The sequence below is a fragment of the Hemiscyllium ocellatum genome, chromosome 9 (genome assembly GCF_020745735.1).
Source record: "Hemiscyllium ocellatum isolate sHemOce1 chromosome 9, sHemOce1.pat.X.cur, whole genome shotgun sequence".
NCBI classification, from domain to species: Eukaryota; Metazoa; Chordata; class Chondrichthyes; order Orectolobiformes; family Hemiscylliidae; genus Hemiscyllium; species Hemiscyllium ocellatum.
In genome coordinates this window covers 44794126-44938304 of record NC_083409.1, presented here as the reverse complement: position 1 = coordinate 44938304, position 144179 = coordinate 44794126, and the positions used below count along the sequence as shown (strand labels likewise).

Below are 144179 nucleotides of genomic sequence, written 5' to 3'. Positions count from 1 at the left end.
ATGGTTGTGAATTTTCCATTCCCTGCTGTGTAAATGCATAAGACAGGATTGAACTTTGTTTCATTCTCAGTGGGAAAACTATAACATAACTACAGGATTCAGTAACCAAACTGAGCACGGAAGGGCAACAAACTTATTACCATTGCTGGGGGAAGTGTTCTACAAACTGCATTGCAACCTACACCTCATTGAGAAGCAGAGATCCCTGAAGACATTTTGAAAGCTCTAAAGCCATACTTTGAAAATATCAGAACTCAAACGGGAGATGGAGATTATTGATCAGTATACGATGGCAGTGACGTCCTGTGAGTTTGAACAACTGATAGAGATAGGACTGTTTTGGGCACAACAGATCCACCAAACATGGCAGGATCACTGTACAATCTCCAATCTGGATCTTCTCCTACATTTCCTGGTTCAGTGTTGCACAGTAATATTTTGCTTTATTGTGGAAGGAGATAACTGAAAGGTCCAAGCTTGTGCTGGTCTCAGACACATCCTGTATTACATTTCCATTAGTGGCAATGCAAGTGCTCACTGAAAAACAAACTAAGATCAAAGGTTTCACCTAGAGGATTGATTAATGTGGCTGAAGTCTACTTTGAAAATTTCCAAGCATGGTAAGAAGAGTTACTACATTGTCAAAGAACAACAAAAAAAGAAAATTACAGCATAGGAACAGACTTTCCAGCACTCCAAGTCTGCACCGATCCAGATCCGCCATCTAAACCTGTCCCCTATTTTTGAAGGATCTGTATCCCTCGGCTCCCTGCCCATTCATGCATCTTATAGATACACCTTAAATGACGCTATCATGCCCACCTCTACCACCTTCACTGGCAATGCATTTCAGTCACTCACCACCGTCTGCATAAAGAATTTTCCATATGTGTCTCCCTTAAATTTTTCCCCTCTCAACTTCAACTGGTGATTCCTAGTAATTGAGTTCCCCACTCTGGGAAAAAGGTTCTTGCTATTCACCCTGTCCACACCTCTCATGATTTTATAGACATCAAGCAGGTCCACCCTCAACCTCCGTCTTTCTAATGAAAATAATCCTAATCTGCTCAACCTCTCTTCATAGCCAGCGCCCTCCATATCAGGAAACATCCTGGAGAACCTCCTCTATACCTTCTCCAAAGCATCCTCATCCTTTTGGTAATGTGGCAATCAGAACTGTACGCAGTATTCCAAATGTGGCCGAACAAAGACCGATACAACTGTAACAAGACCTGCCAACTCTTGTACTCAATATCCAGAACGATGAAGGAAAGCATGCTGTATGCCTTCTTGACCACTCTATGTGTTGCCACCTTTAGTGTACAGTGGGCCTGAACACCCTGATCTCTCTGTGCATCAATTTTCCCTAGGGCTTTTCCATTTACTGTGTAGTTCACTGTAGGATTGGATCTTCCAAAATGCATCATCGCTCATTTGCCAGGATTGAACTCCATCTGCCATTTCTCTGCTCAGCTCTCTAATCTATCTATATTCTGCCACAATCTCTGACATTCCCCTTCTCTATCTGCTGATCCACCAATCTTAGTGTCATCTGCAAACTTGCTAATCAGACCACCTGATCCTTCAGATCATTTATGTATATCACAAACATCAGTGGTCCCAGCACAGATCCCTGTGGAACACCACTGGTCACAATTCTATATTTTGAGAAACTCCCTTCTACTACTCTCTGTCTCCTGTTGCCTAGCTAGTTCTCTATCTATCTAGCTATTATACCCTGGCTCCCATGCAACTTCACTTTCTCCATCAGCCTACTATCTGTCACCTTATCAAAAGTCTTACTGAAGTCCATATGTGTGATATGTACAGCCCTTCCTTCATCAATCAACTTCATCACTTTCTCAAAGAATTCTATTAAGTTGGTAAGGCATGAGCTTCCCTCACAAAACCATGTTGCCTATCACTGATAAGCCCATTTACTTCTAAATGAAAATAGGTCTTATCCCTCAGTATCTTCTCTAGCAGCTTCCCTACCACTGACATCAGGCTCACTGGTCTATAATTACCTGGATTATCCCTGCTACCCTTCTTAAACAAGAAGACAACATTAGCAATTCTCCAGTCCTCCAGGACCTCATCCGTGTTCAAGGAGACAAAAGCATAGGCTGTTCCCAGCATTTCCCGCCTTTTTTTCTGAGTTCCAGCATCTGCAGTATTATGGTCGTACTTGTCAATTGTTATTTACACATAACATTCACAAACATAAAGAAAAAGCATTTCCATACCAACTAAAATGGAGAGATGAGACACAAAGTGCATTGGTTTGATCTAAATATGCAACCTGCCTATTAGTGACTGATTGGCCACTGTTGTTCTGCTGACCTTCAGAGTTGGAGATGGAGGCAGAATTCATGAATCAATGGGAATACTGAGCTCCTTTCCCCAGACTTTCTCAATATTGTCATTCAGAAACATGGGTACAATTTTAACGATAGTGGTACAAGTGTTGTAATATACAAAACTGATGAGAAACCGGCTCAAGGTGCAACGTGCTGGGAGACACTTGAAAGAGTTTTGCAGATGTGCAGCTCTCTGCATGACATGTTGAAAGTATTGCCTTGAAAAACTGATCTTGGAATCAACCAAGTATATTTATCATGCATTTTGAATTCAGAAGAGAAACAATGAAGCATCAGGGATGAGATCCTAACCCATAATCAGGGGAAATGTAAAGTAACAGGGTAGGGGAATGGGTCTGGGCGGGTTACTCTTTGGAGGGGCAGTGTTGGGGCTTGTTGGGCCAAATGGTCTGTATCCACACTGTAGGCATTCGATGATTCGATGATTCCTATGACCAGAATATAGTTAGGTCCAGTAGCTCAAAGCTTGGTCAACCTGTTGTGTTTTGAGAATGTTTGTAAAAAGATGAGGATCAAAGGAAGAATAGCTAACAGGTAAAGATGTTTTAGTCCCACTGAATTAAAACAGCTTATCCACCACAATATATATACTCTTTACAACAGTAACTATTCACCACCTTCAACCACCTTTACTCCATCCAAACCTATGGGAGAGGTGGAAGAACAGATCAATAAATCTTCATCAATTTTGGGGGGAAAAGAATCTGCAAAGTTTTCCTCTATCCTAACTCCAACCAGTCAGAGGATCCAGTGCAATCTAAATTAATCTAAGTGATCATCTTAGCTCTGGTAATTCTAAGCAATAACAACCTATTCTGTGAGGTGATTTCCAACCAGAAGCTTGTAGGAATAAGGTGGGTGTAAGGTGTTTCAGAAACTAAGGGCTGGGGAAGAGTCTCAGGCAGCCAGATGTCCACCATGAAGAAATAGTGGGATGAGAAAGTGAGCGCATCAAATGGTCAGGCTCAAAGAAATTATTGCTGCAGAGTGGGACATGAGGTTGGCAAGACAATGGATGAACTGGCCGACAAAAAAGTTAATTGGAAATTTACGATTTGGGGTGCTGGGAGAAAATGTAGGCTAGCAAAGATCGGACTGAAGGGTCAGCAGAGGTTAGTATAGGACAGAAAGGTAGGCTTGGGATGGGTTTCAGTAACAATTCCACATTTTGATTCACAGATATGGCAAATACGCATTATAGCGTCATAGAGATGTACAGCATGGAAACAGGCCCTTTGGTCCAACCCGTCCATGCCGACCAGATATCCCAACACAATCTAGTCCCACCTGCCAGCACCCGGCCCATATCCCTCCAAACTCTTTCTATTCATTTACCCATCCAAATGCCTTTTAAAGTTGCAATTGTACCAGCCTCCACCACATCCTCTGGCAGCTCATTCCATACACGTACCAACCTCTGCGTGAAAAAGTTGCCCCTTTGGTTTCTTTTATATCTTTCCCCTCTCACCCTAAACCCATGCCCTCTAGTTCTGGACTCCCCGACCCCAGGGAAAAGACTTTGTCTATTTATCCTATCCATGCCCCTCATAACTTTGTAAACCTCTATAAGGTCACCCCTCAGCATCCGACGCTCCAGGGAAAACAGCCCCAGCCTGTTCAGCCTCTCCCTATAGCTCAAATCCTCCAACCCTGGCAACATCCTTGTAAATCTTTTCTGAACCCTTTTAAGTTTCACAACATCTTTCCGATAGGAAGGAGACCAGAATTGCATGCAATATTCCAACAGTGGCCTAACCAATGTCCTGTACAGCTGCAGCATGACCTCCCAAGCAACAGGCCCTTGGGTCCAGTATGAACATTTAACAACACTAATTACAGCACAGTAACTGAAAATGTGATATCATCCCCTGTCAACCTAGGAGGGCGGAGATGGGACAGGATTTCCAAATTTTGATGTTTGAAGCAGTTTGCTATTTTAACCAAGATGATCTTATCATGATCTTATAACCACAGTTGATAAAGGTCAGTATTTTCAGATATTTCACTATCTTCTGTTATGTCTGATCACAGATGGAAAAAAACTGCAAAGTATAGGTCACAGAAAGAGCATGTTGTGCTCATTGTACACAAATAAAAATGCCCTTTCAGAGCAGAGTGCTATAATGCTCCCTTTTCTGATGTCTGTTGGGGAAGTACCTACTACAGAGCAATCAGAAACTGGCCAGGAAGCAACTGAGTTTATTTCTTCTTGAATTTTCTGCTCAAAGACTGATTGCACCTCAATCTCCACAACAGGCAGGGCAATGACATGGATGAGAAAACCACCCAGCCTGGAATGGGGATTTACTCCAGGCTATTGGCACCAATCTGATTCTTGCCTCTCATCCAGGCAACTGAGCCCACCTGTCCTCAACGCCTTGCCCTGACCCACCCACAAGGAGGCCAAGTGGCTGGAGCAACATAGACCTTTAAACGCACTTATAGAGTCAAAGAGAGTCATAGAGCTGCACAGCATGAAAACAGGCCCTTTGTTCCAACTCGTCCATGCTGACCAGATATCCTAATCTAATCTAGTCCCAGTGAGTTTTGAGAAGATTTGTATGTCAGGTTGAGGTTCTGGATGTAGGTTTGCTCACTGAGCTGGAAGGTACATGTTCAGATGTGTCATCACCATAACATGTTACCTAGTATGATGACAAAACATGTGAACATGAATCTTCCAGCTCAGCAAGCAAATCTACATCCTAATCTAGTTCCATTCGCCAGCATTTGGCCCATATTCCTGCAAATCCTTCCTATTCATATAACCAGCCAGATCCCTTTTAAATATTGCATTTGTACCAGCTTCCACCACTTCCTCTGGCAACTGTTCCCTACATGCACTATCCTCTGAGTGAAAATATTGCCCCTTGTGTCCCTTTTATATCTTTCCCCTCTCACCCTAAGCCTATGCCCTCTAGTTTTTGGATCGCCCACCCTTGGAAAAATACCTTGTCTATTCCCCCTATCCATGCTCCTCAAGATTTTACAAACCTCTGTAAGATCGCCTCTCAATTTCTAATACTCCAGGGAAAACAGCCCCAGCCTATTCAGCCTCTCCCGATTGCTCAAGCCTTCCAACCCTACCAACATCCTTGTAAATCTTTTCTGAATCCTTTCAAGTTTCACAACATCCTTCCTTCAGCAGGGAGACCAGAATTGTATGCAATATTCCAAAAGTGGCCTAACCAACATCCTGTACAGCCGCAACATGGCCTCCCAATTACTATACTCAATGCACTGACCAATAAAGGCAAATGTACCAAGCGCTTTCTTTACTATCCTATCTACCTGGCACTCCACTTTCAAGGAACTATGAAGCTGCACTATAAGGTCTCCCTAGGACCTTACAATTTGTGGGCGGCACGGTGGCACAGTGGTTAGCACTGCTGCCTCACAGCGCCTGAGACCCGGGTTCAATTCCCGACTCAGGCAACAGACTGTGTGGAGTTTGCACATTCTCCCCGTGTCTGCGTGGGTGCTCCGGTTTCCTCCCACAGTCCAAAGATGTGCAGGTCAGGTGAATTGGCCATGGTAACTTGCCCGTAGTGTTAGGTAAGGGGTAAATGTAGGGGTATGGGTGGGTTGCGCTTCGGCAGGTCGGTGTGGACTTGTTGGGCCGAAGGGCCTGTTTCCACACTGTAAATCTAATCTAATCTAATTAAGTGTATAAGTCCTGCTAAGATTTGCCTTTCCAAAATGCAGCACCTCACATTTATCTAAATTAATCTCGTCTGCCACTCCTCAGTCCATTGGCCCATCTGATCAAGATCCCATTGTAGTCTGAGATAACCTTCTTTGCTGTGCACTACAACTCCAATTATTTGTCGTACTGGGCCCATGGATGACATTGAAATTTCTATCTATCATAAGACCAACCAGGAATTTCACCTGGATTTATTGTCAGCCACTGGTAGACGTTTGTCAGATTTACACTCAGAGCTTCTGGCTCAGAGATAGGGATATTACTCTCTGCACCAGAAGACCATCACTTTATTTCCTAAGTTTTACTTATTTTGATGTTTATAGATCTTTCAAATCGCTGAAGGTTTAAGAGTTATATTAATTTGTAGGAGAGATCACAAACTGGTTGAATGGTAAGATATTCCGTTTCTGTTTTACAAACAAAGATAACAGCAACTCACATTTTAAAGGATTTAACAATGTCAAAGGCGCTATTGAAAACTTTTCAGTATGGGAATGAAGAAGTCATGATTTGGAGATGCCGATGTTGGACTGGGGTATCCAAAATTAAAAATCACACAACACCAGGTTATAGTCCAACAGGTTTAATTGGAAGCTCTAGCTTTTGGAGCGACGCTCCTTCATCAGGTGGTTGTGTGATTTTTAATTTTAAATGAAGAAAGAAAGAGTGAGTGAGAAACTTCCTGAAGATGGAACTGCATCAATTGAAAATATCTGATATGCATAATTTTTTTAAAAATTGTATAACTTCAGAAATGAATTGAGGTAATGTAGAAAGGAAGATGAAGGGAGAAGAGCTCAACAGATATATTGAGACATTCTAAAATTTCTGAGCTCTTTGAAGGCAGAAACACTGACATCTGTCCGGAGAGGCCAAGAATGTTGGATGGGATATGCTTGGACTCAGAAATCTTTAGATAAGACTTTAAAATCAAATAGGAGACAACAGGTTGAACTTTGGTTCTATGACCTCTATCTGCTCTAAATCAGGGGGCTGAATCGAGGAAAAATAAAACCTTTCTAGGTATTTTGTGATGTTAAAAGGCTTTAGCAAAAGCCATTTTATTGGCTTGAAGCTGGGGTAATTCCTGCTGAGGACTGAAGGACGTCAGACCATTACAATAGAGTCCAATTGTCAGAAGTGAGTGTTCTTTGTGTCTCTGACAGAGACAATCTAATAGTAATTATCAGTAAATAGTAATTACACCAGTCTGATAGTACTTACCACTTGAAGCAAATGCCACTGATGTGCCTGTAAAAGCTTTAGGTGCCCATCCTAACATTGTAATGTCCTCATTTCTTACAGTGTAGGGGAGCCTTTGGGATTCTAAACATGGATCTGCTTCACCACGCACACACACACTGATGGAGAAGATGTTCAAGCCAGTGTCTTTCCTTATTCTAATTTGTGTTAGATCAACATACTCAAAGAAATTGGAACTTCAAATCCCCGTGAATAAACAGAAAATCATTTATTGGCAACTAGGCTTTGTCACTGGAAAGCTGAACATCCTAAATGAATTGGTGATTTTTGTGAGAAAGAAAAACAAAGCTAAAGTCTTGCAGAGGAGCTCAGAGAGGGGCAGAGAGAGAGAGAGAGAGAGAGACAAGCAAGAGAGCTGGAGAAACAAACAGACAGTGACAACCAATAAGAGAGTGTGAAAGGGACAAGCGCTGGTGCACTTTGTGGTTTTCTTTATGTTTGCGCATGTAACCTATACCACAGAGAGTTGGATTCCTGTTGAGACAGATGTCTTGAATTTAATAACAACACTCCTGATTGACATGCCTACAGTCTCACAGTTTTACACATATGGTCTCTGTTCTGTGCTTATTGATGTGCATAACTAACAGACCAAACATAATACACCGACTCCATCACACAGAGACAGTGGCTGCCAGCAAGTTGGGTCCATTTATACCTGAACATCAGTCCAGACAGAACTTTAATCAGCAAGGGGATCAAGGGCTATGGGGAAAGTGGAGCTGAGGAAACCCACAGAATATATCATTGATGCTCAATTAGGTGAAGGATGCAAGTTTGAACCAATTGTAGTAGGCCAAGAGCATCTGCTTGACACACGAACAACCATTGCAGCTGTCAACATATTCAGTGGAGCATCCGAATCTTGTGTGAGCTGTGTCTTGTTTCACTCACCAAGATAGTGTGCAGCATTTTATGGCATATACAAGCTATGTGCTACAGAAGGACCATGAAGCAAAGTAAAACAGAAGGCCAACTCACCAGAGAAACCCATAGAACAAACATGGTGATTCACAACAGCATTTGTTTTAGGTCAGAGCAGGTCAAAGCAGCTCATCACTATTTTCCTCAGAACAATGACAGATGGACAATAAATACTGGGCTTGTCAACAGTGCCGATGTCACATGGATGAGAAAAAAAGAATCTTTCTGACACCTTGTTGGCATCTCGAGCAGAAGCCGAGTGGAAATCTGAACTCAGCTTTGGCCACCTTTGGTGAATGATTCATCATCAGCTTCCTCGGTCACAGTGACACAGCTGTCTTCCTTGGAAAAATTAAAGGTTTCAATACACCTTTTATTCCATGCTTGCAAGTGGCACTCTGTGAGGGAACTGAAGCCATTTTCTCGGGAAGGACCTGAATCAGAAGAGTTTTGCATGTTTTATGGAGTTGCATCATGTGAGTCAAAACAAATGAAAGAAGCACATTTTTCATAAAATGGACAGCACGGTGGCTCCGTGGTTAGCACTGCTGCCTCACGGCACCAGGCACCCAGGTTCAAAACTGTCTGTGTGGAGTTTGCACATTCTCCCTGTGTCTGCATGGGTTTCCATTGGGTGCTCTGGATTCCTCTCACAGCCCAAAGATGTGCATGTTAGGGTGAATTGGTCATGCTAAATTGTCCATAGTGTTTAGGGATGTGTAGGTTTGATGCATTTGTCAGGGTAAATGCAGAGTAGTAGGGGAATGGGTGTGGGTGGGTTACTCTTTGGAGGGTTGGTGTGAACTTGTTGGGCTGAATTGCCTGTTTCCACATTATAGGGATTCTATGATCCCAGAAAAAGCAAAAGAAATAAACTACTTGAATAATGGAATGGGAGAACTTCCCTAATTAAACTTTACAATCTGTTGAATATAACCTAGATTGTTTAAGAAGTAGTTTATGCAGAATTAGACCTACTTGAAGGTCATCAAACTATTTTGTATAATGTCTGAGGAAGGGTCTGATGAAATTACAGGAAGCATAGAGTCATTGCGTCATGTAGCACAGAAACAGACCCTTCACCCAACTCATCTATGCTGACCAGGTTTCCAAAACCGAACTAGAACCATTTGCCTGCATTTGACCCAAATCCCTCTAAACCTTTCCTATTCATGTACCTGTGCAAATGTCTTTTAAATGTTGTAATGGCACCCACCTGTACCACTTTCTCTGCAGCTCATTCCACATGTGCATCATCCTATGTGTAAAAAAGTTGCCTCTTAAGTCTCTTTTAAATCTTTTCCCTCTCACCTTAAATCAATGCTCTCCAGTTTTGGATAGCCCTACACTGGGGAAAAGGCCTTGACTATTCACGCTATCCATGCCCCTCATGATTTTACACAGCTCTATAATATCACCCCTCAGCCTCCGACACTCCAGTGAAAAAGTCCCAGCTTCTCCTTATAATTCAAACCCTCCACTCCTGGCAACATCCTAGTAAATCTTTTTCCCACTCTTTCCAGTTTAATAACATCCTTCCAATAGCCGGATGACCAGAACTGTATGCAGTATTCCAAAAGTGGCCTCACCAGGGCCTTGAACAATCACAACATGATGTCCCAACTCCTATACTCAAAGGTCTGAGCAATGAAAGTAACCATACAAAATGCCTTCTTCACCACTGAAACCAAATTCTGGAGATCACAGCAGGTCAGGCAGCATCCATGGAGAGAGAGTAAGCTAACGTTTGGAGTCTAGGTGGCTCTTCATCAGAATGTTAGCTTGCTCTTTCTTCATGGTTGCTGCCTGACCCACTGTCATCTGCAGCATTTGTTTTCAGTCCAGATTCCAGCAGTTGCAGTAATTTGCACCTTCTTCACCACCCTGTCTACCTGTGATGCTACTTTCAAGGAACTATACACCTGATCCCCGAGGTCTCTCTGTTCAACCACAGTCCCCAGGGCCCTACCATTAACTGTGGAAGTTCTGCCTGATATGTCTTACCAAAATGCAACACCTCACATTTATCTAAGGCGAGGTCTTTCTGCTACTCTTCCGACCATTGGCACATCTGATTAAGATTTAATTGTACTCTCTGGTAATCTTCTTCACTGTTCACTATACTACCCATTTTGGTGTCATCTGCAAACTTACTACCCAGGCCTTCTGTATTCTCATCCAAATCATTTAGATAAATGACAAACAACAGAGGACCCAGCACCACTCCTTGTAGCACACCACTGGTCACAGACCTCCACTCTGAACAATAACCCTCCATTACCATTCTCTGTCTCCTATGTCAAGCCAATTGGCTTGCTCTCCCTGAATCCTATGTGATCCCTCTCCCACTGCACCAAGGACATGCAGGTCCTGCTCCTCCTCCATCGCCATTCCCTTACCACCCGACGCCTGGAGGAAGAATGCCTCATCTCCTGCCTCGGGACCCTCCAACCCACAGAATCAATGTAGATTTCACCAGTTTCCTCATTTCCCCTCGCCCCACCTTACCCCAGTTCCAACCTTCCAGATCAGCACCGCCCTCATGACCTGTCCTACCTAGCCATCTTCCTTCTCACCTAACCGCTCCACCCTCCTCTCTGACCTATCACCATCACCCCCACCCCCATCTCCCTATCGCAGTCTCAGCTACCGGCACCCCTGTCCCACCCCCTTACGTGTTATCTCTCCACCCGCTTGGCCCACAGCCCCACTCCTGAAGAAGGGCTTTTGCCCAAAACGTTGATTGTCCTGCTCCTCGGATACTGCCTGACCTGCTGTGCATTTCCAGCACCACACTCTCAACTCCCATGTGACCTAACCTTACTAACCAGTCTACTATGTGGAACTTTATCAAAGGTCTTGCTAAAGTTCACGGAAACAATATCCACTGCTCTGCCATCATCTATCTTCTTAGTTACCTCATCAAACAATTCAATCAATGAGACACGATTTCCCACACACAAAGCCGTGCTGACTATCCTTAAACAGTCCTTGCCTTTCCAAATGTATGTAAATCTGTCTCTCAGAATCCTCTCCAACAAATTATCCACCACTGATACCAGGCTCGCTGGTCTACAATTCCCTGGCGTTTCCTTGCAGCCTTTCTTAAATGAAGGCAAAACATTAGCCAGAGTTCTGGCACCTCATCCATGGCTATAGATGGACTCGAATTGCTAACTTTGCTTTCTCTTCACAGCTGCTGCCAAATCTGCTGAGTTTTTTTTTTAGCAATTTCTGGTTATGTTTCAGATCTCCAGCATTCATTGTTTTTTTTGTTTCATGAGGAATGCTGGTGCTGGCCACCAACATGGAGTTCAAACTCTTTGGGAAAGAAAGATCATCTACAGCTGACCAGGACTAATTGACACTGACATATTCCACTATCAACTCTTTGTAACGACAGTGCACTGTAACAACTCACCAAGGCGTATTCAACATGACCTCCCAAACTCCCATTCTCTAGCGCCTAAAAGACAGGCAGCAGGCCCTTGGCAACATCATCCCTTGGCAAAGTTCCGTCAATCACTGTGGCTGAGTCAAAAACCTGAAACTCCTCTCTTTATTCTTTCATGGGATATGGTGTCACTGGCAAGACCAGCATTTGTTGCCCCTTCCTAAGTGCCCTTGAATTGAGTGGCTCACTAGGCTATTTCAGAGGACGATTAAGAGTCAACCACATTGCAGTGCGCCTGGAGTCACATGGAGGCCAGGGCAGGCAAGGATGGCAGGTCTCGTTCCCTAAAGGACATGAGAGAACCTTCAATAACAGCACTGTGGAAGCAGCTTCATCACACAAGAAGCAGATGTTCAGGAAGGTCACTTCCCACCATTTTCTCATGGGAACTAGCAATCAGCAAATTGTGGTCTTGACAACAACGTTAACATCCCATAAATGAATTAAAAATAGGTCGTAGTCAGCCAACTCCTTCCTTAGTCAGAAAGTTATAGAGTTTGGGGTTTGCAACCTCTGAACAAAATCACCTACAAAGACATTTCTAGTAATTTTAAAGAATAGTTTTCATAAGCGAATATTGCTGTGCTGACAGTTCCAGAGTCTCAGAGCTGTCATTTAAATTTGTTCAGCAGTGAATGGGAATCTATGTAAGTAACTTAGACATAATGTGTTAGTTTACGGCAATATTTTGCACATAATGCAGTCAGTATTCTATTTTTTGCATTCTGTAAAGCTGAAGCAACATATTTCTAACTGTACATACCTATATTTGTTATTTAACCCTTTGGTTATTGGAATTTAAATATTCTGCAATTTGGAAGAGGCCACTTAGTCCTTTGTGTCTACATCAACTCTCTGAACGATCAATTCACTACTTGCATTCCTTTCTCCCATAACCTGGCACATTTTACCTTCTCAGATAGGAGTCCCTTTTGAATTCTCTAATGGAACTCATCTCTAACACAGACTCAGGCAGTGTATTCCAGATCTGGGCTTTAACCTTTCTCCTTCATTGCATTTTTGCCCCTTTCACCAATCTGCACCATCTTGTCCTTGATCCCTTCACAAGTTAAAAACAATTTCTCCCTATCCAATCTGTCCCTCGTGAATTTGATTCCCTTTATCAAATCTTCTCTCAGCCTTTTCTCTTCCAACATAAACAGTGACTACTTCTCCAATCTATCTTCACAACTGAAGTTCCTAGTCCCGGGAACCATTCTCCTAACAGTTTTCTGCACTCTCTTAATGCCCTCACCTCCTTTCTCAAGTACGGTAACTAGAACTGAATGCAGAGCTCCAGCTGACGCCAAGCTAGAGTCTTTTACAAGTTCAACATAGCAAAAAACAAAAGTGTTGCGATGCTGGAGATCTCAGGTACAATTGGTTCTGATATAACACGATAGATCTGTTCCCTTGCCACCCCACATTACTAGAAAATTGCATAATAACAGTGCCATAGAAACTGATGGGACCAGATCATGTTATAACCAATGTAGGTAAGGAAAGCTCTGCTCCAGATTTTTCAGTTGCATTATAGCCAATTTGCATTGAAGAAATCCATGTTATAGCAAAACTGACTATATAAAACAAAAGTGCTGGAGAAACTCAGCCAATTTGGTAGCACCTGTGGAGAGAGAAGAAGAAGAATGTATGTTTTGATTCCAATATGGCTTCTTCAAATGAAGCTGGAAAAGTGATGGTTCTTGTTAAGGTTTGAGGCAGAGTCATATTGGACTCAAATAATTAATTCTATCTTCTCACACAAAGTTTATCCAGCATACTGATTTTACCACAGCTTCACCTTCTTGTCCTATTAATAAAGTCTAGGACACTGACTGCTTTATTAACATCTCTCTGAGTCTATTCTTATGATGCCGTAAGACATCGGAGCAGACCAAGGCCATCGAGACTGCTCCACTATTCAATTAGATCATGACTGCTCTAATAATGCTCAAGAGCATTTTCCTGCCATTTCCCCCTTGATTCTCTTAATGATTAAAAAAACTGTCTGTCTCAGCCTTGAATATACTTCGCGGCCCTCCACAGTAAGAATTCGACAGATTCCCTCCAATCTGAGAGAAGAAATTCCTCCTCATCGCTGTCTTAAATATGTAATTCCTTATGCTAAGATTTTGCCCTCTGGTCCTAGAATTTCCCACAAGGAGAATGCTGCACCTTAAATGTTTTGTATACACTTACACTTAGGCTTGTTTGCTCCTGCACCCCTTCAAAGTTGTATCCTTTATTTTATGTTTGCGCTCCACATTCTTCACACCAAAAAGGAATCAATTCACAATCCTCTGCATTGAGCTTGCTAAATTGCATACTGTTGAGAATGAAATTAAGATTAAAAAAGAGACTTACCTTTATGTATTCTACTTCATAAACCAAATTCTTTCCCGTCAATAAGGTATTTTTTAAGATACTTCCTGTTATAATGCAGGAAAAGCTTTAGATTCTTAGTGCATAAAGCAGTAAATCGAGGTTGACCAGATAATCCATTTTATAAGATTGATTGAGGAATAAGTTTTAACCGGGACATCAAGAGTAATTCCCCTGTTTTTTTTTTTGACATTGTGCTGTGGCATCTTTTATATCCACTTGAGTGGTGTCAGCCTTTGATCCAAAAGACAGTACCACTGACAGTGTAGCACTCCCACAGTAACTGCATTGAAGTCTCATTCTAGAATCTTTCGATTTGTGACTCTGGATTATGACTTGAACTCTATAACTTATGATTTGCAGACAATACTTTTCCACTGAGCCACAATCAATATATTACAGTTTGCATTTACTGGTTGCAGGAAAAGCTCAGCAGGTCCGGCAGCATCTGTGAAGAGAAATCACAGTTAATATTTCCAGTCTGGTGACCCTTCCTTAGAACTGATGGTAGCTAGGAAAATGTTGATTTTTATGCAGAAGATAGATTTTGGGGGTCGGGGGGGGGGTCAAGGAGCAAATGATGGATGGGGATAAAGCACAAAGAGAGAGATGAACAGATGGACAGACAAAGGAGTGGATAACGATCTGGCTAGGAGAGTGAATAGCAGTGAATAGAGACTGTTAGTGGATAACAATGGGTAGTGTGTAATGACAGGCTATGTGATAACAAGGCCCAGTGTATGTGGTAGGGGGCTAGGACATGGGAGAGTTCAGGCCCTAAAATTATTGAACTCGATATTGAGTCAGGAGGTTTGCAAATGGAAAATGAGGTACTGTTCTACCAGCTTGTGCTGAGCTTCACTGGAGTATTGCAGCAAGCCTGAGACAGAGATGTTAGCCAGGGAACAGGGTGGTGTGTTAAAGTGGCAGGCAACTGGAAGCCCAGGGTCTTTTTTGCGGGTAGAATGTTGATGTTCTGGAAAGTCATCACCCATTCTATGCTTTGTTACCCCAATGTAGGGGAGACAACATTGTGAACAGCAAATGCAGCAGACTAGATTGTGAGGGATGCAGGTAAAGTATTGCTTCACCTGGAAAGTATGTTTGGGCCTTTGGATACTGAGGAGGGAAAAGGTGAATGGGGAGGCGTTACACATTCGGTGATTGCAGGGGAAGGTGCCAGGAGGGTGTTGGGACAGAAGGAAGAGTGGACCAGGGCGTCCCGGAGGGAATGATCCCTCAAAAGACAGTCAAGGGAATATGTGCCTGGTGCTGGCATCTCGCTAGAGGTGGTAAAAGTGGTGGCTGATGATCTTCTAGATGTGGATGCTAGTGGGATGGTAGGTAAGGACAAAGAGAATTCTATAGCTGTTGCGCAGGGAAGATAGAGGGTGAGAGAGGAAGGGTGAGAGTTAGGTCTGACCCAGTAGAGAGCCCTGGGGTTCCAGCAGAGTAGAAACAATGACTGCAGATGCTGGAAACCAGAGTCTAGATTAGTGTGGTGCTGGAAAAGCACTGCAGGTCAGGCAGCATCCAAGGAGCAGGAAAATCAATGTTTCAGGCAAAAGCCCTTCATCAGGAATACAGGCAGAGTGCCTGAAGGGTGGAGAGATAAATGAGAGGAAGGTGGGGGTGGGGAGAAAGTAGCATAGAGTACAATAGGTGAGTGGGGGAGGAGATGAAGGTGATAGGTCAGATGGGAGGATGGAGTAGATAGGTGGAAAAGAAGATAGGCAGGTAGGACAACTCATGGGGACAGACTGGAAGCTTGGAATTGGGGTGAGGTGGGGGAAGGGGAAATGAGGAAACTGTTGAAGTCCACATTGTTGCCCTGGAGTTGAAGTGTTCCGAGGCGGAAGATGAGGCGTTCTTCCTCCAGGCGTCTGGTGGTGAGGGAGCAGTAGTGAAGGAGGCCCAGGACCTCCATGTCCTCGGCAGAGTGAGAGGGGGAGTTGAAATGTTGGGCCACAAGGCGATGTGAATGATTGGTGCGGGCGTCCCGGAGATGTTCCCTAAAGCGCTCTGCTAGGAGGCGTCCAGTCTCCCCAGTGTAGAGGAGACCACATCAGGAGCAAAGGATACAATAAATGATATTGGTGGATGTGCAGGTAAAACTTTGATGGATGTGAAAGGCTCCTTTATGGCCTTGGATGGAGGTAAGGGAGGAGGCATGGGTGCAGGTTTTGCAATTCCTGCGGTGGCAGGGGAAGGTGCCAGGATGGGAGGGTGGGTTGTAGGGGGGCATGGACCTGACCAGGTAGTCCCGGAGGGAAAGGTCTTTGCGGAAGGCGGAAAGGGGTGGGGAGGGAAATATATCCCTGGTGGTGGAGTCCGTTTGGAGGTGGCGGAAATGTCGGTGGATGATTTGGTTTATGCGAAGGTTGGTAGGGTGAACGAGATGCATTGGAGAGCATTTTTAACCACGTGGGAAGAGGTGTAATCCAGGTAGCTGCACCTCTTCCCACCCTACCTCTTGCAAGAATGTCATCCCGTATTCCCAATTCCTCCGCTTCCGCTGTATCTGCTCCCAGGAGGACCAGTTCCACCATAGAACACACCAGAAGGCCTCCTTCTTTAGAGACCGCAATTTCCCTTCCCACGTGGTTAAAGAAGCCCTCCAACGCATCTCGTCCACATCCTGCACCTCCACCCTCAGACCCCACCCCTCCAACCGTAACACGGACAGAACGCCCCTGGTGCTCACCTTCCACCCTACAAACCTTTGCAAAAACCAAATCATCCGACGACATTTCCGCCACCTCCAAAAAGACCCTACCACCAGGGATATATTTTCCTCCCTACCCCTTTCCGCCTTCTGCAAAGACTGTTTCCTCCGGGACTACCTGGTCAGGTCCACCCCCCACCCCCACCTCCCTCCCCCACAACCCACCCTCCCATCCTGGCACCTTCCCCTGCCACCGCAGGAATTGCAAAACCTGCGCCCACACCTCCTCCCTCACCTCTATCCAAGGCCCTAAAGGACCCTTCCACATCCATCAAAAGTTTACCTGCACGTCCACTAATATCATTTATTGTATCCATTACTCCCGATGCGGTCTCCTCTATATTGGGGAGGCTGGACGTCTCCTAGCAGAGCGCTTTAGGGAACATCTCCGGGACACCCGCATCAATCAACCACACCGCCCTGTGGCCCAACATTTCAACTCCCCCTCCCACTCTGCCGAGGACATGGAGGTCCTGGGCCTCCTTCACCGCCGCTCCCTCACCACCAGACGCCTGAAGGAAGAACGCCTCATCTTCCGCCTCGGAACACTTCAACTCCAGGGCATCAATGTGGACTTCAACAGTTTCCTCATTTCCCCTTCCCCCACCTCACCCCATCTCCAAACTTCCAGCTCAGCACTGTCCCCATGAGTTGTCCTACCTGCCTATCTTCTTTTCCACCTATCCACTCCACCCTCCTCCCTGACCTATCACCTTCATCTCCTCCCCCACTCACCTATTGTACTCTATGCTACTTTCTCCCCACCCCCACCGTCCTCTCATTTATCGCTCCACCCTTCAGGCTCTCTGCCTGTATTCCTGATGAAGTGCTTTTGCCCAAAACGTCGATTTTCCTGCTCCTCGGATGCTGCCTGACCTGCTGTACTTTTCCAGCACCACACTAATCTAGACTCTGGTTTCCAGCATCTGCAGTTCTCACTTTTGCCTTTGTTATCACATGGTCTGCCATTACATACTGCCCATTTTTAGTCACTAATTAATTAATAGCTATTTACTCTCCTAGCCAGATCGTGATTCACTCCTTTGTCTGTCCAACTGTTCTTCTCTCTCTCTGTGTTCTATCCCCACCTAACCCCCTTACCCCCTACCCCACCCTACATTCTGCATATAAACCCACATTTTCTGAGCTACCATCAGTTCTAAGGAAGGGTCACCGGACCTGAAACGTTCACAGATGCAGCCTGAAGGAAGAAGACGGCTTGGTAACGTCATCTCAGGCTGACATCATGAGGATCAGCAAATCCTTCTCTGCCAGTCTGTATGACTCAAAGCCAACCGACTGCGTGGCCTCCCAGTTGTTCCTGTCCTCTATCACGGAGGTCTTAGACGACAGAACACGGGAGAGGCTGGACCAGCCGCTATCTCTGGATGAGCTGACCAAGGCCCTCGAGTCCTTCGAAAAGAATAAAACTCCCAGAAGCGACAGCTTACCGGGCGAGCTCTATTCTGCTCTGTGGGACTTGATTGGCCAGGACCTGCTGGAGGTGTATGTCAGTATGCTTCTGGCAGGTACCGTGAGTGAATCCATGAGGAAAAGCATCATCACCCTCATCTACAAGCAGAAGGGGGACAGGGAGGAAATCAGAAATTGGAGACCAATCTCACTATTGAATGCAGATTACAAAATCTTGGCAAAGGACATCGCCAACCAGGTCAGGTCTGCTCTGGGATCGGTGATCCACCCTGACCAAACCTGTGTTGTACCGGGCAGGAAGATCACTGAGAATCTCGCACTCCTCAGGAATACAATCGCCTACGTGCAGGACAGTGGGTTGGACACCTGCCTCATTAACCTGGACCAGGAGAAAGCCTTTGACAGGATATCACATACATATGTAAGAGATATTCTCTCCAAAATGGGCTTTGGGCAGGGAATCTGCAATTGGATCAGACTGCTCTACACCAACATTGTCAGTGCAGTCTCAATGAATGGGTGGGAATCAGATAGCTTCCCAGTCAGATCTGGAGTCAGGCAGGGCTGCCCTCTCTCTCCTGCCTTGTTTGTGTGCTGCATAGAGCCATTTGCCGAGTCCATCAGGAAGGATGCGAGCCTGAGAGGGGTGACTATTCCTGGTAGCGGGGGCCTGCAGGTTAAGGTCTTCCTGTACATGGATGACGTCGCCATTTTCTGCTCGGATCCGCTGTCCGTGCACAGACTCATGTGCATATGTGACCAGTTCGAATGGGCCTCAGGGGCCAGGTTAACTGAGGCAAGTGCGAGGCCATGCTCTTCGGGAACTGGGCCAACCAATCCTTCATCCCCTTCACCGTCAGGATTGACAACCTGAAGGTGCTGGGTATTTAATTAGGAGGGGCTGGGGCATGCGCCAAGTTTTGGGGGGAGTGTATCAAGAAAGTGAGACAGAAACTGGGCAGATGAAAGCTACAGTCATTCTCCATTATGGGAAAAAACCTGGTCATCAGGTGTGAGGCACTGTCATTGCTGTTATATGTGGCACAGATCTGGCCTATTCCCAGAAACTGTGCCGCTGCAGTCACCCAGGCCATCTTCCATTTTATAGGGAGATTGAAAATGGACCGGGTCCGAAGGGACTTGATGTATAAAGATCTGGCCACCCAATGCCACCCTCACCCTGATGGCCACCTTTGTGTGTGGCTGCATCAGGCTGTGCATGGATTCCCGGTATGCAAACACCAAGTGTCACTACATACTGAGGTTCTACCTGTCCCTGGTGTTGCGAAGGATGGGCCTGGCCTCGCTGCCGCGGAAAGCTCCAAGTAGTTGGACTGTTCCATATCACCTGTCCTTCGTGGGGAAATTTATGAAGAAAAACACCTTTGACCACAAGTCCATCAGGAAGTGGTCAGCACATAGTGTCCTTGAGACCCTTCGGGAAAAGGAGAGGGCGGATCCTATCGAGTGGTTCCCTGAGCAGACTTTCAAAGCAGAATGCCTCATCGCCAGAACTTTCCAACAAGCACCAAGACACGGCTTGGCTGGTGGTGGTAAGGGCTCTGCCTGTGAGATTCGTTATGCATGCCCGGACTCTCAGCCACACCGCACACTGCCCTCGAAGAGGCTGCGGGGGGGAAGAGGCTGTCACACACCTCCTTCTGGAATGTGCCTATGCAGAAGAAGTCTGGAGAGGAATGCAGTGGTGTTTGTCGAGGTTTGTCCTGAGCAGCGCCGTGATGCGGGACTCCGTGCTCTACGGTCTGTTCCCCGAGACGCACACTGAGACGAACATCAACTGCGCCTGGAGGATCATCAACTCGGTGAAGGACGCTCTCTGGGTGGTCCGAAACCTGTTGATTTTCAGATGAAGGAGTTGACCCCGACTGAGTGTTGCAGACTGGCACATTCCAAGGTCCAGGACTACGTGTTGAGGGACGCGCTGAAGCTTGGGGCAGCTGCCGCCAAGGCGGGGTAGGGAAAGACCACTGTGTAACATCTGCCTGCCTAAGAAGAACAGGGGGCCCACCCTGTCATTTGGGCTCCACTGACACCTCAGCAGAAGAGCTGGATAGTAAATGTACAGACTTGTATATATGAAAATTAAATTTCGATGTCTGTATGTAAAGCAATGTAATGTGTGCACAAGAATGGCATGAACAATGTATAAAGACTCAAATAATTTTATGAATAAAGTATGTTTTTGAAATAAACAAAAAGATGCTGTCAGACCTGCTGAACTTTTCCAGCAACTTCTGTTTTTGTTTCTGATTTACAACATCTGCAGATCTTTTCATTTTTACTTTGTATTTACTGGTGGCACGTTATCTAATTTATGAAGGAAAGGTCAATTGATATGCAACACATTCCCTTTGTAAAGGTAGATATTTCTGGCTCCGTTTACATCTCCCTTTTTCCTAGGCATTGTTTTACTTTTGTGATTTTTGGGGTCTTCAAATATGGCACAGCATGGTTTGAAAAACACCTATTCTCACTTTTGTACGACTTCTCCAAAGATTTGTTGTGGGGTTGGTGGCATTAGAGGAATGAGATGTCTTTCCAGAAGAACACTTTTTCTAAACTCAAACTCAAAATGTCCACCATGTTGATAGTTAGAATCCCATGATGAATTGTTTAGTGTAGATACTTGTCACAGAGTGGTGTCAAGGAGAAAGTGAGGTCTGCAGATGCCGGGGATCAGAGCTGAAAATGTGTTGCTGGAAAAGCGCAGCAGGTCAGGCAGCATCCAAGGAGCAGGAGATTCGACGTTTCGGGCATAAGTCCTTCTTCAGGAATCATTCCTGAACTATTCCTGAAGAAGGGCTTATGCCCGAAACGTCGAATCTCCTGTTCCTTGGATGCTGTCTGACCTGCTGCGCTTTTCCAGCAACACATTTTCAGCACAGTGTGGTGTCAGCTTTCTCACATTCTGTTTCAGGGATGAGCTTGATCTGAGGTGACCTGAATCTTGATATTTAGATCAGTGTGGTGCTGGAAAAGCACAGCAGGTCAGGCAGCATCTGAGGAGCAGGAAAATCGATGTTTCCGGCAAAAGCCCTTCGTTGGGAATTTTGATATGTCTATTTCTTGAGAAGGGGAGGAGAACATTATATCTTGCTATAAACTGGCTGACATGTGGAAACGTTCTAGTTTGTGACTCTCAAAATGCAGAAAATGAGTTTGCACTGTGCATTTCTGTGTTTGTCTGCACAGGATACTATCGAAGTCTCCAAAGGCTCACACTGTGTTGCACTAATTTTTGTTCCTGAGTCTAGTGCCTGTGCGTGTGTGTAGCCATTGGAGTTATTTTTCATAATATCCATTTTTCATATTTCCTTTGGAATATATCCAAAGGGTAAATTTTTGAACTTCATTCATCTACGAATCAAATAACCTCATCTGAATTCGAAGACCAAATGAATCCAGATGTTTGTCCCCGCTTACATTATGATTGAGGCAATTTGTAAATTTGAACTACCTGCTTTGATGAGAATATGCTCCTGCTCATCATAATGAAGGACATTCATTTGGGATTAGAATTGTTTTCTTATTTCTGCAAACGACATCCAACTCTGCTGGCTAACTATAATCTAGATTAGAGTCATAGAGTCATAGAGATGTACAGCATGGAAACAGACCCTTCGGTCCAACCCCTCCATGCCGACCAGATATCCCAACTCAATCTAGTCCCACCTGCCAGCACCCAGCCCATATCCCTCCAAACCCTTCCTATTCATTTACCCATCCAAATGTCTCTTAAATGTTGCAATTATTCCAGCCTTCATCACTTCCTCTGGCAGCTCATTCCAAACACGTACCACCCTCTGCATGAAAAAGTTGCCCCTTAGGTCTCTTTTATATCTTTCCCCTCTCACCCTAAACCTATGCCCTCTAGTTCTGGACTCGCCAACCCCAGGGGAGTCTATTTACCCTATCCATGTCCCTCATAATTTTGTAAACCTCTATAACCTCATCCTCCGACGCTCCAGGGAAAACAGTCCCAGCCTGTCAGATTAACTATATTCTTTTGAGGTAGGTCCCCAAGATCTCTGATATTCCCCCTCTATGCTGCCCTATTTATAGTGGATTTGATGAACACATAAGAACAAATGGGTCACTAGATTCAGTACTAATCATTGAAGAACTTCTACTTTCATAATTTTCAAAGTTGCAGGATTTGCTTCTGGAATTATTTTCCCACAAAGAATGTGGAGGTTTGTTGACTGTTGCTTGATTCAATCTTATGCTGGTGAATACCATTGCTTTCGGTGTTAATACCACCACCACCACCACCCCCCAGCAAGTATATAGGCCATTGTTTTAAAAATGCTTTAAACAATCTGCAATTTTCAAAGTTGGTGCACCAGAACCAGGGCTGAAAGCATTATTTAAGCTCGGCCGTCAGCTAAACACAACACAAACTGAATTATGGCCAATTTTATCACTGCTGTGACCAAGTAACTTGGAACATCAGCTGATTAAATCTGACACTATTGGGCTGAGAAGAGATGATGGGTGCGGTTGATATATCAAAGTTGTTTTTATGTTTTTTGTATTTGCACTCATCCCTTGAAGGACAGTTATGGAGTTGCTGGCTGACATATTGAGCAGACCAAACCGTGAGTGCTGTTTCCGTAGCCGTGAACATTGTTATCTCAACTGATGGTGTGTCTCAAGCTGCAGGAACTTTGAGTATTCACACAAAACTACATGATTATGGAGGCGGGCTGTGAGTGTGGACGACTCCACCCCCACCACCTCCATCCACACACACATATATAGCCTGTACATCTATCAATTCCCAATTCAAAGCCTGAACTCTGCTCTCCTACCACCAAAACTGTAGCTTCTGACTCAAAGAGGCAGGAATGCCTTTTTTCATTCATTCATAGGATGATGATGCTGCTGGCTAGGCCAGCAATTATTGCCCATCCCTAATTACCCAGAGGACAATTTACAGTCAACCACATTGCCGTGGGCCTAGAGTCACATGTAGGCCGGGTAAGGATGGCAGTTCCCTTCCCTGAAGGATGTTAATGAACCAGATGGGTTTTTTTCAACAATTGACAATGGATTAATGTTGTCAATAGACTCTTCATTCCAGATTTTTTTGTTGAATTCAAGTTCCACCATTTGTCCTGGTGGGATTCAACCCCAGGACATGACCTGGGTCTCTGGATTAACCGTCCAGCGATAACACCTCTAAGTCACTATCCCAGCTTGAAGGGACTCCAAGGTCCATGCGATATGCAATTGCTCATGCAGATGTAGAAATAAGTTGTGAGGCAGATCCTTTCAATTAAAAGTTTTAATTTATTGATGACTGGGGAAGCTTACTCTATAGTGCATCACATAATGTCACAGGTAAACCATGCATGCAATTTCATCAATGACAAGTGCATTCAATGCCTGAAAGTACAAAAATGATGTGCTCTCTATGGGCTGATGTTAAAATTGACAAATGACTGCATTCATATAAAGGCCATTCAGTTCAGAAGCAATGGGCTTTGTTAGTAATCATCACTCAGGCCTTGGAATTCAGTTCAGATTTACTATTAGAGATATTGAACAAGTAATGGAAAGGTACAGATAAAGCATAATTACGCCAGAGATTTGATCCTGATCATTGAGAATTCCTGAATTATCAACAGCATGTTGTGGCTAACTGTGATGATAATTTATCAGGCTATAGCAGGCAATCTGCTGTAGGCATAGTTCCAAGCTTTGCTGTTTCCTTGCATTTTATGAAAAGCAGCAGAATCCCTATTGATGCTACCATCACATCAATCTACCCTGTGTATACAGCACTTTGGAAGCTCCTTAGGCCAGTGCCTGTGGTATATGTTTCTCAGCAGATGTTGGTTTTGGTTTGGAGCTGAAGAACTGTATTGAAGAATGGCTTTCTTTCTGGTGCTCGGATTCAGGAGGGGCTTTCCGGCAAACTCTTAATCTGTGTGCTCTCTACCCAAGTCTAAAGTCATCTTCAAAACCAGTGAAGCTTGAACCTCTTGGCCCTCAATATCCTTCTGTAGTCTATAAATAGTCATCCACCCTACACTTTGTTTCTACAAAGCTACATTTCATCTTGTACCTGATGTTTGAAACCTCCAATAAAAGACTCTGCTAGATGTCACAAGTCATATTTGCTTCATGGATTGCATTCCTGGTAAACATCCATCTGGTTATTTCTCCAAATTGGTCTTTAACTTATTCAGTTGTCCCACTTCTAACAGTTGCATGCCAGGTGCCCATGTTAACTGATTGACTTGGTGCTTTCAGATGTTGGTTCATGTGGGTTTTCTTGGATCGGATGCTTTGAACAGATTGGGTGGGGAAGCAATATTTCTCCTTCAAGCATCTGCAATAATGGAGTAGGGACATATCAAACTGCCATTGGGGCTGAAGAGGTTTGTGACACTGGTTCAGGGTTTAAATCCAACATGCCAACTCAGTGCAGTTAATTCCCCTACTGCTTCTTGTACTCCACCTTGGCATCACTGAATATTTGCAATAGAGGCAGTGACAGAAAGAAAGGTGTGCATTTATATAGCTTCTCTCACTACCTCGGGATGCCCCAGAACATTTTATAACTGATAAAGTGATTTTGAAACGTAGTTAGTACAGGAGACTTGGCGACAAAGCTGCACCTCGCAAAGCCTCATAACCGGCAAAACTATAGTAAGCAATCACTTCTGCTTGTCAAAGAGTAATTCTTGGTCAGGTCACCGATGAAGATGGCACCACATTGCTTCGGAATAGTGTCCTGAAATCACTGGTTACCATCTGAGGGGAGAAAAAGGATGATCTCAGTTTAACCGCTCAAACAGAAGACAGCATACACCGATATTGCAGCACCACCTCAGTACAACAAATCTGGCGTGTGAGGCTAAATCGTTTGTCTAAGCCTCCGGGGTGGATTGTTAACCGACCACTTCCTGAATCCGGCAAGAGAAAACTGCCTCTGAGCTCAGTCAAACATCGAAATACCGCAGGCACCTCCCTAGCTCCAAAAGGAACAAAACCAACAACACTCAGTCTTGCATTCGTGAAGGAAAACTTTGGCGTTATCATTTCCTTTCATTAACATGTCATTTGAATGCGTTTATCCATCTGTGGTTGGGCATACCCAGCAATTAAGTGTAATCCCTGATGAAAACAACAGATTCCAGTGAAATGCCTTCCCATTGTATTTAGCTACCTCCGCTGACCCCCCCCCCCAAAAAAATGGGAAACAATCTTGTACCTGGATTACTTTCCACGCTTATGTTAGTGCAGATCAAAATGAGTTCAAAATGAAGGCAGCTGACCTACTTGACGTGATTATTTTATAAACAGAGGATTTTCCATGCCCTGTATATTGTGTGCGCTATTTGGAGATAATTCTTCATGACCAGAGCTTTACTCTGGTGCTACACATCTGCTCCTTCCCTGTTCTCTCTGATGACTTTGCCTGAGTTGCTAACAGTTGCTGGTGCTGCAGTGAATTTCACTCGGTTAAAGGCCAGTTTGATATGCTGAAACCCACAATTTTGAGGCCCGTCCCTACGATAATTATTTAAAATAGCCATCGCAGAAAACCGCATCTATTAGGACCGGAGAAAACGTCATGCACCACCAGACTATAAACAATAATTATTGCAAATCCCTGACTTTGACTGGGCAGTTGCCTGGAGATAGCCCACAAGTAAAACTGAAATGCGGTCAGACTTGAGCCCGGGGTCAAAGACCAATTCTTATGAATAAATGTGCATGAATTATGCAAACAAGCTGCACTTTCAACAGTCATGGACAAGCTTTCAGCTCACTTGCAAACTATAGTACTAAACAACCATATTTGTTTGGGGGTGGGACGCTTGTTGAACATACCATCGCCTATTAGAAACATGAAAGTGCTGAATATACTCATAATCCTGAAGTTTGACAAAGAAGTCGCAGCACAATCTTCGAAGCTCAGGATAATTCAACCGCCCCCTCACCCACCAGGATATTAATTCATTCTCCCAAAGACAAGGGTTCTGCCTTCTGTGGGATTATATCTGTTGATTCATGAAGGCTTCTAACATTTATAACCCTCTCCCCCTCCGCCAGAACAAAAAAATGTGTAGTTGCCAGCAAATTTCCTTCAGAACGGAAACACAGCACAGGAGCCCAAGGGGGGGGAGAGAAAAAAATATAGCATTAGGTGAACTTTCAAGAGGGCTGTGAATATTCCAAAATAGCCTAGTTCCCTCTAATATAAACGGCAATGCCTCATTGTTGTCCATTTTCGAGTGCATGAAGTCGAGCAGCATTACACACCTACAATTCTCAGCTCCAGCACTTAATACAGAAACTTCACGCCAAGATAAACACAGCTGTTGAATGTCTTCCACAACTGCAAAAACAATAAATCTGGAGTTGGCTTCGCGCAACTGAGGTAGATTTCTCAAGGACAAGGGTTATGTTTACTCTCGTGAAACAGTCAGGTTTCAGCTCTCTGCAAACAAAGGTCTCAAGTTTTTGTCTCTTCCCCTTGTGCTGCAGTGCACACGTCCATTTCGGTGTTAAAAGGAACAAATCACTTGGTCCCAGCACAGATTTGTATCGAACCAGCACAGTCAAGTTCACTGCTTGGTTTGGCAAACCCGACTCAGATTACTTCCTAGGGGAAAAGGTCCAACTGCGATGTTGACTTTTGAGTCAAGTTCTGTACAAAAACTTGCTTTATGCATCATGTAATACTAGTAGCCGTATAGCAGCACGTACGAAAAGGCAAATCCAAACAACTCCAAAATGTTTTATTAACCGAGTGAACAAGGCGCTATTGAAATCATAAAATTCGGTGCCCTTATCTCAAAATTCTGACAAAACACAGACACACAGCCACTAACGGGCTTCTCATTTAAAAAAGAATGACTTACTGAGGAAAACATGTCAGGAAACAGCGATACAAAATTTGGACTATAAGTGTGGGTCAAGGAGCCTCTGCTTTTAACCTTGTCAGCGCAATTTAAAACAAACACGAAGAAGATAACCCAGGTTTGACATATATAAAAAAACACATCGTAAGGCGTGTTGGTATGTGGAAAACAAGCTCGTTTGTATCGCCACAGCCTTTAACCGGAGTAATTCAGGACTAGCGCGGATTTGCAGCTGCTCCGTCTCATCCCTCATCGGATGTTTGAATGGGAAGCATTTTATTTCTGTCCTGGCTTCCTTCCTCGCCTGAGAGTGAGAGACTGCCAGAGTCTGGTTGGGTCATACAACTTCCTTGCTTTTCCCCCAGCCCCGCCTCCACCGCTGCTCCATCCATGTGCCCACGCTCACGGTCTCCAACACTGTGCTCTTCAACACCACTTCAAAATCAAACAGACCTGATTCAGCTTCAGTCAATCGGTCCTTGCACGCCCCCCCCCACGTCTCCAAGTTATGTTTTTGAAAAAAATAAGTAATGTTCAAGCAAAAATGCAGAAATATTTAAAACAAAACCCCAACGTTTTAACGTCCCGATGCATTTTTCTCCTGGGCATCGGCCTCCACTCCCTGGTCACCTCAGGAGAACCTTGGAGCAGTGGCCACCCTCTGGGCGGGACCTTGAAGAGACTTTTTCACCTTTCATGTGGAGACTTCTGACTTGACCAGCTGTAGGTTGGGGGAAGGGGTTTTTGTATTTGAAAGTGAGGCCTACAGATGCTGGAGTTCAGAGTCTAGATTAGAGTGGTGCTGGAAAAGCACAGCAGATCAGGCAGCATCTGAGGAGCAGGAAAATCGACGTTTCGGGCAAAAGCCATGAAGTAGATTTTCCTGCTCCTCATGCAGCCTGACCTGCTGTGCTTTTCCAGCACCACTCTAATCTTGTTTGTATTCAATACCAGATATACCAGAGTCCTAAACTGGATTGTCAATGCCATTGGGAAATCTTCATAAATCTCTGCAGTTAGTTGAGTGGTACTAGTTAGAATATAGGATAGATTATCATTATCCATTGTAGGAGTACAGGGGAAAGCTTTTACAAACCTCTTATAGCAGCATCTTAGGTACAAGTACGTAGGGACAATTCTTGGATGCAGCTGCGGAATACAGGGAGTTGCATTACTTACAGAGTTGAAAAATAAATTAAAAATAGGATGTCATTAAAGGGTTGACATTGCACCAAGGTAGGAAATTTCAAATGGACATTACCATGTAGCAGCTCAGCACAGGGACCCCTGCATGCGGTCTGACCACTGGTGCCAGACCCCAATCCAGCAGCCACCCTGCTTCCCTCCAAGCCTCCAGTGTGCTCTGTACTGGCGCTCAGCTGCTCCACGGTAAGTTCCAAGATTGTTTCACCCTCCCCGTGCCGGTCTCCAGGGCTTGTGGCCCACGCAGTGTACCGGGTTCTGCAGCTGGCAGTTTTCTGGGGCTCACTGTTCCGAAGACTTGCTGCCTGTGCCTGTTGCTGCATAGGATTCACCTCTGGTGCTACGCGGAAAGAAGAAGAAAACAAAGAGAGAAAAAAGAAAGAAAAAGTACAGACGGAGCATAGAACCTCTTTCAGACTGGATTTCAAATTTGTCAGAAGTTGCAAGTCTGGTCTTTCTGTACTTTACTCTGACAATGTCCTTAGCTCCGAGAGAGTCCTACTTCCATGGTCAGAGGGAAGCTGACAGGAAATACTGAAGGCAAGCAAATAGCATTGCTGAACAAGTGTGATTGTTTGCTGCATTAATATCAATGTCTTTGCTCTATACTTCAGCATTTGGTTTCACTTGGACGGTTATTTTTAGGGTTAATAATCTGGCGTCACATTGCTGTAACATATCCAATTATGTGACTACATCACTAAGGTTCAGGTTGCTGGCTGCACTACCCCACTAGATTTCATACCATCCATCAATGAAGGATTGATCAAAGTTTGGTGTTGAACAGGAATGAATTCAACATTGTCCACCTCCAGGACTTTGGAAGGTTCAGAGTATTTTTGATGCTTTCATACTTTCAAATTGATCTTTCAGGTTTCTCAACCTAGGGCTGTTGGCTCTGGTTGGATGCATTTGACAAGGTTTGCTCAATTGACCGCCTTTCTACAAACAGCCCACCCCGCATTCCCACCACTGGCTGCCCTTTATGTCCACCATCCTCACGATGCCTCACTGAAGCAGAAAGCTGTCTGAGCCTTTTCGGGGAATGTTACCAGCCATAAACAAATCAGAAGCTGATGCTTTAATCCCAAAACTCAACTCTGACCTCCTCCCAATGGATCTTGGAAATATGGAGGCAGGACAAAAGGGTGGGGAGCCAAACTGCTGAAAGAATTGACAAAGAGACGAAGGTAGGTGAGGACCTGGATATGATCATTATTATGGAAGAGTTAGTGTTGGGCAAGCTAATGGAGCTAAGTGTTACGACATGGGGTAAACCCCTCTGCTAACTTAAACCCAACAAACAGAGAACCTCGCCTCACACCATAGTCTGTTAAATTTCGAGAGGCAAAGAACTATCCCAGATTTCACTGTTTAAAGTAAAAATTAACAATTTTATTTTTTAAGTCCATCAGAGAACATTAAACCCACAACTATTTACAACGCCTTTCTCTTAAACCTATCTTTTACCTCCCACTCTACAATACTGGTCTGATAAAAAAAAATTAAGATTTTAAAAAAACACATTTTAAAACCAGCCAGGTTTGTCGATTCTCCATTGTTGGTTTTCCTCTGTAGTTTGTTCTCTGTATTTTTAGATTAGATTAGACTTACAGTGTGGAAACAGGCCCTTCGGCCCAACAAGTCCACACCGACCCGCCGAAGCGCAACCCACCCATACCCCTACATTTACCCCTTACCTAACACTATGGGCAATTTAGCATGGCCAATTCACCTGACCCGCACATCTTTGGACTGTGGGAGGAAACCGGAGCACCCGGAGGAAACCCACGCAGACACGGGGAGAATGTGCAAACTCCACACAGTCAGTCGCCTGAGGCGGGAATTGAACCCGGGTCTACAGGCGCTGTGAGGCAGCAGTGCTAACCACTGTGCCACCGTGCCGCCCACTACTGTGCCACCGTGCCGCCCATTTTCCTGGGTTGTCTTTTCTTAGTTCTTCTGCTTCACAATTTTCCGTATGGACAAGTACCTTTCAGAGAGATATTCGGCTAACAGTCTGTACTTGTTGTTAATTCTCCCCCTAACTGTTCAAAATGTCTGGTTTTGTACCCCAAAACATCAGATCATTTCATTGGTTTGATATCATCCAAACAGTAAAATTCAAATTCAATTGGAATTTTGCTCTCTGGGTCATAATTTAAACTGATTAGCTGGATTTGGATTTGTTTTTGTGCCATGGCAATGCAGCTCCAGCTATTTGTATCAACCAAATGCTACAATTTTAAATTGTTCAGCACATTCTGTGCATTTGGTCAGTCCTTGCCAGCTTCATCTCTCTCTAAAAGGTACAGTACACACCTACACTTTCATAACATAAGGATAAGACAAGCCTCCTGGCCCTGATGGAATGCATCCCAGGGTACTAAAAGAGACGGCAGGAAAAACAGCAAGTGCACTTGTAATTTTCCAAAATTCACTGGACTCTGGCGCAGTACCAGCAGATTGGAAAAACAGCAAGTGTGACACCATTGTTCAAAAAGAAAGGTAGACAAAAGATGGGGAATTATAGACCAGTTAACTTAACCTCTGTAGTGGGGAAGATGCTTGAGTTTATCATCAAGGAAGAAATAGCATGGCAGCTGGATAGATAGTGTTCCATTAGGCAGAAGCAGCATGGGTTCATGAAGGGAACGTCATAGGGATGTACAGCATGGAAACAGACCCTTTGGTCCAATCTGTCTATGTCGACCAGATATCCCAACCCAATCTAGTCCCACCAGCCAGTACCTGGCCCATATCCCTCCAAACCCTTCCTATTCATATACCCATCCAAATACCTTTTAAATGTTGCAATTGTACCAGCTTCCACCACTTCCTCTGGCAACTCATTCCATACACATACCACCCTCTGTGTGAAAATATTGCCCGTAGGTCTCTTTTATATCTTTCCTCTCTCACCCTAAACCTATACCCTCTAGTCTTTGGATCGTCCACCCTTGGAAAAACACCTTGTCTATTCACCCTATCCATTCTCCCCAAGATTTTACAAACCTCTGTAAGATCGCCTCTTAATCTCCAATACTCCAGGGAAAACAGCCCCAGCCTGTTCAGCCTCTCCCTAAAGCTCAAATCCTCCAACCCTGGCAACATCCTTGTAAATCTTTTCTGAACCCTTTCAAGTTTCACAACATCTTTCCATGCTTAACTAATCTGTTGGAATTCTATGAAGACATTTTGAGGAAGGTGGACAATGGGGACCCAGTAGATGTGGTATACCTACATTTCCAAAAGGCCTTCAACATGGTGCCAAATGAGAGGCTAAGGTAAAGATGCATGGCATTATGGGTAAAGTATTAGCATGGATACAAGATTGGTTGACGTAGAAGAAGCAAAGAGTGGGGATAAATGAGTGCTATTCTGGTTGGCAATCAATGACTGGTGGTATGCCTCAATTATTCACAATTTACATCAATGATTTGGAGTTGGGGACCATGTGTCATGTGTCAAAGTTTGCAGATGACACTAAGATGAGTGGCAGAGCAAATACTACAGAGGACTGTGGGTAAGTGGAGCTGAGGCCACAAAAAGATCAGCCATGATCTTATTGAATGGCACAGCAGGTTCAAAGGGCCAGATGGCCTACTCCTGCTCCTAGTTCGGATGTTCTTACGTTGCTTAATTTTGAAAACAAAAGACTTTACCAGGGTATTGGTCATTGCTGGCAGGACTTGCATTTGTGATTTACTCCTAATTGCCCTTGAATGGAGTGGCTTGCTAGGTCAGCTGTCAGGCAGGCATGAGTCAGCCCATTACTGAGGGTCTGAAGTCACATTAATTCCAGACAGGCAAACAAGAGCTGAATTCCATCCATCAAGGTCATTAATGAACCGTCCAGGTTTTTACAACAACTGATGGTAGTTATCATGGTTACTATTACTGAGACTGATTTCATAATACAGTTTATTCATTAGACATTTTGTAATCAATCAGTCAGGCATGCCTCTGGAACAGATGAGAATCGAACCCAGGACTCCTAACTCAGGGGTAGGGAAATTACCACTGCAACACAAGTTCCCTCACCATTTTTAAAAAATTTTAAGCTATTTTTCCAGTTGACCTGTTCAGAAATGTTACTACACCTCTCTGGAGCAGGTGGGACTTGAACCCAACCCCACCCTCCCCCCAGTCTAGGGGTAGGAACACTACCTCTGCTTTTCTCGGTTTTCCAGTTGATGACTAGTAACTACGTTAATTATTTTTCTAATGAACTTGTTCAGAGATGCTACCACACACCTCTGGAGCAGGTGGGACTCTCCCAGGTCTCCCACTCCAGGGTAGAGACACAACCACTACACAACAAGCAGGTCCAACATTTACTTAATCTATTTAGTAACACTCCAATGAATCCCTCTGCATGTTTTACATAACCCAATGTTAAAGAAGTTACATATACTGACAGCATCACGACTAGTTCTTCAATAACTATGGACTTTGAAACCAAAAACAGTAACTTCTAATGTATAAGACATCAAGAATTGTGTACGTTTTAGAACATGGCTCATTAAAATGTGTTACACGATGTTACAAGGTGTTGCATTGTATTTGTGATTTGATGCTGATTTTCCAGAAGAATGACATTATTGCCACTGGCTAAGTGAAAAGTGTTAGGGAAATGAAGAACTCCCACCGCAAATTCAACCAGGATTGCTAATTCTTTATTGTTCCCCTAAAGTCTCCAGGAATGAAAAATCTCCAGATCACTCCTAAAAAAAATTATTAGAGAAAAGTCAGAGGGCTCTTAAAAAATGTTTCTTTAATTTTTTTGTGTAACATCAACAAGAGGGCCAAACATTTACTTTTGATTTTTAGTCAACAGATAGTCAATATGTTCAGAGATGTTATTGCAGCCATCTAGTGCAGATGGGACTTCAACCAGGATATCTCAGTCTAGGGGTAGGGACATGACCTCTGCTCCATAAGAGAGCTGTATCTCCACCCAACCTTTACTCCTTGCCCGTTCCCCCTACCTTACCTTCTGCATCAGTTCCAACTTTTTCCTAATTACCATCCGTTCTGAAGAAGGGTCACTCAACCCGAAATGTTAACTCTGATTTCTCTCCCCAGATGCTGCCAGACTTGCTGAGCTTTTTCAGCAATTTCTGTTTTTGTTTCTGTACAAAGGAATGTTGGATCAGAACCACCATCTCACCGTCCCTCTCCTCCACTTCCTATAATGCTGGGGTTTGAGCATCTTCTCAACTATACCCCCCAACCCTACTGCACTATCCCACCTCCCCCATCCTACAACACATAAAGACATGCATGCATGTGCACACCAGACATCAGCACTCATTTTGGAGCCACACCCATACATTTCTTTCTCATTTATAACTCTTGACTTCATTCCTTTCTCTGCTCACATGCCTTATTCATGCTATTGGTAGCTGGGAGCTTGAATGTTGGCTGGCCTTCCACATCCTCTGTAAATTTGGGGAATCCTGTAATTTTTGCTGCTCTCTCTTTACTTGATTCCACTATATTTGGTGACCTACGCGGTACAGTGGCTCAGTGGTTAGCACTGCTGCCTCACAGCGCCAGGGACCCAGAATCAATTCCTGTCTCGGGCAATTGCCTGTGTGGAGTTTGCACGTCCTGTGTCTGCATGGGTTTGCTCTGGTTTCCTCCCACAGTCGAAAGATATGCAGGTTAGGTGAATTGGCCATGCTAAATTGCCCGTAGTGTTAGGTGCATTAGTCAGGGATAAATGTAGGTGAATGGGTCTAGGTGGGTTGCTCTTTAGAGGGTCGGTGTGGACTTGTTGGGCCAAAGGGCCTGTTTCCACACTGTAGGGAATCTAATATAATATACAAAATATAATACACTGGCTGACAGTCAAGCAAGGTCTTGATTTTAAAATTCTCATCCTTGTTTCCAAATTCCCTGGAGCTTCACTACTCCCCGTCTCCTCTGTGATATCTATATTTATCTAATTCTGGTCTCTTATGATTTCCCAATCTGAATTATTCCTTCATTGGTGGTCTGGTCTTTACTGCCTAAGTCTTTCCTCTGCAAACTCCCGACTAAACCTTTTTACCTCCCTGTCCTGCCCTAAGATGCTCCTTAAAACCTTCCTCTTTGATTGAGCTACTGGTGAACAATCTGAATATGTTCTTACATATTCAGTGTCAGATTTCATGATGGATGCTTTATTATGCTCAAGTGATTTATAAATACAAGTTATTCGCGTACCACAATGAAATTAACGAAACATATTTTGAATAGGCCTATGACTTTTCTCTAATAATTCGCTTGCAGAAGTGTCCTGGAGACTTTTGGAGAACAATGAATCAGGAACTTGCAGTGGGAGTTCTTCATTTCCTTTACACTTCTCACTTAGACCGTGCCAATAATGTCATTCTGTAAAATCAGCACATTATACAGCCTTCTGGAAAATCAGGATCAAATCACAAGTACAGTGCAACACTTTGTAATGTCGTGTAACACGTTTTACTGAGCTGGGTTTTAATATGCATACATTTCTTGATGTCTTATGCATCAGAATTTATTGTTTTTGGTTTAAAGCCCATAATTATTGAAGAACTGGTTGTGATGCTGTCAGTGTTGGAAGCAACATCATCTTTCATTTATATAATTCCTTTAACATTGGGTTATGTACGAAATGCAAAGGGATTCATTGGAGTGTTACTAAATATCATTTAACACCAAGCCACATAAGTAAATATGACTGTAGGTGAAAGTGTAAGTTATTAAAAAGTGTCTTAAGGGAGTAATGAGGTGAAAGTGTTTCGGGAAAGAATCCGAAAGCTAAGAATCATCACACTTTAAAGCACACAATTAATGGAGATGAATTAAGAAATCGAGATTGAATAAGACACTGGCATTGGAATGTTCAGAGTACTCAGAAAGTGTAGGAATGGAGCAAGTTAACAGGGAAACCTAACAATCTTGGCAAAGGCTGTTTAAAACCTTCGGAATGACCTGACACAGATTACTCACAACTAACATTATCAACAAATATGCAGGGTGATAACAGCACTAATCATTGACATCACATTAAAGTACAAATTTGTTTTTCAGTGCACGGTTACCCAGGCTTGCATTAAGATATTGGGGTATTTGCAAATTGGGGGTATTAGACCAGAGGGTTCTTTATCCTTTCATGTGTCATAGCCGTGAATCATAACCCTGAATCTATGGAACTTTAATTACAACATGCGGTTTCTTAAATAAAGGACAAATAGTTAAAAGTTAACTGCAGATGTAAATTCATTGGCTGCTGGAGAATGAGAGATTGTGGAATGTTATACCTAATGAGGTGTCGAAGAAGCTTCAAATAGAAGAAATGTGCTTCATATTGAACATATAATTTCTGGGAGTACCTCGGACTGTGAATATGATGGTTGAAAGAAAGAACAGTCTGTTTGAGAGATATATTTGTGTTACAGCTCCATCCCCAACCTCCACTTTTTCAATAATACACATGGAAAAAAGGTTAAAAGCAAATTTTAACTCTGGCCTGTGAGTGTCTTGATTCATTGTCTGTTGACTATGTGCCCGGAAGCTTACAGTTGAGAACAGCTATTTAAAGACACCTGCACTGTGGGTGAAGAAAAGGTATACTCTATCAGTGCTGCCAGTCAGCCATAGCCAAATGAAATCAGGACAAAAGAATTTTAATTATCTTATAAGGCGAAGCATCTCAAAATCAATTGCTCAGCTACAAATGTTAGTACTATTAGCACCATCCACTGCAACAGCTGCAACATTTAACTATCCACTCTTCACAAGGAATTCAGAGACTGATTTGCACACCTTAATTAACGTTTCTCTTTTTAGACTTGCATGTGTGTTGTGGTACTATTCCATCTTATGTTTATAAATTAATAAATCCACAGTCCGAAAGGAGAGAAAAGAGCTAACATTTTGAGTCTAACTGACCCTTTATCAAAGCTTAAAAAAAAGAGATCTCATTTCCTCCGGATGCCTCCCCCCCACAGCTTCCAACCTCATAATCTCCCAAACCCAGACAGCCCGTTTCTACCTACTCCCCAAAATCCATAAGAAGGACTGTCCCGGCAGGCCCATTGTGTCCCCATGCTCCTGTCCCACTGAATTCATTTCCTACCTCGACTCCATCCTCACTCCTCTGGTTCACTCCCTCCCCACCTACATCCAGGATTCCTCTGATGCCCTGCGACACATTGATAGCTTTCAATTCACAGGCCCTAACCACCTTCTATTCACCATGGATGTGCAATCTCTTTACACCTCCATCCCACACCAAGACGGCTTGAAAGCTCTTCACTTCTTTCTCGAAAACAGGCCTGAACAATCTCCATCCACCACCGCTCTCCTCTGCCTGGCTGAACTTGTTCTCTCTCTCAACAACTTCTCCTTCAACTCATCCCATTTTCTCCGAATCAAAGGTGTAGCAATGGGTACCCGCATGGGTCCTAGCCATGCCTGCCTTTTCATGGGGTATGTGGAACATTTCTCGTTCCAGGCCTACCCGGGACCCCTCCCACAACTGCTTTATCGGTACATTGATGACTATTTCGGTGCGGCTTCATGTTCTCGTCCTGACCTGGAAAAATTCATAAACTTTGCTTCCAGTCTCCATCCCTCCATCACCTTCACCTGGTCCATCTCGAACACTTGCCTTCCTTTCCTTGACCTTCCTGTCTCCATTTCCGACAATAGTCTATCCACTGATATCCATTACAAGCCTCCTCTAGCTTATCTCTCCATGCTTCCAGCTCACTGCCTTTATTCCTGATGAAGGGCTTTTGCCCGAAACGTCAATCTCGCTGCTCGTTGGATGCTGCCTGAACTGCTGTGCTCTTCCAGCACCACTGATCCAGAATCTGGTTTCCAGCATCTGCAGTCATTGTTTTTACCTCCATTACAAACCCACTGACCCCCACAGCTATCTGGATTACAGCTCTTCTCACCCCATGTCCTGTAAGGACTCTATCCCTTTCTCTCAGCTCCTTCGCCTCTGCCGCATTTGTTCCGTTGAGGCCACTTTCCAAAGTGGTGCTCTTAATATGTGCTCCTTCTTTTCCAACCTTGGCTTCCCACCTACAGTTGTTGACAGGGCTCTCGACAGCGTGCGGTCCATCTCCCACACCATGACCCTCACCCCCTCCCTCCCCTCCCAGAACAAGGATAGGGTCCCTCTTGTTCTCACCTTTCACCCCACCAGCCTTCACATGCAAAGAATAATCCTCCGCCATTTTCGCCACCTCCAACACGATGCCACCACTAAACACATCTTCCCTTCCCTCCCTCTGTCTGCATTCTGCAGAGATTGTTCCCTCCAGGACAACCTAGCCCACTCCTCCATCACACCGAACACCTCTCCCATCACACACGGCACCTTCCCATGCAATCGCAGAAGGTGCAGCACCTGCCCCTTTACCTCTTCCATGCTCACCATCCAAGGCCCCAAACACTCATTTCAGATTAAGCAGCATTTCACTTGTACCTCTTTCAATTTGGCCGATTGCATTCCTTGCTCCCGATGTGGTCTCCTCTATATCAGAGAGACAAAAGCCGACTGAGTGATCGCTTTGCTGAGCACCTTCAGTCTGTACAAAATCAGGTCCCGGACCCTCCCGTGGCTTGCCACTTCAACACACAATCCTGCTCCCATACCTACATGTCTGTCCTTGGCTTGCTGCAATGTTCCAGTGAGACTCAATGCAAACTGGGGGAACAGCATCTCATCTTCCGAGTAGGCACGTTACAGCCTGCCAGTGTCAACATTGAATTCAACAACTTCAGATAATTTTATTTCACTTATTTTATTTATCTTTTTAATTTTTTTTTCACTGTTCTGTACTTCTTATTTCTTGATTGTCTTTCTTTCTCTCGCTCCCCACTCTCTCATCACCCTTTTCCTCTCCTCTTCCCCCGTGCTACCCTTCTCCCCTGTTTTCCATTTTGCCTCTGCTTCACCCTTACCCCCTCATCCCCCAGATATTCTTTCACACAGCACTGGCTTCAGCCTTGATCATTCACAACTCCTAATCTCCCTATCATCCCTCTATGCAATGTCATTGTCACCTCTTTATTGCTACCTTTGCTTCTGGAGCCATGACTCACCTTCTCTCAGCCTCGTATAAATACCTCCCTATTTCTCCCCTTTCTTTAGCTTTGACAAAGGGTCAGTTAGACTCGAAAAGTCAGCTCTTTTCTCTCCTTACAGATGCTGCCAGACCTGCTGAGATTTTCCAGCATTTTCACTTTTGGTTTCAGATTCCAGCATCCGCAGTAGTTTGCTTTTATATTAATAAATTCACACTGTTTGTTAATTCAAGAAAGCCTCATTAAATTGGCTCCTTTTAAAACATAAGTTCATCTGGGTCCAGGAGGAAGGTATGCACAAAAGAAAGGATCCTGTTTCAAATGAACCCTGTTGGAACTCAACCTAGGGAGTGGGTGAATAACCCAGTGGACTAAGTTCACTGTCTTTACCTGGTACCTTTATGATTTGAGGTATCCTGTCTGGAACAGTGCTAAATTGGGGAACCTTACTTTGGGGATTGGTGATAACAAATTAATTGAGTGTATTAGTGGCTAGATCATCACTTTATTTCCCGTCCTAATATTGAGTAACTTGCTAGGCTATTTTAGATGGCAGTTCAGTTAACCACAGTGTTGTGTATCTGGAGTCACACGTAGGCCAGACCAGGTAAGGATGGCAGATTCCCTTCCCTAAAGGACAGATGGGTTTTTATAATAATCAGTAGGTCATTGTCATAGCCACCACTGCTAGCAAATTGAAATTATAACATCTTCCCAGAGAAAATTGGAGAATTATTTGAAGCAGAGGAATACAAGGCTGTGGTGAGAGGACAGTAGAGTAGGATTACTTTGATAGTGAAGAGCCAGCATAGCCGCAATGGGCCAAATAGCATCTCTCTGTGCTATGAATACAGCTGTAGATGGTTGAACTGCAGGTATTGCAAGGTTGCATCGTGTTTATTGCAAAGCAAAAAACAGTTTGAAGTACATCAAGGGGCTGTATGCAGAGTTCTTAGCCACAGAACTTACTGAAGTGAGTTGGGGCTTTCCCAGAAAACATTGATTTTTGGCACTCTTGTTTTCTATCATGACTGTAATTCTGATGTTGCAGCCAAAAGTAACTTCTCCTGGAAGGGTGACAGATATAAAACTAAAAGCAGTTGTATGAGTTTCAGTATTACCTCATTGGGTGTTGTAAATCCTGCTCAGATTAAACCCTGTTAATGTGTGAACTGACATCTCTTAGCATACATACCATTAATAATCCCAAGATGGAGTGCGTATAGTATGTAGAACCAGCTTAGCACTGCTTGTGTCCTTGAACCATAGGAGAGTAAGGTAGATGCTGGACTGCTGTACATGAGTTAAGAGCATGTTGATTGAATAATTTCAAACAAGTTCTCTTGTTTAGCAGCTTAAGGTGTGGTTGTATCATATACTGAAGCTATCACGAAGTATTCACCAATGTTCACAAAGGAGGGAAAATCTGCTGCCTATTTGGTTGATAGTGTGGCTGTACCTACACTACATGATTGAACAGTGGATGTGTAACAACACTACAGAGAGTCACAGAGATGTACAGCACAGAAACAGACCCTTTGATCCAACTCGTCCATGCTGACCAGATATCCCAACCCAATCTAGTTCCACCTAATCTAATCCAATCTAATGCCAGCACCCGCCCCATATCCCTCTAAACCCTTGCTATTCATATACTCATTCAGATGCCTTTTAAATGTTGCAATTGTATCAGTCTCCACCACTTCCTCTGGCAACCCATTCCACACACGCACTACACTCTGCGTGAAAACATTGCCCCTTAGGTCTCTTTTATATCTTTCCCCTCTCACCCTAAACCTCTGCCCTCTAGCTCTGGACTCATCCCACCCCAAGGAAAAGACCTTGTCGATTTACCCTATCCATGCCCCTTATGATTTTATAAATCTCTATAAGGTCACTCCTCAGCCCCCGACACTGGAGGAAAAACAGTCCCAGCCTATTCAACCTCTCCCGAAGCTCGAATCCTCCAACCCTAGCAATACCCTTGTAAATCTTTTTGAACCCTTTCAAGTTTCCCAACTTCCTCCGATAAGAAGGAGACCAGAATTGCATGCAATATTCTAAAAGTGCCCTAACCAATATCTTGTACAGCTGCAAGATGACCTCCTAACTCCTGTACTCAATACTCTAACTGATAAAGGAAAGCATACCAACTGTCTTCTTCACTATCCTATCTACCTGCGACTCCACTTTCAAGGAGCTATGAACCTGCGCTCCAAGATCTCTTTGTTCAGCAACACTCCCTAGGACCTTACCATTAAGTGTATAAGTCCTGCTAAGATTTGCTTTCCCAAAACGCAGCACCTCTCACTTATCCGAATTAAATTCCATCTGCCACTTCTCAGCCCATTGGCCCATCTGATCAAGATCCTGTTGTAATCTGAGGTAACCCTCTTCGCTGTCCACTCCACCTCCAATTTTGGTGTCATCTACAAACTTGCTAACTGTACCTCTTATGCTCACATCCAAATTACTTATATAAATGACAAAAAGCAATGGGCCCAGCACCGATCCTTGTGGCACTCCACTGGTCACAGGCCTCCAAGCTGAAAAACAGCCTTCAACCATAATGCTTTGTCCTCTACTTTTGAGCCAGTCCTGTATCCAATTGGCTGGTTCTCCTTTTACATGATCGAACACTGTGGGTGATTCGACAAGATGTGGTCTTCAACAGTTCAATAACAAAGCTTTTCAAGAGCAATTAAAGATAGATGATGAATGCTACCATTGTCAATGATGCCCACCTATTATTGAATGAAGACAAATCTTTAGAGGCAAGTTGTAATTAAAAATCTCATACCAAGGTTGCCGACTGTGATATATTCTTGGAATAAATTTATTTTATTTGTTCATGGGATTTAGGTTATTGCTATTTGGGCCAACATTTTTTGTCCGTTCCTAACTGTCCTGGAGAAGGGGGTGATGACCTATCTTCTTGAAGTCCTTGAGTGTATGGACATGCAAAGTGCTATTCGGAAAAGATTTCCAGGGTTTTCACCTGGGAATAATGAGACTGCATGTCCATATATCCATGACCATATAGATCTATGTCCTGATGATGTGTTTACTTGGAGAGGAATTTACTTGTGGTGGTATTCCCATGTATCTGTTATCATATAACCTCCTGGTTCCAAGCAGCTCTCTTTATAGTTCCACCAGAGATTTCTCAAAACTTCTTACTTCTGGCATGTTGCCTTTTCTCACTTAGAATAAAGTGATTAAATTCATAAGTATCTGATTTAATTATTTCTATCTTTTTTCCCCATGAATAATTTTTTTATCACTAATAACGTACATGTTCAATATTATTTTTGAACCTCCAGTATTCATTGCCTAGATAATAGTTTTCTCTTGAGTTGCTTGCAACAGTTCTTGGGAGATTAGTCTTCATATTGTGGAGGACCCTGGGCAATGTTAGAGCATTGGTAACTGTATCTGATGCACGGACAAAAATCTTAATCTTCATTTTCCTCCACCTGCAATGTCTTTTTAACATTTTCTTATGCCCAGAGGCATTCAACAAAATCTGTTAAAATAAATAGAGTCTTTTAATGGACTTGTTCGAACAAGTTATGACACATCTGAAGCAGATAGGACATTATGCAGGATCTCCTAAAGAGACTACCATTGTGCCACATGACCCTCTTGATAATGTGGCACTATTCAATGCAGGACCAGTCATACCACTGCTTTGCACATCACCCCCATAATAAGTAGGGGAGCCTGCAAATCATGCATTTGTCTATTATCACAAACTAAATTGTCAGAGCTACTTTGAAAGTATATTGCTTGTTTCCATAACAATAACAATTGCAAGCTGAAATCATTAAAGCGGAACTGCAATACAGGAGCATGTTTTGCTGGATAAGGTAGCTAAAGTTTGTGCTTTCACTTGTAAGTGATTGGTTTCATTCAATCTGTTGAATGCTGTCTAGTATAGCTGAAAATGTGTTGCTGGAAAAGCGCAGCAGGTCAGGCAGCATCCAAGGAGCAGGAGAATTGACGTTTCGGGCATGAGCCCTTCTTCAGGATTCATGCCCGAAACGTCGATTCTCCTGCTCCTTGGATGCTGCCTGACCTACTGCGCTTTTCCAGCAACACATTTTCAGCTCTGATCTCCAGCATCTGCAGTCCTCACTTTCTCCGGCTGTCTATTATATTCTTGCTGCTTCTTGCATTCACTTCCCACATTTGCCCATAGGTGTTGACTTCTCTAATCATGATTGGGTGGACTCAGTCCCTTACTGGCAAGTAAAAACAAAGGGACCTTGACTTAAAGTGTATCAGGAAAACTAATGGGTTTGAGAACATGACCAGGCTCTATAGCTCATCTGTTAACAGACCACCCACTGACATGGTATACCTGTCAAAATCTTAAATATGGGGATCTGGGGTATAATACAAAGAACCAATCTTAACATTCCACCTTCAAATCTGTTTACTGCCACTTTCTGGAAATGATAGCAGTAAAAATGACAGCAGAGTTTGAAGCAAGTTTGTTCATTGACACACAGCAGCAACAAACTTCTCACTTCAGAAAAGTCCTTACAACGTTCCTGTAGAGAAATAAAACAAAACATAGTTAGACATGCTTCAGCAAGTTTCTAAGAGGCAACAGATAATGCTGAACAAGAAGCTGCATGATATATGTCTGTTTGTTCTGTATAATGTCTTGAGGGATGAGCTCTAAACGAACGAAACTGTCATCCCAACTCTCAGAAACCGACACCACACTGGCAAACATCTTTTCCTTGAGTTTGTTTGTGACCAGTAGTGAGAAAAGGAAATGTCTGATTGATTGATACTTCAGTAATGTCCAGCTTTACACCAAATATCTGATTGATATTGACAATCCCAATGTCAAAGTTACACCAATTAAAGTATTAGGGCCTAGATTTTTTTATGTGCATGTTATGTGTGCTCGTGTGTGTGTGCTTGTGTGTATATGCACACATGTTGGGTGAAAAGTTTTAAACTGGCACTCATTTGAACTTTAATGATAATTTACAAGATTAAAGAAGCCATGACATTATTTCCTGCGGCAGACATTCATTGTTTAATATAGGTCGAGGTAAGGTAATTATAGATGTTGTTTTACAGTTCATCAGCTGATATATTTACTCAAAGATGCTCAACAGCTCTCGAATGCCTGCAGTTTGTCTTAACATGTACAACATTGTTACAATGGGAGGGATGAAGGGATCTTTTCAACAGAGTTGTTCTAAGTCTTTGCTCTATCCTGGGCCAGAGCTCCTTCCTGGCATTTAATTTCTTCTCATACATTAAACTACTTAAGAGACAGCCTTCCCTCTTCAATTAGAAAATAAGCAGAACTGAGGCCTGAGGCTTTTTGTGTATGACTTTATAACTGGATACCCAGCCAGCACTGGTTATTATTTTACACTAAATGAGAGAGCCTGATATCAAAACATTGTCAAATAGCTGGCAATACGTTAAAGGCTGTTGTTCTATCATAGGATCACGTTGACATTGAAATGCTTGAGGTTTGTTCTGACAGTTAATATTATCAAAACTGCTCAACTGAGGGACCAATGTGTAATTCAACACCAGCTGCCCATTATATGATAATTATTCTTGGACAAAAAGGATTCAAAGATGTAGGACTTTTTGCATAGACGGCTTTAGAACAAAAAACAGCTTCTTTAGTGCCACATGATGTAAGTCTGCTTTATCAGGAAACCACAGGGAATGAATAATGAAAGTACAGCACATTCCAAAGGGATGATCAACCACTCAGGGGATGTGAGCAGAATAATCTTTGGTCTATTTGATCAGGTCACTGTAAAATGAAACCATGAAAAGATTTTCTGCAGTTTGGATTACAGCTCATAGCAATGCATACAGTTTTTACTGTCACATCACCGGATGTAGGTCCTTCCAATGTGCGGCTATATCATACACCATGTGAAGAACACAGAGCAAACTTTTTCTTAATTCACTCACAGGCTGTGGAGTTGTTGGCTAGGCCAGAATTTATTGCCCTTGAGAAGATGAAGGTGAACTACATCCTTGAGCCCATGTCGGGGCAATAGGAAGAGAGTTCAATGATTTTGACTCAGCGACACTGAAGACATGGCAATATATTTCCCAAGACAGGATGCTAACTTTTTTTTTAATTCATTCATGGGAAGTGGACATCACTGGCTGAGCCAATGTTTCTTGCCTAAACCTTGTCGGGGCCCATAGTATTTATAGTATCTGATGCTTTGAGCTGTTCCTTGATACAATGTGGAGTGAATCTGTGTGCTGAGCTCTCCCATCATTGTGGGCAGGGATACTTGTGGAGCCTCCTTCACCACTGAGTTGCTTTTTGTCCACCACCATCCACTACTGGACATGGCAAGACTGCAGGACATAGATCTAATCCATTGGCTATGGGATCAGTTAGTTCTGTATATCACATGCTGTTTATGCTGTCTGGCATGCAAATAGTCCTGAAAATGTGTTGCTGGAAAAGCGCAGAGGTCAGGCAGCATCCAAGGAACAGGAGATTCGACGTTTCGGGCATAAGCCCTTCTTCAGGCTTATGCCCGAAAAGTCGAATCTCCTGTTCCTTGGATGCTGCCTGACCTGCTGCGCTTTTCCAGCAACACATTTTCAGCTCTGATCTCCAGCATCTGCAGACCTCACTTTCTCCCATGCAAATAGTCCTGTTTGGTAGCTTCACCCAGGTTGATACCTCATATTCAGGTATTCCTGGTGCTGCTCCTCTGGTGCTCTACTTCACTCTCCATTGAACCAGGGTTAATCCTCTGACTCAACAGCAGTGGAGAAATAAGGGATATGCTGAGGCAAGAGGTTATGTATTCACCTTAAAGCTCGAACTGCTGTGGTCTGGAGTCAATGCTCTAGATAACAGGATTCTGGGTAATCCAAGATGGAGGATGGGAAAAATTTCTGGCTGTAAGAGCTGCTCCTTTTTTTTGAGGTATTTTAGGTGTTGGACGTGATTTCCTCAAATTCCAGGAGCAGCAATTACTGATTTATATGCTGTTGCATAGCCTTGGAACTTTGGGAAAAAAAAGTCAAAACAACAGCAGTTTAAAAGCGACAAAAGCACATGGTGAGGACAGTGCAAGAGAGAGAGAGAGAGAGAAAACCTGCACAGTTACTGCCTTTGCTGTTTGAATTTGTGTATCGCTGGACATCGGAGAGCATCTGGAAAAATGAACAAACAATGAAATTCACAACTAATCTTGGAGGAACTGTTGGGCAAAGTTCACAGCACAGAATCAGATAAGTTAATTGTAGTTTTAAGTTTGTCCAAGAGAAAGGCTGCAGTAGTGAGTATTGTAGATTCTTTCTTGATTATGTGTTTTTTGGAGAAAAGTCTCTTGATTAAACTTAAAATATAAGCCATAGCTATTAATTTAACCTGAGACAGTGTTTGTAGAGGAATAAGACAGTGTTATTTTCTGGGTCTGTAGATTGTGAAGGAGCAAAAATGGCCTTTGAGTAATATGTACTTCTTGTCAGATGTGGGAGTTTAAAGAGAGTTTAAGGGTTACTGCAGATTATATCTGCCATAAATGCTGTTGGATGCGAATCTTATCAGATCAAGTGGATCGGTTGGAGAGACAGATAGAAGCGATGAGGAATTTGCAACAGCAACGGTATGTGCTGGATGGCAGTTATACGACAGAGGGAAAGTCTCAGATACAGTCACATAGATGGGTTAACTCCAGGAAGGGTAAGAGAGGTAGGAGGCTAGTGCAGGAGTTTTTTGTGGATATACCCATTTCAAACAGGGAGATAGTGAGGAAAGAGATCAATCTGAGATGGGTACAGCTGAGAACAGAAGTGAGTCAAACAGTCTGGGCAGGCAGGGACAAGGTAGGACTAATAAATTAAACTGCATTTATTTCAATGCAAGGGGCCTAACAGGGAAGGCAGATGAACTCACGGCATAGTACAGAACATGGGACTGGGATATCATAGCAATTACAGAAACACGGTTCAGGGATGGGCAGGACTAGCAGCTTAATGTTCCAGGATACAAATGCTACAGGAAGGATAGAAAGGGACGCAAGAGAGGAGGGGGAGTGGCATTTTTGATAAGGGATAGCATTACAGCTGTGCTGAGAGAGGATATTCCTGGAAATACACCTAGGGAAGTTATTTGGGTGGAACTGAGAAATAAGAAAGGGATGATCACCTTTTTGTGATTGTATTATAGACCCCCCCAATAGTCAGAGGGAAATTGAGAAACAAATTTGTAATGAGATCTCAGCTCACTGTAAGAATAATAGAGTAGTTATGGTAGGGGATTTTAACTTTCCAAACATCGACTGGGACTGCCATAATGTTAAAGGTTTAGATGGAGAGGAATTTCTTAAGTATGCATAAGACAATTTTCTGATTCAGTATGTGGATGTAGCTACTAGAGAAGGTGCAAAACTTGACCTACTTTTGGGAAATAAGGCAGGGCAGGTGACTGAGCTGTCAGTGGGGGAAGACTTTGGGGCCAGCGACCATAATTCTATTTGTTTTAAAATCGTGATGGAAAAGGATAGACCAGATCTAAAAATTGATGTTCTAAATTGGAGAAAGGCCAATTTTAACGGTATTAGGCAAGAACTTTCGAAAGCTGATTGGAGGCAGATGCTCACAGGTAAAGGGACAGCTGGAAAATGGGAAGCCTTCAGAAATGAGATAACAAGAATCCAGAGAAAGTGTATTCCTGTCAGGGTGAAAGGGAAGGCTGGTAGGTGTAGGGAATGCTGGATGACGAAAGAAATTGAGGATTTGGTTAAGAAAAAGAAGGAAGCATATGTCAGGTATAAACAGGATAGATCGAGTGAATCCTTATAACAGTATAAAGAAAATAGGAATATACTTAAGAGGTAAATCAGGAGGGCAAAACGGGGACATGAGATAGCTTTGGCAAATAGAATTAAGGAGAATCCAAAGGGTTTTTACAAATATATTAAGGACAAAAGGGTAACCAGAGAGAGAATAGGGCCCCTCAAAGATCAGCAAGGTGGCCTTTGTGTGGAGCTGCAGGAAATGGGGAGCTGCTAAATGAATATTTTGCATCAGTATTTACTATGGAAAAGGATATGGAAGATATAGACTGTAGGCAAATAGATGGTGACATCTTGAAAAATGTCCAGATTAAAGAGGAGGAAGTGCTGGATGTCTTGAAATGGTTAAACGTGGATAAATCCTCAGGACCTGATCAGGTGTACCCGAGAACTCTGGGGGAAGCTAGGGAAGTGATTGCTGGGCCTCTTGCTGAGATATTTGTATCATCGATAGTCACAGGTGAGGTGCCAGAAGACTGGAGGTTGGTAAACGTGGTGCCACTGTTTAAGAAGGGCAGTAAAGACAAGCCAGGGAACAACAGACTGGTGAGCCTGACCTCGGTGGTGGGCAAGTTGTTGGAGGGAATCCTGAGGGACAGGATGTACATGTATTTGGAAAAGCATGGACTGATTTGGGATAGTCAACATGGCTTTGTGCGTGGGAAATCATGTCTCACAAACTTGATTGAGTTTTTTGAAGAAGTAACAAAGAAGATTGATGAGGTCAGAGCAGTAGATGTGATCTATATGGACTTCAGTAAGGCATTCGACAAGGTTCCCCATGGGATACTGATTAACAAGGTTAGATCTCATGGAATACAGGGAGAACTAGCCATTTGGATATAGAATTGGCTCAAAGGTAGAAGACAGAGGGTGGCAGTGGAGGGTTGTTTTTCACACTGGAGGCCTGTGATCAGTGGAGTGCCACAAGGTTCGGTGCTGGGCCCTCTATTTACATAAATGATTTGGATGCGAGCATAAGAGGTACAGTTAGTAAGTTTGCAGATGACACCAAAATTGGAGGTGTAGTGGACAGCGAAGAGGGTTACCTCAGATTACAACAGGATCTGGACCAGATGGGCCAATGGGCTGAGGAGTGGCAGATGGAGTTTAATTCAGATAAATGCGAGCTGCTGCATTTTGGGAAAGCAAATCTTAGCAGGACTTATAAATGTAATGGTAAGGTCCTAGGGAGTGTTGCTGAACAAAGAGACCTTGGAGTGCAGGTTCATAGCTTCTTGAAAGTGGAGTTGCAGGTGGATAGGATAGTGAAGAAGATGTTTGGTATGCTTTCCTTTATTGGTCAAGAGTATTTGAGTACAGGAATTGGGAGGTTATGTTGCGGCTGTACAGGACATTGATTAGGTCACTGTTGGAATATTGTGTGCAATTCTGGTCTCCTTCCTATTGGAAAGATGTTGTGAAACTTGAAAGAGTTCAGAAAAGATTAACAAGGATGTTGCCAGGGTTGGAGGATCTGAGCTACAGAGGCAGAACAGGCTGGGGCTGTTTTCCCTGGAGCGTCGGAGGCTGAAGGGTGACCTTATAGACGTTTACAAAATTATGAGGGACATGGATAGGATAAACAGACAAAGTCTTTTCCCTGGGGTCAGGGAGTCCAGAACTAGAGGGCATAGATTTAGGGTTCAAGAGGAAAGACATAAAAGAGACCTAAGGGGCAACGTTTTCACGCAGAGGGAGGTACGTGTATGGAATGAGCTGCCAGAGGATGTGGTGGAGGCTGGTACAATTGCAACATTTAAGAGGCGTTTGGATGGGTATATGAATAGGTAAGGTTTGGAGTGATATGGGCCGGGTGCTGGCAGTTGGGACTAGGCTGGGTTGGGATATCTGGTCAACATGGATGGGTTGGACCGAAGGGTCTGTTTCCATGCTGTGCATCTCTATGACTCTATTGAGGGCAGGTCTCTTTTGAATGTATCTCACTCTGCTTCCATTACTGGTGTGTCTTTGCTATCAGTGAGACAGAATACATCCAGAAGTGGTCATTCTGATGTCTGGGATATTGTCTGTAAGGTATGATTCTGTGGGAAATTATTTCACTGTTCCAATTTTGTTACCAGCCCACAGACATTAGGAAGAAGGGGCTATGGATCTGCAGGGACCGTTACAATTTCCGGTACGGTGGTTAATGCGTGTTCGTCCGTCCATCCAATTTATTTCACTGGATCAGACTTTGTAGCTGTTAAGTACAATTGAGTGGCTTGCTTGGCTGTTTCAGGGGGCAGTTAGCAGTCAATCCCATTGGTGTGGGTCTGGAGTCCCATGAGGGTCAGTAAAGGTAAGCACAGCAAGTCTCCTTCCCTATAGTCACTGACAGGTTTTCACAGTTCTGTGGTCGCCAGTAAGACTGTTTTTAATTCGAGATGTTTTTTATTAATTGAAATCAAGTTTCATCATCTACTGTGGCATGATTCAAATGCATGTCCCAGAACATGAGCATGGATCTCTGAATTACTAGTTCAATGGCAACACCACTATGCCATTGTTTCCGAAGCATCTCACGCACAATTTACATGCTATTTTACTACAGATTGCCGTTGTCCATGTCCAATGTATCAATTCACTTTCAACAGGTATTTTGAGTCGAAGTCCATGTGATTTCACACCACATCTGTCAGCAGTGCTTCCATGAGTCAATGTTTGATTATGTTCCAGCCCAGGGAGGAATTGCCCATGTGAGTCTGCATTTCGTCAAGCAGGACTGAAGGCACACTTGCTGGCTGATTTGAGGAAAAGGTCTTACACTGCTAGAAATTACACAAGGAATCTTACCCCCTGTGGAGTGAAGAGAAATGAAAGCTATCACGGACATAATAGCAACCAAGTGACCTTGGGCACTGCCCTACCAAACAGATATAGAAGATCCCAAAGGCCACTATAGTTTGCATCAACCTCAAGCAGCATTGACCTTCCTTCTCCAATCTGCCGAATCACAGTTCCATGTTTGGGGACTCTGCTGCCATTGGAACAGGTCAGTAGCAACAAAGATTTTTCACTCTTTTAGCACTCCAATTAAAATGTTGTACAATCAAAATAAACAAGGTTCCCTTGAGTGAAAGTAAGAGGAATTTTAATACTTCCAAATCCTAAGGAAAATTGTAACAAAAACATACCCGCACAGGCATAAAGATTGTGAATCAGAAAGCGGCTGGTACAGAAAAGGAAGATAAAAGCATCAGAAGTTTAAAAGTTCCTATGGTCCTCGATTTGTCAGACTTCAACCTGAAACCATACTGTTTATTTTATGTCTTGTTTCCTCAGTGAATGGATGCTTCTTGTGGTTTAGCATTAGTACAGAGGTACAGAGGATCAAAGAAAGAAAGAGAAAGGGAGTCTTCCAGTCCTTGCTATTTCAAATCAACTTTCTTTTCCTGTCTTCCCAAAGCTGTTTATCTGAAATCCAATTCACTCGGGCATTTCTTTGTCTGTTCTTATGTTTTTAAAAGTTGTCTTATCTCCAGGCAACTTTCTTCCTAATATATGAGTCTTCCAGAAAGGAGCAAATCAAAAATAGGAAGTGAGGCTTTTCTTTTTCAAATATATGAGCATGTTTCAGTGCCTTTTGATAAAATGTTAATTTAAGCCGAGACTGTGTATTTATTTTGCTTTGACTTCCTGAACTTGCCTCAGTCTGTGATCACTGCAGCCATTTCAGCCCAAATTTCTTCCTTCTTAAAACAATTTTACTTCTGTAGGTCTCAAGTAATAAAGTCAGATGAAGGAATGATTTTTTTTCTTGTTATGTGCATTTTACATTAAGGATATGATAAAATACAGTGAGAAACTTTCATTTGTTGTCACGATTCGGTGACATTTTGACTAATTTAAGAATAAGGGGGAAAAGAAGGAAGACATAGTTTAAAGAGTGCCCATCAGTCCTGAGCCAACTCATCACTGTCACATGCCTGTGCCACCATCCCTCTGTCATTGCTTCACAGCTGTCTGCACTGGACCCATACCAACGACCAATCCTCAGGCCCCATCTTTCACCAGTGGACCTACCTCAACAACAGCAATGTAGCAGCCACCAATTCCAATGCCAGGTCCCGTCCTCGCCCTGGAGAAATAAGTAAAGGCTTATCCAAAATCTGAGCAGGACTCGCTCGAGGTCCATAGTGGACTTGCTCGAGGTCCGTACTGGATTTGCTCGAGGTCTGAGCCAGACTCACTCTAGGTCCTCACCACCGCTGATACCATGCTAACTCAGGACAAAAGTGAGTTAGGTATTGAGAGAAGCAAAAAAAAAGAAACAAGAGAGAGAAAAAAGAAAAGAGAAGTGGTTGGTGCAGACAGGCTCCAGCTCAGGAGACTCGCTCTGACACCACCTTGCTGCAGTGTGATGGAAGTTGAAAACTGATGCTCCATATTTTACCAGTATTGCTGAGTCTCTTACTGCTTGGTGCAAGAAAATACATTTCATCTCAAGTACCCACAATAAAGGCTTGGTAGTAACGGGGGTGGGGTTACCAAGGTGGAAGGGTGGAATTCCAGAAAGCTAGAAGTCATTTTGTTCACATATTGTGGTGTTTTTGACATGGCCCAGAGATCAGCCTGATTGACATGTTTGGCTTCCAACTGGATAGAGATAAATCCAGAGTGGTTTTAGGACTAATCCCTGATTGCCTGAGCCTTGGCTTCAAGGATCCTTGTATTGTATGGCCACTGCTCTTGGGCTACAAGTACCGTTAGAAACAGTATTTCCCTTTCTCTTGAAGCTGTCCAAATCCAACAGCAGCTTTTTAGTTTTCTGTACCCTGGGACAGGGGGAAAATAATTAGGAACAAAAGGTATTACTTGGACATGAATATTGTTGATATGGGACCTCCATTTTAAGATAGGTTAGAAGGAGCAGCAGGCCTCTGTGCGTTATTTACTAATTTTACTAGCTTTCCTTCAGATTGACCAGTTTCACTCAGAGGCTGTGAATCTCCAAAGCACTGCCCTGTTTCTATTGAGCAAACTGACTGCCCACCCCTTGTCCTGCATCCGAAAATTCCCAGAAATGGGTAGAATGAAGAAAAGGTTGGTGTAAAAAGTCTGCACCTTGTTGAAATATTGGTGATACCTGACCCACTGTTGTACAGGTAGTTATTCTATAACACGCTAGTTGTGTTCTTGTACAACCCAGCGTTATAGAAAAATCACGCCATAGAAACAACACTCAAAGTGTTGGTGATGTGATCACTTTACAGCTAAGACATGTTTTAAAAGTTCGCGCTTTTGGAACACTTGTCCCCAATTTGTCAATCGCATTACCGCGAATTTGAGTTAATGAAACACGTGTTCTAGCAGAACAACCTGAATCCTAAATCCCAAGCCATTCACACAACAATAGCACCACAGGAACATCTTAACCCAAAGTTTCTGGTCTGGGTTGGTGGGGAGCCCATTGATATTGTCCGTAAAGATTTGCTGATTCACCCTTTCAAGATTTTGCAACTGTACCTTCTGACTCTGGCTGAAGCATTTTTGGGTCAGTGCCCACATCTTGGGAGAAAGATTGTTGGATGCAAGAAATGACAAAAGAAGGGAGGATACGGTTACTGTTCATATCAAAGGCAGATCATTTTTCAAAAGTCCAAGTTTTTCAGTCAGTGAATGTGTCAGTGAATGAGGTGGCTGAGATGGATAAGGTGGAAGGAGTGAGTAGGTGGGGTGGTTAAGTGACTTAAGTCAATGGATGAGGTGGGTAGGTGTGAGTAGGTGAGTAGGTGAGTAGGCAGTCAGTTGGCCAGCTTGACAGTGTGTGATAGAGAGGCTGTCATTGAGTTGTTGTCAGTTGACAAGTTGACAAGAAACTTGAAAGGGTTCAGAAAAGGTTTACAAAGATGTTGCCAGGGTTGGAGATTTGAGCTATAGGGAGACTTTGAATAGGCTAAGGCTGTTTTCCCTGGAGTGTCAGAGGCTGAGGGATGATCTTATAGAGATTTATAAAATCAGGAGGGGCGTGGATAGGGTAAATAGAGAAAGTATTTTTAATTGTTGCGGCTGTACAGGACACTGGTTAGGCCACTGTTGGAATATTGCATGCAATTCTGGTCTCCTTCCTGTTGGAAAGATGTTATAGAAACATAGAAATATAGAAAAGTACAGCGCAGTACAGGCCCTTTGGCCCTCGATGTTGCGCCGATCCAAGCCCACCTAACCTACACTAGCCCACTTTCCTCCATATGCCTATCCAATGCCCGTTTCAAATGCCCATAAAGAGGGAGAGTCCACCACTGTTACTGGCAGGGCATTCCATGAACTCACGACTCGCTGAGTAAAGAATCTACCCCTAACATCTGTCCTATACCTACCACCCCTTAATTTAAAACTATGCCCCCTCATAATAGCTGACTCCATACATGGAAAAAGGTTCTCATTGTCAACCCTATCTAAACCCCTAATCATCTTGTACACCTCTATCAAGTCACCCCTAAACCTTCTTTTCTCCAATGAAAACAGCCCCAAGTGCCTCAGCCTTTCCTGATACGATCTTCCTACCATACCAGGCAACATCCTGGTAAAAAAAATTCGAGGAGAAAGTGAGGACTGCAGATGCTGGAGATCAGAGCTGAAAATGTGTTGCTGGAAAAGCGCAGCAGGTCAGGCAGCATCCAAAGAGCAGGAGAATCAACGTTTTGGGCATGAGCCCTTCTTCAGGAGGGGTAACATCCTGGTAAACCTCCTTTGCACCCGTCCCAGTGCCTCCATATCCTTCCTATAGTATGGCGACCAAAACTGCACACAATACTCCAGATGCAGCCACACCAGGGTCTTATACAACTGCAACATGACCTCAGGACTCCGGAACTCAATTCCTCTCCCAATAAAAGCCAGTAGGCTATATGCCTTCTTCACAGCACTACTCACCTGGGTGGCAACTTTCAGAGATCTATATACATGGACACCAAGATCTCTCTGCTCAACCACACTACCAAGTATCCGACCATTAGCCCAGTGCTCCATCTTCTTCTTACTCTTTCCAAAGTGAATCACTTCACACTTACCTACATTGAACTCCATTTGCCACCTTTCTGCCCAGCTCTGCAGCTTATCTATATCCCGCTGTAACCTGCCACATCCTTCCTCACTGTCAACAACTCCACCGACTTTTGTATCATCTGCAAACTTGCTCACCTAACCTTCTAGCCCCTTCTCCAGGTCATTTGTAAAAATGACAAACAGCAATGGTCCCAAAATAGATCCTTGCGGAACACCACTAATAACTGTACTCCAAGATGAACCTTTACCATCAACTACTACCCTCTGTCTTCTTCCAGCCAGCCAATTCCTAATCCAAACCTCTAACGCACCCTCAGTGCCATACCTCTGTATTTTTTGCAGTAGCCTACCATGGGGAACCTTATCAAATGCCTTACTAAAATCCATATACACCACATCTACTGCTTTACTCTTTTCTCTGGGATCGGGGAGTCCAGAACTAGAGGGCATAGGTTTGGGGTGAGAGGGAAAAGATATAAAAGAGACCTAAGGGGCAACTTTTTCACACAGAGGGTGGTACATGTATGGAATGAGCTGCCAGAGGATGTGGTGGAGGCTGGTACAATTGCAACAGTTAAGAGGCATTTGGATGGGTATATGAATAGGTAGGGTTTTGAGGGATATGGGCCAGGTGCTGGCAGGTGGGACTAGATTGGGTTGGGATATCTGGTCGGCATGGGCGGGTTGGACCGAAGGGTCTGTTTCCGTGCTGTACATTTCAATGGCTCTATGATTCTATGCCAAAGGCTGAGGCTGGGTGGTTGAAGAGAGGTTGGCTGATTGGAGGTTCAGTTGCAGACTATAGTTGAGCTGCATGGCTGATGTCTGAATCAGATTAAACTGTCCAACACTTTGCTGGTAAGTACATAGATCTGTTACAAGTCTCCACCCTGATCTCAGGGTTAAAGACATTTGCAGAGTATCCTGGGGAGCAAGAATCAGCCAACAAAAGATTTATTATTGCAGTTCCAACGTATGTCCGCACACCAGAACCTATGTAGGGACCTAATGTGTATCTTTCAATGCAGCCTCCAACATCTGGAGAATGAACAATGTATGGCCTATGCATGGCCTCAAGAATAGTTTCTCTTTCCCCATTATTCGACTTCTGAATGGGCCTCTCAAATTTCAAATCTAATGTTGACCTTGCTCTTTGTGCATTGTCTCTACAGCCATGACATTGCATTCCTCGCATGGTACTGTTACCCCTTTGTAGTTTACATGGTATGAGCAGCCTGTACTGCAGGCAAAACAACACTTTTCACTGTACCTATGTACATGTGAGAACAATAAATCAAATCAGTAACATGCAAAGACTCGCACTTTAGAGGTTACTGCTGCCTGAGGAGAAACTTTCTGTGAATACTGTAAAAAAAATACTGACTCTGGTGAGTATTTTCTAAAGAGAGAATGTTGTATAAGTAAAAGGTCAACAGGTTGTACTCTCTCTCCTTCCTCATCAGCTTAAGCATGTTCCAGAAATGCTACCAAGTTCTCTCCCTGAAATTTCAGTTGTTCATGGGCAAGTGATTTGATTTGATTTGATTTGATTTATTATTGCCACGTCTACTGAGGTACAATGAAAATTTTTGTCTTATGTGCTTTACAAGCAACATATAGGCAACAAATGAAGAACATTTGATAAAGTTTGATTTCTAACAGCTACCACAAAAGCAAACATGTATCAATGGTAGCAATGTCAACTTGCATTTATATCAAATCTTCAGTGTTGTCAACTACCCCAAGATGCATCACAGAAGGGTTAGCAAAAAAAAATTTGACTGAGTCACAAAAGAAATACTTGGACAAACAGCTAAAACTTTGGTCAGAGGTAGGTTTTTGAGTGCATTTTAAAAGAGAACAATAGAGAAGTTTAAGCAGGGAATTCCAGAGCTTAGGAATTCCAGGAAGTACTAACCTTAAGGATGAGCAAGAAGCTAGAATTAGAGAATTGCAGAGGTCAAAGGGGAGAAGATTATGGAGAAAGAGAGAGAGAGAGGTGAAATCATTGAGTGATTGGAAAACAAGAATGTGAACTTTGGAATAAACGCTGTAGTATCGGCAATAATGGCTAAAAGCATGAAAGAAAATGTTTAAATACAATTCAAAATCTCTTGACAATTCTTGGAGCCTTTTTGAAATGAGATCCCATCTCAATTGTAGAAACCTGTTGGTTCAGGTGTTTCAGATTCTGAAGATCCTACTGTTTTAAAAGCCTGCACTGATTGGCCACCACCCTTCCGCTGAAACGATCACCAGGAAAATATCATTTGGCAACCAAATGCTTTGCTGCTTTTTGACAAAGCATTCCTTCAATCGCTAAACACAATACTGAGTCACCCCAAAGCTTGGTAAGACAATTCATTAATGGTTCCTGGCAGACTATTTCCAAACAAGTGCATGATTACATTCCAACCAGTCTTTTCTGTCAAAGTGTTTGTAATCACCTTCAGAATTCCTGCATGTTGAAATTTAGAATTCTAGAACAGCAGAACAGTGATGGGAAAAAAAGAGCATCTCTCCACTTTAGGCCATTGGCTGTAGACCAAATCAACCATATCAACCATGAAGTGAACTCTGTGTGACCCTCCCATCCTCCCCCTTAAGCTGCAGCACACTTTTTGCAACAGGTTTGCTGTGGCTCTCATCCTGTCAATCAAATTCAACTGTCAATCAAATTCAAATATACTAGAACATAGAACATAAAACAGTACAGCACAGAATAGGCCCTTCAGCCCACGATGTTGTGCTGACAACTGATCCTCATGTATGCACCCTCAAATTTCTGTGACCATATGCATGTCCAGGAGTCTCTTAAATGTCCCCAATGACCCTGCCTCCACAACTGCTGCTGGCAACGCATTCCATGCTCTCACAACTCTCAGTGTAAAGAACTCGCCTCTGACACCCCCTCTATACTTTCCTCCAACCAGCTTAAAACTATGAGCCCTCGTGTTAGTAATTTCGGCCCTGGGAAATAGTCTCTGGCTATCGACTCTCTCTATGCCTCTCAGGATTGTCTTGCACCATTGGGGGAATTACCAGTTAATCCCTTGGAAATCCTGTGAAAAACTCAGGAGAAAACTCATACAAGCTTTGAAATTCTTGATTCTTTCAAATATTTTTATTCACTATAAAAGTGTTGGACATGGGGCCTAAAGGTCAGTTGGATGCAAGTGGTCATGCCTCTAAAGATAAGCTTTGTTAAGAGCTCTACTAAGATGAGGGATTTTGTAATAGTTATGAACTATTCAAGATGGGCTGAAGAAGAGAGTAGGCAAAAGTGAGGACTGCAGATGTGGAGATTAGAATCGAGAGTGTGGTGCTGGAAAAGCGCAGCAGGTCAGACAGCCTCTGAGGAGCAGGAAAGTCGACGTTTCGGGAAAAAGCCCTTCATCAGGAATGAAGAAGAGAGTAAATCATTCTAAAACCCTTCAGCTAAAGCTGAGACAAATGAACACAATGTGGAAAATTATTTACCATAACAGGTGTATACGTATAACCCAAAATAGTTTCACAATTATAATTCCTGATTATGGCTCTAAATTTAAAATGCTGAAAATGTGTTGCTGGAAAAACGCAGCAGGTCAGGCAGCATCCAAGGAACAGGCAATTCGACATTTCGGGCATAAGCCCTTCATCAGGCTTGACCTGCTGTGTTTTTCCAGCAACACATTTTCAGCTCTGATCTCCAGCATCTGCAGACCTCACTTTCTCCTCTAAATTTAAAATGTAAATTACGGTTTGGAGAGGGAACGGGAAGAATCAGCTCAATTTTCCCTCTCCAGCAATTTCTGTTTCAAGAGATAATTCAAAAGAAGATTTGAACCTTCTGCCTAAAGAATACTGATTAGCATTTCCTCACTAGAGACAGCGAAGGCCCAAGTGAAGGAAAGCCAATCACTGCACCTTACAACCTTCTGACTTAGGGCAAAACATCACAAAACAACCTTGCAATTACATGAAACACAAAAAGGGCCTCAGTGAGACTGCTCATCCTCTTCACCTTATTGCTTTATACATAGGGCTCCATGGCCTGACAGGATAGTGGAAGCTATTTCAAAAGGGTCTTAGATCTCTGGGAAACTTTGCAGTAGTTTCAGGGACCAGTAGGAAGGAGTAGGGTTAATTGGATAAATTTTGAAAGAGTGGGAACAATTCAATGGGTCAAATGACTCTTGCTGTGCTGTGTAATTCTAGCATTCAGATGGGAATGAACCTTTCGATGGTTATCTTGATTTACATGTTCAGTTGACTGAAGAGGTTTCCACAATTAGGCGTCTGTGGCTTGCATTCAACTGTCATAACATTATCAGGGTACACTCTGTCCTGTGGCTCGTTTGTGACCTATAATTGCAATCCTTAAATACAAAAGAATTTTGATGATTGCAAGATACAGTCATGACATAACCCAAGCATTATTTTCTGGCAATGAACCAGTTATCTTTTGCATTGATTATGTGATGATTATTTATTCACCTGCTGTCATGCATCACTAACATTCCCTTGGGCATTGCAATGACAACTGCTATCAGCAGAGACAAAAACCTGCCAAGAACTGAACCAAACTATATTATGCTGCTCAAAATCCATATTGTAAAACTATATTTACACTGGAGTGTTTTCAAGCTTGTAATCGACTTGGAGAGGGGGTGGGAGGTTTCAGATAACTGTTTAAAATCACGCCAGCTTTGCTGTTCTGATTCGGCACTTTATCTCAATGAGATTACTGCCTTTTAATTATTTCACACCTTTGACGTGAGGATTTTACGATATAGCGGTTTTTTTAGAAATCATGGTGGGCTCATGTGCTATCCTGGATTTGATGGTGTCATTACTGAGACTGTGTTACACAGACATTATTGCTGTGGCAACAGCCAAGGCTGTCTTCACATACTGCTATTGTTTGCCACTCGCTTAGATCGAGGGAGCAAGGAGGATCTTTTTGGAAGTCTCAAATGAATAGCATTTTGCCTAATTTAATATTTTTCTTATCTGACATTGTTACATTATGTCTGGGCACATAAGACACTGGGAACACATTCCTGCTAGTTGATGAATTATTGAACATAAACCATCAGTGGAGAGCTCAGCACAAAACATTGCATGAATTGGCAGTTACATGCCATACCATGCACCTCCGTGCTCTGCAATTATACCAGTGTGATGTCCTGATGACTTTTTAAATGAAGCCTCTTCAGATTAAGCATTAAAACCAATTGAACAACATTAGCAATTTATGATTTTCTTACCGAATCCTACTGTTAGGAATGTTCCGATGAATACTCAAAGCACAGCACATTTGCTTATTTCCCTAATGCTTATGTTGAATCTGTTAATCTGAGGAGGGCTCTGTTAAATTTCAAAACAAGGGGTCAGCCTTTATGAAGAACAAGGGAAAACTGCTTGAATGAGGAATGTGTAGTTGTTGCCACAGAGGTAGTAAACCGCTCACTTTAACACTTGCTTCATCTTTCCTCTTATTTCTGAATTTTATTTGTTACATCTCCAAAAAAGAAGTTGTTAATTTTATCATTACACAACGAACATAGAACATAGACTGTTACAGCGCAGTACAAGCCCTTCGTCCCTCGATGTTGTGCTAACCTGTGAAATTAATCTGATGCCCATCTAACCTACACCGTTCCATTATTATCCATTTGCACGTCCAATGCCCATTTAACTGCCCTTAACATCAGAGATTCTAGTACTGTTCCAGGCAGGCTGTTCCACACCCCCTACTACTCTCTGAGTAAAGAAACTACCCCTGATATCTGTCCTAAATCTATCATTCCTCAATTCAAAGCTATGTCCCCTCAAGGTAGCCTTCATCATCCAAGGAAAAAGGTTCTCACTGTCCACCCAATTTTTAACCCTGCTTGTTGGACTGTTTGTCGGCAAATGATGTATCTTAAAAACTTATGGATGGATTTCAGCAAAAAACCTTGAAACATGAATAGGATAGAAGAAATAATTTTTTTGCCAAAAATACAAATGCAAATCCAAATCATAGAAGCATAGGACATGGGAGCAAGGGTAGGCCACTTGGTACCTCAAGACTGCTCCACCATTCATTTTGGTCATGGCTGGTTATTCAACTCATTAACCTGTTTGTGCTTTTCCCACATATCTTCGATGCCCAAGTGTTTTATCCAACTCATTCTTGAAATCATACAACGTTTTGAGCTCAATGTTTTTCTGTGATAGTGAATGCCTTAGGCTCGCCATTCTCTGGGTTAAGAAATTTCCCCTAATCTCTGTCTTAACATCTCTATCCTGTATCCTTAGAGTGTAACCCCTGGTTCTGGATTCCTCAACCATCAGGAACATCCTTTCTGCATCCCATTCCTAGTCCTGTTAGTATTTCATAGGCTTCCATGAGATCCCCCCATATTCTTCAAATCTCTAGAGAATATAGTACCAACCATTTCAACCTCTCCTTATATATCATTCCTGCCATCCTGGGATCGTGGACTATTCTTCACGGATTCGTTAACAGTAGGAATCATTTCCTTAAGAATGTTGTGGCTTTAGTGAGTTTTGAGAAGATTTGTAGCTCAGGTTGAGGTTCTGGCTGTAAGTTTGTTGCTGAGCTGGAAGGTTTATTTTCAGATGTTTTGTCACCATACTAGGTAACATCATCAGTGAGCCTCTGGTAATGGCCTGCTTTTGTTTAGTGTTTAGGTTTCCTTGGGTTGGTGACATTATTTTCTCTGGTGATGTCATTCACTGTGGTGATGTCATTTCCTGCTCTTTTCCTCAGGATGTGGTAAATGGGGTCAAGTCAATGTGTTTGTTGATAGAGTTCTGGTTGGAATGCCATGCTTCTAGGAATTCTCATGCGTGTCTCTGTTTGGCTTGTCCTCAGATGGATGTGCTGTGGCTTGTTGTATTTAGAGTGTGAATGATTATTATTGATTTTTTTGAATTGTCTTGGTGCTGTGATGGCATTTGGCACACCTTTCAAAATGTGAGCAGAGTTTTTAGAGCAGAATATTGAACATGGATTGGCCTGAAATTTCTTCAGTGAAATGAAATCTCTAAATAAAAACATTTCTTGTTTCAGCTTTGTGGTTATAGAGGCATGGAGATGCCTCAAAGAATAACAATGTAATAGCATTAAGTTGACACAATATAGAAGAGGTGTATGCTCCTACAAGTGTTCTTTTCACTTATTGTTCATTCATTTATCTCAATTGTGTCTTGTCACAAGACAATGAAAGTTAGAAATAGTTCAGTATGCTAAAACTAGCTGAAGGAACTGCATTGGCTAAAAACTAAATGGTTGAATGCTGTTCTTATTACATTCAGTTAGCGAGATTGTTAATAATCTAATTCATGTGGAGAATCAGTAGGGCTCCACTTACTCAATCTTACCCCCAGAATCTTTACCCATACTCCACCAACCCCAGATGACATCCACTTGCATTTATACAGCACCTTTAGCATTTCAAAACCTCCTAAAGCACTTTGTAGAACGTGAACACTGAAATATTACAGGAAGTGATAAAGCGTTTGGTTGAATAGTTTGGTTTTATGAAGCATCTTAATGAAGGAGAATTGTAGAGATGCAGAGAGGTTTAAGGAAGGAATTTCAGTGTTTAGAATCTTGACAACTGACGACGCCATTCAGAATTGGAAGAGTACGGATATTTGGGATTGGGTAGGGAGAAATGGGGTGTTATAGTACTAGATGAGATGACAAAGATTTTGGGGGGAGAGGAGGGCATGGAGGATCTCAAAAACAATGATAGGAATTTTAAGATTGAGGTAATGTGCAACTGTCAGCCAGTGTTGGTCAGTGGTCAACAACCGACAGTGAACAAAACCTTGTGCAAATTAGAATACAAGACTGGGATTTTGGATGTGCTCAAGTTTACAGAATGTAGGATGCTGGCCGGGGACAAAGCCATTGATTTCAGTAACTGATGAATTAAGGGGCAGAGTTAGGTGATGTTATGGAGATAAATGTAGGTATCTTAAAGATGCCATGGATTGTTGTTGGAAACTGATTTTTGTGATCAAAGACAACACCAAAGTTGTGAATAGACTGGTTTGGTTCTAACCATGGAAAGGGATGGAATTGGTAACTAGGCAGTGGAGTTTCTGGCACCTTCACCTAATTTATCCAACATTAAACCAAGATTCCTAATTCATATTGCTCCTGCCACTCATCCTAAAGCCCATAACTCATAATTCACACTCTCTGAATCAACTCATGGAAGATACTCAGACCTAAACCATTCTGATCCAGTCCATTGACCAACTCAATTCATTTCTCTTCAGTTCACCTTCTCCAGATTTCACACAAACACTACGCTTACTCCCAGGACATGTGTAAATTAACCTTGATTGATTGATCTGCATTATCTCCAACACTAGATAAAATAAGAATGTTCTTCTCCATCATCGAAGTTGTGTCTCTGTTGCATTTGTACACATTACGTAAATAATTGCCTTCTGAAAAATCTCAATTGCTGTAACATCTCCAATGAAATTTGCTGATGCTGAATAAATCAGAAAACTGCTTTCTCCAAATCAACGAGAAAGCTCTGAATAAACTTATACTGCTGAATAAATCATAAAGGCCAAGAAAACTGACCTGAATGAATATGTTATATTGTTTGGGGGTGCCAATTCAATGATAAATATACTGCCTTGTGGATCACCAAATATTATACTTACAATTATGCAGCTTGAGAGTTATTTGATCCGACATGACTTGACAGTTTGTTTTTGCTTGGTCTCTATTCCAGAATTTGTATTCTACTTGTATATTTAACATAGTTTCAATGTTTATAAATTGCTTTCTGATGCTGCCAGTAATTTTTGTGAATTTGAGGCAATACTTGGCTCAGTGACCAGCTGTGATTCAATGGAAGCACTCTTGCCTATGAGACAGAAGATTGTAGGATCAAGTCCCAACTCAGAGATTTAAGTATATAATTCAGCATGATATGTTAGGAGTGTTATATTATCAGAAGCATTTATTTTCACGTGAGGTGTTAAAGCATGTGCCTTTGCCCTGCCTAGTTCTCCTATATAGTACTATTGTAGTAGCTGGAGCATGGCAGCTGATTGATTACTGACTTCCCATGTGGGAAACTTCCAATGGCCTTGGAGGAAGACTTTAAACAATTCTGAGCCTTGAAATCCTGGCTTCAACTACCCCACTTCAGAATGGGCAGCAGCAATCTGAACTGGCTGACTGACACAAAACAGCAATGGCAGTAATGGAAGTGATGGAAGTGGGAGAATAAATATTATTTATTTAATAGATTAGATTAGATTCCTTACAGTGTGGAAACAGGCCCTTCGGCCCAACAAGTCCACACCGACCACCGTAGCACGCCCAACCAGACCCATTCCTCTATATTTACCCCCGCACCTAACACTACGGGCAATTTAGCCTGGCCAATTCACCAAACCTGCACATTTTTGGACTGTGGGAGAAAACCGGAGGAAACCCACGTAGGCACAGGGAGAATGTGCAAACTCCACACAGTCAGTCGTCTGAGACGGGAATTGAACCTGGGTCTCTGGCGCTGTGAGGCAGCAGTGCTAACCACTGAGCCACCGTGCCACCCACAATAAAAATTGACCTTCAATTATCAAACTCCATTATTCAAATTTTAAAACATTGGATCTTTCATGGACTAAACTGGTTTTGAGAAAAGGTAAATACTGATTTAAGTGGCTACAGTAATTACCTGATCGGGCTGAACAAAGCAAATGAATCTATCAGTAAATACAAATTGGTCTCAGCCAAAATTAACATCATGACAAAAAGACATTGAAAGTCAAATCTGTATTTCTTGTTTGATTTGCATTCTTTTGGATATGTTTCATGTACCAGAAATGAAAGTTGCCTGGAGATTATTCAGCTTTGAAAACAATGAAGGCAGACAAGGGAATGAACAAAAGAACTATATTTAGGCAACTGCCTTTGGGCAGAGCAGTGAGAGGAATAAATTTACTTATTTCGCAGAACTGGAAGACTGTCTCTCTCCCTGCTTTTACTTTGAGTTACTCAGGAATCAATATTCACTGAGAACGCAGGGAAAATTATAAATTTCACTCATGTTAAGGATGCAAGATTGCAATTAAACAACAATGATCTGAATTTAAATACCTTAAAGATACTCTAAGAGCTTTTAAATTGCAAATTTCTTTACCTTCTTTTTTGTACCAGGTAGTGACTTTATGCATGTGTTTGATGTGCTGCCTCTGTTATTTCTCTTGGAATCAGGAAGCAATTTTACTGCTCTTTCCCTCACTTGAGAAAACCATTAACTGGCTGTTCATTAGTTTCCAGTGAGTGAGCAAACTACATTGTTATTCTGGATTAGTGGTACTGGAAGTGCACATCAGTTCAGGCAGCATCCAAAGTGCAGCGAAATCGACGTTTCGGGCAAAAGCTCTTTATCAGGAGTGAGATATAGGAATGTACTAAAAGGAATTTTAAAACCTCTGTTGTAGCCAGCCGACAGGGTTAAAAAGAAGGGAGCTGATTCATCCCTCGTCACTTGGTTGGAGCAATGTTATTATCCTAACAGAGGGAGGCAGCAGGTTTGTGATCTGTGGAGCCATTATTGTCAACCAGAGTGATGCCAGAGCTTTTCTTTGAATCTGCTGTAGGAGAGGAATGCTGAGCTGTAGCCCCTGCCAAATATTTCACGGGATGGGCAGCACATTGTTTGGGTCAGCTGAACTTGAAACAAGCTGCACACTTGGGTGAGGACTTGTAAATGGGTGGGAAGGAGGTGGACATCTATTTCATGTGTCTCTCTGCTGATGACGCAGAGGGCCACTTAAAATCCAACCCCTCACTCTAGCCCTGTGCAACAGAAACCAAGTGTAGCCACAACATTTCCCTGTGCTCTGGCTGGAGGTCGCCCATGCCAGGCAGTTCACCAAATGCATGTCCCAACTCTGCACTGCCTTCTAAATCAAGAATAGTCACAGTGTCTGAGCAGGTAACTGCAAAGGAGAGGACGAGAGACAGTGCTTCTTCATCTTCAGAAATCTCATCTTCTTCTACCGTTACTGAGCTTGCAACATCGAACAGCCAGGTTGCAGTTTTGAGAGGAGAAAAGCACAAGTGGTCAGGGAAGCAGGGAACATAAGAGGTGCTTCCTTAAACCACATCCAAATAAACAGAATGTGGATGAGGAGAAAGTACCTGAGAGGTCGCTATGTAAGTGGTGGGGTAGTGGTAAATTTAGAAATGTGTGAGGCTAGTCATTCAGTTGTAAGTTTGTGAATTTGATGATTAACTTGACCATTTCTGTGAGGTCATTGAATTTCTTATGGCAGGGAATTGGGCTAGATTGATAGTCATAGCTGTCTGGTCCCACTGACTTTGTAAGGTTTGTCTGGCAGTTCTCCTGTACACCTCTTGCATTAAGGCCTCTGGTGTCCCAACAGAGCATCACACAGCATCCCTGTTGCACGATATTCATTGCCCTTGCAGGTCAGTCTTTATCTGATATCCCCAGCCACTCTCTAACAGCATTGTGGGTGCACTCACAGCACCATGGATTGCATCAGTTCAAGATGGCGCCTCACCACGACCTTCTAAAGGGCAAATAGGGATTGGCAGTAAATGCTGGCCCTACCCAAACTGCCATGAATGAATGAACTATGCTCTAAAGACAATCCCAGCATCGGTTGTAGCCATAATACACTCCCTATCTCCAACTTTATGGGAAGAGGTCTACCTTTAAAAAGTAGAGATCATTGTATAAGATTATGGTTCTGAAAGGGCTAATGTTGGAGACTGCATTAAGCATCATCTAATCTGATGATGTACCCAATCCTTGGTGGGGAAAATAGGAATCTTGTTAAAGATCTTGATGGGCCAGACATGTCATCTGACTTCTGATAGTCTTAATAATTGTATCTAGACAATGTAACTTGTACCAATTGTTAGCAGAAAATAAATTGCTTCTCATTGTAAAGACAAGTGCCTCTTCTTGTTAAGATTCACGGATGGTTCATCCTGTGCTTCTATTAACCAAACAGGCTCTTTGACCAAATACAGAAAGGTCAAGTGGATTGAAAAGAGTAGCGTAGAAAGGGCAATTGGCTGTTAGCACCACACCCCAATCATTCTTTGGTAGCAATTTGTTTCACAGCACAAACAACACAAGTTACCTTTAATTATGTTAGCCTGAAACAGCGTGTTTACTGTTGGGCAGGATGCTGTCATTTGAATTATAAGGCAACTTGACTTTTGCATTGCCTGCAAACAGGTAAGATTTAATTCCACAATGCAATCACTGTGATGTTTGAGGGGGTTTGTGTTTGTTCCAATGAACCGTCAAGAGCATTGCAGCCTGAGTAAACTAGTTATAAACTCTTTAGGCCAGTTCACAATCCAATGAACAGCTTACATCCCTTTAATAAGCACCCAGTGAGGCCATATCTTGAATCCAGTCCATAGTCACATTTTCTCTTCTGTAGCCTAGAGGACCATCTTCATCTTAAAAGAGTAAGTATACCCAAAGGACATAAAAGGTCTTGATTTCAACTGTTTTAGAAGCAGGAATAGTCTGCAGCCATCAGTGCCAGGGCTGATGAAAAGAAATGAAAGGGGGAGATACTTCCTTCTTAATTTGCTTCATTAAGAGTGATTCGTGAGTAGGTAAAACTGTGAGGATTGTAAAAGTTTGTAACTTCATAGGTTGGCATGATCTTCTTCACTGCAAAATATATAGACCATGTGCATATTACATCACAGATGGTTAATGCAAAAGGAGGAGCAATGTGTAATATCAGGCAGAGGAAAATAAATAATATTGAAGTCTTAAATACCATTAAACCAGCATTTTAAAAAAATGTAAAAATCTATTGCCACCTTTTCATTCTGAGAGTCACCTGGGAATTCCTGAGCTTCAAGATCTTCATAAACCATGCCATTTTCTTATTGTTAAAGCAAGAACTGAGGATGCTGACGATCTCAAATAAAAACAGAAACTGCAAAAGAATCTCTACAGGTCTGAACACCTGAAGAAGGGTCACTGGAAGTGAAACGTAACTCTGCTTTCCCTCCATAGATGCTGCCAGACCTGCTGAGTGTCTCTTGCAATTTCTGTTTTTGTTACATTTTCCTCGTCATTGTTTAGATGTGGGTTGCCCTAAAGGTAGTTGAACCCCCAGGTACCGTTCCCTGCAAACAGAAAAAATGCAAAACCTGCCAATACACCAGCCACCCATCACCTCCACCACCACCCCCCCCCCCCCCAACTTCCTCCAGGGCCCCAAACAGTCCTTCCTGGTGAGACAGAGGTTCACCTGCCTCTCTTCCAATCTAGTTTACTGCATCAGGTGCTCCCAATGTGATCTTCCCTACATCAGGGAGACCAAACGAAAACTTAGGGAACTGTTCACCAAGCATCACAGGTGAGTCTGCAGGGGCGACCAGACCTTGCAGTCACAACCCATTTCAATTCCCCCAACCACTTCTTTTCTGACATGACCACCCTTGGCCTCCTCCATTGCCAAAACAAACCACTACGCCTATTGAAGGAACAACATTTTATCTTCCCCCTAGACACCCTACAGCCCAGAGGACTCAATATTGAGTTCTCCAATTTTAAATAACCTCCCTCCCCATCCTCCTACTCCCTTCCCAGCCCTTCTCTCTTACTATCACTGCTCCCTGCCACCTACCAGATTCATTCCTCCAATTGACCAACCAGGTCATACCCTCTACCCGCCTTCACCTATCCTCACTTCACCACCCTGCCCCCCTCCACCCCCTTTATCTGCAGCTCCCCCCACACTCACACCCAGTCCAGAAGAAGGGTTAAACCCGAAACTTTGATTTCTCCACCTCCTGATGCTGCCTGGCTTGCTGTGTTCTTCCAGCCTCTTGCTTGTCTACCTTGGATTCCAGCTTCGGCAGCTTTTTTGTCTCCAGAGCCATGTCTAATGTCTGCAGACCACTTGAGAAAGAGGCATATTTCCTCCCCTTAAGAAAGACATTGTATTGCTACTGACAATCTACCATCTTATGTGACCATTTTTCTGACAGTAATCTGCAGATTGTCAGGTCTATTCAAGTCCGTTATACAACTTGTATTTCACAGCCTGTAGGTTTCCAGGCCAGTGCTATGAACAGGATACCACCGTACTCTCCCTGCAAGCTCCTGTCCTAGAGTTTGAAGTCTCTATGGGTCTTATAAACAAACATAACAAATTCTATTGTATTGGTTATTAAAATGAACAGTAAAGTTGAAATACAAAGTCTATTTTAAACTTTCTGCATTGTTAAGCTATGCATGTTCAGTGCAACCATGCAAATCTGTTGATCTAAACATTCAGATTTGCAGTGGGGCATTTGATTTTGATTTCAAATATTGCTTTTCTCAATCATTAACATTTAATCATTGGGGGACGGTTTAGCTTGGATGGCTGCTTTATGACATAGAGTGATGTCACCAGTACGGTTTCAATTCCTGCATCGGCTGAGACTACTTTGAAGAATTCTCCTTCTCAACCTCTCCCCTCACCTGAGGTTTGGTAACCCACAGGTCAACCCACCACCAGTCATCTCACTTGAGAGTGCAGCCCTATCATCTAGTATGACTACGACGACTGTACCTTCTTATATTGTTTAATCTTGTTGCCTTTGAGTTGCACCTTAAATATTTTAAAGTAGACTACTGCTACCACGATCATCCTGATTACCTGTGAACCACCTTGAGGGATGTTTTGTATCTTTCTTGCTACTGAAGACTCCTCATATGTTAAGTAGTGTACTATTGGAGGCTGAGTCTATACCTTTCAGCTTCTGCATTAAATCTGCATAAGGTTAAACAAAAAGTAAAGCTCATACTCTGGAGAGACTTAGTGAATGTGGAAATGTCAAACATTCAACTGTTTTGCAGAAGGACAGACCAATTTTAGTTCTGAATTGTGAAGGTTTCTCAACTTGATTTGCTCTCTAATTATGGTCCAATTTAATGTTGCGTTTTCACAGCTTAAGTGTCAGAAAGATTGTGTTCATCTATTTGTTCACAGACATATGCCATATGGGGTGTCACTTCCCAAAATACCAACGAGGAGACTGGGTGGTGGGGAGGCTCAGATACCTGCTTATGACAGTGACAGACTCTTTATTCATTTTTTTTCTAGTGAGTGGTGCCATGATGGCAGACCAGAACATCAAAGTACTGATGGCCAGTGTAGTGATTGTTATGAAGTCAGTCATGTGGACCTCAAAGAATAAGAGTGCCCTGATTTGGCTGTTAATCTGGTCCAATCAGGGAGCCCTGGCTGATAGATATAAACAAGAGTGGCAGAGGTTCTGTTCACTATGAGAGCTGGCTCTGAGGGAGCTGGATCAGTGTCAAGGACTCTTCATGTGTAAATAAAGGGGGACTTGGTGACGGCATACCGACCTCTGTGGAGTGATTTCAGCCATATTGAATTTTCAATTCTACCAGGTGTTTCTTTCAAAAGGCTGCTATAGCTAAAAGATGACTGTGGATGTAAATTCACTACTGTCTGACATAGGCCTGTGTGGACCCATGGAATATCACACTTGTACAGAGTCAGGAAAACCTCCAATGGAATGATTAAAGCTGAAGAGATAATGGGGAGCTGTCTACCCACTTCCTGTCAACTCTTGAAGCATCCAGGAGAGTTTTTTTGTGCCAATACATAGATGGGACAGTGCTTGACCTAATTCTAGGGAATGAAGCTGGCCAATTGGTGAAGGTTTCAGTGGGCGGGCATTTTGGGCTTAGTGACCATAACTCTAAGTTTCAAAGCCATTGTGGAATGGGATAAGGATAGTGCTGAAGTTACATGTCTAAATTGGGGGAATTTCAACATCAGGAGACAGGATCTGGCAAACATAGGCTGGGTGGACGTGTAGGAAGCTGGAAGAACACAACAGGCCAGGCAGCATCAGGAGATGAAGAAGTCAATGTTTCGGGTGTAACCAAACGGTTACACCTGAAACGTCGACGACTCCTCCCCCTGATGTTGCCTGGCTTACTGTGTTCTTCCAGCCTCCTGCCTGTCGACATTGGATTCCAGCATATGTAGTTTTGTTTGTCTCTCATCAAACTTAGATTGGGAGTAACTACTTGCCTCTAAGTGTATATTTAGAAAGTGGGAGTCTTTTAAAAGTAGGTAAAAACAATGACTGCAGATGTTGGAAACTAGATTCTGGATTAATGGTGCTAGAAGAGCACAGCAGTTCAGGCAGCATCCAAGGAGCAGCGAAATCGACGATTCGGGCAAAAGCCCTTAATTTAAAAGTAGAATAGTGAGAATTCAGAGCTAACATGTTCCTCTCAGAGCGAAGGGCAAGCGCAGCAAGTCCAGGAACCCTGGATGTCAAGGGATATTGAGAGTTTGATAAAGAAAAAGAGGGAAGCATATGTCAGGTGCAGCATATTGAAAACAGGACAGGCCCTTCAATAGGATAGAGAGTTTAGGAGGTTCCTTGAAAAGGAAATTAAGCGGCCACAAAGGAATCACAAAATATCTTTGGCAGATGGGATCAAGGAAAACCCCAAGGCTTTGCCTAAGCTTATTCAAAGAAAGAAGGTTACCAGGGAAAAAGTGGGACCTATTAGAGACCTATGGCAACCTAATGCATTGAGCCAGTGGATGTGGGTGAGGTCTTCAGTAAGTATTTCTCATCTGTATTTACGGAGGAGAAAGACATTGTATCTGGGGATTCAGTTGGGATGAAATCAGACAGCCAATTAGTCTGGCATCAGTGACAGGGAAATTATTGGAAAATTTTCTGAAGGACAGGATCAAAGGCAAAGATTGATTAGGGATAGTTCACACAGATTTTTTTAGAAGGAGATCCTGTCGGATGAATTCAATTGAGTTCTTTGCCAAGGTGATTAAAAATATTGATGAGAGTAGTACAGTTGGTATGGTTTACACAGGCTTCAGGATGGTCTTTGACAGGGTCCCACATAGAAGGTTCGTCTGAAAGGTAAGAGCCCATGGCATCTGAGGCAAGTTGACAAACTTAATCCAAAAACTGGCATACAAACAGGAGGCATAGCGTGATGGTGGAGGGTTGTTTTTGTAATTGGAAGCCTGTGGCCAGTGTTGTGCCATAGGGATTGGAGCAAGAGCCCTTACTGTTTATTATATACATTAACAGCTTGGATGTGAAGGTACAAGGTTTAATTAGTAAGTTTAGAGGTGACAGAAAAATTAGTGGTGTTGTTGATAGTGAGGAGGATGGTCTCAGGCTACATCCGATATTAATCAGCTGGTAAATTGGGCAAAGCAAATGGCAGGTGGAATTTATTCCACAGAGAGCATAAGGGAAGAACATACACAATGAATGATAGGTCCCTAAGGAGTACCGAGGAACAAAGGAACTTTAGTCGACAAACAGGAGGCTGGAAGAACACAGCAAGCCAGGCAGCAACAGGAGGTGGAGAAGTCAATGTTTCAGGTATCAACCCTTCTTCAGAAGAACCGAAACGTTGACTTCTCCACTTCCTAATGCTGCCTGGCTTGTGGCATTCTTCTAGCCTCCTGTTTGTCTACTTTAGATTCCAGCAGCTACAGTTTTCTTGTCTCTAACAAAGAGACCTTGGTGTACAAGTCTATAGATTCCTGAAGGTGTCAGCACAGGTAGACAGGCTGGTGAAGAGGGCATAAGGGATGATTGCCTTATTAGCTGGGGTGTAGAATATGTCTTATTACAATTTCATAAAACATTGGTTAAGCCATAAATGGAATACTGTGTATTGTTCTGGTTGTCACATTATTGGAAGGGTGTGATTGCACTGGAGAGGGTGCAAAGGAGATTCACCAGGACGCTTGCCTGGGATGAAAAGTCTCAATTATGAGGAGAGACTGGAAAGGCTGCGTTTGTTTTCCTTGGAGCAGAGAAGGCTGAGGGGAGGAGTCTGATTGAGGTATGTTTCCGCTGATGGGTGAGTGCCGAACCAGAGGACACAACTTAAAAATACGTGGTAGACCATTTAAGACAGAGGTGAGGAGAAACTTCTTCACCCAGAGAGTGGCGGCTGTGTGGAATGCTCAGCCCCAGAGGGCAGTGGAGGCCCAGTCTCTGGATTCATTTAAGAAAGAGTTGGATAGAGCTCTCAAGGATTGTGGAATCAAGGGTTACGGAGAAAAGGCAGGGAGTGGATACTGATTAGGAATGATCAGCCATGATCATATTGAATGGCGGTGCAGGCTCGAAGGGCAGAATGGCCTACTCCTGCACCTATTGTCTATTGTTTATTGACTATAAAAACTTATGAGAGGCATAGACAGAGTAGATTGTGAGAATCTCTTTTCCATGTCGGATGGAAGGTCACATAAGTGTTTGTTAAGAGCAGGTCACATAAGTGTTTGTTGTTGTGTCACCATAATCTTACCAGACCAGAGGCACTGTTCTCTTTTTAGAGAGAAGCGACTGGTGGTGATTTAACCTCAGGGCCACCAGACCGCAGGCAAGGGAAGAGGTTGAGAAGGAAAGTCCTTCGTAGTACCTCAAACCAATGATGGGAGTTGAGCCCACGCTGTTGGCATCACACTGCTCTGTAAACCAACAATCCAGCCAACTGAGCTACACCGATTCCCAAGTAAGTTGTAAGTGTAAGGGGAGGAGTAAGTGGTTTGGAGGAGATTTGAGAAAAAAATGTTTTTCACCCAGGTTGTAGAAATATAGAAGAATTGCTGTCAAGATAACCATAGTGAAAGCTAGGGCTGTAAAAGAATGCCAAATGAGCCATGGATATAACAGGAAGATCAGGTTGTAACAGTAGCAGTATTGGCAGTGCTGTACAGTCCCAGGTTGCTGTCACAACTATTTCTCCACCTTCTTAATCTTTCTCCATGGCCATCTGGAAGAAGACATCAAGTATGCCCCATTTTCTCCAAATATTATTTGAAAACAGTCCTCAACTGGGACAAGCAAATGATGCAGGGAGGTGGGACTATTACAAATCGGATGGTCTACACATGGGCAGGACTGGAACTAAAGTCCTAGGGGGTGCTTTTGCTAATGCTGTTGGTGGCGGGGGGGGGGGGGGGCGGCGGGTGGTGGTGTTGGGGGGGTGGGGGAGGGGAGGGGAGGAGGTGTAATCTGGCAAGGGAATAGGAACCGGATGAGGAGGTTAGTGGATAGAAGGTAGTAACTAAAGCCTGTAAGGAACTAGATAATGAAGTCAGTGTGACTAAGGGGAAGAGTAGACAGGGAGCAGATGATGAATGCAAAGGGACAGGTGGTCTGAGGTTAATTTGTTTTAATGCAAGAAGTGTAGTAGGTAAGGCAAATGAACTTACAGCTTGGATTAGTACCTGTAAGTATGATGTTATTGCTATTGCTGAGACTTGGTTGAGGGAAGTGCAAGATTGGCAACAAAATATTTCAGATTAGAGTGGTGCTAGAAAAGCACAGCAATTCAGGCAGCATCCGAGGAGCAGTAAAATCGACATTTCGGGCAAAAGCCCTTCCTGATGAAGGGCTGAACTGCTGTGCTTTTCCAGCACCACTCTAATCCAGACTCTAGTTTCCAACATCTGCAGTCATTGTTTTTACCTAACAAAATATTCCAGGATATAGATGCTTCCTGATGAAGGGCTTTTGCCCGAAACATTGAATTTCCTGTTCCTTGGATGCTGCCTGACCTGCTGCACTTTAACCAACAACACATTTTCAGTATAGATGCTTCAGTTGGGATAAAGAGGGTAGTAAAAGGGATGGAGGAGTTGCATTACTGGTTGAAGAGGATATCACAGCTGTGCTGAAGGAGGGCATAATGGAGAATCCAAGCTGTGAGGCAATATGGGTAAAGCTCAGAAACAGGAAGGGTGTGGTAACAATATTGGGCTGTACTATAGGCCTCACAGCAGCGAGCATGAGATAGTGGTACAAATATATAGACAGATTATGGAAAGATGTAGGAGCAACAGGGTGGTGGTGATAGGAGCTTTTCATTTTCCCAACATTGACTGGGATTCACTTAGTGTTAGAGGTTTATAGAGTCATAGAGTCATAGAGATGTACAGCATGGAAATAGACCCTTTGGTCCAGCGTGTTTTGTAGCGTAGTATGTAAATAGTCCAACAGGGGAAGGGGCCATACTGGGCCTGGTGTTGGGGAATGAGTCTGGCCAGATAGAGTATTCCTTTGGGAATAGTGATCACAATTCCATGGACAAGGACAAGAAAGGTCCTAAAGGAAGAGGACTAAATTGAGGGAAGGCCAACTATAGCAAAATTTGACAGGAGCTGGGGAATGTAGATTGGGAGGGCAGTTTGAGGGTAAATTAACATTTAATCTGTGGGAAGCTTTTAAAGAGAGGTTGATTAGAATGCAGGACAGACATGTCCCTATGAAAATGAGGGATATAAATGGCAAGATTAGGGAACCATGGATGACAGGTAAAATGTTGACACTAGCTAAGAGGAAAAAGGAAGCACACATAAGGTCCAGGTATCTAAAAACAGACGAAGCTTCCAAAGAATATCGGAAAGGTAGGACCAATTTGAAATGAGCAGTTAAGAGGGCTAAAAGGAGGTCATGAAATATCTTTAGCAAATAGGGTTAAGGAAAATTCCAAAGCCTTTTATTTGTGCATAAGGAGCAAGAGGGTAACTCAAGAAAGGGTTGGCCCACTCAAGGACAAAGGAGGGTAGTTATGTGTGAAGTTAAAGAAAATGTGTGAGATTCTTAATATGTACTTTGCATTGGTATTCACTGGGATGAGGGACATGACAAATGTTGAGGTTAGGGATAGATGTTTGATTACTCTAGGTCACGTCAGTATAAGGAGAAAGGGTGTTCTAAAAGGCATTAAGGTAGACAACTCCTCAGGTCTTGATGGGATCTTTCCCAAGTTTGTGAGGGAAGCAAGAGATGAAATAGCTGGGGCCTTAACAGATTTCTTTGCAACATCCTTGAACACAGGTGAGGTCCCAGAAGACTGGAGAATTGCTAATGTTGTCCCCTGTTTAAGAAGGGTAGCAGGGCTAATCCAGGTAATTATGGACTGGTGACCTGATGTCAATGGTAGGGAAGCTGCTGGAGAAGATACTGAGCAATAGGATCTATTTTTATTTGGAAGAAAATGGGCTTATCAATGATAGGCAACATGGTTTTGTGCAGGGAAGATCATGTCTTACGAACTTATTAGAATTCTTTGAGCAAGTGACAAAGTTGATTGATGAGGGAAGGTCTATAGATGTCATATCCATGGACTTCAGTAGGATATTTGATTCCCCATGGTATGAAACTTTTTCCCAGAGTGGGGGACTCAATCACTAGGGGTCACGAGTTCAAGGTGAGCGGGGAAAAGTTTAGGGGAGATATGCGTGGAAAGTTCTCTACGTAGAGGGTGGTGGACACCTGGAATGCATTGTCAGTGGAGGTGGTAGAGGTGGGCACACTAGCATTATTTAAGAGGTACCTGGAAGATACATGAATGGGTAGGGAGCAGAGGGGTACAGATCCTTAGGTGTCAGGTTTAGGTAGAGGATCTGGATCAGTGAAGGGTGGAAGTGCTGTAATTTTCTTTGTTCTTTGCTCACACATTCCCCAGCTTTCTACACTTCAATAATATTGAAATAATTTGATTTTTGATCCCCTAAACCCGTGAATCACTCAGCATTGTCACACGTGAAGTTCAGTAATAGCTAATGCAGCGCTGAGAAACTGACACAAGGAAGATTCTTTTCACTCAGGAGATTACAGTCGCTAAATGTTCATTGTTCTAATCAACAAAGGAACTCATGGTGATCAGCTTTGTGTATCACCGTCCACTTTGGAAGGCCCCAGTAAAGCCCTGTGCTCCTCTAGCTAAAGGTTTCTTGCTGTCCCTATATTTAGAACATTGTGGTAGCCAAATTTTGATTAGCTTGGTCAACTCAAGAGGCCATGATCAGTTTGGTGTAACACACTCCATATCAGAACGCTCCAGTACAGTTCCACAAACAAAAAGACAATATTTTGACATATGCATATGCATATACGCATGCATATATGCTCACACACAACTCATCCATTGATAGTATATAAATCTATAAGAAAGGTAACCTGAAAGGAAGGACTCCTTCTGAGATTAGTTGTGTTTTAACCAATGCTGGGTGAAGATGAATAAAGAAGGGGAACAAATGGAACTTAAAGACTTGGGATATCCCATCTGAAATTATAACAAATTGGGGAACCTCACCCAGGGAACTGGTTATATCACTGGCCACAAGCAACCAAAAATTCAATACTACAACTTAACTGTCCTGATGTGTCTTCTCAGCCCTAGGTTGCCGGTACTAATATCTTAACCAGTGAACCATCAGAAAATATATCCTACATCCCCATCTTTAAATCCTTGCATGTTTCTGCTTGCTACTCCTCTTCTGATAAAGTTACTGTAATGTACTACTGCTTATCCATCTTGAGTTTAGTGGAACGGAAAGAGAATTTGGTAGCACTCAGTGTCACACTCTGTACCCTCTACTATAGCAGAGTATAATCAAGATTTGTGTCATCATTAAAGGTTACCAAGCCTTAAAGACAAGCTTAAATTGATTATTTAATTTCAATTGGAGAGACTAAGTATTATAGTAACCACAAAAGATTATGAATAACTCTTATTTAATATTGGAGAGGGGAATGTATAGCAGAAATATATAACCGCTATAAACTACTCTTCCTTGGTTATCTTTCAATCTTCCAATGTTCCCACTGTAATCCTTGTTGCAAAGGAATATCCTACACTTTACATATTTATAAATGGATATGTACAAACCTGGGAGTGATATGATATATTAGAAAATACCAAATAATCACTCAATCTAATAACACTAAGCAATTCTGCTCCCTCATCTGCACTCAGGTAGCAATCTAATCTCAAGGTTATGTTGTGAAACTTGAAGCCTTAATTGACTGAAATTGGAAAAGGTTTACTCTAAGGTTAATAATACCTAGCTTTTATACATGAAGTCATGTCAATATCATTTACAGCAAGGATACAGTGCACTCAAGATATGCCTTTTCAACCTTGGCATTAGGAATAATGTGTTGAGGTTGGTATTCAGATAAAAAAAACTTTTTTTAAAACAAATTTAATATTTAAGAGTTATGTATGAGCAGCCATAGAAATGGTCATACTAATACGGCACATATTCTAATAGCAATGTACAAATTGGTATAAACAACTTCAAATTAGTAAGTCATCAATCGAGGTAATCCCATGGTGTCACTTGTCTGACATATTCCAGTATCCATAATTTCCAGAACCACATGATACTGAGATCTTGCTATGCTACTTACATATAAATTGTTAATTTCAGTTTTCTAAGGATCATTACACTTCTCATTGTCTCCAGGCAATGCAAGTCATTTACTTTGCATTTCATTCAGATCTCTGGAACTAACTAACAAAGGTAACATTAACATCATATCAAAACTGCATAGACAATTGTGCAGTTGGTGGCACTGCAGAGTAGGGAAAGGACATCCCTTACCATCTTCCAAGCACCTCAAAACTGAGGGGTGACTTACTAAGGTGAGCTTTGTCATGTGGATTGTGTTTTCCTCACCCAGATTCCAATGAACTGGAAATGCATCAGATATTTGAGATAACAAGACCTGGCTGCGGTTTTATGACTGCTTTTTGGAAATTGATCAAGGGATTTGGACATCACAGGTCAGGCCAACCTTAATTGTGCTGGAGAAGGTGGTGATGAGCTGTCTTCTTGAGTCATCATAGTCCATTTGGGGGCAGGGGTAACTGCATCCATAGTGTTTTAGGGAGGGAGCTCCAGAACTTCCATCCAATCTTTCCTGACTGATCTCTTGTTTGCCTCTAATGTTCTCCCTCTCCATCTCTTTTTATTCTATCTCTTTCATTTTTTTCTCAATTCCTTTCCTATATTCCTTTGCATCTCATTCATTATCTAATGCCCATTCTTTCCCTCCTATTTATTTTATTTAATCCATGTCTCTTTTCCCGTTCTTTTCGCATGTGTCATTTCTTATTCTAGTGTTGTTTCATTCAGTAAATAATATGTTTTCACTGTGCAGGTCAACAGGAGTTGGCACCAAAGGGGTTCCTAACTGATTGTTGAAGAGGTCAGCATCTTTGGTTGTACCTCTGTCTTCACTTGTTCTCAATGGCTGGACAGAGTATTCCCAGCATCTTAATGACAGGCAAATCGATTAGAACAACAGGATGTGATTGGCAGAAATGAGCTTCTTGATGTTACGAGCAAAAGATACGATTCTCTATATAGGTTTTGGATAGCAAGGCGAGAATCCCGTTAGCTAGCGGCAATAGGTCCATTTGCATGAATTAGCATGCTATTATTTTATTATCACACCTCACTGGTGTGTGGGGCTCCCCCCTTCTCCCATGCACCAGTGAGAAACTAGGCACTGACTATTCCCAACATGAAAGTCGGAGCAGGTACCTTGCAAGTCCAGCTTGCTGCTCACTCTTCCTGATCTCCAACTTGTGGAGCTGTCACCAATATCTCAGGGAATATGACACAGGCAGCGATTGTTTGTGTCACCCAACTGTAGATATTGGCACACAACACATGCCAGCCACACTGCCCCTCATGGTATACCCCAGATGACATTGAAATACAGTTCTCCACTTCAATACTGCACCTTTGGAATGGACGTGTAGCTTTCATTGCGATTCAGCTCCCAGGATCAATTGTTGAAGAGGTCAGCATCTGCCACCTCGCTCATGGATTTGACAAGGGTGCAATTCAGGGCACCTCACTCTGCACCTGCGCCAATGTTCACCACATTGTTCTGCTTGGTCTTTTTGCACTTTTCCAGAGTTCACAGAATTTTTGTCTTGACTTGCCTTTTGGACAACAAACACAAACGTACAAAACCCGGCAGATTCTTATGTTTACAGCAGAGATCAGTTGAGGGGTGAATATGTTGCAGTCAATCATCGTGCTACATCGATCTCCACCTGCACCCCGTATCAGCAGTCTATGTGGCAAACACCCAACATGTGCTCCAGCTATGTCTTAATATCTACAAGGAGTAGTCGTCAGTTAGACTAAGGGAGACAGCTTTCAGTCAGTGCTTCCCAGCACAGTAAGTCAAAGGTGTTGTCTACTAGGGGTGTGGACAGTTGTTTGGGGTGGACAGGGGTCCATATCACCACAGTTCAGGTATGTATCCAGATTCATCCTGGTAGTCAGCTGGATGAATGTCAAAGGGAGGTTATCAGAGGTTTGTAAGGAAGGTGGGGATGTTAATTCTGGGGATTGTAAGCAGCAAACTGGGGTGCAGAGGGGTGAATAATTGTAAGAGGGGAAAGCTCAACACATAATGGGGACGGGGGGGGGGGGCGGTGGTGAGATGATAATCCACTTGAGGACATGGATTACCGTGAGTATAGGAGGAGTTGGGGAGAGGGGAGGAGGTCAACTGTTGTCACAGCAACCCTAGCCTCATCAGGGCAACAATGCAGCCCAATGGCTGTCTTGTTTGAGCGGTAGGCTGTGGGGCAGGGCACCCGGGGAAGCATTCACTTAAACAGATGGCCTGAATCTGAGGATGGTTAACTTGGTTTTTAAATAGCAATATTTAAAATTGAGTTTGTAATGAAGTGTCAGCCACGCCCCTTGTATACTCAGATAAGTGATTATTTTTGATCCCCTTTTCATCACATGCACGATGAAGAAGGTCTGTTGGTGAACAGTACCTGACCTGGTGCACAACTGGGCATTAAAATGGTACTTGTGCCAAATCCCCGCGGGGTCCTGATGGTGGTGTACAGGGAAGTTAGGATATGAGGGGTGTCACGGTGATGTGGTGCCTACATAATGAGGCGAGAAAATTTTGATAAGTTCTGCTTGTGCTCACAAGAGAAATCCTCCACAAAAGTCATCAATATTGAGATTTAGCTGATTTCTCATAAAATTCAGGCTAATGTCAGTAATTTGCTGATTTTGTCACTATTTCTCTCCCAGACCATGAGAGAAATGGTGGCATCCTGGTAACATTCCCAGCCTGACAATCCAAAGATCCAGGTTGGTTCTCTGGGGAAATGGCTCCCAATCCCATGGTGACTACAAGTTAAACTGAATTAAGATAAACCAGATATTATAAAACTAGTCTCAATAATGGTAACCACAGATCAATCATCGATTGTTATAAAGGCCTGTCTTTTATACTGAGATCCACAAGGGAAGGAAGTTTACCTTCCTTATGTCCAACATGTGACTCCAGACCCAGTGCAAAATGGTTGATTCCTAGTTACCTTTTGCATTGATCGGGTCAATGGCAACCAGGGATAGTGAACAATGCTGGCCCAAACATAACGAGAAAAGAAACAATAGTCTTTTCAGCCAAATGGTAGAATATCCCAGGCCTAGCGATCTTGGCAGCTGCTTGCTCCAAAAGCCGACTTCTGTCTGTGACTATTATAATGGGATCAGGAGCCTTCACCTCTGAGGGCCACCATTCCAATCTGGCCATTAAACAGACCAGCAAAGATTATTCCCTTAAATTAAAATGGTTGCTGCCAGCTCATAGGCACAGACTGGCACAAGTCACTGGTGATCACTGTACATTGATGGCGACTGTGCACGCTATTTCTGTGCGACATGCCGCAACACTTGGCTTCAGTTGGCAAATGAGGCATTAGCTTACACGATAAGTTGAAGAGAGCCTTCATCAGTTTGTTTTTTATTCTGGCTTAAACGGCAGGAATTCCTGATGTAAACAAATCTTCCTGCTCCACACGAGGATACATGGCTGCTTATGGAGACGCCATTTGTCAAAACAAGCACCTGTTCCAATTCCTCCAAGTGTGAGGACTCGATTATTCAAATAAAAATTACAATGTTATTGAAAATGTCAGTATCTTTGATTCTGTAGTTGCTATTTTTGATAGTCCATTGTTCTAAACTGTTGTCTCAATCTCTTAACTCACCACCCACCAGTGGAACATAACACATACTGTACCATTTCAGCATAAATGACTTTTCTGAAAGATTGGCTTCACGGATAAAAGCAACCAAAAAAAAGCATTAAACAACGTCATTGAACATCTGCAATAACTAAAAGGGGATGCGAGACAAAACAAGCAAGTAACAAGTGCAGCTCATGTTAAATCAAGACTTAGCTGAAAATGTGTTGCTGAAAATGTGCAGCAGGTCAGACAGCATTCAGGGAGCAGGAGAATCAATGTTTTGGGCATGAGCCCTTCTTCAGGAATGAGGAAAGTGTGTCAGCAGGCTAAGATAAAAGGTAGGGAGGAGGGACTTGGGGGAAGGGGCATTGGAAATGCGATTGGTGGAAGGAGGTCAAGATGAGGGTGATAGGCCGGAGTGGGGGTGGGGCACGGAGAGGTCAGGAAGAAGATTCACCTACTACCCCACCAACCTCCATATACATCGTATCATCCGTTGAGATTTTCACCACCTCCAAACGGACCCCACCACCAGCGATATATTTCCCTCCCCTCCCCTATCAATGTTCCGAAAAGACCACTCCCTCCGTGACTCCCTCGTCAGGTCTACACCCCCCACCAACCCAACCTCCACTCCCGGCACCTTCCCCTGCAACCGCAATAAATGCAAAACTTGCGCCCACACCTCCTCCCTCACTTCCCTCCTAAGCCCCAAGGGATCCTTCCATATCCACCACAAATTCACCTGCACCTCCACACACATCATTTACCGCATCCGCTGCACCCGATGTGGCCTCCTCTATATTGGGGAGACAGGCCGCCCACTTGTGGAACGTTTCAGGGAACATCTCTGGGACACCCAAACCAACCAACCCAACCACCCCGTGGCTCAACACTTCAACTCCCCCTCCCACTCCACCAAGGACATGCAGGTCCTTGGACTCCTCCATCGCCAGACCATAGCAACACGACGGCTGGAGGAAGAGCGCCTCATCTTCCGCCTAGGAACCCTCCAACCACAAGGGATGAACTCAGATTTCTCCAGTTTCTTCATTCCCCTCCCCCCCACCTTGTCTCAGTCAAATCCCTCGAACTCAGCACCGCCTTCCTAACCTGCAATCTTCTTTCTGACCTCTCCGCCCCACCCCACTCCAGCCTATCACCCTCACCCTAACCTCCTTCCAGCTATTGCATTTCCAACGCCACTCCCCCAAGTTCCTCCTCCCTATCTTTTATATTAGCCTGCTGGACACACTTTCCTCATTCCTGAAGAAGGGGTCATGCCCGAAACATCAATTTTCTTGCTCCTTGGATGCTGCCTGACCTGCTGCGCTTTTCCAGCATCACATTTTCAGCTCTGATCTCCAGCATCTGCAGTCCTCACTTTCTCCTAAATCAAGTCTTACCCAATATCATTCCTGAGCAATGCCTTCACCAGGCAGTAACAATTAAAAAAAGGAAGAAACTTAGCCTTATATTTGTGACTATTTCTATCTGCTATAAGGTGCAGTTTGACTCCGTTGAAATATTCCAAAAATCATGATTTTCTCTCCCAGATCACCTTAATTTATCAGATTCAGCAGAGGTTTATGAGGTTTGTGGCTGAGTACAGGCAAGGCCTCTAAATTCACCTCTTCCTTCTCGCTTGTCATTTCTAAAGGCTCCACTGTTCAAATGAATAAATAAAGATACAAACACCCAACCTCACCTTCATTCTCCCCATTTGAGCTTTCTGCAGCAAGTAATTAAATAGACGTTTAGCCAGACGGTTAGAAGAGAACCATATATTTCTTCATGGTCATTGTCTTCTGGCCTACCAATAGACTTCATTACTTAGGTTTTTTGAAAGAGTGAGCCATTTAATTAGAAAGGTTCGAACTCTAAGCTCGCAATCTGTTACGCTGCCCTGTTCACTGTGCCAGCCAACACTGTAGAAGGGGAGGAACATAATACAATAACAGCCTCTTAAAGTTGAGCAAGGTGAATGTAGGCTGGAGAGATCAGGTTGGAAAAGATGGTAGGTGAAAAGGAGTACTTATCTTCCAAAACAATTGTTGCTGCTACCATGAGCAGGTTCCATGAGGCATGGCTATGATAGACAGCTCAGCACTGTTCTCATGACTTGTCCTACCTGCCAATCTCACTTCCCAACTATCCGCTCCACCCTCCCCTCTGACCTATTACTTCCATCCCCACCTCCATTCACCTATTGTACTCTTTGCTACCTTCTCTCCATCCCCACCCCCTCATTTATCTCTCCACCTGGAGGCTTCCTGCCTCTACTTCTGATGAAGGGCTTTTGCCCGAAACGTCGATTTTCCTGCTCCTCCGATGCTGCCTGACCCGCTGTGCGTTTCCAGCACCACTCTGATCTAGACTACGATAGACAGTGTCAGGGCCAGGACATTAATTTATACTGAGGCTGCAGTGTCAAAGAAGTCACAGAGTACATTTAAGATGGCAGAAGGATAATTTAAAATACGTTGAAGACAGAGTCTAATGGAAGAAAATACTTTAAGATTGAGTTGAGGTTGTAACAGTCATAAATTAAACAGTAATTTTAGCAGGATGATTTAGTGAGGCTGGAAGCACAGTCACTTACTTTAAAACCAAAAGAGAAAATGCTGGAAAATCTCAGCAGGTCTGGCAGCATCTATAAGGAGAGAAAAGAGCTGACTTTCGAGTCTAACTGACCCTTTGTTAAAGGCTCAGTTAGACTCAACGTCAGCTTTTTTCTCTCCTTACAGATGCTGCCGACCTGCTGAGATTTTCCAGCATTTTTTCTTTTGGTTTCAGATTCCAGCATTCACAGTAATTTGCTTTTATCCACTTATTTTAAAAGTTGTGCGAAGGAATCCAGCATTGTGTTGGAGGCTGCAAAAGGCAGGAAAATGGCCACCGAGCTCACAGAGATGCAGGAAAATTCCATTGGACTACAGGTGGTAACATGATTTCCAGAAAGTGGAAAACCACTGTTTGGATTGGAAAAAAAAAGGTAGGAAAATCCCCAGTTAGCAGTCCAAAGATACAGTATTGCCATGGAATGGAAATGAATGGCTTGATTAGAAGAAAATACTTCTGTGTTGCTACAATATAGAATTTAGCAGATTTGCAGACAAGAAAAATATTACAACATTGCTATTATGCAGAGGTCACATGCTTGAAGAGTCCTTAAGTCAAGACAATTAAAATAGTATTGATTTAATGTAAGATTACAATCTTTAAAGCCACCAGCGTTTATCAATTGCAGATTCCAAAAATCTATGAGGTGAACAACAAAACAGCTTTGAGAAGCAACAGATTGTAGCCATTTCAAAGAAATAAGCATAAATAACCATATTAGGAAAGAAAAATACAATGGTTAATATTGTCGTCTGGATCCACTGTTGGAAACTGGCCAAACGGAATACTGAACCGATCTACTTTATAAGGCAAAATTACTCTCCAGAGACAGAGATACTGATGGCTAGTAATGGTGCTGTGACAGCTTTGTAGACAAAAACTGTACACAGCTCTGAAAAAAATGCTACATCTGTAAAACTATAGGCCACTTCCAGAAGATATACAAAAATAGGGCAGTTTCAGGGTACCAAAAAGCCAAATGCTTACTCATACAGAGAGGTTAATGTAACAGAACCACTTCCTTTGAAAAGGTTACCTGCTTTAGAAAATGTACCTTCATTAGAAAAGATATCTGAGGTATTCATGGGGTAAACTGGTTATTTGACTCATTCAAATTTGATTGAACATATGTGTTTGACTAAATAATTTAAAATTTGTTTTAGATGTGAGTGTTATTCAAATGATTTAACTTGTTAGAGATGTGATTGTCAGATCAAGTACCATGACAAAGAAACAGATGTTGCTGCCTACAAAGATGAAACTATATGGCACAGATGAAATAAGTCTCAAGAGTAAAACTATGCTATAACCAACATTGCAACTCAGAGTTTAAGAGAATCAAAAATATGCGTGTAATTTATAATCAACACATCTCACCTTTGAGTCTGCGTGCATGGCTTGACTTCACCATTCTGAAGATAGCAGCAGGAGTTCAATTAGTTCCAAAAGGACAACTGGTTCAGAAACAAAACTCTGTTGACCAACCTGTCAAAGTACAACCAGTGGAAGATTTCAGTCAGCTTCCTAAACATATGGCTAAAATCCAAAAGACAAAATAATCACTTGAAATTGTCCTTTGTTGACATAAGAAAATTGTTCTATATTTCTTCTAATGAAGAAAGATCAGTATCAGTGACAGAGATAATGCTAAATCAGCAAGAATCCTCGAGCATCACGATTATCTTGTTCACCAGAAAGATGCTCATAGAAAGTGAATGAAAATGTGCGATTGACTCAATTAGTTGAAGTATAGAGCTAATGTACTTCAACACAGATATCTCAGTAGACCGAGCATAAACATTTCCTTGAATAAAACAGAGATGAACGACATACAACTTCATGGAAGTCAATCCAACATCCATTGATTCGGGATGTGGTTAGGAAGTAACTGCCTTGTCTGAAATCTCTGCATCATGGTATCTTTGTAATTATGCCTCACTAGCTAATATAACTCGTACCCACTGCTATCATGCAACAAACTATGTCATTACATAAGTCAAGTGCCTCTTCTCATTAAGACACAATAATGATTCAGTCCTTATTAAATTGGCCCTCAGACTCAGCATGGCTTGTGTGAGCATGGTTGTGCCTCTATCTCTTAAACAGACGGCCCAAGTTCAAAGTCTCACTTGTTGCTAAGATGTATAATGACATCCCTTAATGGGTTGATTCAAAATATTTATAACGTGTTTTGATATCCAATATATTTAAGTTCTACATGCTCCAGAGGTGTGTGATAACATCTCCAATCAGACTGATGTGAAAATATCTAGAAAGGGGGAATAGCTACAGAGGCTGGCCTACACTATTATCCCTACTTATAATATTTTGATTCAATTTTAATTAGTTTCTACTGTAAGCTTCCATTGGTCTATTTAATGTTTGCTGCATTAGTTGATGAAGAACTGTCCAAATGCTTATTGTTAATTTAAAAGAGTAGAGGGAAGGCATTGTTCTAACCACAAGCCATTCGTGCATGACACTACAAAGTACAGCCATCCATACAATTGAAAGATGACAAACTTTCTTCCCTTACCTAATATTGTCCTTTACTTTTATGTTGCTAGTCATTAGGCCCAGGTTGGTACAATTGATTGTACCTAGATTTTAATTTCAGCGATATTTATTTCCTGAAATCCTTCCAACTTATTGTACAGGAATATAACCTGTACAATTTGGGTATCTGTTTTTTGAGAAATATTGTTTTTTACAATTTATCAGTGGGATTGAAGCATGAATTACATCTAGGTTTATGCAATGTTCCTGCACCTAATGTTCCAAAGTCTTGTGAGGTGTAAGTTAGGTGAAAGATAGGAAAGCAGAATTAGGATTAAAGATATGAAAAACCTCTGACCTTTTCTTTAATTGATCCTTACAATTGTCTCTATCAAACTCAAGCATAAGCAACACCAGGTCTCCACAACATTGAAAGATTTGTTGCTACAGTTTCCTCAGTCCAATGCAAAGATTTCAAATTTATGCAGATTTTGTCATTGATTCCGGTTGACTGACAACACTGTTTTCAACTTGAGGGATCAGATATTAATACACCAGGATCTCTTGCTAAATGAGCTATTACAATTTCTCATAAGAAGTAACAATCTGAACATTTCAGAGGAGCCAAGACTGGCAATCTCGTTCAAGACAAGCTGTTATTTTGGTTTCAGTTTTCTGTACTAAAAAGCTGGTAACTTTAACTTTAACGGACACAAACTTTCATAGAATCAGAAACTTTACCACTGTGTATATTTACAAGATATCTATAAAAGGTTTGTTCATATGATTATGAACTTGTAAAATTTTATTTACATGTAAAATAGAACAAGGAGTTCTGTTGTAAATATATGAATGCATTTTATCAATGTTCAATCATTTACTTGTCCAAAATTTTACTTTTGGATAACAATGCTATATATAACAGGGTCAAGACAAGCTTGATGCAGGAACGGTGTTCCTAATGATGGGGGAGTCCAGAACCAGGGTCATAGCTTAAGGATGATGGATAAACCGTTAGGACTGAGATGAGAGAAATTTCTTTGTTCAGGAACGAGTGTGCCAAAACTAATGTGATTTCAAGAAGGTTATAGATATAGCTCTTGTAGCTCAAGGGATATTGGTGTGTGTGTGTGTGTGTGTGTGTGTGTGTAGGGTCAAATGGCCTACTCCCACTCCTATCTTCTAGATCTACATTTTAAACTCTAAACAATGGCTACACTGATGCACTTTCACTCCTGAAGACTGAAACAATATCTCAATGGGTAGGGTTGCCAATACTGCAAAGGTGACCGAGGGGTTTCGAGGAGTTGAAGATAAATTTCTTGGACACAACAGTAAAATCACAGAGACATAAATTTAAATAAAACTGTTTGTCTACTTCAATTTCGTTCAGAACTTCAGTTTATCTGAGTTAAAAATATTGGAAATGGGGGTGAAGTGTTATCGGATGGACAATTAGGAACTATCAAATAAGAAAATGAAGATTTAATTTGCCTCCCAATTGGCTTGAGAAGAATAGAGCACATTTCAATCAGGGATGGTAGCATTATTATGGTGGCTTGTGATAACCTAGAGCCTTAAAACATTTAGTGTTATGGACAAGGCCAGGCCACTCAAAACATTGTTAAGCTGGCAGCCCAGACCATAACTTTGCAATTTGTTAAGCTAAGTAGACAATGAAAATTACCTGGAGTAAAATTATACAATGAAACACAAAGAACAGAATAAAGAACCCCTACAGAACTCAGTCTATCCAAACTGGACTTAATTATGCTGTTCCAAATATACACAACAGTTCCAGTAAGCAAACCCCTTATAAAAACAGTAAAAATGGAACAAACGCTTACAGGTTGAAGTCAGAAGGGCAGAAGGAGAGAGAGAGTGAGAGAGAGTTTCACAGCCTGTTTCCACACAGCTGGACTCTTAACTAGTTTTGGACTGAACTGCTCAGTTAGACAGCTGACCAATCCCCTTTCATTATACAGGTCACATCTAAAACATGAGCACTTTGGCCTAAAGGCTCCTCTGTTTACATACAAACAAAACGCCTCCTAAAATCCTTTATCATCTCTGTACTAAATTAGTCACCTTGGAGCCGGGAAGGTTTTATGATCCCTCTGAATAAAAACCAAGGACACAGTATCCTTGAGAAAAGGAACAGCTTTTAGAAAAAGGACCAGCTTTGTGACATTAGCAAACAGGAATAAATATCCACTTATCCAGGTATGTTTCTGAATGCTTTCCTAAACCTTGAAACCACATGCATGAATACATTGAGAGCAGAACTTTAGCCATATATCTGTGATAAAGGTTACATGTTTGGGTCAGTCCAGGACAAAGGAGAGTGGGCACTTGGGGGAACACTTTGAGAGCTCATATTCTTGTCTGGGAAAGCCCTCAATCAGGATGGATACAGGCTTCATGTTTGCTGAGATCAGCTGGGTTGGAAACGGAGAGGTTCAGATGAAGATTTGGATTGACTTTGACACTACATGGCAGTAGGCTCTGACTGCCTTGAGGAGCAGAATTGCAATTTGTGCAAAAGCTTTTTGAAACACCAGAGGAAAACAGGATATAACAGAGGAGGTGGAGGCCAAGCACAAAGCTTCTCACTTCATAGACATTGACCTGAATCAAATATGGCAGGCCATGAGGGAGAGGAGAGAAGACAGTCCCCAGTAGAGGCCCCATTATTGTGCAAAACAGAATCCTCTCTGTTCAGCTTTATCTCCCTCAGCTGCTATAGAAGGGTCAAGGGGTCTGAAAGGGTTAGAATAAAGGTTTAACTTAGATATGTGCCTTAAGCACCTCTCACTGTGGTGTAAAATGGGTTCAGTTGAAGCATAGTTTGAGATCTTGAAGGAAAAAGAGCTACCATCGTGGTCCTCCTGAGAGACTCTGAAAGGAGTCCACCACATTAAGATAACTTGTACATAACTACTATCATGCATTAAACTGCTTCTTGTTATTTATCAGACAAAATTTCAATATTGCTATAAAAGGGATACATTTTGTCAAAACTTTTAGTTTGACTCATCAGGTCAATTCAAAAGAATACCAATCAAAGGAAAAAGCAATATTTTTATTGCATGGAAAACAATACTGATTGGTTGGTGGAAGTGCTGCTGTGGGAATGCAACAGCTAGTGATGGATGACAGTTAACTACCAGGCTCTGCTTAAATTTTAAACCAGTTTGACTCTGATTGTTCAGGGCATTGCGCTGAGAAATGAACCAGAAAATGGCTCTCATTTATTAGGTTGAATTGAAACAGGTGGAGTGTGTAGACATGTTCATTCCTTCAGCATAACTCCACCACCTGCAAGTGCCCCTCCAAGCCAGTTCCCATCCTGTCTTGGAAATATAGCGCCATTCCTTCAGAAGCAAAATCCTGGAATACCCTCCTTAACAACATTGTGGCTCTGCAAGGATTCTAAGAAGGCAGCTTACCACCAATGAATCAAGGGCAACTAGGGACAGGCAACAAATCCTGGCCTCAGTAAACTTCCCACAAGTGAATTAAAAGAAACAAAATAAAAGATGCAAATGTGTTGCTGGTCAAAGCACAGCAGGTTAGGCAGCATCTCAGGAATAGAGAATTCGACGTTTCGAGCATAAGCCCTTCATCAGGAATAAGAGAGAGAGAGCCAAGCAGGCTGAGATAAAAGGTAGGGAGGAGGGACTAGGGGGAGGGGCGATGGAGGTGGGATAGGTGGAAGGAGGTCAAGGTGAGGGTGATAGGCCGGAGTGGGGTGGGGGCGGAGAGGTCAGGAAGAGGATTGCAGGTTAGGAGGGCGGTGCTGAGTTGAGGGAACCGACTGAGACAAGGTGGGGGGAGGGGAAATGAGGAAGCTGGAGAAATCTGAATTCATACCTTGTGGTTGGAGGGTTCCCAGGCGGAAGATGAGGCGCTCCTCCTCCAGCCGTCGTGTAGTTGTGTTCTGCCGGTGGAGGAGTCCAAGGACTTGCATGTCCTCGGTGGAGTGGGAGGGGGAGTTAAAGTGTTGAGCCACGGGGTGATTGGGTTGGTTGGTTCGGGCGGCCCAGAGGTGTTCTCTGAAGCGTTCCGCAAGTAAGCGGCCTGTCTCACCAATATAGAGGAGGCCACATCGGGTGCAGCGGATGCAATAGATGATGTGTGTGGAGGTACAGGTGAACTTGTGGCGGATATGGAAGGATCCCTTGGGGCCTGGGAGGGAAGTGAGTGTGGAGGTGTGGGTGCAAGTTTTACATTTCCTGCGGTTGCAGGGGAAGGTGCCGGGGGTGGAGGTTGGGTTGGTGGGGGGTGTGGATCTGACAAGGGAGTCACGAAGGGAGTGGTCCTTGCGGAACGCTGATAGGGGAGGGGAGGGAAATATATCCTTGGTGGTGGGGTCCGTTTGGAGGTGGCGGAAATGGCGGCGGATGATACGTTGTATGTGCAGGTTGGTGGGGTGGTAGGTGAGAACCAGTGGGGTTCTGTCTTGGTGGCGGTTGGAGGAGTGGGGCTCAAGGGCGGAGGAGCGGGAAGTGGAGGAGATGCGGTGGAGGGCATCGTCGATCACGTCTGGGGGGAATCTGCGGTCCTTGAAGAAGGAGGCCATCTGGGCTGTGCGGTGTTGGAATTGGTCCTCCTGGGAGCAGATGCGGCGGAGACGAAGGAATTGGGAATATGGGATGGCGTTTTTACAGGGGGCAGGGTGGGAGGAGGTGTAGTCCAGGTAGCTGTGGGAGTCAGTCGGTTTATAATAGATGTCTGTGTTGAGTCGGTCGCCCGAGATAGAAATGGAAAGGTCTAGGAAGGGGAGGGAGGAGTCTGAGACAGTCCAGGTGAATTTCAGGTCGAGATGGAAGGTGTTTCTGTGTTGAGTCGGTCGCCCAAGATAGAAATGGAAAGGTCTGTGTGAGCCTCATCACCTCAGGGGATCTCCCATCCACCGCCTCCAACCTCATAGTCCCAAAACCCCGCACCGCCCGTTTCTACCTCCTGCCCAAAATCCACAAACCTGCCTGCCCCGGCCGACCCATTGTCTCAGCCTGCTCCTGCCCCACCGAACTCATCTCCCAATACCTCGACACGGTCCTGTCCCCTTTAGTCCAAGAACTCCCCACCTACATTCGGGACACCACCCACGCCCTCCACCTCCTCCAGGATTTTCGCTTCCCCGGTCCCCAACGCCTTATTTTCACTATGGACATCCAGTCCCTGTACACCTCCATCCCCCTTCACGAAGGACTCAAAGCCCTCCGCTTCTTCCTTTCCCGCCGCACCAACCAGTACCCTTCCACTGACACCCTCCTTCGACTGACTGAACTGGTCCTCACCCTGAATAACTTCTCTTTTCAATCCTCCCACTTCCTCCAAACTAAAGGAGTTGCCATGGGCACCCGCATGGGCCCCAGCTATGCCTGCCTCTTCGTAGGATATGTGGAACAGTCCATCTTCCGCAACTACACTGGCACCACCCCCCACCTTTTCCTCCGCTACATCGATGACTGTATCGGCGCTGCCTCGTGCTCCCACGAGGAGGTTGAACAGTTCATCAACTTTACTAACACCTTCCATCCCGACCTGAAATTCACCTGGACTGTCTCAGACTCCTCCCTCCCCTTCCTAGACCTTTCCATTTCTATCTCGGGCGACCGACTCAACACAGACATCTATTATAAACCGACTGACTCCCACAGCTACCTGGACTACACCTCCTCCCACCCTGCCCCCTGTAAAAACGCCATCCCATATTCCCAATTCCTTCGTCTCCGCCGCATCTGCTCCCAGGAGGACCAATTCCAACACCGCACAGCCCAGATGGCCTCCTTCTTCAAGGACCGCAGATTCCCCCCAGACGTGATCGACGATGCCCTCCACCGCATCTCCTCCACTTCCCGCTCCTCCGTCCTTGAGCCCCACTCCTCCAACCGCCACCAAGACAGAACCCCACTGGTTCTCACCTACCACCCCACCAACCTGCACATACAACGTATCATCCGCCGCCATTTCCGCCACCTCCAAACGGACCCCACCACCAAGGATATATTTCCCTCCCCTCCCCTATCAGCGTTCCGCAAGGACCACTCCCTTCGTGACTCCCTTGTCAGATCCACACCCCCCACCAACCCAACCTCCACCCCCGGCACCTTCCCCTGCAACCGCAGGAAATGTAAAACTTGCACCCACACCTCCACACTCACTTCCCTCCAAGGCCCCAAGGGATCCTTCCATATCCGCCACAAGTTCACCTGTACCTCCACACACATCATCTATTGCATCCGCTGCACCCGATGTGGCCTCCTCTATATTGGTGAGACAGGCCGCTTACTTGCGGAACGCTTCAGAGAACACCTCTGGGCCGCCCGAACCAACCAACCCAATCACCCCGTGGCTCAACACTTTAACTCCCCCTCCCACTCCACCGAGGACATGCAAGTCCTTGGACTCCTCCACCGGCAGAACACAACTACACGACGGCTGGAGGAGGAGCGCCTCATCTTCCGCCTGGGAACCCTCCAACCACAAGGTATGAATTCAGATTTCTCCAGCTTCCTCATTTCCCCCCCCCACCTTGTCTCAGTCGGTTCCCTCAACTCAGCACCGCCCTCCTAACCTGCAATCCTCTTCCTGACCTCTCCGCCCCCACCCCACTCCGGCCTATCACCCTCACCTTGACCTCCTTCCACCTATCCCACCTCCATCGCCCCTCCCCCTAGTCCCTCCTCCCTACCTTTTATCTCAGCCTGCTTGGCTCTCTCTCTCTTATTCCTGATGAAGGGCTTATGCTCGAAACGTCGAATTCTCTATTCCTGAGATGCTGCCTAACCTGCTGTGCTTTGACCAGCAACACATTTGCAGCTGTGATCTCCAGCATCTGCAGACCTCATTTTTTACACAAAATAAAAGAAACAACATGAGATCTTTAAAACCCTTGAGATGAATTGTTCAGTACATGAGAAACAAGAGTAGAGAAGAGAGAAAAAAAAGACAAGCTAGCCTATGACACAGGGAAATAAAATCGTCCAGAAGGTTAGGCAGCATGTGCAGACTCAGTCAGAGCAAAAGGTGCTGATAGTTTAAAATTGCAAAGAAGTCAGAATTCAGGGAAAGAGTCCTGAGTAGAATAAGAGAACACCCAGAAGCAGAAAACATATTTATTTGTTTGACAAGTCCTAAAGAGTCAGCAAGAAGAAAGCTCCAGGTATCAAGTACTGCTATGGCACTTGAACAAGAACCTTTAAACTAGGGACAGTGTGACCCTTCATTACGTTTAGAGTATGTGTAAGGTTGAAGTCAAGTTGATGGTAAAAGGATTGAATTTTTAGTAGCATGAGGTGTGAACACAGAGAAAGAACCAAATATCTTCAAGATTAATTACAAGCAGTCGTAAATAGACTCATAGAGTCATAGAGATGTACAGCATGGAAACAGCACGGTCCAACCTGTCCATGCCGACCAGATACCCCAACCCAAACTGGTCCCACCTGCCAGCACCCGGCCCATATCCTCCAAACCCTTCCTATTCATATACCCATACAAATGCCTCTTAAATGTTGCAATTGTACCAGCCTCCACCACATCCTCTGGCAGCTCATTCCATACACGCACCACCCTCTGCATGAAAAAGTTGCCCCTTAGGTCTCTTTTATATCTTTCCTCTCTCACTTTAAACCAATGCCCTCTAGTTCTGGACTCCCCAACCCCAGGGAAAAGACTTTGTCTATTTATCCTATCCATGCCCCTCATAATTTTGTAAACCTCTATAAGGTCACCCCTCAGCCTCCGATGCTCCAGCCTGTTCAGCCTCTCCCTGTAGCTCAGATCCTCCAACCCTTGTTGCAGATGTGACCAAGATTGAACATGGAAAGATTTAAGAATAATAGTTTTGCCTCCTTTATCATTTATCATGAAATGATGTAGCACAGATTTTATTTGTAATCAGTAAAGTGACTGACAATGTTGTGATTCAAAGATGTAGCTATTCCTTAAACAAGGCACTTTTAAGATTGTTACTTTGTATCTGGCAAGCTGTCAGGTAAAAGATTCTCACTGTAAATTTAGAAAAACTTTTCAGTCAAACTTAAATTTTTCATCTAATGCATAGAAAAATGGATTGCATTTTACAAGGGTAAAAAGGTAGCCTAGTATTATATACAAGTGCAATTATTTCATCTTTTCTTATTGCTTTTATTATTCAGTTTAGAAGTCTGTAGAAATCTACTTGTTTACCTGGGTGGCTTTAAGGGCTCTTAGCTGTAATGCCATTGTCTAATCACTTTGCTAGTGCTTGACCATGTTTTTACAGATGGTTTGAAGAATCAGTGTGCTTCCTCAAGATTTTCTCTGGGCTATTTGATTTCCAACAGCTCCCAACCGTTCCGTTCATGGGTGAAGAAGTAAGTGTGAGCGGGGTTTAAAGTGATTAGAAAGTTCAACTGTACAGAGGTAAGCTGCTGATTGCATCAGGAGTGCAACCAAAGTTTCTCCATAATAGAGGTGAGCCTTGTAACCTTCTGGTCTGGACCTGATCTATTTCTATGTCACTTTGAGCTAGGACCCTCAGGATGGGGATAGGATCATAGTGGTAGGTCTGGTTCCTTTCTCACAAATGTAAAGTTGGCCCCTCTATTAGTTATAGGGAAAATCAGGAGTGAGGGAGATCCAAGAACTATTAGAGTGGTCTTCATTTATTAAAATATTTCTGTGGTTTCAAAAGCTCAAAAATGGAATGGACGGTTTGTATAAATATCACACAAGACTGAGCTACCTTTATTCTAAATAGATCTGTTCACATAACAATGATCCTGAAACTCATTACGTGTCCTGAAAATCCAGGAGTCATGACAGTCAGATACCTTCACTTGGATTTAAATTTGCAATTATCCTTTAGATGCACTTGCCAATTTGAGAATAATACCAATTTTAAATGTAAGGGATATAAATGCTAGAAAAATCTGTGAGCCCTCTGATAAAAGGCTTTATATTAATCTAAATGCATTTTGAACCATTAAAAAGTTTCAACAAAAATGTCCGTTAGCTTGATCTCTGGACAATTTTTAACCGATAAAGACCACTTTTTCCCGAACATTTTATCACAATCACTTATGGAAACTTATGATTTCTTTTAATTCCACTTTATAGAGTTATTGAGGTGGACAGCATGGACACAGACCCTTCAGCCCAACTTACCCATTCAACCTAGTGTCCGCAATTTAAAGTAGTACCATATGCCTGCCTTTGGTCCATATCCCACCAAACCTATCCCATTCATGTACCCGTCCAAATGTTTCCTTAAATTACGAAATTGTATTCATTTTCACCACTACCTCTGGAACCTGTTACAGACACTCAGAATCCTCTGTGTGAAAAAATTGCCCTTCTGGACCTTTATCTATCTCTCCCCACACCTGAAACCTCGTTTTAGGCTCCCCTACCATGGGGAGAAGCAAGCTTTTCACAATCAGTAACATATTCGTAATAGAAAGTGGGTCAATGACACTGAAGATTATATACCCCTGAACTATCTCATTGGCTTTACTAGCAGCGGTTGAAGACTTTATCCAAACTAACAATTAATATTACTCTTATGTGTCCTCAGGGAAGGTTTGAAGGATAGTTTACAAATGAATCATTAAATAAAGCTATACCTAATCATGAAGGCTGTAAAAATCTGAAATTTTTACAAGAGAAGGTGAGATTTAATGTTATTTTTCCTTGAATTCCCAATCCTCAGGCTGAATGAAGGAATGAATGAATGATTTCATTGTCACATGTATTTTACAGTGAGACAAACAGTCAAATGTAATGAAAAGCTAGTCCACTGTTATCACAACCCGGTGCCATTTTGAATAGTTTTAAGAATAAGAAAAAAAAAGATATAATGTAAAAAGAATTAGCAGTTCTGAGCCAGCAATTAATGTAGTTATAAATTACATCAGTTCTGTGGAACTGTTGAATGTACATAATGTACCTGTGATGAACTTGCAGATGAAGGTTTCCATTAGTCTGAAGCAGTTTTGGTTGTGGGATATCCCTGATCTTCATAATGCAATTAGGTAAGCCTCAACTGGCTTAATGGGTGATGGTGAAAATCTCTCTTGCAAAGAGTTTCACTCCTCCTTCCTCTGGCATCCCTTTTGGGGGGCCCCAGTTTTCAGTTTAGTCTTCATTAAAACCACAATTGCAGCATGAAGCAGAACTACATTGACTTGACATTATGATTATAATATAAACATGACTGTAGATCTGTACAGATTAATTGCTACTGTGTAATATTGTACATTTGATCACACTGAGGTTTTGAATGACTAAATTTGCTGACATTGTATCTATGGAAACAAAGAACATTTGAAGAATCTAGATTAATCACATTTGATGCTGGCAAGCTTGTTTTTACATAAAAGACAGATCACAGTGATTAAGGGATGTGAGTTTGAAGACTTGCATAAAGGTGCAAGGGTCTGTAAGGGTTAGTGCTGAGGAATGTAAGCACAGCTATTTATGATGATGTCATATGGACTTGGTGGGAGAATAGCTTTGAAGAACCATCCAGCTCCTCCTCCAAGTCTCTGTTACAACATCAATCATAGCAGTGATACCACGTAATAAATTACATCCTTTTTTCTAAAGACAAAAGCCTCTTCTTGTTAGAGCGCCACATGATTTTCCTCTGCCATGCCAGACTAAGCAGGTCTTATAGATCCCTACCCTAAAAAAGGGTGGTGGCAACAAATTAACGTAACGTTAGCAATAGCACAGAGAGCTCACCCATGATGAGCAGTGCTACGGATTGCTCAGATAACAAAGACAGCACTCCCAATACTGGTGGCTGTTTCTGTGGTGAGCAGTACATCTGTACAATGCCATGAAACAAGCACAGAAGGGGGACAAAAGAGAAAGGACAATTCCAAAATTATCATGATGAAGTATATTTTGACATTTCAGAGAAGGGAGTTGACTTGACTTAAGGCTTCTACTGATCTTTAGGCATTCAAGAACAGTTTCATATAAGAGCTGAAACTAATAGCTTGTGTCATCATGTAAGGCTTGTTCACTGCTGAATAAAATCTATTGAAGAGTTACAATTACACACAAACCCAATTAACATGATGTAACTCATGAAATGAGGTGTCATCTTAATTTAATATTGATTCATTTGAATAATTCTTTATTCAGCATGTTTCATGCAAAATAAACAAATCGATCAGAATTAGGCTGTATCCCTATGTCAATTGATTGGGCCTTCCTCGTGTACTGTTTGAAAACAAGGGATTGTCCAAATGAGACAGACGCATAAAGAATTTCTTTTCTGAGAGGATATTTTGAATTCTCTTCCTCAAAAGGCACTGGGAGCAGAGTTGTTGAATATTTTTAAAGGTGGGGTAGATAGATTACAGATAAGGAAGGGAGTGAAAGATCCTCAGGGAACACAAGGTAATCAGATCAGCCATGATGTTATTGAATGGCACAGCAGTATGCAGGGTCTGAATAGTCAACTCCTGCTCCTTATCTGAAGATTAGATTAGATTCCCTACAGTATGGTAACAGGCCCTTCAGCCCAACAAGTCCACACCAACCCTCCGAAGAATAACCCACCCAGAGCCATTTCCCTCTTACTAATGCACCTAACACTATGGGCATTGTAGAATGGCCAATTCATCTGACCTGCACGTTTTTGGACTGTGGGAAGAAACCGGAGCACCCGGAGGAAACCCACGCAGACACGGGGAGAATGTGCAAACTTCACTCAGACAGTTGCCCAAGGCTGGAATTGAATCTGGGTCCCTGATGCTAACCACTGAGCCACCGTGCCGCCCTCCGCATGCTTTTATGTAACTGTTTGCAAGCACCAAACAAACAGAAAATGAAAGGTAGAATTTTTTTTCAGAATGTGTCCAAAGCATGTCCTGGATCATATGGCAATTCATGGGCTTGTTACTTTCCTCCAGAGGTGGATTTCCGCATCGTGATGAAGTGCACCAGAGTCAAGACTCGGCTGAGGTGTACTATTACTTCACTGGCTGAAAGAAACTGGCTTCAAATGGGAGACAGGATTTTGCTTGAAATTATAGGCCACAACTTGAGGGATGTGAGCTCTGTCACCTGAATAAGGGCACTCAAATAGCATGTTTTTGAAACTCGGATGAACATGTAATGGTGCAGCAAAGAATTACTGAACTGTAACAAATCAAATGTTGTAATAAACATATTCCCAAATATAGCTTGGTCCCAGAGATTCCTGTACACTGCAACAAAAATGCATTGGAGTTGAATTTGGGTACAAAGCAAAGTTTGGAGCCTGTATCATTTTCACTTCTTTCAAAATGACCAATTTATGTTATTGAACAGAGAATCCCTACAGTGTAGAAAGAGGCCATTCAGCCTTTGTCGAATCCTCACTGGTATTTGAGGAGCATCCCATCCAGAACCTATCCCCAGTCTATACCTGTAACCTTACATTTCCTATGGCTAATCCACCTCGCCTACACGACAGGCTTTTGGACTGTGGGAGGAAACTGGAGCACTTAGAGCAAAGCTGGGGAACATGTGTAAATTTCACATTGACTGTTGCGCAAGGCTGGAATCAACCCAGGTCTCTGATGCTGTGAGGCAGCAGTGCTAACCACTGTGCCACCATGCCATCCTATGTAAGTCCCACACCCAGAATGAAGGAATACTAGACCATTGCTGATGTTGACTGAGGAATTAATGTTGGTCTGGGGACAAGAGGACCCCTTGCCAATCTTCAAGTAATTTTTAAAATTTCACTTATACAGGCAAAGGAGAAGCTGAGTTTAGCACCTGACCTGAATGTTAGCATCTCCAACAACTAAACCTCCTTCAGTATTGCTCAGGAAAGTCAGCCTACATTACAAACTCAGGTCCACAGTGGGAATTGAACCCATGATTTTACAAATCACTGGTGAATGTGCTACCGCATCAAGTGCAAACTCCTGTATCTAAGAGTTTGTAATCATGGCTGCAATTTCAGGAGTGAATTGCGAAGAATTCTCTTTGGAAGAGAAGTGGGAGTTGGTCAATAGGCACGTTTGGAAACTCTTGGTCCTTGAGAGTGTAAGGATGTTTCTATATGTTAAGTGTAAAGGTATGTAGCAGTAAGTTGTTGACCAGCAATTGATACAAAATGTAAAGACGTCCAGAAGCACGCTGACCTCCCCAAGCTTTTGGACTAAGTAATGACATTGAATTCAGCAACTACATGAAAGAAGTAAAATAGAACGAGAACAGGAGGAGTGGGTGGCTGAGAATTGTAGCATTTTTCTCATTGCATTTATGGAAAAACCTGTCCTCAGACACAGTGTTGCTTGTGAGTCTGAAAGCACAACATGTTTATCTCACTGAAGTTTGTATTTTGTAAGCAAGATTTTATCTTAACACTCCCCCACATAACATGAAATACGCTTCAGAAGAGAAACAACCGGCTTCTGCACGCAAGCCTCCCTTCTATATTAATACTCCATTCACCTAAAAGAATGAACTGACATGTTTTGCCTATCAGTGAGGAGGCAACCCATATCTTACATTGTACTGTTCATCACAGCTTGACTTATGGATTGAGTTGAAAAAGCATTTTTTGCTGCACACTTTGTAAAGATATATCTTATACATCATTGATGATTAGTCTCAAAACATAAAGGCTACTAACAAAACTCCATTTTTTTCACAAAAGCTAGACGCATATATTAATTTGCCTCCAGCATGTCTCACATGTAAAGATTAGCTCAAGTTGTAAACAACTCTATTCCACAAGACTGACAAGCCACTTGCTATAATCAGTACAACTTGTGTTGATTGCAGTAACACAAGCAAAAAAGAAATGAAAAGGAACAGGAGAGCCTTGCTGTACACTAAGTAGAATTCAACTTACCCAGTTTAAATGCATACTGTCCTGTTACCCAGCTCAAACGTCCATAACTTGATTTGCAAACTTTGCATAAGTCCCTCCAGTGTCTGCCATTTTGGTTTTTAAAAAAATCTTAAACCCCTATTTAGATAAAAATTAGAGGCAGAATCTTCCCAGCCTCTGAATGAAGGGGCCATTGGTGTGGAAGTTGGGAGAATCATTCGAAATCCAAAGTGTGGAGCTTAGAATCACAGTCATGGTGCTTTTCCAGCATGGTTAAAAAGGCCGTTCAGTCCGTCATCTCTGCAAGCATCTATCTACTTTAGTCCCACGTTTCAACACTTGGCCCACAGCCTTGTATGTTATGGCATTTTAAGTAGGTATCTAAGTAACTCTTCAATATCTTGAGGTTCCTGCCTCCACCATCCTTTAGGCAGCAAGTTCCAGACACCTACCACCTTATGGGTGGAAATATCCTTCCTCAAATCCCCTCTGAACCTTCTGCTCCTTACCCTGAAAATGTGTTCCCTGATTATTTACCGCTCTACTAAGAGGAAAGGTTTCTTCCTATCTATCCAGCCTCAGCCCTTCTTACTATTGTATATCTCAATTGGATCCCTCACTTTCCTCCCCTGGCCTTCTCCACTCTAAGGACAACAATATCGATCTATCTCATCTGTCTCCATCGCTGAATCATTCCTGTCCAGGCAATATCCCAGTGAATCACCCTCTTAAATGGACTCATATCCAACCTATAGTGTAGTGAGCAGAACTGCACACAATTCAACTGCACCCTAAGATTTTATATGCAGCTTCATCATAACCTCCTTGCTCTTATTCTAATGCAGGATGGTGAATAACATTAAGTATCGCATACACCTTCTTAATACCTTATCTACCTGTCCTGCTGCTTTTGAAGATGTATGATCATGCACACCAATATCCCTTTGTTCCTCTATACTTCCAAGGACCCTACTATTCAATGTTTCTTGTTAGTCCTCCAAAACGCATCACCTCACACTTAATCAGGATTGATTTTAATTTGCCACTGTTTAGTCTATCTGACCAGCTGGTCTATACCATCTTGTCATCTCAGGCGTTCTTTCTCACTATTTACCATACCACCAATGTTTGTGTCATCTGCAAATTTACTAATCATACCTCTTACTTTGTATCTAGATCATTAATGTACATGACCAACAGCAAGGAATATAACACTCTACCCTGTGATACCACGTTGGACACAGATTTCCAGCCACAAAACACCTTTCAATTAACACCCTCTGCCTCCTGCCATTTAACCAACAGTCCCCATAGAAGACAGCAACAAGTCCCATTTTCCAGTCAAGTGTTGAACAGTGAGGTGAAGATTTCGCTCATGAGCGGCCACAGTGCTATGTGTTTGAATTTGCATGCATGAACATTCTCATTATTTTATCATCTCAGCCCTTAGAAATACGACTTCTCTTTCTTCCATCTGTCAGATAGAAACTGGACGGTGACCATTCCCAGTGGGAAAGTCGGGGCAGTAACGCGGTGACTCCAACTCACAATTTGCTCCTCTGGAACTCTGTCAGTCACCAACATCCTCTCAGGGCATGCTCCAAGGGCAGAGAATACACAAACCCAGACCCCACGTCTAGCTGGGCTTCCAGGTCCCCATCACCAAAGCGGATTGTGAATTACCATCTCTGATCCATGTCCTGAGCAAGTAAAATGAACCAAGCAGGATAACTGTGGGCTGCCAGCACATGACTGGGTGCACAACTATGCTCTGAAGATAATGCCAGCGACAGGAATCTTGGGAGGTCTCCGCAGCTGCTAGTATTTCCACCTGCAGTGAATAGGAAACTACGACAAGAGAGTTACTATAGGAAAATGGTGGAAAGGTAATGGTGTCAGGAGAAAGTGAGGACTGCAGATGCTGGAGATCAGAGTCAAGAGTGTGGTGCTGCAAAAGCACAGCAGGTCAGGCAGCACCTGAGGAACAGGGGAATCGATGTTTCAGGCATACGCCCTTCATCAGGAATGAGGCATCATGAGGTAATGATGTGAGCTTGGGAAACAGCTTGAGAAAACTTGCTAGGGACCACAAAAAGTAACCTTCCGTGAAACTCACCAAAATTGACACCTAGCCAAATTCTGGCAAAATTCAACCCAAAGTTTTCAACATATGGGTGTATAATATCCTTCCAAATAACCAGGCAGGACCATCAAACTGTTCATTAGGGTTTGAGAGAAAGAAGATCCTATCTTCGATTAGAATGATCAATCCTTTAATTATCAAACCACAACTTGCCAAATGGGTCCAGTTTGGGAATTTAACTTTTTTAGGCAAGACTGCATTAAAAATACACATAACAGATTACCGTGACTCATCTTCAAGTGCGTCTTGTGAAAATAGCAGCCATATGAATTCCAAATCAATCTATAAAATTTCAATTGCATTTAAATGCACCTTGCTGACCAAGCATTGCCCGATGCTAATTTCTCTTGGTTTATCTCTATGTGTGTGATAGTGAAGCACTTTGGGCTTTTTTAAGATGTAAGATAGATGATTGAGATAAAACCAAGAGGAATGCCTATTTAAACAAAAATACAGAATTTTAAAGATAATCAACTATCCAAACTAATTCTGTTCTCAGTTGCATATCTAAAGAAGCTAACTGCATCATAGTCACATCCGTAGAATCCCTACAGTGTGGAAACAGGCCATTTGGCCCAACACGTCCACATTGACCCTCTGCAGAGTATTCCACCCAGACCAATTCCCCTACCACCTTCCTATGACCTACACATTATGGGCATGACCAATTTACCTAGCCTGCACATCCTTGAACTGTGGGAGGAAACCAGAGCAAACCCATGCAGACACAGGGTGAATGTACAAACTCCACACAGACAGTTGTCCAAGACAGGAACTGAACCCGGGTTCCTGGTGCTGTGTGGCAGCAGTGCTAACCACTGAGCCACCATGCATCCACTTTTGATCGTAGGCACTGGAGCAAGAGAAGCTGCATCAATGTGAATGACATCTTGCACTCTGGAATTATTTATAACAACAGGGTTGGAAAGTGTGCGTTTCTGAGTCAGTTGTTGCACTGTGTGTGCTGTCTCTGACCTCTGCCTTGTAGCCTGGCCCTGCATCCTAAGCTACGTGGCCATTGTCAAATAGAATCAATTCCTGATTTAATTTGACATTGTTCCTGACTCAGGATTATTTTGGATTGTTCACAGATCCAGCAGAGTAGCGGGCGTTCTCCAATTCTACTTCCAACAAGAAGGAAAATTAAGAGAAAATATTACTTTAAACTAGGTCTTGTTATGACAAAAAATAATTGGTCAGGCTCTTTTAAATTCTGAACCGACAGACTTTTATGTTTTCCATAAATCAAACTGAATTATTACCGTATAATGACAACTGAGTTATGAATGCACTGGAAAGAAACCAAATAAAGCTTCCACCTAACCACAAATGCACAAACGAGTAACTAATGTTGCTGGTAACTTGAATTTAACTTTACCTCACAAACACATTTATCATCTGTCAGAAGCCGTTAATGGTTTTTGAGGTAAGGGGCAGCAATTCCTGTCTGTTAAAGACTAGTCAACCATCATTTACAAAAAAATAATTAATCGCTGAGCAGAATTTCTGATCTAAACTTTTGTTTCAACAAGAGTATTAATTTCAACAAAAAAGAAATCCAAGAAGGAAGCAGTGGAGTGGAGATGTGGTGGAATTGGGTTCGAAAGCATTTGGGCATTTGAAGGAAATGTGATGGAAAATGGTTGTAAGTGTTGCTTGTGCACACTTCTGACAGCGAGGGCACTGAATCCCAAACTTGTGCGCGTATACCAAATGATCTCCAGGTGTTGGCAGACGAAGGGGGGTCAATGTTTGACACCATACCACCATTTTGGAGCGCCATGCTTCATCTACCATCCTTTCTTAATCTCAAAGAGCGAAGGCCGTGTTCAAAGGAACGTCAATTACTTTTGGAGTAGGTGCTGGGTTATTTCGTAGAGTCATGACCAATTGCTGACTCAGGATTTGGTCATTTGAAACACAAAAGGAGAGTGTTCAGCCCATCCAATCTGTGCAGGATCTCTTGTTGAGTAATCCATTCCACTGCTCCAGACCATCACCACACTAGTTTGCTTCATTCAAATGTCCATACAAATTTTTCCTGAAATCGCTGAATTTTCTTCCACTTCAACCAACCTCGTGTGTGGCGTATCCCATGTCATAACCAATTGTTGTCTCAAAAAAGTTCCCTTTCACATCCTTGCCTGATCTCCTGTCCAAAACTTTGAATCCGTGTCCCCAGTTCTTGCAGCATTAGGTGGTCGCAACTGTTTTTCTTCAACCATCTCAACTGAATAATATTGAGCATGACTTCTTGACCTCCTTTTCTCCTTAGGGAACAAACCCGTTTCCTCATACTTGTAGAAAAATCCCTCAGTTCTGCCAACTATTTCTGGATATAACCGTAATTCCAAGTGCTTGAATATTTTCCTGACTTGCTTAAATTGCAGTGGTTTAAAGGGAGCTGAAGTACTTGTATGGTGACTTGCATGAACTTGTCACTTCTATACATGGCTGGCTGAGTATCCTTCCTTGAATATGACCGGGAGGTTGAGCGCAGGGCATGCAGAATAGGGTGAGCTGCAGAATTGGATGGGGAGGGGGCAGAGCCAGGGAATTTCACAATAGCTAGTGCAATCTCCTTCATGATGATAGAAACACATCAGCATGTCTCCCTCTCCTGTTAATTCCTAATCCTTCTTTCCACATGCCAGCTTCTCCTGCAAGGGAGAGAGATGTATTGCATGAGTCAAAAGCAGAAATTGCTGGAGAAACACACCGCATCTGGCAGCACCTGTGGGGAGAGAAAGCAGAGTTAGCATTTCGTGTCCTGAAACAGTACGCCTGCTTTCTTTGCACAGGTGCTGCCAGATCTGTTGAGATTCTTTGGCAATTTCTGGTTTTAATTAAGATTTCCAGCATCCACGGTTCTTTGTTTTATTTTAGGATTTCAGTGAGTGTACACATGATCTGACCGTCATGCTTGAATAGATGGCAATGCCTATTAGCTGTGAAGTAAGGCTTCAATGTTTATACAAGCACTATGTCAGTGAGGGTGAGGTAAAACCTATGTAAGTTAAGTACGTGTCCTGATGGTTGACAACAGGGCTGTGGTGAATTGAACAATTGGTAAGGTCAATTGTACAGTGAGTTGGATTCGCATTTGAAGACCGACAAGGTTGGCTTGAGTAGTTATTTTTGAACTTCATCCTGCACTGCATTCAAGGTGCTTGGAGCTTTGAACTTTGCTGTTATCTCTTATCACCGTGGCTCCAGACAGTGATGACTTATCTCAACTGTCAAGGTGGCAGTACAGCATTCAAAAACTTTGCTGCCAGAAGGAAGGCCGACTAGATACATTGTTTAATATATATAACTATATACACACACATATAGTGTTGACTATACAATATTCAGAATGATCTTATTGCTATTAGAAGCCTGAATGCACTGCCCCTATAAAAAGTGTAGGTCAGCTTTAACAGTGAAATGGAACTGACGACATTGTGTACAGCTAAAGAAAAATATCAGAAATGCTGGTGGCTACAAAAAACAGGGATATGAGCGTGTTGCACAAAACTTACCTTGTCTGGGGTCTAATGAACCAGCATGGGTTAGTCACTTTTCAGCATTCCTGAATGCATTTTTGTGAGTTATCCAAATTATCCCTCCAAAGATATTAAAAACCCACCAGGAGAAGCTTTCCACAGCAGCCTTTTATCCATTTAATTGTTCATGGATGTTGGACATCATTTGCAATGCCAGCACTTATTATTCATGACCAATTGCTGGAAAACCTGGTGGTGAGCTGCCATTTTGAATTGCTGTGATCCATGTGGTACAGGGACACTCACGGCGCTGTTAGGGAGTGAGTTCTAGGATTTTGACTCAGTAATGGTGAAAGAACAGAGACAAAGGTCCAAGTCAGGATGGTGTGTAGTTTGGAGTGGAATGTGCAAGTATAGGTCCTTCCAGGTGGTAAAGGTCATGGCTTTTGGAAGGTGGCATCTACGGTGACTTTGTGAGATAATGCAGTGGAACTTATAGATGATACATTGTGTATTTATGTAAATATGGTGGATACTCACTTTGAGAGTCTAATCACATGACTCAATGATGCATTTATTGGCCATTTTGGAGAGGAAGCAGTTAAATTAACTTCACTTCCTGTAGAGTAAACATTTCCTTAATAAAGTTCCTGCTGTTTAATATTCAGCCTCCTGGTTCTTTTTGGAATATGACATGGTAACATCCTGCCAATGGACATTGGTGGTGAAGGGAATGAAGATTTAAGATGGTGACTGTTTTGACCTGGATGATGATGCCAAGTTTCTTGAGAATTGTTGGAGGTACAATTATCTCGGCAAATGTAGAGTATGTCATCACACTCATGAGATGTGCTTTGAGGTTAGTTACTAGTACTGGAGAATCAGGATGTGAGTTATTTGCCACAGATATTGCAGTGTCTGACCTACTCTTGTCACCACAATTAGTACATGGCCAATCCAATTCACTTTCTGGTCAATGGTAGTCCCAGCACATTGATAATGGTAGTTTCCGCGATGGTGCTGCTATTGAATATCAAGAAGAAATGGTTAGATTTTCTCTTGCTAGAGATGATAATTTCCTGGCAGTTGTGTGGCATAAATGCTATTTATTATTTACTGGCCTAAGCCTGACTGTCGTCTAAGTCTTGCTGTAAATGGACACAGTCTTCCTTCAGTATCTGAGGAGTCATGAATGGTTCTAAATACTGTGCAATCATCAGCAAACATGCTCACTCCTGATCTGATGCTTTCCCAATATTTGTAAAAATCCCGTTCCGAATGATATCCCAAATTGCAAATTTCTATGGCTATGCCATTATGGCAACTTCCCTGTTTCCTCACCAAAAAGTATTCAGAGTTGTAAAATACTTTGAGATATTTCTCATCATAAAATATGCTATGTAAGTGTTAATTGTTGATGATTCACACTGCTACCAAGTATCACAGACTTTACATAGTTATGTGTCAACAATGTCTGAGTGTTTTTTTGCCTTTGTCGCTGTCCTGATTATTTCAGAGTTATTTATAATCATCTTTCATGTTCAGGTTTGCTTATAGCCAACTTGTCCAGTCTAACATATTGTACATAATGGAATTTGACTGCACACGACACTTGAGCGAATCTGAGCTATTGGATTAAAAGTGCACTCCAGGCAGATTCGGCACCTCCACTACCATTTGAACTTATGTTTAGATATTTTCAAAAAAATTACATATTTTCAAACAAAGTGGGTTTTCCTAATATCTGAAGGTCATCAAAATTTTAATTATATGCCCACCCAAAAAATGTGATCAGTATCTTTCTTAGTTCAATCTAGTTTCCTCTGCACAACAGCTATTCACTGTCTCTCAACAAAACAGACCATAAACTCTTCATATGCTAATATTTAAATATCCACGATTTGGATGTGTTTTGTGTCAGAATTATCTTATTCAGAAAGAATGCTACATTACTCTGTACAACTCAGAACTGGCAGGAACATAGATCAGAAGGACCAAATGGAATATTTCAAAGTGGTAGAAGATTGTGACAAAAAGCATTGCAGACAATAGTGGCAGAAATGACATAAAACAAGCTGTGCTTTGCCACAATGCTTTGACTGCACGTTTCGTTTTAGAATTTTCTCCCATTCAATGCTTGTGTGAATGAAGATTCACCTGGATTAATTCTGTCGGCGTTAGTAAGGCTATAAGAATTTAAGATGAGTCCACATTGTGCTTGTGTTTTTAAGTAGCAATGGCACATTCTGGTGTTATGCATACATTACCGACTGCCTTCAGCCATTTTGGAACATAAAAACAACAGATGACATGTGAAGAGCTCAAGATGTTTGGAATGTGACTCAATGGAGCTTTAGTGGGGCGTGTGAGTGATGAGATGTGACAAGGAGCTATGAATAGAAACATAGCAGCCCCAGAGGATGAGAATGGGGCAGTGACTGGATGACATCATTTATAATGACAAACCTCACAAAGCCTGCATCAAGAATGTACCATTTAGCAAGGCCCTAAAACCTGAGCTGGCAGTGAATTCATACATTTAATTCAGTTCCCTAGAAAGTATGAGGAAATCATTACATTTTAGTGCATAGTTGCTGTAAATAACAAGCTTTGTTCTGTAAAATCCTCTATTGAACTACAATTGAAGTTCTTGGGTTTAATTCCACAGGCAGTCATAAATACAGGTTATTTTTAAAAAAAGGTTGACATTCACCCTTTAAATAACCACAGGGTAGGGCAAGTCTGCTGTTGCAGTAAATGCTGTAGCAAAATTATACATATTTTATAAATATTCAAGTGTTTCCTTGACCCTTCTTCTAGCTTGAGAGTCTGGCATGAATAGGTGTAGTTATTAATAATAATACTGAAAGGCATTTTGCGCTGGGGCCTCACTTTAAACCTTACATTAAAAAGCTTTTAAACACCCAGCTGTCACAAGATTCTATTTCATATTTTTGTTTCGTTAAACCCATGGGATTAAGCTAATGGAAACTACGGACTGAAAGTGCACAAGTTTACGTAACTTGCATTCGATGCCATTTCGTTGCTGGCAGATGTACGTTTCAAGCACTGGGTTCTTAACAATTCATGAATTTTTAACGAATACTTTTAGGTTCTCAAAAGCAAACGGAAGTGACAAAAGTTTTCAGCTCTGAATATTGCAAGTAGGCTGTAACCAGTGCTGATAAAAGGGGGTGGTAATCAGAACAGGAATCCCTGAATCCATGCGGAGGGACCAGAAAACAATGGATTATTTGATTTATCAAATAAGCACGGATTTGCATTAACAGATGCACAGACTACTGTTTTCCTTCTTGCTATTTAATCCAAATGCATTGTGATTTTTGAAAGCTGAGTGATTCTTCTGTGATTATCCAAATATGTGTGCACATTTCTGTGTTGTAAACCATAATTTTATACTGATGATTTGAATGATTCAGTGGAAAAGTACACCCGTGGTGCCTTTTCATTCAAATATGAACATTAGAAGTGCTTTGTTAATGGCTCCGAGCAATTTACTTGGTCATTACTTGTCTCGCTAGCAGATTCAATAAATACACTTTAGGCTTTTAAAGTTTATTATTGAAAGTACAATAGCCACAATTTCCAGTGTCAATATAATTTGTATAATTCGACAAAGACAAGAGTTTGCAGCTTCATCTTATTGTTCGATCACCTGTTTGGTGTTTGTTATGTGGGGAGGGGGATGCAGCTGGAAACACTGGCCTGGATTTATACATCTGCCACAGCTTAAAGGGGCAGTGAGTTTCAGAGAACTACGTTCTCTTGACCTTAAGCATCTGTTTTACACAATAAGGATAATATTGATTTTTCTTTTGTGTGGAGTTGGTACTGCAAAGGAGAATACATGAAGATAAAAGGACTGGATTTCAGCAGAGCCAGTGAGCTCTTCCATCGTTGTAAAGTCACGGGCAGGCTACCCTCCACCTCACCAGGATGACATGACTGGATTTTTCAGGTGTGAGGCAGCTTGAGGTCACTGCTTGCATCAGCCCCGCATTGGAGGATATCCCACACCCAAGACATAACATACCAGTAACATGGCCAGCAGGTTTCCCATCCCAGCAGGCCACTCTGAGTGGTTGGCCACTGCCAGGACTGCAGCCAATCCCAAGCACAGACTCGGCCAGACCGCAGGTCATTGTGATGGCTTCAGTGAGGCCTTTCAGGGAGGGTACAACAAAGGCTGGGGGGGAGCGGAGTCACAATCAGAATGGGTGGAAGTGTTCCAATAGGGGTTCAGGGTGACACTTTCTGCTTGGAGAGCCCCTCTGTTGGAGTATGGACAGATGGGACTCGACAGCCCTAAGACCTGAACCACCACTCACAAGCCACAGCCAGACTGTGACATTCACCCCTACTTGGCATGGATCTCTGCCCACATCCCCTCAAACCTTTCAGCCACTGGAGGAGGCTCTTAAATGGCTATTGATTGGTCTGAAGCTATGTATAGTTGTGGTAAAATACAAGTAGCAGTGGAAAGCTAACTCAGAGGCAACCTTCCCCCTTCCAAGTGGTACTCAATTTTACTTACCCCCACATTCTGCTGCCTGCGTGCTCCCAGTGGGCAAAATAGGGCATAATATTCCAGCTAGCACTTTGTCTGGGAACTATTATGAGCCATGTTTCTCATGTCACCAGATGAAAAATTGATTTTCTTGATTTTCTTTTCCCCTTTCTAAGACAACGTGGGGAAGATTAGCAACATCGGAACCCCATGGGATCTGAAATGGGGTCAAACAGGACCACATTCTGACAATGCTTGGCAAATTCTTCTCTCTGCTGCTGTACTATTTCTTCAGTCTGTTCTGGATGCAGGTTTGCCTACATCCAGAACCTCAACCTGAGCTACAAATCTTCTCAAAACTCTTCAGTCTGCATACAGTCACATACCAGAATATTCAGCCTTGATCTCCTCAGATCCAAAACAGAGGTGCATCAGGTCCTCATCAAAGAGTTGCTCTATGCCCGCAATCCCTCACTAACATTACATACTGAAGAAAACCTTCAACATCATATGCAGACTCTGTCACCTGTAAAGAGCATCGTTTGACCAGCAGCACCAGGAAGACAAGTGTCGTGGTCTCTGGTGTTACCATGCCACCAGCCATCAGTATTTATCATAGGACATTAGAAGTTGCTGATAACTTCTCAAGCACTCTGCAACCATCAGCAAATGTGGAAAAATCCCCAAGCTGAGAAAGAGAGTCTGGAACAACAGCAACTTGACTGAGAGCACTAAACTGAGTTTACAAAGACTACTTTCTCAGCACACTGTCCACCTTCTATATCATGAACAGGTCACAACTCGCTATTCTTCTGCTCCAAAGACAACTGCAAGCAAGTGGGTGAACATTGCCATTGTAAGGCAGAGGCTATTGCTACAGGCAATGGTGGTCGAAAGTTTGGAAGAGGTGAGCAGAAACTATCATCTCATTTCGCCAAAGAAGAGGACCTTGATAAAGCAGAGGCCAGCAAACCAAGCACCTCCTCAGTCCATCACCTTCCTCTGCAGCAAATGTGGCCGAGACTGGGTCAGGAGTCCGACCAGGCAATGTTGAACCCAGAACCGAGCACAGTGCAGAACACGGAGTACTGCCAGAACATCTCCCTCTCTTATGTATATTGGCACACATAAATCTGACCTGTGAGCACAAGAAATTAGGATCTCCCCTAAAATCCGAGATTTAAATGACCTTCAGAATGAACTGATTCTTACATAAGCCTTTGCTATTATGATCATGTCTGTTTTAAACAAAAAAAAATCAAGTCCCAGTGCTGGCAAAGTGGAACCCAACACAACCTGGTCAATAGCTTAAATCATCAAACTTCAGAAGGTTCATTACATCTGTTAATAATCATACTCTTGAGGATTTTAGTAAAATCTCTCACTTTTTTTCAGAAATTAACCATAATGAAATGTTCTAATGAAATGATGGATTAAGATTGATGGGCTGAATGACCTGCACCTGCTTGTATATCTGCAGAAGCAAACAATGCCTTGATTGTTCCTGTTGTGCCAATTTATAATCACTAATGCATTTTTTTTTTCATTTATATATGACCTGTTGACATGATTTGGGATGAGGATTCCTCATCTAGTAATCCCAGTGATAGCATGACAAGTGTTTGTCTGGTATTGACAGCTGGATGGGGTAAAACATTGCCTCCAACTAAATGTCTGAAGAAAAACCCACTTCAGCTCTTGTTGGTGTCTAAACGTCTGAACTCTTTGTTATGATCCCAGACCAGACCACCAACATTATCTTGTTATCCTAGACCAGACCACCAACGTTATCTTGTGATCCCAGACAAGATCACCAACTCATGTTATGATTTGGTTAGAGACCAGAAATATTTATTTTTAAAGTAGACAATGGGGAAGATCCAGGTACTGACTAAGTGAATAATGCTACAAGATTCCATTTGAACAAACAATACAATGTAAGTTAGAACCAGTAATACAATCTCCAACATGTGTACAGATTGCATGGTTGCAAATAGGTTCCGTTCTGGAGTCTATGAGTCGACTTGTACGCAAGTTGGAGCACCATTCAAGACAACAGAAAGCAGCCATTCGTAAATACAAGAAGTGTTCGTACGTTGGGTTTTTAATTGTTAAAAACATGTATGGGATTGTGTTCATAAGTGTGAGCGTTTGCAAGTCAGATGTTCGTAACTCAGGAATCCTCTGTATTTGCAACACGTAGATTTCAAATATGGTAAACATTGGTAATGTACTATGATTGAGCACCTCACAATATAATTCAAACAGCAAATGTGATCAAGACAGATGCATGATGGATTTCTAAGCAATTATATATATATTAATAATTTATTGGTTTGTTAAATCTCATTAAGCTCCAAAAAGGATTACAATTCTTTACTAGCTGGCCTTGGAACTTAATCTCAAAAACTGCTCTGCTATGGACTTTCTCAAGGACCACACTTCTGCCATGGTTAATCAATTTCCTGTCCTAGGTTTACCCTCCCCTGGACTCTGAAATAGCAAGACAGTACTCACTCTTTCAATCAGTTGCATGGAACATTATGGAAAATATTAAAGCAAGGGAGGGCTCAACAGAGGTTATAAAAGTTTCCGGAACAAGTAAAAGGACAGAGAGTGTGGAAGGGGTCAGGAATCGAACATCAGGCACAGGAGATGAGGGGACACCAGGGAGAAGGGGGCTGAGGGGATTATACTTCATTGCATTCAGTGTGCGAAATGAGGTAAGTGAAGCTTATGGTGCAGATTGAAATAGGCAGATACAATGCTGTAGGTCTCACAGAGATGTAGCTGCAAGGAAACCAGGACTGAGAACTAAATATCCAGGGGCATGCGCCCATAGAAAAGAAAGGCAGATGGACAGAGGGAAAGTGGTTTCCTTGTTAGTAAGAAATTAAATCGATATCAAGAAATGATATAGAGTTGGAAGGTGGAGGATCTGTGTGGGTAGTGTGGAAGAACCTCAAAGGCAAGAGGACCCTGATGGGAGTTATGTATAAGCCTCCTACTAGTCATCAGGATGTGGGGAAGAAAATAAAGCAGGAGATAGCAAAGGCACATATGAAAGGCATTAATACAATAAGCATGGGGGTCATTAAAATGTACGTGGATTGGGTAAATCAGGTTAGCAGTGGACCTCAAGAAAAGGAATTTGTGGAAAGTCTACAATATGGTTTGTATTTGTTGCAGCTTGTGATAGAGCCTGGGAGGGAACTGTAAATTCTAGACTTCGTGATGTGTAATGAAGCAGAGTTGATTCCGGAGCTTAAGTTAAAGGAACCCCTTGGAGGCAGTGACCAGAAAATGAAAGAATTCACACTGCAGTTTGAGACAGAGAAGCTGGAATCAGTTGTAACGGTATTATAATTGTGTAAAGGTAAACAAAAGACATGAGGCAGGAGCTGGCCAGAGTTGATTGGGAGGGGAGCCCAGTAAGGAAGACAGTGGGGCAGCAATGGCAGGGGTTTCTAGGGGTAATTCAGGAGGCATGGCAGAAATTAGGAAGAAGAAACATACCAAGGGGAGGTTGAAGCAACTGGGGCTGACAAGAGAGGTCAGGGACAGCATAAAAACAAAAGAAAAAGTATATAATGTGGTGAAGATTAGTGGGAAGCCAAAGGATAGGAAATCTTTAAAAACCAGCGGAGGATAAATATAAACACAATGAAGAGGATAGGAGGATAACTATAAATATAAAACAAGATTGCAAGAGATATTTGGAAGTATAAAAGCTAAGAGAGAGGCAAGAGTAGGCATTGGACGACAGGAAAACAAGACTGGAAAAATAGTAATGGGGGACAAAGAAATGGCAGAAGAACTGAATAGGTACTTTGCATCAGTTTCAGAGTGGAAGGCACTAGCAGAATACCAGAACTCCAAGACAGTCAGGACCAGAAGTGAATACAATGGCCATCACAAAGAGGAAGGTAAAAGATCTGAAGATAGATAAATCACCTGAACTAGGTGGACTATACGCCAGCATTCTGAAGGATATTGTAGAGGCATTGGTGATGATTACTGGAGTCAGGGTGGGTTCCAGAGGACTGGAAAATGGCAGAAGTAGCATCCCTGTTTAAGAAGGGAGGTACGCAGAAGACAGGAAACTATTGACCAGTTAGCCTGACCTCGGTTGTTGGTAAGATGTTAGAGTCCATTATTAAGGATGAGATTCAGAGCATTTGGAAATGCATGGTATAATAGGGTTGAGTCAGCACAGCCTCATCAAGGGAAGTCATGCCTGAGAGGTCTGATATGGTCTTACGATCATATCTCGAGCTTGTCATGGACAGTCATGCCTCTGAGTTTCTCTCCACCAACCTCCCAACCCCACCACAGGCTCCAGTCTTGCTCAGTACATCAAATAGGTACTCGTGTTGAACTTCTCAATTGTCACTGTCTCAGCTGCATTGAAGTATTCTTGCTTGCAGGCTTCCTCAATGCAAAGTCAATGACCTTCCCATTTTCTCAGAGAGAGATAGAGATAGATAGATAGAGAGACAGATACATGTGCCCAGTTATTCCCAGCTCAAAAGCAGTCTCTTTGATCTCTTCAGTCAAGTTAATTTAAACCTGAAGAAAACAGTTAATCCATCCTGCAAAATTTGTTGTAAGCTGTGACTTTAAACTGTCAGAGATCTTTTATGAGTGAACTGGCCACCTTGCATCTCCCATCAACCAGTGAAAACATCTGGTGAAAGATAACTGAGGCAACCTCCACTCCAGGAGAAATGTCTAAAGGATCATCTCAATGACAGAATCTGGAACAAAGACCACGGAACTGTCTTTCAAGGTTTTCCCCATCTGTCCATAACCTATTTTTCTGACTGTGTGTAAGGGTGAGTTTATAAGAAGATTATGGTTTTAATTAGCAGTATTGTAGGCTGACAGTTTATAACTATTTACCCAAAGCAAGAATCTAACTCCTTGTAATATACATTAGATCTTGTTCAGTACAGATACCCGGTCCATTCTTTCTAGTAACCTGGGTCTGAAGGTTGGATAAATTAGGGAATTTGCATACTTTAATCTTTCACTTTTGTGATGACTCCAGGAATAGGAATCCTCAATTTCAAGTACATTACCCCAGTGAGTCATAACAAATAGAGCTAGCCACTGCACACCTGAAATGGCCCTATCTGTGTATCACAGCTCCCTGACCTTCAGTCCTGTTTCCTTTAACCTGCTGTTCAGTACCTCCCCCAACACTGTCCTCAGTAACTGTGTAAATCTAACAATACGCACCACTCCAATCCCTGAAAAGAATTGAATGTAACCATCATAAAACTCTTAGATCAGAGTGTGTTCTCAGTGTGCTCTCACTGTTACAATCCTCAACACATTCTCACTTCTCTGGCACGACGAGAGTAAAAGGAAATGTCTTTCGTCATACCTTCGATTCTCAGTTTCCTTGGTCATCGCTTTATGCTAAGCTTATAGATGCAACAGTTTGCTGTCCTGCTCAACTCATATTCCGGTTCCTTTCTGATGTACAATGCATTTGGCAAACCACTTATTTCTAACTCTGTCTCTACTTTTCCCACACTGTTGCCAAAATCATATCTTTTAACTTCAAGGTTTGACCTTTCTGATGTCTATTTATTGACTTCAGCAAATTTAGGTCAGGATTCATATCATTGCCTTGAAATCGCTCTTTGGAATGTGCCACGTTATCTCAACAGCCTCCTCCCCATCCCCAAATTCTACTCCTCTCAACAACAATTTATCGATTGTCACATTTGCGCTATCTACAGTTTGATGCACATACTTAAATTGCTCTTCGCACTGGCCTCACCAGTTCATATTCTAGATCGTATCTTCTTTCACACTGCTTTTTATAAAAAAAAACTTGCTTTGGCCATGTTATTATCAACCTACCTTTTCTTTATACTCTTCTTTCTTCCTTGCAACCTCCAACTTGCTTTCAGCCACCTTCTTACATTTGATGTGTTCTATAGAAACTATTGCACTAACTGTAATGCTGTAGCACTTAGTAAAAGGTCCAAGACTATTTTAACCTGGAAATCATACAAATGATAACTGTTAAACATTAAGATTGAATTTTCTCTTTAAAATTTAACATTCAGTTGACTTCATTTCTTTTCCATAGATATGATCATTATTTTGTACTTCAGCACTTTCCATTAGATTTACAGATTCTGTTGATTGAGATGATTGAATCTTTGTCTCACTGACTGCACTTTGGCACACAGAGTCTTGAAAGAAAACAACATTTGCTTTCAGCAAGCTCACCAAGTCAATCAATCTGAAATATGATCAGCAAAAAAGATATTTGATGTTTTTGTTATGCCATCTGGTTTTCCTTGTGGCTTATTGTTTGACAGCAAGAGTTTCTGAATTGCATTCGAATGATGTTTCTGAACTATAGCATTGATCAGTGTTGCAGAGTCATCACATTTTCCAGTAAGGACATTGTTACTCTTAAAAGGTCCAATATCTTTTGTTTTGCCTTCTTTGGACGGATGGGGTGCATGGAGGAGGGCATGGAGAGACGAGGGAGGGAGGGAGTGTGGGGATGGTGGTGAGAGGGACATTGACAATTAGTCTCCTGTTCGATCTGTTGTTTGTGGATGAATCCATTTCTGACTCAGAGGCCAGTGTCCTACCACTGAGCCACAAGTTAAACATGCAGTGCCAAAAACAAATAAAAGAAAAATAAATTATGTATAAATATAATAACTCTTTTTATGCTGGAGTTGACCTATCTTTGGGAATGTCTCAGAAAGCTAACACATGTAGGTGTGCTTGAATCATTATTTATATTTTCCACTTATGTTCAACTCTGCTTTATTGGGTTAGTGCACGATGACTCAATAAAAGTATAAATAAGCCAATAATTCAGAGGGAAAATATAAGTAAATGATCATAATTATGTTCATTTTTTATTTGTTTTGTAATTTATGAGACACATTTGGAATGGAACTTTATGCTTCCTGTGGTGTATTACTGATCCTCACATATAACTTGATAAATGATTAGCTAAAGATAAATCTGTTGTGATTTATACTTTGTCAGAATTACACTCATTACTACATTAGAGGATGATGAAATCCAAGATGGATTTTAAGATTTGGAAACAATGTTGTTCTTTCAAACAAGAATCCAACATCTGGTGTTAGCTTATTATACCAGAGAGTTGATTTAAAGGGATCCAAATATGATGTAAATTGGAATTCAATTCAAGATAACTGTTTTATGTTTCACATGGCACAAGATAAAAAAACGCATGAATGAAAATTCAGACAATACAAAAGTAAAACAGAAAATGTCAAAAAGTGGCATTCCCTTGCATTCCATGAAATAAACATTTTAAAATGTTTCCTTGCTTGCCAGCATCTAGAAAAATTGCAAAATCAAATAAATGACTGCAGCCATCAGAAATCTGAGAAAAATACTGACAATGCTAGGAGTATTTAGCAGATTGGGCAGCTTCAGTGGAGAGAGAGAGAGATACAGAGTTAACATTCCAGGTCATTGGTCAGTTTTGAAGTTGATGACGAACAGTTGGCATTTTTTTCTGACTTAAGAGCCTCAGAATAACTGTCCTGAGCAAGAGAAACCTCAGAAATTTTCCCTCATCCTGAACAGCAAGACCACACCCAAACGCTGGAGCATTAATGTACAGCTGCCCAGAATTGAATGGTTCACCTCTTGCTATAGGGCTTTAGTCAATAATGTAAATGTACCACTGATGGGATTTTCACAGACAAAATGTATGTGCTCTCTTCTCTGCCTGTGATGGATGAGTTGTGATTTTTCTTATCCTTAGCATGTGTATCCCAATTAACATTCCAACAGCAAGCTTTTGTGAGTTTAAACATAAAAAAAATTCTCACACTTACCCCAAGTTAAAATGTGACAGCTTGTATATTTATTCTGAACACACATATGCACACACAAAGATTACTTACAGGTAAACTGCAACAAAATAACTTAGTCTCTGGTATATAGTCCCCATTAGCCATGAGGCAAGACTGATTCCTTGAATGAAGGCAATGTTTTAATGTTGAAGCATGGATCTTGAAGGATTGTCAGTAGGCTGAGTTAGCCCTGTGTCAAATTTCTCAGTTGGTTCTCAAGTGAACATAAAGTTGGAGTAGGCTGTTGAAATCTTTTTCTGTGTTGGAATCTCTCGCTTCATGATGTTGCTCAGAATAACTTTGGCTGCTTGAATTACCTGCAGTTGTTTGATGGCATTCTGGGGGATTTCCATCTGTAAAACAGCTTTTAGCTGATTTTAAAAACAGACTACACATGACTCCATCATCATGTGATGTTTACAAGTTCAAAGTCCTTTGTCAAATAATGTGGGTGGTCACACTGATTGCACATCCTGTCTTTGGCGTTAATACCACTGAGGAATTGAGACAGCCCAATGCTATTTGTTTCTGGATGCCCCAATCAATTAAATAATACTGTTAGATAAGCTTCATGAAAACAAAAGGCATTGGTTCAGATTAACTTGGAAGGTCCTTTTGTATTAGTTCAACTTTAAACAAATATGATTCTCTTGATTGCTGTGAATATCCATAATATATTAGGCATTCGCATGAAACATAGGACTTGCCTGTAGTTCAAATGCCAAGGATTGAAGCAAACATTTAAATAATTTGCTTTTTCCAGTTTTATAAGTATTATGCGGAAGTTGATGAATACCACTAAAGACTTGTGCTCCAGAATTAGCCTTGCCCCTAACTAAGCTGATTCACTAAGTTACAACACTGGCATCTACCCAACGATGTGGAAATTGAACAAAAAGAATTGAATTAAAAAGCAGGACAAGTCCAACCCAGCCAATTTCCTCCACATCAATGTAGTTTCCATTAGCTGCAAAGTGATGGATGGGAATATCAACAGTGCAATCAAGCAACATTTGCTGAACTATATCCTGCTCACTAGAGCTGTTTGGGTTCTGCCATGACCACTCAGATTCATACCTCATTGCAGCCTTGGCCGAAAAATGGACAAAAGAGACGAACTCAAGAGGGGAATTGAAGGAAGATGCTCAAGATGTTAAGATAGCATTCAACCAAGTGAGACATCAAAGACCCCTAGCAAAACTGGAGTCAATGAAAACTGGGTGGGTGGGGTGGGGTGAGGGGTGGCGACAGATGTGAACTTTCCACTGGTTGGAGGCAGACCTGGAACAAAGGAGCTTTTATATCCACAGAATGTGGATGTTACTGGTTGGGTCAGCATTTATTGCCCATTTCTAGTTGTGCTTGAGAAGGTAATGGTGAGCTGCCTTTGGTGTAGATATATCCACGATGTCATTAAGGAGGGAATTCCAGGACTTTGACCCAGCAACACTGAAGGAACAGTGATATATTTCAGGACGGTGAGTGGTTTTGTGGGAAACTTGCAGGTAGTCATGTTCCCATGTATCGGCTACAAGTACATTTATGGTTGACAGAGGTCAATAATTTCAGTCACAGAACATCACTGCACGGGTTCTTGCTTCATGAATAACGTTCTCTTCGTCATGACGTCAAAGTTGGGGATACTCCTTGATGATTACACAATGTTCAAAAACATTCATGACTGCTCAGAATTTGAAGGTGTCTGTGTTCAAATGCAGCAGGTCCTCGACAACATTCACGTAATGCTGACCAAAGTCCATCTCCACCAAGAGAAAATCGAACAATCACATTCTCATAGCCAATGACATTACCACTACAGAGTCCCCTAATATCAACATCCCGATGAGAAACTGAACTGAATCAGCCATATAAATATAGTGGCTACATGAACAGGTCAGAGGCTAGGAATACTGTGGCAAGTAACCCACCTCCTGACTCCACAGGGCCTGTCTACCATCAACAAGGTACAAGTTAAGAGTATGGTGAAATATTCCCCACTGGACTGGATGACTACTGCTCCAACACACAAGAAATTTAACACCATCCAGGATAAAGCAATCCATTTGACAGGCACCCTGTCCAATAATTTCAAAACTTACTCCTTCCTCACTAATACATAGCACCTTCAGTGTATCCCATTTACAAGATGCTTTGGGATAACTCATACAGGCTTCTTAACTGCAATCTCTGCCAACTCAATAACAAGGGTGATAGATACATGGAAACACCAATTCTACTCCAAGAAACACACCATTCTGATGTGGAATGATATTGATGTTCCTTTACTGTCATGGGGGTCAATGTAAAGAATTTTCTTCCTAATAGCATGTATGTGTGTGTGTGTACTCACACTGCATGCACTGCAGCAGTTCAAGAAGGCAGCACAAGACCACTATCTCAGTAGTAACTAGTAATGGGAAATAAATGCTGGCTTCACCAGCAATGCCCACATCCCATGAATGAATAATAACAGTTCACAAGGCTCACTGGAGCCAAAACGTTAACTTTGATTTCTCTTCACGGATGCTGCCAGATGTGCTGAGCTTTTCCAGCAACCTCCATTTTGTTTCTGATAAAATCAATGCTGATTTTACTGTGGCCTTAATTCCACTTTCCTGCCCACTCTTATATCTTTAAGCTTAGTTTTTAGTCAAGCATCTACCCAACTCTGCCTTAACAGTATTCAACAATCCTGTCACTATCTCTCTGGGGATGGGATCTCCCTGATCCTGAGAGAAAATAATTTCTATTCACCTCCATCTTAAATCAGACATCCTGTATTTTTAGAATGGTGTCCCTTAGTTCTGGTCTCTAATATATTGTCCTCTCGGCTTCTACCCTCTGTCCCATCAGCAAATTACATGCTTCAATAAGATCTTTTAAATTCTAACGGATACAGGCCCAACCTTTCCAATCATTTCTCATAAAATCATTCCCTGATCTCTGTAATGAGTTGAGTCAATCTTCATTGTACTGTGTTGAATGCAATTATGTCCATCTTTAAATAATGAGACCAAAACTGCACAAAATTCTTCAGATGTAATCTAGCTATCGTCAGGGACCTGCAGCAAACCATACCTGCTTTAGATTGCAATCCCCTTGCAATAAATAACAACATTCTACTTGCCTTCCTAATCACCTTCTGTACCTGCATACTGACTCTTTGTTATTCATGTACCAGAACACGTACAGCTGCACTTCAGAGTTCTGCAAACTTTCCCCATTTAAATATTATGCTGGTTTTCTATTCTTCTTGGGCAAGTTCATATTTTCCTAGATTATAATTCATCTGTCAACATTTTGCTCACATGCCCTCTCTATAGCCCTTAGTCGACTCCTTATGTATTTTTCAAAACTTCATCTTCTACCTATCTTTGTGGTATAAGTAGATTTAACTACAATGTATTCAGTTCCTTCAACCAACACACTTGGCGCTCCATTCAGAATTTACAGCCACACCAAATTACCTTGGCATTTAGTGCAGATACGAGCTGAAAATGTGTTGCTGGTTAAAGCGCAGCAGGTCAGGCAGCATCCAAGGAACAGGAAATTCGACGTTTCGGGCATAAGCCCTTCATCAGGAATGAGGGAGCCCCTCATTCCTGATGAAGGGCTTATGCCCGAAACGTCGAATCTCCTGTTCCTTGGATGCTGCCTGACCTGTTGCGCTTTAACCAGCAACACATTTTCAGCTCTGATCTCCAGCATCTGCAGACCTCATGTTTTACTCGAAGATTTTAACCTACTGCGAATCCTCTTGCAAGGATGCCTTCCTTGAAGAAGCTCTCTTCCTCGCCTCATTCCTGATGAAGGGCTTATGCCCGAAACATCGAATTTCCTGTTCCTTGGATGCTGCCTGACTTGCTGCACTTTAACCAGCAACACATTTTCAGCTCTGATCTCCAGCATCCGCAGATCTCACGTTTTACTATTTAGTGCAGATACATTGCCAAGGAGTTGGTCATGGAGTGGGGGGGGGGGGGGTGGAGTCCTCAGACTGGTCAAGAGATAAAGCCTTCAGTCAGGGGATCTGGCATGGTAAATCAAGGCCATAGTTGAATACATTCCAGGGGCTTAGTCATTGGGTCATAGAGATGTACAGCACGGAAACAGAGACCTCTCAGTCTAACTTGTCCATGCCGACCTGATATCCTAACCTAATCTAGTCCCATTTGCCAGCACTCCCACTCAGTTGACAGCTTGAGGCAGTTGGAGTTGGGTCCATAACATTACACAGTGCTGGGAGTAGGCCACGCTCGGTTCTGTGGGTCCAGGTCAACTGCTCCAGGGATTGACAGTACGTCAATCAGTGAGCTGCACAAAGATCAGTCAGGATCTGGTCACTTAGCAGTTGGACGGTCTGTCCAAGTCACTCGGTGGATTGGCCACAGTCAGTCCAGAGTGATTGCTCAATGAGAGTCAAGAAGGGATGGGCGTTTGGGCATACTGCTGTGGTAGAGAAGCTGGGCATTGGACACAGCATGTTGAGATGCAGAGAGGACAACATTGTGAAGGGGAGACACTCAACATAAAAGGAGCAGGAGGGACAATGGTATATTGAAGGATATGGGCTTACTGTGGGGAAAGTTTGCTGCAAAAGCTCAGATGATCTAGCAGCATCTGTGAAGAGAAATCAGGGTTAACATTTTGGAGCCGGTGACCCTTCCTCACAAGCGTACTGAGGAAGGGTCACCGGACTCGAAACGTTAACTTTGATTTCTGTTTGTGGATGCTGCCAGACCTGCTAAACTTTTCCAGCAACTTCTGTTTTTGTTTCTGATTTACAGCATCTGCAGTTTCTTTCAGTTTTAAGTGGGAAAAAGTTGATGGTCACAACCATTATAGCCTGAAGGCAGGGGTGGTTGGTGCAATGCAGCATGGTTATGTTGTAGGGTTCAAGGTCACGGTTAATATTGCAATTTGAAGAGGTGGGAACACGTGGAAACTCAGTAGTTTGGTTTGGAAGTGCAAGGGGAAAAGGAATAAGAAGGTTCAGAATGGGGGTGTCCTGGGTTGCCAGGGAGAACTCGTGAAACACACGGCCTATCACAGATTGCAGGGCATTCCATTCTCATACTACTGGTAGACGTGGATCAGAAATGGAAAATGACCATACCTGCAGTGGTGTAGAGGGAAGGGGGTGGTGGTGATTTAAATGGGTTTTCTTCTCTCTGAGCTTATTAGTTCTACTTGTGTCTGATGTGAGACCATTCAGAAGGTCAATAGCTTTAAGCAGGAATTTACACAGTACAGGTCATCTGTAATCTCAGTAGTCTGCTTGTGGAATACATGCAGTGTCCAACTGTGTAGGACACAACTCCTGATCTCAAGCAATCTTTACACAATGTCACAGGTCATTGATTTGAAGATAAACATCTCTGTGAAGCAGAAGTAATCCCATCCAAAAGGGGGACTCTTGAGTCCAACGTCATTTCGCTAATCAGCATGCCGACATATTGAGTTGCAATTTCACATGTCTCTGCCGTGCATGCACCTCAATTCACACAGCAAAGTGGGTTTCCTCTGGGTGCTCTGGTTTCCTCCCACAGTCTGAAAGTGTGCAGGTTAGGTGAATTGGCCATGTTAAATTACCCGTAGTGTTAGGTGAAGGGATAAATGTAGGGGAATGGGTCTGGGTGGGTTACGCTTCAGCAGATTGGTGTGGACTTGTTGGGCCGAAGGGCCTGTTTCCACACTGTAAGTAATCTAATCTAAAAGAGAAATTAGAGGGGATTTTGCCTGCAGGCCCACAAATAACAAAGACAATCCAAGGTCTCACGGGCTACATGAGACCAGTAAACCGACTTCCCCTTACCTTGATTTGTAAGTATCAACCAATATCTTCTTTGTTGGGTATTGTGGGGTTGGGGTGAAGGGGATAAGATAAGCTCAGTTGGCTGGACAGCTGCTTTGTGAAGCAGAGTGGTGCTGACCGCGTGGGTTCAATTCCTGCACTGGCTGAGATGCCCATGAAAGATCCTTCTCAACCTCCCCTCCCCTTCACTGAGGCATGATGGCCTTCAGGTTAAACCACCACCAGTCATCTCTCTCTAATGAGGGAGCAGCCCAATGGTCTGGTAAGACTATGGCAACTTTGCCTTAAACAGCAACACATCTTGCACTTGCATTTGAATGCTGTGTCAGCTGTGCCATCTATGCTGCCCTGTGAACTGTTCCTTTTTGGTTTTCTCTCCCACTCTGTGAAGGGCAACTCTTGCATGCCAGGGCCTGACCTGGTGCACAGCTGACTTTAAAAATGGTACTGACACCATGAGTCCCAGGAGGCCCCAGCAAAGGCCAGTACGTCTGCCATTGTTGAGCAGATAAAGGAGCTGGGTGATGTTGAGGCATGGTGCGTAGCTAGTGAAGCAAGTATCAGAGAAAGATCACCAAGATGCACAATCAGAATACCTCCATTAAACCCATCAAGTTTGACACTTGGATCAATTCCTGGTAAAATTCAACCTGAAGTTTTAATTTTGATACATCTCTCAAATACCTTTAAAATTTGGTTTGCATTCAATGAGTTAAAATGAAAAGCCTTCATTGCTAGATTCAATGTTGGTCATTGTGACAGCGCTAAATTAGGTACCCATTACAGGGCGTTCTGGTATAATGTGCGTTTTGTCAACATGAATTAGCTATAATGTGATTGACGAATTGTAGACATTGTTTAGATAACGTGAATTTTCCATTGAGTAGGTATAGCCATTTTCTATTAGCGATCTTCTACAGTGCAATTTTCTACAGCGCGAGGTGGCAGAGGAACTCAACTATCATATTATAGCAGATCGACCTCTATCTGTAACTTCAAAGGGGAAAACCCCTTTAAGCTTTGAGAATCTCCTCATGCTTAGCAATGCTGCTTACCTCTCCAATACTTATTCTGCTTACATTTCATTCCACAAGTGGAGACTGAACAATTTTAGAAGAACAATAAGCTCTTACAACCAATCCTCTAATTAGTACAAAATAGAAAGCACCAGTGGTGTTATACAGTACAGTAATCCACCAATACCTCTGTCTTACTTCCTGTTGCACCTAACTGTTCAGCATTCCTAATTGACAGGGACGAGTGGAGATTCCTGTGGTGTGCCTGCTCTGTTATTCACATTTATCAAGGTTCAATTGTACAATGGCATAGTCAGTCACTGCAGCAATATGTCATTGCAGGCTTGAGACAGATCTGGTCTGCCGTTAGAGACAGATGCTAAACCTAGTTAGAGATGTTGGGGCAAAACCTGTACTGAACAGTTGCAATCCCAGTCTTGAAGTCTTAGCTCCAAACCTTGTATTTGCTGTTCTCCTCCACCCAAGACTTCTTTATCCAGTTGTCTGAAGACTTGAGCTGTGATTTTTCACCAAGTAATTAGAGCACTTGCAGCCATTTAACTTTGAAGTATTTTTACACTTCTGTGTTAACTTGCATCTTATGTTATTAATATTTGATTGCAGTGAAAGCCATGACATAATATGCAGAGTCTGAAAGAACATGTGTACCAGAATGTGCTTGTCGATTGATGTGGTGATCTTCTCCCTTGGGTTGTTAAAAATTTATGCAGTTTCTATTCATCAACAGATTTGGTTTCCAACTGCTGGGATGTGTGTCACCACTGTCTGATTTTTATTTTGAACTGGTCACAATCAATGTCAACTTTCTGGGGCCACTCAGCCATCACTCTCACCTTCGCCAGTCTTTGTGAGATTATTTATTTCTTTTATCAATGACTTTCTCTTAAAACACAACCTAGCCAATAGCTTGGCAGCCCCTAGATGTGTTTTCAATCAGTTGCTGGATGTGTTGAGCTTCAATTCGTCATCACTTAGCTGAAAACTAGACCTTAAACATAAATTACATTCCCCCCTCAAAGATCTCCTTCATGTTTGATTACATAACCTTTAGCGATTGAGAGATTTTCCTGCTTTTTCAGTATTTACACATGTATTTTCCTTGCCTGTTTGTATTCAAAATGCCCCTGTGATAAAGTCCTGCCCATTGTCGTTGAACAGTTTACATTACAGACATGCTTTGACTCTATCAGCGAGGAGTTCCAAAGGTTTTCCATTATTGTCCACACTGAACAAAGAGCCAGGCAGCTCTTAGAAGCTGAGCAGCTCCAGACCAGTACACAGTTGAAATGTAGATGTACAGAAAATGGGTGCAGGGGTAGGCTATTTTCTCCTTCCAACTTGATCCACCATTCAACATGATCATGGTAATCATACAATTGAGTACTCTATTCCCACGGTCTCAACAAACCCTTTGATCCATCCAACCCTATTAATGATTTCTATCTCCTTCTTGAAAACATTCAATGTTTTGGCCTTGACCACTTTCTGTGGCAGGGCATTCCACAGGCTCACCCCTCTCTGGGTGAAGAAATCCTTAGAATGGAACCCCTGATTCTGGAGTCCCCCATCATTGGGAACACCCTTCCTGTATTTACCCTGTCTAGTCCTGTTAGAATTTAACTTCAATGAGAGCCTTTTCATTCTTCTGTACTCCAGTCAATATATTCCTAACCAATCCAGTCTGCTGTCCCAAGAAAAGTTAAATCTGTAAGGCTAATTTCATTCAATTTCATTCAATTTCTTTGGTTTGAAGTTGGGATCTTGCTTTTGCTACAATGTTTCTCTCAAATTTCTTAATATCTATGTCTATACTGACATGGCCTTTGTTACTGCCACGGTTATCGTTTCAGCTAAATATAATTAAATGTGTTGCATTCCAGGCAGACAGAGGAATTTGTTCCATTCCTTCTAGAAAAAAAGTTAAGTTCAGTCAACATAGTTGGAATGAAAACACCTTTTTGCTAATGTCTACCTAGAAGACCATATTAGGCACGTCTAGTCCAGGAGGCTACTTGACCCCATTTGTCTGTCCAAGCTGAAAAAGAGATAGACCTGTCCAGTCCAATTTCTGGTTTGCAGTCTTGAAGGATTTTAGTTGATAGCAAGTTCAAGTGCATATAAACGAAATCATCAGGGTGAACGATCTGCTATTGGCTTCCCCGTTATTCAATTAGTAATTGTGGTACTGAAGAATAAAGAGATCTACCCACTTTGACCCAAAGACTGTCTTGTGGGTCACTAATTCACTGTTGGACTAAGGACTTGAGTCTGTGTTTGTGTTTTTGGACTGGTGAGTGGAGAGGGTCACTGGGCTGTGATTTTCTCCATGTTCTCATAATTGACAACAATCACTGGCTAGCTGCACATAATGCTGGATTAGTTGATAGCCAGCTCTCAGAACCAAGGTCCCAAACATACCCTCAAAAATATCCACCTTTCGGCTGACAATTGGCAAGTAACATTTTTTGCCACACAAATGTCAGGCAATGAACAGCTCCAACAAGAGAGATTCAAATTACTGACCCTTTGACATTCAATGGCCTCACCATCACTGAATCTACCATTATCAACATCCTGGAGGTTACTATTGACCAGAAACTGACCTGGACTAACCATATAAATACAGAGGCTACAAGAGCAGGTGAGAGGTTACAGCGAGTAACTCATGCTCTGATTCCTCAAAGCCCATCCGTCATCTACAAGGCACAAGATGGGAATGTGATGGAATACTTTCCATTTTCCCTAATCATTGTAACTCCAGCAACATTCGAAAACCTTGACACCATCCAAGACAAAGCATCCTGCTGGATTGGCACCACGTCCGCAAATATTCACTCCCTCCACCATCCGGTTCCTTAGACAGCAGCTTCCAAACCCTTGACTAGAAGGACAAGAGCAGCAGGTATGTGGGAACACCACCACCTGAAAGTTTCTCTCCAAGCCACTCACCATCTGGACTTGGAAATTATTTACTGTTCCTTCACTGTTGCAAGGTTAAAATCCTGGAATTTCCTTCCTAATGGCATTGCAGGTCCAACTACACCACACAGACTGCAGCAGTTCAAGAAAGCAGCTCACCATTACATTCTCAAGAACAACTACAGGCAGGCAACAAATGCTGGCCAAGCTGGTGATGTGTATATCCCATATCCCATAAATGAATTTTGAAAAAGGTCAGTGTTGGATGGAAGTAAACCAGATGGAGAGGTGAATGGTAAAATGATAGAACTTAGTTTACAATGTTATGCTCTGAAAATTACGAGTTTATCATTCAGCATTCATTGAAACTGAGTAATCATATTAAGATTTGTAGCAATGATAGAAGAAATGGTGATTGCATTAACTCTTCTGTAATAATGAATCTTTCCAAGTTTCTAGGGGTGATAAAGTAAAAGGCCTGTGCACAGATACAATCAGATTGTGGAGTCATATCTTCACAACAATAATTGCTAATGAGAAAGAAAACTATTATATTAAATGGCACAGAAAATGAACCAAGTGTCACAGTGGACCAGGCAGCTCTTGTTGGGGAAAGTGTTGGTGGAGTGTTGATTGGATAATTAGCCTCTGCTGCAACTGGACAGCCAGGGAGAAAATAGAATTCCAGCTAGACAACGCTGACGAATGCCTAACAAGCAAGGTAATCCACAACAGGGTACCATGAATTGTAGAGGGACAGAATGGCTTTACAATCAATGCTGTGAAGGTGGCCAGATGGGTGGGGAGGCAGTGGAAAAAGCCATGTGAAATAGTTGTTTTTATTTGCTGAGATATGGATACGGGATCTGGATAAAACACAGGGAGTTGAACTGGCAGTTCCGACCATTGCACTATTGGAAACATGTGATTACACTGACAGGCTATAGAAGTAAGTGGAGGATTTCAGTTATGAAGAAACATTGCAGAGGCTGGAGCAGAGGAGGTTGAGAGGGGGCCTGACTAAAGTGTGTAACATATGGTGGTTTATACAGAGTGGGCAGGAAGGTCCTATTTTCAGTACTTAGTTGAGAGTCACAAGCAGTGGTGAGATTTGAAGGGTTTTTTTTCCCCAAACAGTTGAGGTTGGGGATTTGCAACTCACTGCATGTAAGACTGGCAGGGGCAAAGATTTAAAATGTTTAAATGTTCCACTTAGAATGTGACTTATGGAGCACAGACTGGAAAGTGGTCTTTTGCATTTTCCTTTGATTGCTAAGCTAAGTCTTGGCGTACAGTTCAGAGACTATCTAAATTCCCGAAACACAGGTCTCCGTGACTGAACTTCATTCTGAAACCACAGACCCGTATTGAACTGACCCCAGGATCTGATACCAGTGAGGGGCAGGGAATAGCAGGAGGATTTTCCAACTGTCCTGATGAATAAGGAAGGAGGCGAGAGGGGTCGAGAGGGGGACAGAAGGAGAGTCAGTGACAGATAGAGGGAGGGCAAGTGAGAGAGAGAGAGCTTTAAATGAAGGGAGAGAGTGCGGTGAGGGAGAAAGGGAAAAGAGGAAGAGGTAAAGGGGGAAAGAGAGAGAAAGGGAGGGGTAGCTAAAGAATGGGAGTGAGCATCTTTTTAAAGTTGTTAAGAACTGGACCCTTACTGACCTTCCCGACATTTACCCCAGCTCATCTTGACGTAATAAAAATGACTTTTTCCTTACCAGGCCATTCAAAAAGAAGGCTCCAGCTTTAGTAAGGTACCCACCTTCTGGCACTTTCACTTTATATGTGGTCCCCAAACTCTTCACTCTGAAATAGCATGAAAAACAAGAAAGAAAATGATGCGCTTTTATTGAGAGTTTATTGTTACAATCACAAAAATGGAAAGAAGAGAGCTTGGTGTGGAGAAGGAGCAGCCAAAAAAAAGACAGATGAGACAATGAACAAAACACTGAAACAAATGACGCAGAGAGGCAGTCTGAAGTTTAAGTGCAGGGTAATCAGAGTGTGTGTACAAATTTATGAAAACTACTGGTGCTAGATTTCAGAGCACAGAATGGCCGGTATTGTGGTTGCCTTCTGAACAAATCCAGTTCCATACAGATCAAAACCAATATATGCCATAGATCTTGCTCTAGTTTTATATGGGTTTTATACTGGTCCAGATGGCCTTTTTCTTCTCTCTGGGAAATAAATACATATAGCAGAATTTAGGTCAGGTAGGGGAATCTGTTAAAAAATTCAGATGACATTCCAATTTCTGCAATGTCTTCTCAATATCTGGCTTGAGAGATCTTACATGCAGCACTATTACTTATTATTCAGTAACTCCTGCCATCTCAACATTTCCACATGATGAAGAAAGAATGTGATACATACTCAGTCAAGTCCATTTGTATTTACAGCCTCCGACATTCCAGGAAAAATAGCTCCAGCCTATTCAGCCTCTCCCTGTAGCTCAAACCCTCTAAGCCTGGCAACATCCTTGTAAATCTTTTCTGATCCCGTTCAAACTTCACAACATACTTCCTAAAGCAGAGAAACCGGAGTGGATGCAGTATTCCAAAAGTGGCCTAACCAATGTCTTGTACACCTACAAACATGACCTTCCACCTCATACATTCAATGCACTGACCAATAAAGGCAAGCAGGCTAAATACCTTCTTCACTATCCTATCTCCCTGTGACTTCACTTTCAAGAAGCTATGAACCGGCACTCCAAGGTCTCTTTGTTCAGCAACACTCCCCAGGACCTTACCATTAATTGTATAAATCCTGCCCAAATTTGTCTTTCCAAAATGCAGCACATCACATTTTTCTAAATTAAACTCCATCTGCCACCCCTCAGCCCATTTGCCTATCTGATCAGGTTCTTGTTGTTAATAAGCTGAGGTGGAAATCTCTATCCTACTGCAAAAACACCCACCAAATCGCTATGAGTGTGCAAGATGGTGACATGCAACTTTGGTAATATCATTGTTCGGATCTCACAATTTCCCCCCCCCTGTTTGATATAGATTACTTACAGCGTGTAAACAGGCCCTTCGGCCCAACAAGTCCACACCGATATGCAGGATTTTCACTGCTTTGAGAGTGAAGTGTAGGAGGCATCACTGCTTACAGTATCCAGATCACAATCAGCTGTTGCGGCGTTGAGAGATCACAGTGTTCATGTTTGGAATTTCCATTTATGAATGGCATTCCGTGTAGGGGAGCTGCCTGTTGCATGAATAATTTATGTCCCCCTGAGTTTAATTTTTGAGAGGCATTCAGCCTCGTAGTTAGAGGATCAGGGAATTGTTAAGATTTTGATTTCAAAAACTGCTGATTAGGGTATGTGTTCGACTCAAATGCATCAATCGTGCTTTTAAACTAGTTGTTTTGATTCTAAATATTACAATAAACAATGTAGTTACTGGCTTGATATAACCTTCAATAAAATCAAGCTCTGTCTTTCACTATTACCTAAAGAGATTAAAGGTAAGAATGAAAGGGAATTATGTTCAGCAGAGAATTAAGTATTCATTTCGTAATAGTAGCACAAATGGGAAATAAGAAGCCATCAGGTGAAACCATTGTGCGTATACACATTAAGACAATTTATACTCTCTCTCTCTCACTCTTTCTATGGCCTATTTGGAATTGATTTACAGATTTGCCATATTTTATTTTATTGATAGCAGTTATGTTCAGTCAGCCAAAGGAATATGACAACTAATCATGCAAATTATCAACAATGTGTATATTGGTTGATGTGATCTCAGCAGTGCACTTCCTGCATGTGTCTAACAAATCTTCTTCGACATATTTTTGAAGTGCTAAAAAGAAACAAACACAACATGAAGTTTAGAATACTAATGTAAAAGATCCAATGTAATAATATAAATTCAGTAATTCATTCTTTAATAAATAACCATTTTTGCATCTTTTAACATGAACTGCCAGTAATAGAACTCTGAATAGCATGAGGAAGGGTATACCAAAGCATTCAATCTAGAACGAGAAAAAATGAGCCATGGGTTGCTCATTTCCTCTGTTGGTTCATTTCTTTACATGACGCAGTGTATCTAATTGCTGTGAGCTTCGAGTGCATTGGGCATACTCTGCCACAATGTGACATAGAGTCATAGAGATGTACAGCATGGAAACAGACCCTTTGGTCCAACCTGCCCATGCCGACCAGATATCCCAACCCAATCTAGTCCCACCTGCCAGCAACTGGCTCATATCCCTCCAAATCCTTCCTATTCATATAGCCATCCAAATGCCTCTTAAATGTTGCAATTGTACCAGCCTCCACCACATCCTCTGGCAGCTCATTCCATACATGAACCACCCTCTGCGTGAAAATGTTGTCCCTTAGGTCTCTTTTATATCTTTCCACTCTCACTCTAAACCTATGCCCTCTAGTTCTGGACTCCTCCACCCCCGGGAAAAGACTTTGTCTATTTATCCTATCCATGCCCCTCAATTTTGTAAACCTCTATCAGGTCACCACTCAGCCTCCGACGCTCCAGGGAAAACAGCTCCAGCCTGTTCAACCTCTCCCTATAGCCCAAATCCTCCAACCCTGGCAACATCCCTGTAAATCTTTTCTGAACCTTTTCAAGTTTCGCAACATCTTTCCAATAGGAAGGAGACCAGAATTTCACGCAATATTCCAACAGTAGCCTAACCAATGTCCTGTACAGCCGCAATATGACTTCCCAACTCCTGTACTCAATACTCTGACCAATAAAGGAAAGCATACCAAATGCCTTCTTCACTATCCTATCTACCTGCGACTCCACTTTCTAGGAGCTATGAACATGCACTCCAAGGTCTCTTTATTCAGCAACACTCCCTTGGACCTTATCATTAAGTGTATAAGTCCTGCTATGATTTGCTTTCCCAAAATGCAGCACCTCACATTTATCTGAATTAAACTCCATCTGCCACTTCTCAGCCCATTGGCCCATTTGGTCCAGATCCTGTTGTAATCTGAGGTAACCTTATTCACTGTCCACTACACCTCCAATTTTGGTGTCATCAGCAAACTTACTAACTGTACCTCTTATGCTCGCATCCAAATCAATAATGTAAATGACAAAAAGTAGAGGACCTAGCACCGATCCTTGTGGCACTCCACTGGTCACAGGCCTCCAGTCTGAAAAACAACCTGCCACCACCACCCTCTGTCTTCTACCTTTGAGTCAGTTCTGTATCCAAATGGCTAGTTCTCCCTGTATTCCATGAGATCTAACCTTTCTAATCGGTTTCCCATGGGAAACCTTGTCGAATGCCTTACTGAAGTCCACATCTACCGCTCTGCCTTCATCAATCCTCTTTGTTACTTCCTCAAAAAATCTCAATCAAGTTTGTGAGGCATGATTTCCCATGCACAAAGCCATGTTGATTATCCCTAATCTGTCCTTGCCTTTCCAAATACATGTACATTCTGTCCCTCAGGATTCCCTCCAACAACTTGCCCACCACCAAGGTCAGGCTCACCGGTCTATAGTTCCCTGGCTTGTCTTTGCCACCCTTCTTAAACAGTGGCATCACGTTTGCCAACCTCCAGTCTTGCGGCACCTCACCTGTGACTATCAGTGATACAAATATCTCAACAAGAGGCCCAGCAATTACTTCTCTAGCTTCCCACAGAGTTCTTGGGTATGCCTGATCAGGTCCTGGGGATTTATCCACCTTTAACAATTTCAAGGCATCCAGCACTTCCTCCTCTGTAATCTGGATTTTTTTGCAAGACATCGCTATCTATTTCCCTACAGTCTATATCTTCCATATCATTTCCACAGTAAATACTGATGCAAAATATTCATTTAGTATCTCCCCCATTTTCTATGGCTCCACACAAAGGCCGCTTTGCTGATCTTTGAGGGGCCCTATTCTCTCCCTGGTTACCCTTTTGTCCTTAATATATTTGTAAAAACACTTTGGATTCTCTTTAATTCTATTTGCCAAAGCTATCTCATGTCCCCGTTTTGCCCTCCTGATTTACCTCTTAAGTATACTCCTATTTTCTTTATAAGGATTCACTCGATCTATCCTGTCTATACCTGATATATGTTTCCTTCTTTTTCTTAACCAAACCCAGAATTGCTTTAGTCATCCAGCATTCCCTATACCTACCAGCCTTCCCTTTCACCCTGACAGGAATATACTTTATCTGGATTCCTGTTGTCTTATTTCTGAAGGCTTCCCATTTTCCAGCTGTCCCTTTACCTGCGAACATTTGCCTCCAATCAGCTTTTGAAAGTTCTTGCCTAATACCGTCAAAATTGGCCTTTCTCCAATTTAGAACTTCAACTTTTAGATCTGGTCTATCCTTTTCCATCACGATTTTAAAACAAATAGAATTATGGTCACTGGCCCCAAAGTGGTCCCCCACTGACACCTCAGTTATCTGCCCTGCCTTATTTCCTAAGAGTAGGTCAAGATTTGCACCTTCTCTCGTAGGTACATCCACATACTGAATCAGAAAATTGTCTTGTACGCACTTAAGGAATTCCTCTCCATCTAAACTTTTAACACTATGGCAGTCCCAGTCAATGTTTGGAAAGTTAAAATCCCCTACCATAACTACCCTATTATTCTTACAGATAGCTGAGATCTCCTTACAAGTTTGTTTCTCAATTTCCTTCTGACTACTGGGGGATGTATAATACAATTCCAATAAGGTGATCGTCTCTTTCTTATTTCTCAGTTCCACCCAAATAACTTCCCTGGATGTATTTCCAGGAATATCCTCCCTCAGCACAGCTGTAATGCTATCCCTTTTCAAAAATGCCACTCCCCCTCCTCTCTTGCCTCCTTTTCTATCCACTCTGTAACATTTGTATCCTGGAACATTAAGTTGCCAGTCCTGCCCATCCCTGAGCCATGTTTCTGTAGTTGCTATGATATCCCGGTCCCATGTTTCTAACCATGCCCTGAGTTCATCTGCCTTCCCTGTTAGGCCTCTTGCATTGAAATAAATGCTGTTTAATTTATTCGTCTTACCTTGTCCCTGCCTGCCCTGATTGCTTGACTCACTTCTGTTCTCAACTGTAGCAGTCTCAGATTGATCTCTTTCCTCACTATCTCCCTGGGTCCCACCCACCACCCCCCCACCACCCCTCCCCTCCACCCCCCTCACCTTACTAGTTTAAATCCTCCCAAGCAGTTCTAGAAATTTCCCTGCCAGTATATTAGTCCCCTTCCAATTTAGATGCAATCCGTCCTTCTTGTACAGGTCACTTCTACCCCAAAAGCGATTCCAATGATCCAAAAATGTGAATCCTTCTCCTATACACCAGCTCCTCAGCCATGCATTCATCTGCTCTCTCCTCCTATTCCTGCCCTCACTAGCTCGTAGCACTGGGAGTAATCCAGATATTACTACCCTTGAGGACCTCCTTTTTAAATTTCTGCCTAATTCTCTGTAATCTCCCTTCAGAATCTCAATCTTTTCCCTTCCTATACCAGTGTTTCCAACATGGACAATGACCTCTTTTTGGCCCCTCTCCCTCATGAGAACATTCTGCACCCTCTCTGAGACATCCTTGATCCTGGCACCAGAGAAACAACACACCATTCTGCTTTCTCTCTGCTGGCCAAAAAAACGTCTGTCTGTACCTCTGACTACAGAATCCCCGAACACAATTGATCTTTTGGAAGCTGATGTACCCCTCGTTGCATTAGAGCCGGTCTCAATACCAGAAACTTGGCTGTTCGTGCTACGTTCCCCTGAGAATCCATCACCCCCTACATTTTCCAAAACAGCATATCTGTTTGAAATGGGTATATCCACAAAAGACTCCTGCCCTAGGTGCCTACCTCTCTTACCCTTCCTGGAATTAACCCATCTATGTGACTGTATCTGAGACATTCCCCCCTTCTTATAACTGCCATCCATCACATACTGTTGCTGTTGCAAATTCCTCATCATTTCTATCTGTCTCTCCAACCGATCCACTCTATCTGATAAGATTCGCATCCAACAGCATTTATGGCAGATATAATCCGCAGTAACCCTTAAACTCTCTTTAAACTCCCACATTTGACAAGAAGTACATATCACTGTAAGGCCATTTTTGCTCCTTCACAATCTACAGACCCAGAAAATAACACCGTCTTATTCCTCTACAAAACACTGCACTAGGTTAAATTAATAGCTATGGCTTATATTTTAAGTTTAATCAAGAGATTTATCTCCAAAAACATATAATCAAGAAAGAACCCACTGTACTCACTAATACAGCCTTTCTCTTGGACAGACTTAAAACTACAATTAACTTACTGATTCTGTGTTATGAACTTTGCCAAAACTGATTCCTCCGAGATTAGTTGTGAAATTCACTGTTTGTTAATTTTCCCAGATGCACTCCAATGTCCAGCGAAACATGAATTCAAAAATAACAAAATCAGTAACTGTGCAGGTTCTCTCTCTTTCTCTCTGTCTCCTGCACTGTCCTCACCATGTGTTTCCTTTGTCTGTTCTTCTCCCTTTTAAAACTGCTGTTGTTTTGACTTTCTTTTCCAAAGTTCCAAAACAATGCAACAGCATATAAATCAGTAATTGCTGCTCTTGGAATTCGAGGAAATCACCTCCAACACCTAAAATACCTCAAAAAAAAGAGCAGCTCTTACAGCCAGAAATTTTTCTTGTCCTCCATCTTGGATTACCCAGAATCCTTCTGGACTTGTTTGGGGGCTAAAGCGTGCTGAGTCAGTTCGAGAAATTCGAAAGCAGATGGGGGTACCCACCAGCAATGACGGAACCTTAAAATAATAACTAGGTATACCGGATAAGAGGAAGTTTGGAATTCTGTCAAACAGGTAAATATGTCAAGTGGAAACTCCTTCCAAAGTAAGGATGCATTTTTTCAGATTACAATAAACTTACAGTTGCCAGGTAAATCAATAGCATCTCAGGGAAGTTTCAGTCTGTGCAGGTTTGGCCAGCTCTTTGAGAACTTGGCAGTTCTTGTCATATCGCATTGCCTTTGAGGCTGCCAAAACCTACCTTTATTTCCATCAGATTTCTGGCCCTGACACCACTGTCATGTTGGTTTTATGCACTTTCTAATTGCACCTAGCTAGGCCTCCTTTATTCTTTTTGTAAACGCAGGTCTAACTTTCTTCTGATTAGGTGAAAGTGCGTATTGCAGATGCTGGAGATTCGAGCCAAGACTGTAGAGCTGGAAAAGCATAGCCAATCATGCAGCATCCGAGGAGCAGGAAAATTGACGTTTCAGGCAAAAAGCCCTTCATCAGGAATGAGGCTGGGAGCCTCGGGGGTGGAGAGATTTCTCCTGATTTCCCTGTGTCAATTTCCATCATGCACTTAAAAGTTCTGCATTTTAATAACTATCTGTTCCTCACCTCAAACCATTCTGTTCCTTCTGCCACCACTGGGTTTGGAATTTTCCTTTAGGTACAGGCCATTTGTAATATCTTCCAGTTCTGAGAAATGGTTTATGCACCAGAAAGCATCTTCTGTTTTCTGAACAAATGTTTCCTCATCTGCTGAGCATTTCCAGTATTTTCTGTTTTTATTTCAGATTCCCAACGACCACAGTATTTTGTCATGTATTCCAAGAGAGCCTACTGTGATCCACCTTCTGTAAACTTCAGCTCATTCAAAAGTCTGCTATCCATAGCCAGCCTCACTTTCATCCAGATCACCCGTGAGTTCGCTCACTTACTGTGGTGGTATGCAAATCCCTCAAAATAGAACTTTCAGCCTTCTGTTTAGATTACTTGTACGGCCTTGACCCTCCTCATTGCTGAAACCTCCTCACTTCTGTAACTCCTTTCTCGAACTCTTTGTTCCTTTGACTCTGGATGATTGCAACTCTCTCCTCAAATCAACATTGCTGACCCGTTTTATAGAGTCATACAGTACAGAAACAGACCCTTTGCTCCAACCAGTCCATGCCAAACATAATCCCAATCTAAAGCAGACCTACCTGCCTGTTGCTGGCCCATTTCCCTCCAAACCTTTTCTATTCATGTAATTATCTAAGTGTCTTTTAAACACTGTAACTGTGCCCACATCCACCACTTCCTGAGGAAGTTCATGCCAAATGCAAACTACCCTTTGTGTGAAAAGAAGTGGCACTTGTGTCTTTTTTAAATCTCTCTCCTCTCAACTTGACCAGATGCCCCTTGCTCTTGAAATCCCTCATCCTAGGTAAAAGACACCTCCCATTAACCCTATCTATACCCCTCAAGATTTTATAAACCTCTATAAGGTCACCTCTCAAGCTCCTAACTCCAGTGAAAAAAGTCCCAGCCTGGCCAGCCTATCATTGTAACTCAAACTTTCCATAGCCAGCAACATCCTGATAAATCTTTTCTGAACCCTTTCTTGCTTAATAATATCCTTCCTGTAACAGGGTGACCAGAATTGGATACAGCATTCCAGAAGAGGCCTCAGCAATGTCTTGCACAACCTCAACATAACATCCCAATTCCAATACTTAAAGTACTGACCTTGCTCTCATATCTTTTAGGATTCCTTCCTTAAAATCATCTTCTTGAGTATGACCTTTCCAGTCTTTATATATATATATATATTATTATTGAACCTCTGCTCAAATAGTTCTCTCCATGAAAGGTACTTTGTAAGTATTGCCAATGGCCTGATTTGAGATGCTGGTTTAAATTGGAATGCTGCCTTCTGAGGAAGATTTGACAGCAGTAACAATTTCTATTTACTCTATATAGCTCCTTTAAGCTTATGAAAAGTTCCAATAGAATGGATTAGCAATTTATTGTCATGTATATTTTACAAACAAAATACAGCGGAAAGTTTTAGAAGTCACCATATGATGACACATACATTAATGACAGAAGTCATAAATAAGAAGAAAGAAGTAAAAGGGCGGCACGGTGGCACAGTGGTTAGCACTGCTGCCTCACAGCGCCTGAGACCCGGGTTCAATTCCTGACTCAGGCGACTGACTGTGTGGAGTTTGCACGTTCTCCCCGTGTCTGTGTGGGTTTCCTCCGGGTGCTCCGGTTTCCTCCCACAGTCCAAAGATGTGCGGGTCAGGTGAATTGGCCAAGCTAAATTGCCCGTAGTGTTAGGTAAGGGGTAAATATAGGGGTATGGGTGTGTTGCGCTTCGGCGGGTCGGTGTGGACTTGTTGGGCCGAAGGGCCTGTTTCCACACTGTAAGTAATCTAATCTAATCTAAAAGTTCATCATTGGAGTATCACAAAGTAAGATAGGAATCTTGAGAGAAATTTGGGCAAGTAACTAAAGTTTGACAAAGAGATACATTTTAAGAAGTGTACACAACTCTTGCAGTGCTGGAATTGAAGGCATGGCTACCAATGGTGGAGTAATTAACATCAAGAATGAGATGAGTGTAAATATCTCAGAGGAATATAGTGCTGAGATTACAGTGATAGGGAGAGGGAAGGTCCTTTGCTTGACTAGGGAGCCAATGTAGGTCAGTGAGCACAGGGGTGACATGGAATGGGTGCAATGAGTCAAGACATAGGCAACAGCATATCGGGTAACCCCCAAATTGATGGAAATGAGACATAGGAGAGCAGCCAGAACTGCATTGAAGTAGTTGAGTCGAGAGATTTCAAACGCACGAGAGAGAACTTCATTAGCAGATAAGCTGAACTTTGGGAAGTTGAGAAATGTATTGGAAGAGGAAATAGTTTTATTTATTGATGATGAAAAAAACATGGTCAGAAATTGATCTCCTCTCACCCTAAACCTATGCCGTCTAGTTCTGGACTCACCCATCCCAGGGAAAAGATCCTGTCAACTTACCCTATCCATGCCCCTCATGGCTTTATAAATCTCTAAAGGTCACCCCTCAGCCTCTGATCTATTTCTTGTACAGTCCTTTAGGATGTCATAGATTCACAGAATTATTATAACATAGAACGAGTCCATTCAGACTGTTAAGCCCATGCCGACTGTGTATCGAGTAATCCAGGGCAGAAGTGGGTACTGCAGATGCTGGAGATTAGTGTCAAGATTAGAGTGGTGCTGAAAAAGCACAGCAGGTCAGGCAGCTTCCAAGAAGCAGGAAAATTGACGTTTCGGGCAAAAGCCCTTCATCAGAAAGCCCTATCAAGCAATCCAGTCAGTCTCACTCCCCCTCAGAAGGTGATATCATTAAATGTCAGTTCTTTCTTTTTTACTGACATTCTGAACAATCAGTTTCTAAAAAAGAATGACACACCAACAGCAGTATGAATAGCCAATAATCTTGGAACTGTTATTGTCAGGGGAAGTCAGACTGGTGAGTTACACCTATAAGATGGCAGCCAGTGGGCCAATATCATTAATCATAGGAAGATTATCAACCTGTCTGCGTAAGTGTACACAACCAACACATAGTTTGATGTAGATATTTATCGTGTATGTAAAGACCTTGTGATACCAAGATTATGAACAGAATAACTCAATTTCAAGCTACAGCCAGGGAGAGGGATGGAGTGGGCAGCCAGCTGGGACTGAAAACAATATCTTCAGTTTTCCAGGAGGAAATTTCTGCTTATTGAGTAGATTCTCAGATAAGCATTCTGAATATTCAGCAACAAGGAGGAGTTAACACATAGTCATCAGGCAGAGCTGGATATGATTGGCATCCATGTGAAAGCTTATGCTCTGATCTCAGATGATGGTGCCAAGGGTAAGCAGGTAGGTGGGAAAGAGGAGGGGATAAAGATTGATCCTCAGAAAAACACAAAATGGGGTCGGGGGGAGGTGGAGGTGGAACAAAATGGAACTAGGTGAGAGCTGTTCAACCGAGCTAGATGCCAGGTGAGAGGAAACCAAGCAGCAGGCTGGTATCCAGAAGGACATGAAGGAAAAGTATGCCTTTCTCACGGCTAAGCAGGTTGTATTCGTAGCTTTGGTCAGAGCTGTTTTAGTACTGTGGCAATGGCAAATCCTATTGGTGGGGTTCTAGCACAGTGTGTCCAGAAATATAGGAAGGGATTTGGAAGGTGACAATCCATTTGTGCACTTTAGAGAGGAAAAAGAGGTTGCAAATTGTCTGATAATTTGTAAGGACATTGAGATCAAGGTTTTGTTTTGAGAAGAAGGTGATGGCTTTATAAGGTAATTGGTCTGAAAGAGTTAACTCAGAACTTTTGGTAAAGCTCCATTCACTGATGTAGAAGAGAGTCTCTGACAGAGCTGGTCAGTTCTAGTTTGTTGTTAGTTGTTAATTAATTCTACCGTCTAGCACAGACCTGAATATTATCTTTTAGAAGATAACAATGTCTTTTACCAAGTTTAATGTTGTTAATCTGTCTTAAACTAATATAACTTGTTGCCTCACTATTCTGTAATAAACTACTTCTTGTTACTTAAATATATTGCTCTTCTGCCAAAGACTTCTTAGTGGTTATTTGCTCACCACTTAATACCAATAAAGCCTTAGTTTCATAAGAAGAGTGGTTGCCAACAAATCTATCTAAAGAAGAAAACCTGGTCCAGGAACTCCTCACCTTCTTACTGAACATGAGAGTACAGGAGAGAGGGGTGAGAGTGCAAGAAGTGTTTTTATTGTAGAGCTAGAAATCCAACAGTTATCTTTAAATCCTGGGACGATCCTCGAAGACGCGCAGTTTTTGCAAGTGACAATGTTTTAAGTGATCCAGACAGATGTGGCAATGTGTGGCTAAAATTGCACCCAAGTGAGTGGAGATGAGGGGTTGAGAGAGTAATGGTTTATTGAAGATTCAGACATCAAATGAGGGTAAGGATATGGTTCAGAAAACCAGTAAAGTTTACAACAGCAAGAAAGGACCACTCTGCACTCTGCTGTAAAAAGAGCTGCTGCCTGAATACTCATGCAAACTAAGCAACTAAACAGAAAGCAAGCCACTTGACCTTTGAAAATGAATTAAACTAATTTCACAGTTATAATGCAATCTGAACAAAATATCCTCAGGTGGAGAAGAGTTCAGGGTCATGTAATGTGAAATCATTCCTTATGCTTGCACATTTCATTAAATTACACCTAATCCACATTGAATGTGTCCATCGAAATGCCATGATAATGCCCAAGTAGGGCAAAGTGGAGATAAGCAAGGAATGAATGCCACCACCCACACAGTCAGAACCCAAACGAAGAACAAAACTGACAGCAAAATGTACCCCAACTGTATTTCTCCCAACACTAGCTGCAAAGGATGTGGTTGTCCTTTCATCTGAAAACAAAGATAAAATACATTAGCCACATATTCAAAGTTCGAATGCAATAACCTTGAGATACAAGGAGGGACAACTAGTGCTGTGAAAGATGAATCAGTTGTAAACCTGTACTCTTCTATAAGGTCTTCACATATACGATAAATATCTACATCAAACTATGTATTGGTTGTGTACACTTACGCAGACAGGTTGATAATCTTCCTATGATTAATAATGTTGGCCCACTGGCTGCCATCTTATAGGTGTAACTCACCAGTCTGACTTCCCCTGACAATAACAGTTCCAAGATTATTGGCTATTCATACTGCTGTTGGTGTGTCATTCTTTTTTTAGAAACTGATTGTTCAGAATGTCAGTAAAAAAGAAAGAACTGACATTTAATGATATCACCTTCTGAGGGGGAGTGAGACTGACTGGATTGCTTGATAGGGCTTTCTGATGAAGGGCTTTTGCCCGAAACGTCAATTTTCCTGCTTCTTGGAAGCTGCCTGACCTGCTGTGCTTTTTCAGCACCACTCTAATCTTGACACTAATCTCCAGCATCTGCAGTACCCACTTCTGCCCTGGATTGCTCGATACACAGTCGGCATGGGCTTAACAGTCTGAATGGACTCGTTCTATGTTATAATAATTCTGTGAATCTATGACATCCTAAAGGACTGTACAAGAAATAGATCAGATGCTGAGGGGTGACCTTATTAGAGGTTTATAAAACCATGAGGAGCATGGATAGGGTAAGTTGACAGGATCTTTTCCCTGAGGTGTGGGAGTCCAGAACTAGAGGGCATAGGTTTAGGGTGAGAGGGGAAAACTTTATAAGAGACCTAAGGGACAACTCTTTCTTGCAAAGGGTGGTAAGTGTATGGAAAGAGCTGCCAGAGGAAATGGTAGAAGCTGGTACAATAACAACATTTAAAAGGCATATGAATGTGTAGATGAACAGGAAGGTTTTAGAGGGATATGGGCCAAATGCTGGCAAATGGAACTAGATTAATTTAGGATATCTGTTTGGGCTGGACAAGTTGAACTGAAGGGTCTGTTCCTGTGCTATACACCTCTATGACTCTATGACTATAGTCACCATTGTAAGAGATTACAAGCATAATCAATCAATTTACACTCAAAGAGCTTTGAACAAATGGCCAAATAATAGGTCGGGTCAAAATCTGATAAGATCTAAAACAAACATGGGAATCCCAATATGCTATTAACCACATCCATTTTACACAGGCAGTTCTCACCCCTTGTGTTGTTTATTTATTTAAATGATGATGACATGTAGCCAGCATTGAGTGCACTGTTGAGTTGTATAATCAAGTGAGTGCACAAAACAACATGTGCATGAGCTTAAATGAACTCCTACACATTAGTCAAATCCTCACCTTGTAGAGGGAAAGTCCATTCTGTTCAATGCAGGTACTGGAAGTCATTGGAAAACTGAGCTTGATCTGGGAAAGATACAACAATAAAACTCCAAACAGTGTGGGCTTCAAGATTTTTCAATGTAATGCCGGAGGCCTTGATTGAGGAGATGCTGAAGAGGAGAGATGTTGCTGATCCACAGTTGACCAGGCAACTCTGCAGCTAAACTCTGAGATGTAACAAAGTTTGACACCAGCTCTATTAAGAACTGGATGACTCCTCTAGAGTAGTCTAGACAGGGGAGGAGTTGCCCCAGCATACCAGTGGTCGTCTTGACCATGTTTCAGGAGGCAGCATGGCTTTCTGTATACATATACTGCTTCCATCTGTGTGACTTGTGCACCAAAATCAAGGGCCCAATTGTCAGAAGTCAATCTTCACTTGCTAACCATGCTCTGGTTTGCTAAGATAGCCAAGTGTTGCTGACACAGTGGACCTGTGAAAAAATGAGGTGACTGTCACCATGACATGTGTGATGTGCCGAATATTTCCATGCACTAATTAGACACTGGAGAAGTGGAACACTTCCAGTTATCATACATGTCAGAGTAGGCAGTGGCAGTGGCAAAGTAATGTATGTGTAGTTAATAGCACCCAATGTCATGGCGAAGCTTGTAATCATTGGAAATCGAAATGGTTAC

The 144179-nt window shown here is 42.5% G+C and overlaps 1 long non-coding RNA gene across 2 annotated transcripts; it reads right to left on the bottom strand.

Annotated features, from left to right (window-relative positions):
* Positions 1-23599: 23599 nt before the first annotated feature.
* Positions 23600-96389, bottom strand: LOC132818687 (uncharacterized). Of its 2 annotated transcripts, XR_009645010.1 has the most exons (4): positions 96232-96389; positions 85173-85280; positions 42873-43002; positions 23600-25052 (listed from the first exon to the last, which is right to left on the bottom strand). It is a non-coding gene; the product is annotated as an uncharacterized LOC132818687 (long non-coding RNA). The 2 variants fall into 2 exon arrangements; XR_009645011.1 differs by lacking the exon at positions 42873-43002.
* Positions 96390-144179: the final 47790 nt, after the last annotated feature.